The sequence below is a fragment of the Rhinopithecus roxellana genome, chromosome 14, assembly GCF_007565055.1.
Source record: "Rhinopithecus roxellana isolate Shanxi Qingling chromosome 14, ASM756505v1, whole genome shotgun sequence".
NCBI lineage: Eukaryota > Metazoa > Chordata > Mammalia > Primates > Cercopithecidae > Rhinopithecus > Rhinopithecus roxellana.
The window spans coordinates 56,849,295-56,989,789 of NC_044562.1; the positions used below are offsets into that span (position 1 = coordinate 56,849,295).

General features: G+C 52.8%; 4 protein-coding genes across 16 annotated transcripts; all 4 read right to left on the reverse strand.

Moving 5' to 3' along the window:
• Positions 1-15,122: 15,122 nt before the first annotated feature.
• On the reverse strand, positions 15,123-22,576 carry NEU4 (neuraminidase 4). Of its 4 annotated transcripts, none has more exons than XM_010376975.2 (4): positions 22,492-22,576; positions 17,692-17,895; positions 17,259-17,514; positions 15,123-16,472 (listed from the first exon to the last, which is right to left on the reverse strand). In XM_010376975.2, the coding sequence occupies exons 2-4, from the start codon at positions 17,890-17,892 to the stop codon at positions 15,475-15,477; spliced, it is 1,455 nt and encodes a 484-aa protein (XP_010375277.1). In that variant the 5' UTR covers positions 17,893-17,895; positions 22,492-22,576; the 3' UTR covers positions 15,123-15,474. The 4 variants fall into 4 exon arrangements, with proteins under 4 accessions (XP_010375277.1, XP_010375275.1, XP_010375276.1 ...); XM_010376973.2 differs by lacking the exon at positions 22,492-22,576 and adding an exon at positions 20,524-20,583 and having other exon boundaries at positions 17,692-17,898; XM_010376974.2 differs by lacking the exon at positions 22,492-22,576 and adding an exon at positions 20,524-20,980 and having other exon boundaries at positions 15,128-16,472.
• Positions 22,577-23,274: 698 nt separating this feature from the next.
• GAL3ST2 (galactose-3-O-sulfotransferase 2) lies at positions 23,275-55,809 on the reverse strand. Of its 2 annotated transcripts, XM_010376981.2 has the most exons (4): positions 55,659-55,809; positions 30,332-30,421; positions 26,919-27,174; positions 23,275-25,616 (listed from the first exon to the last, which is right to left on the reverse strand). In XM_010376981.2, the coding sequence occupies exons 1-4, from the start codon at positions 55,685-55,687 to the stop codon at positions 24,795-24,797; spliced, it is 1,197 nt and encodes a 398-aa protein (XP_010375283.1). In that variant the 5' UTR covers positions 55,688-55,809; the 3' UTR covers positions 23,275-24,794. The 2 variants fall into 2 exon arrangements, with proteins under 2 accessions (XP_010375283.1, XP_030771794.1); XM_030915934.1 differs by lacking the exon at positions 30,332-30,421 and having other exon boundaries at positions 55,659-55,797.
• A 7,787-nt stretch (positions 55,810-63,596) lies between these two features.
• D2HGDH (D-2-hydroxyglutarate dehydrogenase) lies at positions 63,597-96,287 on the reverse strand. Of its 5 annotated transcripts, XM_010376983.2 has the most exons (10): positions 96,197-96,287; positions 95,382-95,781; positions 89,462-89,519; positions 88,392-88,531; positions 87,326-87,519; positions 86,260-86,428; positions 80,983-81,126; positions 80,001-80,143; positions 74,302-74,467; positions 63,597-64,680 (listed from the first exon to the last, which is right to left on the reverse strand). In XM_010376983.2, the coding sequence occupies exons 2-10, from the start codon at positions 95,686-95,688 to the stop codon at positions 64,421-64,423; spliced, it is 1,581 nt and encodes a 526-aa protein (XP_010375285.2). In that variant the 5' UTR covers positions 95,689-95,781; positions 96,197-96,287; the 3' UTR covers positions 63,597-64,420. The 5 variants fall into 5 exon arrangements, with proteins under 5 accessions (XP_010375285.2, XP_010375284.2, XP_030772032.1 ...); XM_010376982.2 differs by lacking the exon at positions 96,197-96,287 and having other exon boundaries at positions 95,382-95,847; XM_030916172.1 differs by lacking the exons at positions 89,462-89,519; positions 96,197-96,287 and having other exon boundaries at positions 95,382-95,496.
• A 7,300-nt stretch (positions 96,288-103,587) lies between these two features.
• ING5 (inhibitor of growth family member 5) lies at positions 103,588-129,228 on the reverse strand. Of its 5 annotated transcripts, none has more exons than XR_004053124.1 (9): positions 129,150-129,228; positions 126,573-126,644; positions 121,190-121,356; positions 119,118-119,229; positions 118,539-118,632; positions 106,828-106,963; positions 106,631-106,692; positions 105,041-105,251; positions 103,588-104,926 (listed from the first exon to the last, which is right to left on the reverse strand). XR_004053124.1 is itself a non-coding variant. In XM_030916173.1 (9 exons), exons 1-8 carry the CDS (start codon positions 129,184-129,186, stop codon positions 105,092-105,094), a joined length of 840 nt encoding a protein of 279 aa, XP_030772033.1. In that variant the 5' UTR covers positions 129,187-129,228; the 3' UTR covers positions 103,588-104,926; positions 105,057-105,091. The 5 variants fall into 5 exon arrangements, 3 of the variants coding, with proteins under 3 accessions (XP_030772033.1, XP_030772034.1, XP_030772035.1); XM_030916173.1 differs by having other exon boundaries at positions 105,057-105,251; XM_030916174.1 differs by lacking the exon at positions 105,041-105,251.
• Positions 129,229-140,495: the final 11,267 nt, after the last annotated feature.

Consider the following 140,495-nt stretch of genomic DNA (forward strand, 5'->3'; position numbering starts at 1 on the left):
GCATTAAAATGATCATAACATCTTTTTTGTTTGTTTGTTTTTAATTTTTATTTTACTTTAAGTTCCGGATACATACACAGGTTTGTTCCATGGGTATACATGTGCCATGGTGGTTTGCTGCACCTATCAACCCGTCACCTAGGTTCTAAGTACCTCATGCATTAGCTATTTGTCCTGATGCTCTCCCTCCCCTTGCCGCCCGCCCTCCCCCACAGGCCCTGGTGTGTGATGTTCCCCTCCCTGTGTCCATGTGTTCTCATTGGATAATAACATGGTTTTGAAATCTCTGACTGTCCACAGGATCTCCAGAGCATCCTTCGTCATTCCTGGTATCGGTTATTCCTGTTTTCTTTCTTTTTCTCATAAGCAGCCTCATCAAGGGCTTATCAACTTTATTAGTCTTTTCAAAAACTAACTCTTGACTTTTTAAATTCCCTCTACGGTATCATTTTTCCAACATTTTGTCCTCATCCCCGCTATTCTCTTCCTTCTCTCTTTGGATTTAATTCATTGTTCTTTATCCAGCTCCTTGAGATCAATGATGGCCAGTCATACTTCTTTTCTGATATATGCATTCAGAGGCTACATATTTCCCTCTAAGCCTGGCTTTGGCTTTATCCCACAAGCTTTATGTAGTATCTACATAACTAATTGCAAAACATTGTCTAATTTCCAGTGTGGTTTCTTCTTTGAACCATGAATTATCTGGAATTGTGTTTCTTAATTTCTGAGGACATAGAGATGTTTAATTCTCCTTTGTATTTCTAGCTCAATTGTACTTTAATTTTCAATCCTTTGAAATTTGTGGAGAATTGAATCTGTGGCCCAACATAATGTCAGTATTCATGTCTGAGTGTGTTTGAGACGAGTGGATGTGCTGTAACCATTTTGTGCAGAATTCTACACTTGTGAGTTAAGTCAGGGTCATTCGCCACATCGGCGACACCTTCTGTCCTCATTGATGTTTTGTGTTTACTTGCTCTACCGATTACCGAGAGACTTGTGCAGAAAACTTTCTGCTACAATTGATAACGTGCATATTTTCCTTATAAGTTTGCCTACTTTGAGGCATAATATTAGGTGCATACAAATGTAAAATTGTTATAACTTTCTGGCGAATCAAAATTTTTATCATTTTGAAATGTCACCTGTATCACTAGTAGAACTTTAGCCGTAAGGTCTCTGCCCGATGTAAAGAGAGCTTATGTGGATATTCTCATGGTCTAGTTTCCCCTCTTTACTGTCACTCTTTCTGAATCTTGATATCTTCTCTATATCTACTGTCAGCGGAGTTTAGTTGTGTTTTGGAAGGCTTTTTTTTTTGTTTGTTTGGTTTTTGGTTTTTGCCTGCATGGCCATTTTGTTCTTTTAATTGGAATATGAATCAATTTATGTTTAATGTAATTCAGATATATTTGGGTTTGAATTGGATGTCATATTTCTTTCTATCTTGGCCTTGCCTATTCTATGGTTTTTGCGACAGAGTCTATATTTTATTACTACAAGCACTCACCACCACGCCTGGCTAATTTTTGTATTTTTAGTAGAGATGAGGTTTCCAATGTTGGCCAGGCTGGTCTCGAACTCTTGACCTCATGATCTGCCTGCCTCGGCCTCCCAAAGTGCTGGGATTACAGGCGTGAGCCACCACTCTGGCAGCCTTGCCTATTCTATGTATATTTTCTCTCATTTCTTGTCTTTTTTTTTTAATGATTTATTGTTTTGTTATACTTAGAACATCTGTAAACCAACATTTATCTTTATATAAACTATTTCAAATTCTCTTCCACTAGACAGTATGGAGATTTCTCAAAGAGCTTAAAGCAGATTACCATTTGATCCAGCAATCCAGATCTACCCAAAGGAAAAGAGGCGATTATATCAAAAGACACCTGCATGTGCATGGTTATCACAGCAGAATTCACATTGCAAAGATAGGGAACCAACCTGTGCACCTATCAGCTGACAAGCAGATAAAGAAAATGTGGTAGATATACACATGAAACGCTACTCATCCATAAAAAAGAATGAAATAATATCTTTCACAACAACTTGGATGGAGTTGGAAGCCATCATTCTAAGTGAAGTAGCTTCTCACTTATTAGCAGGAGCTAAGCTGTGGGTATGCAAAGGCCTATAGAATGTTATAATGGTCATTGGAAACTCAAAAGTGTGGAGACTGGGAGGGCAGTGAGGGATGAAAAACTACCTATTGGGTGCAGTGTACACTACTTGAGTGCAGGGTGCACTAAAATCTCAGACCTCACCACTATACAATTCATCTTGATAACCAATATCTACTTGTACCCTAAAGCTAATGAAATAAAAAATAAAAAAGTAAAATAAAAATATCCAAATTCCTTTCCATTGATTTTTGGGAGCCTAATTATTGTTTCATAGTAGGAAGAAATGATTCACTAACTGCAAATCTCACAATTAGCAGTGCTAAGTTAAAAAATTTTGTTTAAGGGGCCGGGCGCGGTGGCTCAAGCCTGTAATCCCAGCACTTTGGGAGGCCGAGACGGGCGGATCACGAGGTCAGGAGATCAAGACCATCCTGGCTAACATGGTGAAACCCCGTCTCTACTAAAAATACAAAAAACTAGCCGGGCGACCTGGCGGGTGCCTGTAGTCCCAGCTACTTGGGAGGCTGAGGCAGGAGAATGGTGTGAACCCGGGAGGCGGAGCTTGCAGTGAGCTGAGATCCGGCCACTGCACTCCAGCCTGGGCGACAGAGCAAGACTCCGTCTCAAAAAAAAAAAAAAAAAAAAAATTTGTTTAAGGAAAGTAAATCTGATATGAGGTTGTACTTCTGATTCCTCACAAAATTATTTTAATAATTCTGATGCATATAGTAGCTTATATTTTGGCGATATTTACATTGTGTCAGGTAATTTTTTTGTTTATTATACTTTAAGTTCTAGGGTACATGTGAACAAGGTACAGGTTTGTTACATATGTATACATGTGCCATGTTGGTTTGCTGAACCCATTAACTCGTCATTTACATTAGGTATATCTCCTAATGCTATCCCTCCCCTCTCCCACCCCATGACAGGCCCCGGTGTGTGATGTTCCCCACCCTGTGTCCAAGTGTTCTCATTGTTCAATTCCTGCCTATGAGTGAGAACATGCGGTGTTTGGTTTTCTGTCCTTGTGATAGTTGGCTCAGAATTATGGTTTCCAGCTTCATCCATGTCCCTGCAAAGAACATGAACTCATCCTTTTTTATGGCTGCATAGTATTCCACAGTGTATATTTGCCACATTTTCTTAATCCAATCTATCATTGAGGGACATTTGGGTTGGTTCCAAGTCTTTGCTATTGTGAATAGTGCCGCAATAAACATACGTGTGCATGTGTCTTTATAGCAGCATGATTTACAATCCTTTGGGTATACACTCAGTAATGGGATGGCTGGGTCAAATGGTATTTCTAGTTCTAAATCCTTGAGGAATCTCCACACTGTCTTCCACAATGGTTGAACTAGTTTACAGTCCCACCAACAGTGTAAAAGCATTCTTATTTCTCCACATCCTCTCCAGCACCTGTTGTTTCCTGACTTTTTAATGCTCACCATTCTAACTGGTGTGAGATGGTATCTCATTGTGGTTTTGATTTGCATTTCTCTCATGGCCAGTGATGAGCATTTTTTCATGTGTCTGTTGGCTGCATAAATGTCTTCTTTTGAGAAGTGTCTGTTTATATCCTTTGCTCACTTTTTGATGGTGTTGTTTGATTTTTTCTTGTAAATTTGTTTAAGTTCTTTGTAGGTTCTAGATATTAGCCCTTTGTCAGATGGGTAGATTGCAAAAATTTTCTCCCATTCTGTAGGTTGCCTGTTCACTCTGATGGTAGTTTCTTTTGCTGTGCAGAAGCTCTTTAGTTTAATTAGATCCCATTTGTCTATTTTGGCTTTTGCTGCCATTGCTTTTGTGTTTTAGTCAGGAAGTCCTTGCCCATGCCTATGTCCTGAATGGAATTGCCTAGGTTTTCTTCTAGGGTATTTATGGTTTAGGTCTAACATTTAAGTCTTTAATCCCTTGTCTTTTAAAAAATGACCATTTTCTATTTTTTCATTTGTCACCTCTATCAGTCTGGTGATCATATAATTCTGTTCTTTCAGTGTTGACACTAGGGATTTCATCATGCATCCTTGGCTAATATAAATTGGTACTTTCACCTTTTCTTGAACAATGCAAGGATCTCAGAACACTTTCATTCCATTTACCTCCCTCTCCACTTTAGTACTATTTTCATTATGTATTTTAAGTCTATATATAGTCGAAACCCCACAAGATATTGCTGCTGTTGTAATTTTCTGCAGTTCATATTCATTTGGATTCACCCACTTTTTTTTTTTTTTTTTTTTAGATGGAGTCTTTCTCCATCGCCCAGGCTGGAGTGCAGTGGCGCAATCTCGGCTCACTGCAACCTCTGCCTCCCGGGTTCAAGTGATTCCCCTGCCTCAGCCTCCCAAGTAGCTGGGACTACAGGCATGCACCACTATGCCTGGCTAATTTTCTGAATTTTAGTAGAGATGGGGTTTCACCATGTTGGCCAGGATGGTTTCGATCTCCTGACCTCATGGATTCACCCACTTTTTATGTTTACATTGCTCTTCCTTTGGCCTTCCATCTGGAATCATTTTTCTTCTACTTGGGGAACCCCCTTCCATATCTCTGTTAGTGTGAATCTGTTGATGACAAAATCACTTTTTTGTGTATTTGAAAGTGTCTTTATTTTACCTTTATTCATGAAGGATATTTTTGCTAGGTATAGAATTCTAGGTTGGCAGTTATTTCCGTTCTGCACTTTTTGACAACTGGTATCCACTGTCTTTCAGTCTCCATTGTTTCTTTTGAGAAGTCAACTTTCCGTCGAAATGTGGCCCCTTTCAAAGTAGGGCTTGCCTTTCAAGGTAATCCATTTCTCTGGCCAACTTTGAAATTTCTCATCTTTGGTTTCAGTGGTTTTTACTATGATGTGCTCAGGTGTGGTTTTATTTTGCTTTATTCTGCTTGGAGTTCAGAGGCAACCACAGGCAATCCCAGTGCTAAAACTCTACAGACCCAGACTACAGCCACCACCCTCAGCTCTACCCAGAAAAGGCTGTGCAGTCCCCGTACGACCACACAAACTGTCTCTCTGTGAAAGTAGCTTAGGGAGAACTAAGGTACTGTCAAAGCTGCCTGGGCTTTATTCACTCCTTAATTTGACAATTAATTCCACACACATTAATGGAGTTTTTCGCACATTCCAGACACTAAGCGAGGTGCTGGGTATGGAGGAGAAACAGAAAGATGACAAAAACTTGGTTCCCACACTCAAAGAGCTCACAGCCTGGTAAGCAGAAAGGTGGTCCTGCATTTTGCTCTGGACCACCAACCTAGATGAGGGAAAAGGCTCTGAGGAGTTCCATGGTAATGCTGCTTGGAAGTGGAGTCTGAACCCAGGACTCCTGCCTCCAAGATTCACGTCCACCCTGTTTCATTAATGCCAATTGAAGGGCACTGTTTATCTTGGGCACCCTGGAAGAAGCCCCCAGCTAGTTTCCTATTCCCTTCCCCAGGGATCTGCCTGTGTAGACAGTCCTCCCTCCTTCCCCATCATCCAAACCATTCTTGATTTTGGAATCTGAAACAGTTCAGATTTTGAAGATAAATGACGATAACAGCCCTACCTCATTCCACATTACTTACAATTTTGTTCTTGATGCCTTCCAGAGCCCACTCCCAACCCAGCGCTCAGTTTTGTTTGTTTGTTTGTTTGTTGTTGTTGTTGTTGCTGCTGCTGCTGCTGTTGTTTTGAGATGGAGTTTCACTCTGTCACCCAGGCTGGAGTGCAATGGCGCAATCTCGGCTCACTGCAACCGCCACCTCCCAAGTTCAAGCGATTATCCTGCCTCAGCCTCCCAAGTAGCTGGGATTACAGGCACCCACCACCATGCCCAGCTAATCTTTGTATTTTTAGTGGAGTCGGGGTTTCACCATGTTGGCCAGGCTGGTCTCAAACTCCCGACTGCAAGTGATCCACCTTCCTCGGCCTCCCAAAGTGCTGGGGTTCCAGGCATGAGCCGCTGCACTCTGTCTCTGTTTTGTTTTGCTTTGCAGATGCCATCTATTAAGGACACCCACCTCAAATATGGTAGTGGAGAGTTTCTATTGCATGGAGCCTAATAGAATCATGTTTTCTGGCAAGGAAAAGGGAAATTAGCAAGCATGGAATGGGAGGTTTGGATGCTGTCTTTTGGCCAAGAAGCTCACTCTCACCTACTCTACAATCAAGACTGTGAAATGCCCTGGTGTACCCATCACACTGGAAAAAAAGCAAAAAGGCAGATAATGTGAAGTACCAGCAAGTGTGCAAGGAAACAAGCCTTCCCATGCACGACTGATGGGACAGGGATGGCTATTCCCTCTGAGAAAGAATTCTCTATTAAAATAAAAATGATAGAGATGTTTTGTTCAGTCATCCCACATCTGGGAATCTATCGTACAGAAATCAAAATTCCAGTGTGTAAGAACTTATGTTCAAGAATATTTGCTGAAACTATTTTTGTAGTGGTAGGGGGAAAAAAACCAGAAACAATCTGAATGTCCCTCGATAAGGAAATGTGGAATACATTTCAGCACATCTATACTCTAGAATTCACCATGCAAGTTTGTTGCTAATGTTTTATTGTGATAAAACACACCATCTTAATCATTTTTAAGTGGGCGGTTCAATGGCGTTCAACTAATTCCCAGTGTTGTGCAGCGATCACCACCATCCATCTCCAGAACTTTCCATTTTGAAAAACTAAAGTTCTGCCCTCATTAAACACTAGCTCCCACTCCGCCTTCCCCAGCTCCTGGCAGTCACCATTCTACTTTCTGTCTCAAGAATTTGACTCCTCCAGGGACCTCATATGAGTGGAATCACATGATGACTGGCCTGTTTCACTCAGCATAACATCCTCGGGGTCCATCCATGTCATAGTAACTGTCGGAATCCCCTGCCTTCCTAGGACGGAATAATATTCCCTTGTATGGATGGACCACGTTTTGTTCACTTATCCATCAATGGACACTTCAGCTGCTTCCCCATTTTAGCTATCATGAATAACGCTGCTGTGAACCTGGGTGCACAAGTATCTCTGAGACTCTGCCTTCAGTTCTGCAGGGTAACTGCTGGCTCATACAATAATTCCATCTCTAAGTTTCTGAGAAGTGATATGGCTACTGTTTTCCACAGTGGCTGCACCATTTCACACTCCCACCAGCGTCTCTCATGCAATTATTAAGAAGAATGAGGGCCGGGCGCGGTAGCTCACGCCTGTAATCCCAGCACTTTGGGAGGCCGAGGCGGGTGGATCACAAGATCAGGAGTTCAAGACCAGGCTGACCAACATGGTGAAACCCCGTCTCTACTAAAAATACAAAAAATTAGCCGGGCATAGTGGTGTGTGCCTGTAATCCCAGCTACTCAGGAGGCTGAGTCAGGAGAATCGCTTGAACCGGAGAGGCGTAGATTGCAGTGAGCAGAGGTCGCGCCACTATACTCCAGCCTAGGCGACAGAGTGAGACTTCGTCTCAAAAAAAAAAAAAAAAAAAAAAGGAAAATGAGGCCGGGCCCAGTGGCTCACACCTGTAATCCCAGCACTTTGGGAGGCCGAGGCGGGTGGATCACCTGAGGTCAGGAGTTCGAGACCAGCCTGGCCAACACGGTGAAATCCCGTCTCTACTAAAAATACAAAAATTAGGCCAGGTGCGGTGGCTCAAGCCTGTAATCCCAGCACTTTGGGAGGCTGAGACGGGCGGATCACGAGGTCAGGAGATCGAGACCATCCTGGCTAACACGGTGAAACCCCGTCTCTACTAAAAAAAAAATACAAAAATCTAGCCGGGCGAGGTGGCGGGCGCCTGTAGTCCCAGCTACACGGGAGGCTGAGGCAGGAGAATGGCGGGAACCCGGGAGGTAGAGCTCGCAGTGAGCTGAGATCTGGCCACTGCACTCCAGCCTGGGTGACAGAGCGAGACTCGGTCTCAAAAAAAAAAAAAATACAAAAATACAAAAATTAGCCAGGCATAGTGGCAGATGCCTATAATCCCAGATACTCAGGAGGCTGTGGCAGGAGAATCACCTGAGCCTGAGAAGCAGAGGTTGCGGTGAGCAGATATCACACCACTGCACTCCAGCCTGGGCGACAGAGGGAGACGAAGAAGAAGGAGGAGAAGGAGAAGGAGAAGGAGAAGAAGAAGGAGGAGCAGGAGGAGGAGGAGGAGGAGAAGAAGAGGAAGAAGGAGAAGAGGAAGAGGAAGAAGAAGAAGAGGAGGAGGAGGAGGAAGGAGGAGGAGGAGGGAGAAGGAAGGAGAAGGAAGGAGAAGGAAGAAGGAAGAAGAAGGAAGAAGAAGAGGAAGAAGAGGAAGAGGAAGGAGAAGAAGAAGAAGGAGGAGGAGGAGGAGGAGGAGGAGGAGAGGGAGAGGGAGGGGGAGGGGGAGAAGAAGAAGAAGAGGAGGAGGAGGCGGAGGAGGAGGAGGAGAGGGAGAGGGAGAGGGAGGGGGAGGGGGAGAAGAAGAAGAAGAAGAAGAAGGAGGAGGAGGAGGAGGAGGGGGAGAGGGAGAGGGAGGGGGAGGGGGAGAAGAAGAAGAAGAGGAGGAGGAGGAGAAAGGATTCAAGTACTGAAAGATGTCGATGTCATTGGTCAAGCTCCCAGGGTAGGGGTTTGCAGGTGGGAAGTTGGCTGGGACGCCTTGGGAACCCGAAGAAGCAGGAAAAGCTGAGCATCAAGGGTCAGGCATGAGCCTCTGGAGACAACGCTGGGGGCCGAAGCCTGGGGCTGAAGGGCAGGGCCTGGTCCCTGCATGGCTGTGCAGTGACAGCAGCTGACGATCTCACTTCGGGAGAAACGGGAGATAGGTACACACACATTCACATTTACATTTCACTTGTGTGCATTTGGGGAAAGCTGTGGAATGAACGGGATGGAATGACACTCTGGTTTGAGCAGGTAAAGCAAGTGCCTGGGGCCGTCATAACTCTTTTAATCACGCGAAGTGGAAAACGCTTAAGGGAATGGCTGTGGAAGCCACGCAGGCGGGCTGCGAGATTGTTTCTACCTCCTGAGAACCTTGAACAACAGAGCACTTGCTGGGCCGTGATCTCCACACCTGGAAAACACAAACGTTCTCCACCCCGCGGGGCTTTATTTCATCCTCGATGGAACAAGTGGCGCATAGGGGCCTTCTGCGCATGCGCAAAAGCTTCCTCTTCGCCCCTCTGCGCACAGGGCAGGAGCAGAAAGTCAAACAAAGAGAAAGTCGTGGAGAAGAATAGAAAGGGAGACACAGGGAGACAGAGACACAGAGAGAGGCTCAGAGACACAGAAAGAGGCAGAGACACAGAGAGACAAAGACACAGAGACAGAGACACAGAGAGACAGACACAGAGAGACAGACAGCGTCAGAGACACAGAGACAGAGAGACTCAGAGACACAGAGAGAGACAGAAACAGAGACAGAGACACAGAGACAGAGTCAGAGACACAGAGAGACAGAGACACAGAGTCAGAGACACAGAGAGAGACAGAAACACAGAGACAGAGACACAGAGACAGAATCAGAGACACAGAGAGACAGAGACACAGAGTCAGAGACACAGAGAGAGACACAGAGAGAGACAGAGTCATGGAAAGAAACAGGCACAAACACAAAGAGAGACAGTCAGAGACACAGAGACAGAGAGACAGAGAGAGGCACAAACACAAAGAGAAACAGAGACAGACACAGAGACAGAGAGATAAGGACAGAGAAAGGGTGGGGGAGGGAGATAGGGAGCAAGAGAGTAACTCCCAGCTAATTACACACAGCAAAGAGAGAATTAGTGAATTGGAAAAACAAAAAGAAGCCAAGAAAAACCAACCAGAATGCAGCACAGACACCAACGAGGAGGAGAGTGCACAGCAGAGGGTCACGCGTACGGTGAGAGGTCCAATGCCCGCGTCCTGGAGCCCAGAAGGTGGGAGCAGGGCAGGACCCTGGTGGCCCCACAACTGTTCCCTGAGGCTGCAAATCACACAGACCTGGAGCTTAAAATGACACAAATGCATCCCCAGCAGTTCTAGAGGCTGGAGCTCTGACGTGGCCTCCCTGGGCTAACATCAAGGCATCCGCAGGGCTGTTTCCTCTGCAGGCCGTGGGGGCTTCACTTCCCACCTTTCCCAGCTTCCAGAGGCTACCAGCTCCTCAGCTGTGGCCCCTCCTCCATCTTCAAACCCAGCTGCAAGGCGTCTTCCCTCCTCTCCCACCCTCTGTCCCCTCCCATAAGGACGCTGGTGAGACCCTGGACCCACCCAGACGACCAGGATGATTTCTCACCTCAAGACCCTCAGCCGGCCCCTTCTGCGCAGCCCTTCGCAGTGACATCATGGTGCAGGCCCCCGGAGTGAGGACGCAGACAGCTTCCAAGCGCTTGTTTGGCCTATCAGACATCAAGGCTGTTTAACATCTTCCTGGAAGTCCTTGCCAGCCCCGTAAGCCAGGACAAGAGGTAAAAGGATGAGGGTGAGGAAGGAACCACAAAGACATTCTACCTCCACGACAGAGCCCTGACCCCGGCCCTAGCACCGTGTTCCCAGCCACGTTCCTGAGCCACTGCCCGGCCTGGCCTGGGGACAGCAGCAGGCGTTGCCCCTAAGGCTCAGGGTGTCCCCCTCACCCTGCTGTGAAGGAACACCAGAGGCTGGGCGTTTCTTAAAGAAAAGAAGTTTAATCGGCTCCTGGTTCTGCAGACTCTACAGGAAGTGTGGTGCTGGCATCTGCTCGGCTTCCGGGGAGGCCCCAGGAAACCCACAATCCTGGTGGAAGAGAAGGGGGAGCAGGCGCGTCACATGGTGAAAGCAGGAGCAGGAGCAAGGCGGGGAGGTGCCGCACACCTTTTAACAGCCAGGTCGTGGGGGAACTCACTGTCGTGAGGACAGCACCGAGGTGAAGGCAGTAAACACTTCGTGAGAATCCGCCCCATAATCCAGTCACCTCCCACCAGGCCCCCTCCAACACTGGGAATTACAGTTCCACATAAGATTTGGGAGGGGACACAGATCCAAACCACATAGGAGTGGAAGGAAGGAAAAGAGGCTGGGAGAGCAGCCGTCAGGAGTGCGGAGGTGGGGCAGGAGCTCAGGAGCTGGTCGGGTGCCAGGGCAGCCACCCGTGGTGGGAGGAGTCTAGGGGGCTGGTCTCTCTGGAGACACAGGCCTCCCAGGATGCCAGAGGAACTCCCAGTGCAGTAGGAGGAAAGTGCACAGCAACCCCCCACCAGCAGACCCCAGATGTCCTGAGCCCCTGGCAGGTCCCGCTGCAGTTGGAGCAGGGGCAGGAGGGCAGGAGGAAGGGCTCAACCTGCCCTGAGCCAGGCAGCCTCCCCACACACCCTCTCCCAGCCTGGGGATCACACCTGGCAGAGCCTTCCCCGGTCCTGAGCAGTTGCCCAGACCTGGAGGAGCCAGTGCCTCCTCAGGTGGGGCCAGGGCTCCGAGGCCCTGGCTCCTTCAGGACCCAACCCCAGCTCGGAGGGTGCCCCAGCCGCAGAAAGCCCAGGATGTCAAGAAGCTCTGTCACAGCGACTGGAGCTCCTGGGGACCTCCAGCCCAAGTCTGTCTGACGCAAGGTCGAGGCTGCACACAGCCAGGCAGTGATGGCCAGGAACCCCCAGGGTCTGAGGCCCACGTGGACGGATGGATGGACAGAGGGCAAAGGCGGGAAGGTGTGCTGCTTCCTAGGCTGCTGCAACAAATCTCACTGACCGACGGCTGAAGTGATGGAAATGCGTCCTCTCGTGGCTCTGAAGGCCGAGTCTGAAGCCAAGGGTGACAGGCCCGCACTGTCTCTGAAGCCTCCAGCGCAGCGTCCTTCAGCCTCTTCCAGCTCTGAACAGCCCCTGTGGCTGGTGGCGGTGTCACTGCAGCCTCTGCTTTCACCTTCACACGGCTTCTCCCTGTGTCTATGGCTCACAAGGACAGTCATCACTGGGCTAAACCCACTGCAATCCAGTGTGACCTCCTCTTACTCCATCATGTCTGCAAAGGCCCTACTTCCAATAAGGCAACAGGCTGAGCTTCCAGGGGGACATGAATTTGGGGATGCCGCTCACCCCAGTATAGAAGCAAATGAAGAAGAATGGGCCGTGCAGAGCCCCACTGGGTTCCACGGCTTCCAGAACCTCAGAGAGGCCTGCGGCTTCTTTGGCTCAGATCTGAAGGCAGAAGAGTGGACTGTGATGACCCTGCTAGCCGCAAGCCAGGACACACGCATGACAGGATGCACTCAGCACACGACCTACACACGCCATGAGCCAGAACACATGCATAGCAGGATGCACCTAGCATGTGACCTACATGCACGTCATGAGTCAGGACACACGCATGGCAGGATGCACCCAGCACATGACCTACACATGCCACAAGCCAGGACACACGCATGACAGGATGCACCCAGCATGTGACCTACACACGTGTCACAAGCCAGGACACACACATGACAGGATGCACCCAGCACATGACCTACACATGCCACGAGCCAGGACACACACATGACAGGATGCACCCAGCACATGACCTACACATGCCACAAGCCAGGACACACGCATGACAGGATGCACCCAGCATGTGACCTACATACGCATTGCAAGCCAGGACACATATGTGACACAATGCACCCAGTACACAACCTACACACACGTCACAAGCCAGGACACATGCATGACACAATGCACCCAGCATGTGGTCCACACACGTGCCACAAGCCAGGACACACGCATGACAGGATGCACCCAGCACACGACCTACATGTGCCACAAACCAGGACACATGCATGACAGGATGCACCCAGCACATGACCTACACACACGTCACAAGCCAGTACACACGCATGACACAATGCACCCAGTACATGACCTACACACGTGCCACAAGCCAGGACACACATGTGACACAACGCACCCAGAATGTGACCTACGAGCACCATGAGGCAGGACACACACATGACAGGATGCACCCAGCACACAACCTACACGTGCCGTGAGCCAGAACACATGCATGACAGGATGCAACCAGCACATGACCTACAAGCACCACGAGCCAGGACACATGCATGGCAGGATGCACCCAGCCACACCACCTACACACACACCACAAGGCAGGACACACGCATGATAGGATGCACCCAGCACGTGACCTACACACTCCACAAGCCAGGACACATGCATGACAGGATGCACCCAGCACATAATCTACACACTCCACAAGCCAGGACACACGCATGACGGGATGCACCCAGCATGTGAACTACACACGTGTCATAAGCCAGGACACACGCATGACAGGATGCACCCAGCACACAACCTACACACGTGCCACGAGGCAGTACACATGCATGACAGGATGCACCCAGCACGTGATCTACACGTGCGCCCTAGATTCCCAGTTGAAATATTAACCCCAAGGTGATAAAGTCAGGAGGCGGGGCCTCCTGGGAGGGTGGAGCCCTCACGAATGGGATAGCGTCCCATACAGGAGACCCAGGAGAGACCTGCCTCCCGTCGTGTGACACAGCCAGAGGCCGCCATCCATGAGCCAGAAACAGGGCCCTTATCAGACACGGAGCCTGCTCCCATGATCACAGACTTTGACCTTGGACTTTGAGCCTCCAGAACCATAAGAAATACATTTCTGTTGTTCCCAAGCCCCCTGGTCTATATATTTCATTTTAGCAGCCGCAAGACACTAAGACACAGACCCCCTAAAACCAGCACTGCCAGGGCCGGGGCAAGGGGCCCCTCCTATGAGGTGCTGAGGCTGCCTGAGGTGGGGAGGGGCCCAGGGTGATTGTGGGAACTCAGGGCTCTCAGGGGCCCCGGATCCAGGCCCCCATCCTGCCCCTGCCTGGAACCCAGTGGTGGCCCCTCTCAGGCAGCAGCCCTCCTGGCAGCACAGTTGCTGGGGAAAAGGGGGCCGCAAGGGGAGGTCATCTCTGCTCCCCTGGGGACCTTCGGCGACTCAGAGACCACCTGGATGCCCCTCACTGCTGGGGGCTGGCCATGGGTCCCCGCCCTTGGGACTGGTCACCAAAGCCAGCCCAAGGGGTGACCAGACCCAGAGACACGCAAAGGAGCCCATCACACACAATTCAGGGCCGGGAAGAAGGTGGCACACGTGTGCACCCCCCAGCTGGTGCCGTCCACGGGCGTGGCAGCAGGCTGGGCAGGAGCACTTGAAGCCAGAAGGAAGGGCCCGTGGAGAGAGGGGCCCAGGGCTCACTTCTATTTTTTCTTTATAGCTTTCTACATTTTCCAGATTTTCTTTTTTTCTTTCTTTCTTTTTTTTTCTTTTTTCTTTTTTTTTTTTTTTTTTTTGGAGTCTCACTCTGTCACCCAGGCTGGAGTGCAGTGGCATAATCTCAGCTCACTGCAACCTCCGCCTCCTAGGCTAAAGTGATTCTCCTGCCTCAGCCTCCCAAGTAGCTGAGATTACAGGTGCCCACCACGATGCCCAGCTAATTTTTGTGTTTTTAGTAGAGACGGGATTTCACCATGTTGGCCAGGCTGGTCTCGAATTCCTGACCTCAGGTGATCCACCTGCCTCGACCTCCCAAAGTGCTGGGATTACAGGCGTGAGCCATTGTGCCCGGCTCATTTTCCAGATTTTCTACAGTAAGCATATGTTCCTTTTATCATCAGAAATGAAGACTTTAAAAGGAGAATAAATAAAAAGGAACTTGCCTGGGGAAACAGCCCCAGTGGAGCCCAAGCCCTCTCCATGGTGGGGTCAGGGGAGCGGGACACAGGGCTGATCCTGGAAGGTGACCCCCTCCTGGTGTCCAGCTCTGCGGGGAGAGGCCCTACCTCCTACTCCTCTGGTAGGAAGTTCAGAGAGTGCGGCAGACCACTTGCAAATCACCATCAAGGTGATTTGAGGTCAAGGGCGGAAGCCGCTTCCTCCCTCCTACCCTCTCTCTGCTGGCCCCGGGATGTTTAGGAGCAGAGCTTTGCTAAGGCAGTGAGATTTTGGGATGGGGTCAGAGAAGTGGGTTAGAGCAGAGCTCCCCTCCCCAGGGCTGGAACCTGAAAAGGAAAGAAACGTCTACCCCAACACAAGCACGATTCCTTTATTTCGAGCCAGAAAGCAGCCAGCAAGCAAGTGCTGCCACCCACAACACCCTGGGCTACCTGCAGTCCGGTGCCTGGCCCTGCAGCCTCAGAAGGGAGCTGTGGGGGGTCGCCCAGGGCCCACTTCCTGCCCCTACCTGCCCTGCTCACTCCCAGCCGCTGTTCCCCTTCCTGAAGAGCAACCCCTGCTTGAGAGCTCTGAGGAGCAACTTGTTTCTAATCCACAGGATTCTGCACTAAGAGCCCCCCACATCCATCCTGGGGCACCCCAGCGTATTCCACCCCTCTGCCCCGGGCACCCAAGGGGCATGGGCACGGCCAGAAGGCCTGTCAGGAGGGCCAGCAGCACCCCTGAGGCTTGTCCCCAAGGTTGGGCAGCTCGGGGCTGGCGGGCACGTTCTCCAGGACCTCACGTAGGGAGAATGTGCAAAAGGAAATCTCATCGTAGGAGGTCCTGGCCCCACTCTCGTACAGGCAGGCGAAAACCAGGCCCCCCTCAGGGGCCGGCCCAATGGACGCCAGGTCGGAGTAGCCACTGGGGCCCTTGTAGATCACCCAGGGCTCTGTCCAGCTGCGCGGGTCCAGCGGGGCCTGGCTCAGCCGGATACCCATGTGCAGCCGAGCCCTGCGCCCCACTGGGTGGGAGTACAGCAGCCACGTGGGGCTCTGGGGCGGGGCAGCAAAGGGCATGGGGAGCGCTAGGGTCCAGGACCCCACATCCCCACTGACCCCAGGCCTGGGGCCAGGCTGCCTGGGGCCGTCCCCCTGAGGCTGCAGATGGCTGCAGGGCCCACCAGGCACCTGGCCTCCATGGGGGTCTCCAGCAGCCTCCTCTGGGGGTTCATGGACCCCAGGACCAAGGCGTGGAGTGTGGAGGGGACTCCCAGGGCCCACTGACCAACCGTCATCCCATGGCCTCCTGGGGGTGGGGGCTGGGAAGCCCACGATGCTGCCCTGGCAGCCCCAGGCCGTCTCAGGCAGGGAAGCCACGCGCTCTGCGGGCAGGAAGGAGGTGCCCTCGTCAGTGCTGAGCGCCTGCACGCGGCTGCCCAGGGGGCTCCGGGCATTGCAGTAGAGGAAGCTGCCGGCCTGTCCACCATCCACTGCCGCCAGCTGGCACTCGCCTGAGCGCAGGTTGGGCACGAGGCCTCCACAGCGCCAGGTGCGGCCGTGGTCATCGCTGTAGAAGGCGAAGGAGTGGGGACTGGTCCGGCAGATCTTGCCAAAACACTCTCGGCGGTCCACGCGGTAGGTGTAGGCGGGCACCAGCAGGCGGCCTGAGGGCAGCTGCACGCCATGGCCGGGACCCACGGCGAACGTGGCCCAGTCTGTGGGGAGGAGGGCGGAGGTGGGAGGGGCTGCTGAGTCCCTGAGGTGGGGGGGATGGAGGAGGGCACAGGGGGATGGGGAAGGAGGGGCTGGTGCCTCGGGTTAGGACCGTCGCACTCTGACCACCCTTCCACACGACTCATCGCAGCTGCCCTGAGTCCTCCCAGGCTGAACAAGCCTCTCCCAGCCCTTAGCAGCTGAGCCCAGGTGGATGGCACCCATGGAGGCTGGCGAGCACTGTCCATACAGATACAGCGGAGGGCGGGCAGGGGGAGTGAGGCCCTGCGGTGGGGTCCCGGGGCCCGCCATGTATCTGCTCTACTCCCTGCTGTGGCTCCCACAGGCCAGGGTCAGGTGGCCACAGAGGACGGGGTGGAGGGAAAGCTATGGGCAAGGCCTGGCCAGGCCCTGGGCAGGGTGAGAAGGGAGTAACGAATAAGAGGAAGGGGCGGGGCGGGGTGGCTGTTGGTTTGGGAGCTGAGAGACACCTCAGCATCCAGCCTTCTCCTCTGCAGATAAAGGGATGACCCGGGGGGATGAGAGAGAGTCTGATCAGCCATAGAGGGCCTGCCTGCTCCTGCCCACCGGGTGGACTGGGTGGCGACCAGTACCCATTTGCGTGGGACGGAAGGCTCAGGACAGTCCTGGGGAGAGGGATGGTTGGTTCCCTTGTGGCTGGAGGCAGGGGCGGGGCTGGGGCAGAATGGACATTTCCAGCTGGAATCTCCCTTCCATGTGGACCGTGGCCAATCCGAGGGACCCAGACCGGCACCCTGCCCACCTACCCTGCACGGCACCACCGATGGCCTCCTCGGTGAGGTCCCGGGCACTGCCCCACGAGAGACCGGCGTCACGGCTGGCCACACAGCAGAGGCGTGCAGCGTTTCTTCCCGTGGCAATCTGCACAGCCTCGGGCGTGTGGCCCAGCACCGCGATGAAGAAGAGGAAGATGGTGCCTGTGCCAGTGTCGTGCACGGGGCAGGGGTTCATGGACCGGTGCTCTGCCAGGGCCGCTGTCCCCAGCACCTGCAGGGCGCCCCACTGCCCAGAGGAGGAAGTGCCGCTGACTAGGATGTCCAGGGACCTGGGCACAGCCCCCCGCGGGGCACCTGAGACAGCTGAGCCTGGTTTGCTCATCTCTACCTCGGGCACCCGCCTGCCACCGCCACCCCCGCCCCTGTCCCCCGGTGTGCAGCCCCAGTGGGCCCGGCCACTCACCCGCACGGAGCCCCCCGCCCGTGTGCCCCTCCTCAGCACCAGGCGGTGGGCGTGGGAGTCGTCGGGGCTGAGCCGCTGCTCCACAAAGGCCAGCAGGGTGGGCCCGGGGGGCACGGGGAGCAGCGAGGGCACGCGGTAGGTCAGGCCGGTCCTCTCTCGCTGGAAGAGCACTGTCCGTGAAGGGGTATGAGGGGCCCCCATGCTCTGCTGGTCAGTGCAGGGCCACAGGTCAGCAAGGCAGACCCAGGGAGCCCCACACTCACTCCTCGTCTGGACTGGGGAAGGGGCTCAGGAGTTGTAGACAGCTCCTGCCCACACCTAGGCCTCTTCCTGTACCCACCTTGGGGTCAGCCCTGTTTCTGACTCCCTCACCCCTGATCTGGAGCAGCCCCTCCCCAGCCCACCCTCACACCCCCTGCACCCCAAATGTCTGTGGAATCAGCCCTTCCCCTCTCAACACGGCTCTGGGAGTTGACCCTCAGCCAGGCTGGTTGGTGCGGAGGTGCAGGGGAGGCTGGCCGGAGAGCCCCGGGACCCTGCCAGCCATGTGCCCAGGACACAGGGTCATCCCAGAATTCACCCAGCAGGAGGTCATGTGGACAATCAGGACCCAAAATCTCAAGCAAGGAGAGGCTCAGTGTCCCCAGAATAGAGGCTACAGCAAACAGAGACACAAAGAGGTGAGCTCACAGGGACTGCTGGGAGCCATGGGGACAGGGGACCCGCTCCCACTTCCTGAACGTCATCGGATTGCCCACAGCCAGGGATCCTGCAGGGGACAGGTGCTCGGTGATCAGACCCCTGCCTGCAGGCAGCTGGCCCCATAGTGCCCCCACCCCACTGCCTGGTGCTTTGCACCTGCAGGCCCTGACCTGAGGAGCACCTGAGAAGCACCCATAGGAATCAGAAGCCCCAAAGCTGAGTAGGGCTCCCAGACAACACCCACCAGGGCAGGGCCCGGGTAAGCAGGCATTTGGGGCACATATGTGGTCTGCTTGCTGCAAGCGGGACCTGTCTGGGGGTCTCTCGGTCTGACCGCACAAAGGCAGGCCAGGCCAAGCGTGAGCACACACAGCCCGGCAAGGGAGGTGGCGCAGCTGCAGAAAGGTGGGAACGCTGGTACCCATCGTGCAGGACTCGGAGCGGTCGGAGCCACGGCCAGTCACCCAGGCTGGGCACACGGGGCACCTGGATGGGAGGCTAAGGGAAGGAGGGCGGAGGGAGATGGCCGGATGCCGAACACCGCGCCTGGCCAGGGCACAACGCCTGCCTACAACAGGGACCCACGCACACTCACGAGTCAGGTGGGACCGATGGAGACCCAGGTAAAGGTGCAACACTCGTGCAAAACCCAGGCAGGCCTTGCCCCTACACCTGAGGCCTGAACAAACAGCTCCACCTCCAGCCACCTCTGCCCTGGGCGGCCGGTTCCTGAAAGGCTCTTGGCTAGGGCAGCTGGCCGGCCCCTTCCTGCTGCTCCCCCACCACCAGTGTGTGGCTTCTGAGAGCAGCTTCCTGTCCCCAAAAAGGCCCTGGCTCTGCTCTCAAAGGGCAATTGTGTCCAAGCGGGAAGCAGGTGCAGACGCCACGTGTCCCTCTGGGCTGAGCAGGCACAAGCAAGACATTCTCTCTGCACTTGGCTCCCTCCCCAAGGCCCGGACCACAGGAGCAGGCGTCAGCACCCCCTGCAGACATGAGGCCCAGGCCCACTCCTGGGGACAGAGAGGGAGGGGAGGGAAGGAGGCTCCAGAAACCAGCTGGTCACTCTCCTCGTTGCACAGAGGGGAAACTGAGGCCCACAGAGAGGACAAGGCTGCCACACACTTGGCTTGGGATATCCTTGCCACGGCCAGGCCCTGGGTCCACAGAGCCTCTGTGTCCTCAGCAGGCCCCTCCATCTCAGAGACCAGCCCTGCTTAGCGTGGCCAGTTCAGCATGTTCCAGAGGTTTGGCTTGACTGGGACAGCTGTGTCCTGGACATTAACCAGTGCCCCCGCCCTCCCTGACAGGGCCCTTCTCAGGGGTGTGGAGTCACAGAAGGGGAAACCGAGGCCGGGGGGAGATAGGACCTCCAGGAGAACCTGGCCTTCTGGCCCCTGGACCCCTGGACCGGTTGTAGGGTTCACTCTGGCTTGGCAGGAGGCCATCACAGACCCCCCACACCCCTTGCAGCCCATCCTCTGTGGGTCCCCCTAGAGTCCTGAGGTCAGCCCAGGCCCTCCGCACACACCCTTTGGGGTCAGCACTTCTTGTCCGGGGACCCGTCAGGTGTAGGAACACCTTGGCGAGGGGCATTCCCATGCGCCCACGTAAAGTGCAGAGGCCAAAGCTTTGCGCAGGATCCCGGCGGGGGCCCTTGGCGGCTCTGACCCTCAGCCTGCACTGTGAACGTCCTGTGCCCTGGCCAGGGCGAAGACTCCAACCACAGACCCTTCACCTGGTACAGCGTCCCCGACCAGCCCATCTGCAGCACAACCCTGTGGGCGGGGGCCGGCCCCCTGCATTGGGCCCCTCACAACCCGTCTGCCTCCATCCCATGCCCTGAATCTGCCCCCAGGAACCCTCAGTGTCACACCCACCCTGTGGGCCAGGAAACTGTCCCATTGGGAGAAGCATGTGGGACCTCTTGCTGGAGGGGCCCTCAGAATCCATGCAGCCTGCCCCTTGTTTGAGAGCTGAGGCGCCACCCTGGGGTTGGCAAGCGGTGGGACTCGTCCAGCACCCCCAGACAGAGGGGCCGGTAGCGGGACAGATCCCTCAGGAACGGGTCCTGGCCCCGAGCGCCAGGGTAGAGGGGTGAGGGCGCTGGGGGTGCAAAGGGCAGGGACTCACCAGCCACCTCGGGAAGGCTGCGGAGCTCATCATGGGTGGCTGCCTTGCCTGACCCAGAGCAGAGACAAGGGCCCACTGTGCGGGCAGCAGGCCAGGGAGCTGGCCACGTCCCAGGGCTACGTCAGGACCCTGGACACTCCCACAGTGGCACAGCTCCACTGAAGCCCAGAGCGGGGCCAGGGGTGCAGATGGGCACCCAAGAGCCACACAGATGCCTGGGGCCAGCACAGGCTCCCCTCTGCAGGTCGACGCACTCAACACTGGGGTGCTGAGGGCACAGGGATGCGCCCTCCAACAAGGGCTGTGGTGAGGCCACAGTGGCCCTCCCAGGGGGACACAGGGGTCTGCTGCTCAAGAGATGCGGCCCTGGCAGGAGGGCTCCGTGAGTGCACACTCTCTTCCGGGCTTCCTGGGTGCGGGGCCTCCCCTGGCACAGCACAGCCCCTCACAGCACAGGACAGCGGCCCCTGGGGCCTTGCTGGGCTCCGGCTCCGTATCTGTGCTTCTGGCAGGCCAGCACCCCATCACAGTGTCCTGTGCCTCTCAGGGCCCAGGGTGACCCCTCCCCAGCACAGCTGCCCCTGCAGGACTCCTGCCAGGCCCATTCATGCTGGCCTGACCCCGGCCTGCCATTTCGGAGGCAGCCTCGGTAACTGATGCTCAAATGACCACTGCCCAGGCCAGAATCCCAGAGGAGGCCACAGGTCCCCAGTGCACTCTGATGGGGAAGCCTCTGTGGGGGCTCCCTGGGCCCTGAACACCCTCCCTTCTCACTGTCCCTCCCTCCCCCGCGAAGGGCGTCCTCAGATGCTTCTGAAACCCGGGGGCTGTGGTGGGAAACAGGGAGGTCATGTGGTTTCCAGGCTGAGATTATAAACCTGCTGCATCCCTCCAGGTCTTGGGGCCTGAGGGGATTTGCTGGGGGGAGCTGGGAGGGGGCCGGGGAGGATGTGGGAGAGAAGGAAGTGGGAGGGGTGGGCCCCAGCTCCTTCCGACTCATCTGCGTGCCCCCCGTGGGCCACGTGCCCCCCGTGGGCCGCTCACCAGTGCCCTGTGCACTCACAGTCCCCCGGAGGGGTGTACCAAGTCCAGGCAACTTGGCCATTGTACACATCCTCCCGCTCAGCCAAGAATCCTGGGGCAGGTGGGTGGGAAGGCACAACCTCCCCACCTCTCAGAAACCCCAGCCCAGCCCCACCAGAACCGGGTGGCCCATCTCCCTTCTCCTGTCCCCCAAGTCTGGGCCTGGTGGAGTCTGACCAGGGCCATCCCCTAAGCACCCAGGCTCATAGGGAAACGGGGCCTCCCAGCCCCCACGTCACCTTGCAAAGCCCCCTCCTGGGCCACCCTGAGACAGAGGCTGGGTCTGGAGCAGGGCTGTCTGACCAGGGTGTGCCCACAGAGCTGGGATGGGACAGGCCTCACTCCCTCTGCTCGAGGCTTTTCAAGCCCACTTTTTTCAATCTAGAGATTTCACAGAAAAACCGTGTTTTCAGCTTCTCCTGAAAAGTCAGATTCACCCTCAGGTGCCACCTCCTTCCCCTGGGCATCTCTGCCTGGACAAGCCACCGTCTACCTGGGGTATATGCCAGCCATGGGTCCCACCAACCCCCAACTGTCACCCCGTGGCCCATGGCTGCTCAGAGGTCCCTGGGCACATCTGAGGCTCTGTCCCTGTGGGATGAAAGCCACCGGGAGGAAGCTTTCCTTAACTGCCTTCATGAGCTCTGGCAGCCGAGGGGCCACGCTGACCCCAGCATCACACAGAAGGCTGGGACATGCCCCCTCCCCCAAAAGCAGTTTTGGCCACACTGTGTTCCCCCTTTCACGGCTGCACGATGTGGCGGCATTTTAACCACCCCTTCTCAATGCACAACCCGGACAGGCTGTTCTCAACACTCTACTGCAAACCACACACCATTTTATGTCGCCAGAAAGACCCCAAATTTCTGTTCAAAAAGATGGTACCAGTTTCAGTTCCCACCAACCTCGAAGGCAGAGACAAAAGGACAGTGTGCCTCTCCTGTAACCTCATTTCTTCGGTGACTGAAGCTGAGGGCAGAGTCCACGCCTGGGCACAGGGCTGCCACCACAGCAGCCACCGCCCCCAACCCTCACTCCTCCTCCCAGAGACGACCTGCGCTCTGCTCAGAAGCAGACCTCCTCATGCTGAACTCACTCGGGCCCAGTGTGCCAAGGGGGCCTGGTTTTGGGGCCAGCAGGTTCTGCCTGATGCTCAGAGGGTAACTGGATGCTGAAAACCGTGAGTCTTTCTTCAACTCAGGGGAATGTTTCCACAGCAGGCCAGGCCTCACTGACGCAGGCCTCCATGACAACTGTCCGGCACTGACTGAGGGTGAAGTGAAATATCAGAAGCTGAGAGCCAGCGCCTCATACAAAGCTGGGAAGTAACAAAAGCCCACCAAGAGTTTTGCCCACGGCTTTCCCGGGCCTTGAAGCATGACGAGATTATGAAGGAATTCTTAACAGGACCCGGTTAGTATTAAACAGGTTGTATTGGGGGGTCTGAAAAAACTCCCCAGGCCTCCACAAACAAGTTTACTGGGCTCTGAAGGAACTCCCCAAACCTCCATGATTTAGCAGAAGACAAGATAAGAGTAAACACCTGGACCCATTTAGATCAAGTAAATTTACTGAGGCTCCAGAGGAAGATCAGGACTCGAACTTAGTTATAGATTAGAAGAATTTAATCACATATGTCTTTAGATGAATCACACTTACACGTAGACATAGAGCCTAGAAGGTTTATAAGCTCTGGAAAAACTCTGTAATCTGGAGTTAAGTCTGGTAATCATTTCCGGGCCATCTCCCTGTAACCAGTTACAGAAATAAAATCTCTCTTCTTCCCCAGTTCATCTGCATCTCGCTATTGGGCCTGGGGAATGAGCAGCCCGACCCTGGGTGTGGTCCGGGAATGTTTTGTTCTCGGCGTGACCTGCTTTCTCATCTGTGGTCTTCTCTGTCTTCTGGGACTCCTGTTGTTGGCACGTGGGCTCCTCCAGGGCCACTCTCCCTTTACCTGGCGGAATCCCCTCCTGTGGCTTCCCTGGGCTGAGAGCAGAGGGAGGGAGGGTGGCCTGCAGAGGTCCCTGGCTGACTCTGACTCAGTGGAGCTCGTGCCATTCTTCACAGCCGACTCTCACTGAAAATTCACTCTTCCTGAAGCTCCCCCATTACACTGGGGTCCGAGGGAGCTGCCTATGCTGCTGGTTTGAGTTCTCTCTTTTCTTTGAAATACTGGTTCCCTGCCCCCCGAAAAAAAGCAAGGACACACCTAGACCTGCAGGCCTAGCTCCACTGCTGGGGTCTCAACCTCCAGGCTGAGGGTGCAGCAGAGTAGCTGCGTTTCCTGCGTGCCCCAGGCATCGGCTGGTCCCAGCATGTGCACCCCTTTACCCGCTGAGCCTCTGGCAGCCAGGGATCACGTCCTGCCAGGCAGGGAGGCTCTGTCCCTCGTGTGAATGACAAAGAGGGGTGCTCACAGCTGCCCTCTGGCACCACACCCAACATGGTCTCCAAGGCAACCAAGGGTATGTGGACCCCCAACCACTCCAGTCTCCTTTGGCAAATGAGATGTCCTCTCCTTCACGGGGCATTAGGGGCTGACCAGCAGGGGTCGTGGAGCCGAGCTAGAGCTCTGGTCTTGTGAGCAGCTGTGCCATCTCTGTAGAAAACGTCCTTCCATCAGAACCAAATCTCCTGCAGCCAAAGATGGGGAGCTATTCAGGAGCGGCTGAGCTCTGGCCCCTGCCCCGTTTCCGGGCTGGTCTTTGTGGCACTGCCTGTGCCTGCAGCTGTCTCTGGGACCAGCACCTTGTCGCCAGCGCCGGGAAATTCAGGGGGGCCACTCTGAGTTCCTCCGAGGACCCACAGCCCCAGTGCCCAGGACCCTCGGGAGTCCCGGGGCTCAGGGGCATGCGTGTCCTGCCGGGCAGGTGCTGACCTGCGATCCAGCTTCCCCTACTCCCCCGCCCTCCTGTTCAGTTCAATTCAGTGAACAGAGGACCTGGGGGCGGGGGGAGGGGCTGCCGCCTAGGCTCAGGGCGCTCTCTGGGAGGGATCTGGGCGGATCGTCGGGGTGGGCGGCTCCTTACTGGGGTCTCCACCCTCTTCATTTTAGAGCCGTGGCCGGCGGGCCTGGGTTTCCCAACGCCCCAGAAGCCCGGCGAGGATCCCCGGCCTCCCTGGTGACGGCGGAGAGGGGCTGCTGTCCGCAGGAGGCCCCGACCCCGGCCCCGGCCCCGGCCCCTCTACGCCCCCAGGAACGGGATGTCCTTGCGGGGCTTCTCCGGGAACTGCAGGGCGTACAGGCGGGCCATGTACTGGAGCTCAGGCATCACCAGCCTCTCGCACACGCGCCGTGTCTGGTTGTCCAGGCCCGGCCGGAGGTTGTAGCCCAGGATGTCCGCCCTGCCGGACTGGTAGGGGCGCAGGCGCGGGTCTCTAATCTGCGTGTGGTTCTTGGGCGCGCCGCCGTCCTGCAGGCACAGGGTCGCGAGTTCGCGCCTCCGGGCGCGCAGCCGCTCCACCTCCCCGCGCAGCCGCCGCGGCCCCAGCTCGGCGTGCAGCTGCCCCCAGAGGGTGCGGTTGAAATGCTCGTACAGGCGCCAGTCCAGCGCGCACCAGCTCCGCGCGCGCTCCCGGGTCTTGGGCGCCAGGCGGGTCACGGAGCGCGCGCTGCGGGAGTTGATCCTGAAGGCCACCACGTCGTCCAGCGCCCAGCGCAGCCGGCGCCGCAGCAGCACCAGGGACTCGTCCAGGTGCTCGGCGATAAGCACCAGCTGGAAGCGCCGCTCCACCTCCGCGATGCGCGCGCGCACGTAGCTCTCCTTGCGCGGCGCGTTGGGGTCGAAGCCGAAGTCGAACCACATGTTGTTCTTAGCGTAGACGTTCTTGAGGAGGCGGCTGTCGTTGTAGAACGTCCGCGGCGAGGCCAGGAACGCGTCCAGGCTCGGGGCGCGCAGGAAGGCGGGGGCGTAGGTTTTGTAGTAGATGAAGGAGGACTCCAGCTGGAACACGGGGTTCCTCAGGATGGAGAAGTAGAAGGTGTTGTTGGGCATGACTTTCTGCACCTGTGTGGCGACAGAGAGGCGGGCTGCGGACCGCGGGCCCGGGCCAGGGTGGCCCACCCGCGGGGAGGGGGCGCGTCCTGGCCATACCCGCTCCGGGAGCCCCCCATCCACACATCTGCGGAGGGACCCGGGCCTGGCACCTCCTCGTGCAGTAGCTGCGGGAGCAGAGCCAGGGCCACACGCGGGCCCTGCAGCACGGTCACTGGTTCCCGGGGGCCCAAAACAGAGGCCAAGGACGCCAGGAAGGGGCCTCAGCAGGAGGAGGCCGTGGGCAGAGCAGGAGGAGGGAGGAGGAGCTCCCACTGACACCTCGAGGAGACGCAGAGGCCTCTAGGGGTGGGATGCTGTGGGGCACAGACCCAGCACGAAGGGCCCTCCGCAGGCCCCTGGCACAGGGGGCCTTCAGCACTCCACCAGCTGCCCACAGGCCAGGGTGACACCCACCTAACAAAGAAACTGAGGCCCAGAGAAGGCCCATGACCCAGGTTCCTGGCAGGGTGGGTCTGGACTCACCCTCACTTGTGCCCCCTCAGAGGTCCTGGAGGATATACCCCACCCACAGAAAGTAAAGTCATCCCAGAGAGTCATGCCCAACTACACCACTGGTTTCTCCATCCTCAGAAACCCAGGGAGAGAACAGTGGGAGGCCTCCTCCCTGCTCCCACCCTCTTCCTATCCCCTCGTCCCGAACCCTGCTCCTCCCTCTGCAGCCCCCACCCCACAGCACACCCAAGCTGCCCCGCTCTCTGCCCACCACCTCTCCCCACCGGGCCTCCCTCTGGCCTCACCTCATCACCTAGCCTCTGCTGGCCGTTCTCCACAGAGCGCTGGGGGTGACCCTAAAGCACCTGTGCCTGCCCACAGCCCTCCTGCCCATGGTCCCTGCCCTGCTTCTTTTGTAAGGAAGGTCAGGGAAGCCCTGGGGGGAAGAGGGCTCTATGCTGAGACCTGAGGGACCCAAAGGAGGGCCTGCAGCCACAGGAGCGAAGGTCATGGGGTGGGGTGAGCCGGGCCTGTGCAGTACCAGAGGAGGCCAGAGAAGCGGGAGAGCACTGGGGATGCCCTTGGGCAGGGGCTATGGGACTCCCAGGTCTCATTCCAAGAGCAACTGTAGGCGACTGGCTGCCTGGAGGGGCAGGGGTTGGCTCAGCAGGACGTGCGGCCCAGGCCCTCCCCACCCCCTCTCTGCATGCCCGGCCCCTAAGCCTTCCACCTCCTCTCCAGCCTCCAGGCTACACCTCTCAGACCCTGCAGCTACAGTCACGGCCGCAGCCCACCCTTCTGCCCAGCAGGCCACCGCACCTCAGGCAGGTTGAACCTCAGGTGGTTGCACATGATGTTGAAGTGCTGCTGCGGCTCCATGCCTTCCACGTAGCGTGCCAGGAAGAGCCTGGGATAGCCCAGGTGGAGGTGCAAGCCGGCGGGCAGCGCCACGGACAGGTTGTGGGTCTCGGCAAAGCGGTAGAGGATGTTGAGCACCGTGCTGCTGGCCGTCTTGTGCGTCTTCAGGAACATGATGTTGGTCACTGGCGGCCCCTTGGCCTGGCCCCCAGACAGGCTGGGAGGGAAGGCACAGGCCACCATCAGCAAGGGTGCAGATGCCCCGACCCCCGCTTAACAGTGAACCCCAGCCCGGCAACCGCAACGAGAGACCTCCCAACCTGAGCCCCCCAACTCTAGGCCAGGGGGCCCACTGGGTAAACACAGAACCATGGCCCCAAGCCTTGCCCCACTCCACAACCTCCCATCTGGTGGCCCAAACACAAACTCCCCCAACTGTCTTCCGTAACCATGCTCCCCAACTCTGTGCCCCGAGAACTAAAAATAAAACCCTAAATGAAACCAAACTTCGCCAAAGGGACCCCAGACACACCTTAAAACTGAGTTCCCAGCAGTGATGGGATGGGAGGTCAGACCCATCCCATCATCACACCCCCTCCCCTTTGCGGTTTAGACACAGCAACTGCCCAGGGTGAATGTTAAATAGAGACCATGAAGAAAATGTGGCACATATATACCGTGGAATACTATGCAGCCATAAAAAAGAATGAGTTCATGTCCTTTGCAGGGACGTGGATGAAGCTGGAAACCATCATCCTCAGCAAACTCACACAGGAACAGAAAACCAAACACCGCATGTTCTCACTCATAAGTGGGACTTGAACAATGAGAACACGTGGACGCAGGGAGGGGAACAGCACATACCAGGGCCTGTCGGGGGGTGGGGGGCAAGGGGAGGGAAAGCATTAGGACAAATACCTAATGCATGTGGGGCTTGAAACCCAGATGACGGGTTGATGGGTGCAGCAAACTGTCAGGCCTCTGAGCCCAAGCTAAGCCATCATATCCCCAGTGACCTGCACGTAAACATGCAGATGGCCTGAAGCAACTGAAGATCCACAGAAGTGAAAATAGCCTTACCTGATGACATTCCACCATTGTGATTTGTTTCTGTCCCACCCTAACTGATCAATGTCCTTTGTAATCTCCCCCACCCTTTAGAAGGTTCTTTATAATCTCCCCCACCCTTCAGAAGTTTCTTTGTAATTCTCCCCACCCTTCAGAATGTACTTGGTGAGCTTCACCCCCTGCCCCCAAAACCTTGCTCTTAACTTCACCGCCTGTCCCCAAACCTATAAGAACCAATGATAATCCCACCACCCTTTGCTGACTCCTTTTTTGGACTCAGCCCGCCTGCACCCAGGTGAAATAAACAGCCATGTTACTCACACAAAGCCTGTTTGGTGGTCTCCTCACACGGATGCGTGAGACACAAACCACCATGGCCCGTGTATACCTGTGTAACAAACCTGCACGTTCTGCACCCGTGTCCGTTTAAAGTAAAATTTTTCTTTTAGTAAAATTTTTCTTTTAATTAAAAAATAAAACGAGACCATAGCCCAGCAGAACCGACTGTGGCCATAAGACACCAAATTATCAACAAGACCTGAGGCCACGCCAGGCAGGGGCGAAGCCACGCACACTGCACTTAAAGCAGAAACCGGGTTCTCCCTGCCACAGGAGGTTTCTTTTTCTCTGGCAACCAAACACCGGCCTTGAGATGAACAACGTTAAAGCAGGTGCAGCTCACCCCCTGCCAGACGCTGCCTCGCTGACCCCTGCTCCACCAGCCAGAACCACAGCTGCAATCGGACAAAAGCCTCATCTCAGTAACTGTCTCCTGAGCAGGGACCCCCAGCCCCGAACTGGTTCTGGTGGTTTACAGAGGCTGCGCACCGAGTGCTTCCCGTCCCAGCTTCACCTTCTGACGTGCGGGGCCTCATTGTAACGCAGTTAGATGAGCAGTCTCCACCCCAAGGTGAACGTGGGTCACGTGTAACACACGTGTTTGTTCAGGACACGTGTGTCAGGACCCCCTTTACGAATATCCACAGCCCCTGCCGTCACCTGCTGAACGTGTACTTGGCCAAGCCATTCAGAGTAAGCCCCGTCCCACCCCCTCCCTCGAAGCGTCCCCTCACAGCCTTTCCACGGCTGTGCACCCAGCCTGTGGGATGTCCACACTTTATCAGAAACAAAGTCTCCTCTCCAAATTTATGTATGTCATGATTCTTCAGTTGACACCCTCAACCCTGGAACCCCCACCAGATTCATCACTGCGCCCCAACCTACAGACCCTCAGCCCCAGCCTCAGGGCCACACAGAGAGTGTCCTCAGACCCACCTCTGTTTCCCTCAGGGGCTACACCCTCTGGCCCACACGTCACCCCGGCCTGCTCCCTGGCGTCCAGGCGTGCCCGTGCAGCTGGCTCTGTGACCTCATGCGACATCATGCGACATCATGTGACCTCAGCCACACATGCGGTGCTTCTTGGCGGTCCCTTCACACCAGGAAAAGGAAGGACCCCAAAGCCCAGACTGGTGGCCAGATGTAGGGCTGGAGTAGACGCTGGGCCCACTCCTGGAACCCCATCACGACACCTACCCAATGGGCCTGGAGTAGCAGGCGCCCTCCCTGCCCCAGAGCAGAGCCAACAGGAGTGACCAGGATGGTGGGGTCAGGGTCTCCAGGCCTAACCAGCCCGGGCGACCCGGGTGAGCAAAGACAGGGTCCGTGGGGCCTGTCTCCCGCAGCTCAGCTCGGCCCAGAGGACACTGGTACTTCCTCTCTCTTCCAACCAGAGGGGCTGGGGAGTGGCAGGGCCTGGAAGACCCTCCCAGCAGGCTGGCTGAAGCCCTGTCTGGAGGCACAGCTGGGCTGCGAGGTAGGCACAGGTGGGCACCTCCATGCACAGGGGCTCCACAGAGGATGTACCACAGGCGGGCAGAGGAGAAGGTCTCCAGGCGGGCCCAGGGCTGCGAGGTCTGTCCTGAGCACAGTTCTGACCTTTTCCTTCCCAGATCCCAGCCCAGGCCCAGCCCAGGCCCACAGGCCACCTCTGTTGTGGGGAGCAAGAAGGAGGCCTCCAGCCCTGCCCGCCACACGTAGGGACCCTCTGCACACACTGGCTGGCTCTGCCCCCAAACCCAGACCCGGCCCCTGCTCCCCAGAGCCCTCCCCAGAGGCCCAGGCAGGTTTATGGTTAACAGGAGACTCTCCAGGTGCCCCCAAGGAAGGGCCCATCTGCCCCTCCTCTTCCAGAGGGATTCAGGCCCAGTGGGGAGGCGTGACCATGCTGGGGTCCCGGGCTCTGCCCTTGGGGCTGTTAGGAGGCGCCTGCCTGGGGCAGGATTTACGGTGGGGGCAGGACTTACGGTGTGACCAGCTCTAAGTCCATGAGATGGAATCTGGCCAGCACCAGCAGAGTCAGGGCCAGGAGGAGGAGGAGGATGACCCGGAAGTACCTGTGGAAATGGCAGCCGTGAGTGCCCAGGCCGGGCTGCGCCAGCCCCACCCCACCTCCCATCCTTCGGCCAAGCCCAGGTCCTTGGGCCACACAGGTCTGGGCCTCCCCTCATCTCTGTAACATCTTGTCCTCAAATCCACTGGGTGCCGGCCCAGTGGTTAGGGGGTCTCAACCCAGGACAGGCCTGAATCTGATCCCACCCCAACCACCCCTGAATGGCTCAGGGCTGGAAAGAGCCTAGTGGATGAGCCATCCCCTTCCCTGGGGTTCGGGAGCTGACAGGGCTGCGCTCCTGGGACCAGAGGTGGGAGCAGGTCAGGGGACCTCTACCCAGGCAGGGCCCCCGGGAGACTGTGATGGGACGGAGACCCTGAGCTCCGCACCCAGGGGATCTGGAGAGGCTGAGAGTTTGGTGCAATGGACTGTGCGCCCCCAAAATCCACAGGCCAAACCGCTAACATACAGCGTGGCAGTGCCTGGAGGTGGGGCCTCTGGGACATGTCAGGGTTGGACGAGGTTGTGAGGGCGGGTGGAGTCCCTGTAATGGGATTCGTGTCCTTCTGAGACAAGGAAGAGACCAGAGTGCAGCTTCCACTCCCCACCCTCACTCCCCATATGGGGACACAGAGAGAAAGTGGCATCTGCAGGCCAGGAGGAGGGCCCTCCTAGGAACCCGCCACGCTGGCTTGAGATCACGTGCCTTCCGGCCTCCAGAACCGTGAGAAGCACATGTCTGCTGCTGGGGCCATCCTGTCTGTGGTGTCTGCTGTGGCAGCCCGGGCTGACTGGGCCTGAAGGAAGCATGATGTCTCCAGACAGGGAGGCGGGGCCCACACGAGGAGGCCTGAGGAGGCCTGGCCTGGGTCCCAGGAACCTGGCAGGTGCAGCCAAATCAGGGAAGAGCAGATCTGGATAAGGCCTGACTGCAGAGTCGGGCAGGGAGCCAGGGTCCCCCATCCACTGGGCAAAGCTCCCCATCAGGTGACAGCAGCAAAGAGGCCCCTCAATGATGGGGTGGGGCTACCACGTGGGCCGGGTTCCCTCAATGATGGCGTGGGGGTGCCACGTGGGCCATAGTGTCTCGGTGCAGGTCAGGCACAGGCTATAAGGGAAGCAGACACCACACCTGCATTCGACAAGCTCAGCATCTGGAGAGGACACAAGGGGTGAGCTTCCTGCTTGGACTGGGGCCTTTGCATGGGGCTTTACAGAGTACACAGGAGCACAACAAGCCAGTGGGGAAGGAGGAATTGTAACCAAGGCAAAGCAGGGCAAGAAGCCCAGCAGCTGGGAGGAGAGGGCAGGCGGCAGGTGGGCCAGGGGGCTGGGGGTGCTAGAACAGCAGGGAGACAGGACCCAGGCCCAGTGCGACGTCACTCTTCACCCTCCCGGGACGTGGAATTGGGTTAGGATCTGCCCCGCTGTTCAGTGATCACAGGACCATTCATGCTCTGCTGGGAGAAGAGGGGAGGGCTGGGCTGGCTCTGCCCCGCCCCACTGGCCCCTGCCCAAGAACAGTTCCTGACAGGCAGGTCCTCACTCCCACATGCTGGCCCACCACTCCTCTCCTTTTGGGGAAAGGAGATGATTTTTGCATAAAATAATCTTGAATTTTAGCATAATCCCCAAGAAGAGAATTTTTAACTAAGAAGTCACTTCTAAAGTTCAAACGGACAAAAAACATATAGTGATGGCCAGAAAAATTCTAAACAGTCATGATAACGAACATCAGCTCTCCCAGATCTACTCCATAGATCACAATCAGTTCCATATGGGGTCAAAGATTTAATGTAAAAAAATAAAACCACCGAAGTCAGAGGATAAAGGAGAATGAGGCTGGCGCAGCGGCTTACACCTGTAATCCTAACATTTTGGGAGGCAGAAGTGGGAGAATTGCTTGAGCCTAGGCGCTTGAGGCCAGCCTGGGCAATATAGTGAGACCCCATCTCTACGTTCTTGAAACATTGCTGTCGGAATGTTTCAAGGATGGCTGCGCCAGGGTGGCCAGGTGCATTCTGACGGCAAACAGGGGCAGCCCTCAAGACCTCAAGCCCCCCACAGTCCCCTCACCCTGCATGGGACCTCAAGTCACCCCTGGGGCTGTGGCCACAGCAGTGAGCTGGCAGGCAAGGCTCTGGTCAAAGTGCCTGCCCCACTCAGCCACTAGCTGGCCCACGTGGGGCCAGCTCAAGGCTGCCAACAGCCCAGCCCCTCACGGGAACCACCCAGTAGTCCACAGCGGAACCTCCAGCTCCAAGACTGCAGCTTTCAGCAGAACCTCTTCATATGACATCTTGTCTCTTTTCTTCCACACCAAGGGTGTGGGTCTCGAAGACACTGGGGATGGTAGAACCAGGAACTCCCATCATATCTCACACTTCATCCTCAGGGCACACACAGCACCTCAGACACCAAGGCCAGCGCCACCACCGTGGCTCTACCACAGCTACGCTTCTAGGAGATGGGACAGGAGCTTCCCGGCCCTCCCTTCACCTCCACTCTACAATTTTTCAATGCACCTTCAAGTCCTTAGTCAAAATGGAACCACCTTGAAGAGGTTCCCAGCGGCCAAGGCCCAGTAAACTCTAGAATCCCCAGGCACAGGGAGGAGAGCGTGAGGGCCGCAGAGCAGAGAGGGCCATGCACCCCAGGCAGAATCAGGGTCCCGCTGGAGACACCCACAGCTTCAGGAGAGAGGACATGTTTTCCCAAACCCAGACGAGGCCCTACACGGACCGCGGAGCTCCTGCTCTGCGGCTGGATCCGTTCTGCGGACTTGCCAAGACCCTCCCGGGAGAGGGCTGCACGGGGTGCGACTCCGCGCAGTTAGCGATTAACCCACTGATAAGGCCCAGGGTGCGAAAGGCAGTTTTATGGCTCCGCACAGTTAAAGATTAACCCACTGATAAGGCCCGTGCGGGACACCAGCAGGGTCTCTCAGCCGCCACCCTTGGCCATCACTTCCTTCCGCTATAGTCAACTCCTTCCTCAAACACCCTGCACGTTTATGGTCCCTCACTCTGCACCTTTATGGCCCCTCTGCACTTCTTTGGGAGACACTGGCCACGTGTTTGAGAGCTGCTTTCACACTTACAACACTCACCTTGGCCTTGGGGCAACATGAATCGGTCTCTGTTCTTTGCAACTGCCCAATTAAAACAATGAGGTTTCCAGAGAAATGCTACAGCTTTCTCAAGGCGGGCTCTTGCCTTGCCAAAAGACCTGCTAGTCCCACACCTGCAGGGATCAGGCAGGGTGGTCGATGTTGGAGCAACCGGGAAGGGGGCCCAGGAGGTGAGTCCAGCCACAGGTGCACTTGACCGACCCAGAGGACCGTGGGGCAGTGAATGGGCGATGTGTTGCACCAAGCAGAGAGATGGTGTTTCTGTCCTTACACCAGGAGTTACACATTGTTACACATTCTTTAAGGAGAGCCCATGGCTGCACTACTGTGAATTTACTAAAAACCACTGAATTGTGCACTTTAATTGGGTAAATTCTTTAGTATGTGAATTGCATCCTAATAAGCCTGTTAAAAAAGTAAAACATCGGCCGGGCACGGTGGCTCAAGCCTGTAATCCCAGCACTTTGGGAGGCCGAGACGGGCAGATCACGAGGTCAGGAGATCGAGGCCATCCTGGCTAACACGGTGAAACCCCGTCTCTACTAAAAAATACAAAAAACTAGCCGGGCGAGGTGGCGGGCGCCTGTAGTCCCAGCTACACGGGAGGCTGAGGCAGGGGAATGGCGTGAACCCGGGAGGCGGAGCTTGCAGTGAGCTGAGATCCGGCCACTGCACTCCAGCCTGGGCAACAGAGCGAGACTCCGTCTCAAAAAAAAAAAAAAAAAGTAAAAAATCAATTCAAAATGTTAAAGAGTTTAGCTGCTAAAAAACTTGAAAGCTAATGATTGTGGGGGGAAAATGAAATATTGCCAAAAATTATAAACCATTTGACATTGCTTTCAAGTACCTTTAGCTCTTAGGGGCTTCGTAAAGTCCCCAAGGACCCTCCCCTCAAGCTGAAGCTGCCTTATGGGACTCACAACTGGGGGAACTGCAGCCAGGCCCTGCCGCCTTTGCTCTGAGGGTTGCCAGAGTAGCTCAGTGGTTCCCAAAGGGCCTCAAACTTCCTGCTGTTGGGGCCTCGGGGCTTGGAGGCCACCGACCTGCTGCCTCCTTGGGAGCGCCCAGAAGGTCTGGCTTTCCAGCTCTGGGCAAGTTGCTGGGACTGATGGTTCTTGATCACGCAGGGCCATCAGGGGCCACAGTGCACCTGCCCCGGACAAATGGCCCTGGCAAGTCCCTGAGGCTCCCCAAAAGAAAGAGCAGAGAGGCCAGGGAGGCACTGGCCCAGTTCCAGTGGGGACAGAGGGGACGGCTTGAGGCACCAGGCCCAGGCCCCGGCCCTGGGAGTACAACTTGGTGACACATGAGTGCCTGCAGCACAGCAGTTCCCAGGGCATTCAGAGAGAATTCTGCAACTTTTGAGTAAGAACCAACAAAATATCTAAAATTAGGGGTAATAAAAGTCTTGGGCAGGTGTGGTGGCTTTTACACCTGTGATCCCAGCACTGTGGGAGGCTGAGGTGGGAGGATCAATTGAGTCAAGGAGTTCAAGACCAGCCTAGGCGATATAGTGAGGCCCCATCTCTGTGAAAAACACAAAGATTAGCCAGGTGTGGTGGCTTGAGACTGTGGTCCCAGCTACTCACGAGGCTGATGCAGGAGAATCACCTGAGTCAGGGAGGTGGAGGCTACAGTGAGCCTTGATCTCACCACTGCACTCCAGCCCGGGTGACAAAGCCAGTCTCTGTCTCAAAAAAATAAACAAACAACAACAACAACAAAACACACACCTTAAGACATCCTGTCTCCAGCTCAGGGAACTTCTGGTTTTGGAAACCTTGATGACTATGAGGAAGACTCATTCAAATTCTTATGGCGATGGTTTTTCACACTCCAGGATTAAACACACACACACAATACAAACACACACAACACACAAACATACACATACACAATACACAATACACACACATAATACAAACACACACAATACACACACATACACACAAATACACAATATGCATACACAATACACACACTCATGCACACACAATATGTACATACACACATACACAATACACACACACACAATACAAACACAATACACACACATACACACAATACACAATACACATACACAATACACACATACATACACATACACACATACACGCATACACAATACATACACACATACACAATACACACACACAATACACAATACACACATACATATACACAATACACACATACATACATATACACAGGTACTCACATACACAATATGTACATACACACATACACACTACGTACATACACACATAATACACATACACACACAATACATAATACACATACACACAATACAAACACACACAATACACATACACACAATACACAATACACACATACATACATAATACGTACATACACACATACACAATATGTACACACACAATACGTACACACACAATACACACACATACACATATATGCACACATATACACATACATACATACACACATACACAATACACATACATAGGCCGGGCACGGTGGCTCACGCCTGTAATCCCAGCACTTTGGGAGGCCAAGGTGGGCGGATCACAAGGTCAGGAGATCAAGACCATCCTGACTAACACAGTGAAACCCCGACAGCCGGGCGCGATGGCGGGCGCCTGTGGTCCCAGCTACTCGTGAGGCTGAGGCAGGAGAATGGCGTGGGCCCGGGAGGTGGAACTTGCAGTGAGCCGAGATCACACCACTGCACTCCAGCCTGGGTGACAGAGCGAGACTCCATTAAAAAAAGAAAAAATACACACACATACATATACACACATACACAATACATACACACAATACAGACACATACACATACACACACAATACACACACATACATATACAGATATACATATACACACACATACACATGCATATACAGTATGTATATACACACAAACACACACATACATACAGATACATACACATACACACACATGGACACACACATCCCCCTGCGGTTCCTTCTGACCACCTCACTGAACATGAATGAACTTTATGGCAAAATAAACTTTCTAAATTAACTGAAACCTGTCTCAAATTTGTGAGGTTCATAGGTTTCAGTTAGTTGAGAAAGCTTATTTTGCCAAGGTTGAGGATGTGCACCCGTGACCCAGGCTCAGGAGGCCCTGATGACGTGTGCCCAAGGTGGTCAGAGCACGGTTTGGCTTTATACATTGTAGGGAGACATGAGACATCAGTCAGCATATGCAGGGTGAACATTGGTTCAGTCTGGAAAGGCGGGGCAACTCAAAGCAAAGGCAGGAAGACTCCAAGTGGGGAGGGCGCTTCCAGGTCATAGGTAGGTAAGAGACAAATGGTTGCATTCGTTGGCGTTTCTGATGAGCCTCTCCAAAGGAGGCAGTCAGATATGCATTGATCTCAGCAAGCAGAGGGGAGACTTGGAATACAATGGGGGCCAGGTTGGCCCTAAGCGGTTCCCAGCTTGACTCCTCCCTTTATCTTATGGTGATTTGGAGGTCTCCAGATACTTTCCTTTCACATTTCCCCCATTTTCTCTTTAAAATCTTTTGGAGAAAGCATTTTAGAAGAAAATGAGTCTGTTCCCAGGTTTCGTCTGATCTGTCACGACTAGAATGGTTTATTCCTAGATAGGAAGGTCCTGAGTTATTAAGAAAGCTTATTTTTAGCAAGTTGGGAAGTCTCATGTCCTAGGAAGAGAAAATAGGGGGAGGAAGAAAGAAAAACAACAACAAACCAAAGAATAACCCTGCAAAAATTGATATAGGCCCCATAACTTTAAAGTTCGTACATCGTAGGTGGGTATGAAAGTAGCTTATGTATATAAATAGGTTGCTGCTATTTTCTTCTGAAGTTTAAGTTGTCTGGCTTCAGTTCGCAGGGCTTTAAGAAAGCACAGCTTAGGTTTTAGTGACTCCAAATTAGGAAAAATGAGGGGGGTGGGTGGGTGTGGTGGCTCATGTCTGTAATCCCAGCACTTTGGGAGGCTGAAGCAGTTGGATCACCTGAGTTCAGGAGTTTGAGACCAGCCTGGCCAACATAGTGAAACCTCATTTTACTAAATAATTATAATAATAATACAAAAGTTAGGCAAGCACGGTAGCAGGTACCTGTAATCCCAGATACTAGGGAGGCTGAGGGAGGAGAATTGCTTGAACCCAGGAGGCGGAGGTTGCGGTGAGCCAAGATCACACCACTGCACTCCAGCCTGGGTGACAAGAGCAAAACTCCATCTCAGAAAAAAAAAAAAGAAAGAAAAGAAAACAAAACAGAAAAATGGGGAGGGAGCAAGCAAAGGAAAAAAAAAATTGCAAACATTATTTTGAAGACTTGTAGCCAAGGAAAATTAGGATTAGGTCCAAACTGTAGAAAATAATAAAAATTGAAAACATTAGGCAAGACTAGAATCTAAAAACAGGTGCACCACCATTTTGAAACATAATTTTTCTCTCTCCAGTTTCCCATTTTCACTAAAGACAAATCATGGTAAGACTGGTTTGCTTTGTTATACTTGGCCTGATTATTTGTATATAGTACAGCAAGAATAATTACTTTTTACATAGGCTTTTATTTATTTATTTTGAGATGGAGTCTCGCTCTGTCGCCCAGGCTGGAGTACAGTGGTGTGATCTCCACTCACTGCAAGCTCCACCTCCTGGGTTCACGCCATTCTCCTGCCTCAGCCTCCCAAGTAGCTGGGACTAGAGGCGCCCACCACCACACCTGGCTAATTTTCTGTATTTTGAGTAGAGACAGGGTTTCACCGTGTTAGCCAGGATGGTCTCGACCACCTGACCTCATGATCCACCCACTTCGGCCTCCCAAAGTGCTGGGATTACAGGAGTGAGCCACTGCGCTCAGCCTACATAGGCTTTTAAATTGGCTTTGATGGAACATTGTTCCATAGGAGGAATCTCAGATAAGACTTTTTTTTTTTTTTATACTTTAAGTTCTAGGGTACATGTGCATAACGTGCAGGTTTGTTACATATGTATACTTGTGCCATGCTGGTGTGCTGCACCCATCAACTCGTCAGCACCCATCAATTCATCATTTATATCATGTATAACTCCCAATGCAATCCCTCCCCCCTCCCCCCTCCCCATGATAGGCCCCAGTGTGTGATGTTCCCCTTCCCAAGTCCAAGTGATCTCATTGTTCAGTTCCCACCTATGAGTGAGAACATGCGGTGTTTGGTTTTCTGTTCTTGTGATAGTTTGCTAAGAATGATGGTTTCCAGCTGCATCCATGTCCCTGCAAAGGATGCAAACTCATCCTTTTTTATGGCTGCATAGTATTCCATGGTGTATATGTGCCACATTTTCTTAATCCAGTCTGTCACAGATGGACATTTGGGTTGATTCCAAGTCTTTGCTATTGTGAATAGTGCCACAATAAACATACGTGTGCATGTGTATTTATAGCAGCATGACTTATAATCCTTTGGGTATATCCCCAGTAATGGGATGGCTGGCTCAAATGGTATTTCTAGTTCTAGATCCTTGAGAAATTGCCACACTGTTTTCCACAATGGTTGAACTAGTTTACAGTCCCACCAACAGTGTAGAAGCGTTCCTATTTCTCCACATCCTCTCCAGCACCTGTTGTTTTCTGACTTTTTAATGATTGCCATTCTAACTGGTGTGAGATGGTATCTCATTGTGGTTTTGATTTGCATTTCTCTGATGGCGAGTGATGATGAGCATTTTTTCATGTGTCTGTTGGCTGTATGAATGTCTTCTTTTGAGAAATGTCTGTTCATATCCTTTGCCCACTTTTTGATGGGGTTGTTTGATTTTTTCTTGTATATTTGTTTGAGTTCTTTGTAGATTCTGGATATTAGCCCTTTGTCAGATGAGTAGATTGCAAAAATTTTCTCCCATTCTGTAGGTTGCCTGTTCACTCTGGTGGTAGTTTCTTTTGCTGTGCAGAAGCTCTTTAGTTTAATTAGATCCCATTTGTCAATTTTGGCTTTTGCTGCCGTTGCTTTTGGTGTTTTAGACATGAAGTCCTTGCCCATGCCTGTGTCCTGAATGGTACTACCTAGATTTTCTTCTAGGGTTTTTATGGTATTAGGTCTAACATTTAAGTCTCTAATCCACCTTGAATTAATATTCGTATAAGGAGTAAGGAAAGGATCCAGTTTCAGCTTTCTACTTACGGCTAGCCAATTTTCCCAGCACCATTTATTAAATAGGGAATCCTTTCCCCATTTCTTGTTTCTCTCAGGTTTGTCAAAGATCAGATGGCTGTAGATGTGTGGTATTATTTCTGAGGACTCTGTTCTGTTCCATTGGTCTATATCTCTGTTTTGGTACCAGTACCATGCTGTTTTGGTTACTGTAGCCTTGTAGTATAGTTTGAAGTCAGGTAGCGTGACGCCTCCAGCTTTGTCCTTTTGACTTAGGATTGTCTTGGCAATGCGGGCTCTTTTTTGGTTCCATATGAACTTTAAAGCAGTTTTTTCCAATTCTGTGAAGAAACTCATTGGTAGCTTGATGGGGATGGCATTGAATCTATAAATTACCTTGGGCAGTATGGCCATTTTCACGATATTGATTCTTCCTATCCATGAGCATGGTATGTTCTTCCATTTGTTTGTGTCCTCTTTGATTTCACTGAGCAGTGGTTTGTAGTTCTCCTTGAAGAGGTCCTTTACATCCCTTGTAAGTTGGATTCCTAGGTATTTTATTCCCTTTGAAGCAATTGTGAATGGAAGTTCATTCATGATTTGGCTCTCTGTTTGTCTGTTACTGGCGTATAAGAATGCTTGTGATTTTTTCACATTAATTTTGTATCCTGAGACTTTGCTGAAGTTGCTTATCAGCTTAGGGAGATTTTGGGCTGAGACGATGGGGTTTTCTAAATATACAATCATGTCATCTGCAAACAGGGACAATTTGACTTCTTCTTTTCCTAACTGAATACCCTTGATTTCTTTCTCTTGCCTGATTGCCCTAGCCAGAACTTCCAACACTATGTTGAATAGGAGTGGTGAGAGAGGGCATCCCTGTCTTGTGCCAGTTTTCAAAGGGAATTTTTCCAGTTTTTGCCCATTCAGTATGATATTAGCTGTGGGTTTGTCATAAATAGCTCTTATTATTTTGAGGTACATTCCATCAATACCGAATTTATTGAGCGTTTTTAGCATGAAGGGCTGTTGAATTTTGTCAAAAGCCTTTTCTGCATCTATTGAGATAATCATGTGGTTCTTGTCTTTGGTTCTGTTCATATGCTGGATTATGTTTATTGATTTGCGAATGTTGAACCAGCCTTGCATCCCAGGGATGAAGCCCACTTGATTATGGTGGATAAGCTTTTTGATGTGCTGCTGAATCTGGTTTGCCAGTATTTTATTGAGGATTTTTGCATCGATGTTCATCAGGGATATTGGCCTAAAATTCTCTTTTTTTGTTGTGTCTCTGCCAGGCATTGGTATCAGGATGATGTTGGCCTCATAAAATGAGTTAGGGAGGATTCCCTCTTTTTCTATTATTGGAATAGTTTCAGAAGGAATGGTACCAGCTCCTCCTTGTACCTCTGGTAGAATTCAGCTGTGAATCCATCTGGTCCTGGACTTTTTTTGGTGGGTAGGCTATTAATTATTGCCTCAATTTCAGAGCCTGCTATTGGTCTATTCAGGGATTCAACTTCTTCCTGGTTTAGTCTTGAGAGAGTGTAAGTGTCCAGGAAATTATCCATTTCTTCTAGATTTTCTAGTTGATTTGCATAGAGGTGTTTATAGTATTCTCTGATGGTAGTTTGTATTTCTGTGGGGTCGGTGGTGATATCCCCTTTATCATTTTTTATTGCGTCTATTTGATTCCTCTCTCTTTTCTTCTTTATTAGTCTTGCTAGCGGTCTGTCAATTTTGTTGATCTTTTCAAAAAACCAACTCCTGGATTCATTGATTTTTTGGAGGGTTTTTTGTGTCTCTGTCTCCTTCATTTCTGCTCTGATCTTAGTTACTTCTTGCCTTCTGCTAGCTTTTGAATGTGTTTGCTCTTGCCTCTCTAGTTCTTTTAATTGTGATGTTAGAGTGTCAATTTTAGATCTTTCCTGCTTTCTCTTGCGGGCATTTAGTGCTATAAATTTCCCTCTACACACTGCTTTAAATGTGTCCCAGAGATTCTGGTATGTTGTATCTTTGTTCTCATTGGTTTCAAAGAACATCTTTATTTCTGCTTTCATTTCGTTATGTACCCAGTAGTCATTCAGGAGCAGGTTGTTCAGTTTCCATGTAGTTGAGCGGTTTTGATTGAGTTTCTTAGTCCTGAGTTCTAGTTTGATTGCTCTGTGGTCTGATAGACAGTTTGTTATAATTTCTGTTCTTTTACATTTGCTGAGGAGTGCTTTACTTCCAATTATGTGGTCAATTTTGGAAAAAGTGCAATGTGGTGCTGAGAAGAATGTATATTCTGTTGATTTGGGGTGGAGAGTTCTATAGATGTCTATTAGGTCCGCTTGGTGCAGAGATGAGTTCAATTCCTGGATATCCTTGTTAAGTTTCTGTCTCGTTGATCTGTCTAATGTTGACAGTGGAGTGTTGAAGTCTCCCATTATTATTGTATGGGAGTCTAAGTCTGTTTGTAAGTCTCTAAGCACTTGCTTTATGAATCTGGGTGCTCCTGTATTGGGTGCATATATATTTAGGATAGTTAGCTCTTCCTGTTGAATTGATCCCTTTACCATTATGTAATGGCCTTCTTTGTCTCTTTTGATCTTTGATGGTTTAAAGTCTGTTTTATCAGAGACTAGGATTGCAACCCCTGCTTTTTTTTGTTCTCCATTTGCTTGGTAGATCTTCCTCCATCCCTTTATTTTGAGCCTATGTATGTCTCTGCATGTGAGATGGGTCTCCTGAATACAGCAGACTGATGGGTCTTGACTCTTTATCCAGTTTGCCAGTCTGTGTCTTTTACTTGGAGCATTTAGTCCATTAACATTTAAGGTTAATATTGTTATGTGTGAACTTGATCCTGCCATTATGATATTAACTGGTTATTTTGCTCGTTAGTTGATGCAGTTTCTTCCTAGCCTCGATGGTCTTTACATTTTGGCATGTTTTTGCAATGGCTGGTACCGGTTGTTCCTTTCCATGTTTAGGGCTTCCTTCAGGGTCTCTTGTAAGGCAGGCCTGGTGGTGACAAAATCTCTAAGCATTTGCTTATCTGTAAAGGATTTTATTTCTCCTTCACTTATGAAACTTAGTTTGGCTGGATATGAAATTCTGGGTTGAAAATTCTTTTCTTTAAGAACGTTGAATATTGGCCCCCACTCTCTTCTGGCTTGTAGAGTTTCTGCCGAGAGGTCTGCTGTTAGTCTGATGGGCTTCCCTTTGTGGGTAACCCGACCTTTCTCTCTGGGTGCCCTTAAGATTCTTTCCTTCATTTCAACTTTGGTGAATCTGACAATTATGTGTCTTGGAGTTGCTCTTCTGGAGGAGTATCTTTGTGGCGTTCTCTGTATTTCCTGAATTTGAATGTTGGCCTGCCCTACTAGGTTGGGGAAGTTCTCCTGGATGATATCCTGAAGAGTGTTTTCCAACTTGGTTCCATTTTCCCCCTCACTTTCAGGCACCCCAATCAGACGTAGATTTGGTCTTTTTACATAATCCCATACTTCTTGCAGGCTTTGTTCATTTCTTTTTCTTCTTTTTTCTTTTGGTTTCTCTTCTCGCTTCATTTCATTCATTTGATCCTCAATCGCTGATACTCTTTCTTCCAGTTGATCGAGTCGGTTACTGAAGCTTGTGCATTTGTCACGTATTTCTCGTGTCATGGTTTTCATCTCTGTCATTTCGTTTATGATCTTCTCTGCATTAATTAGTCTAGCTGTCAATTCTTCCACTCTTTTTTCAAGATTTTTAGTTTCTTTGCACTGGGTACGTAATTCCTCCTTTAGCTCTGAGAAGTTTGATGGACTGAAGCCTTCTTCTCTCATCTCATCAAAGTCATTCTCTGACCAGCTTTGATCCGTTGCTGGCGATGGGCTGCGCTCCTTTGCAGGGGGAGATGCGCTCTTATTTTTTGAATTTCCAGCTTTTCCACCCTGCTTTTTCCCCATCTTTGTGGTTTTATCTACCTCTGGTCTTCGATGATGGTGACGTACTGATGGGGTTTTGGTATAGGTGTTCTTCCTGTTTGATAGTTTTCCTTCTGACAGTCAGGACCCTCAGCTATAGGTCTGTTGGAGATTGCTTGAGGTCCACTCCAGACCCTGTTTGCCTGGGTATCAGCAGCAGAGGTTGCAGAAGATAGAATACTGCTGAACAGCGAGTGTACCTGTTTGATTCTTACTTTGGAAGCTTCCTCTCAGGGGTGTACTCCACCCTGTGAGGTGTGGGGTGTCAGACTGCCCCTAGTGGGGATGTCTCCCAGTTAGGCTACTCAGGGGTCAGGGACCCACCTGAGCAGGCAGTCTGTCCGTTCTCAGATCTCAACCTCCGCGTTGGGAGATCCACTGCTCTCTTCAAAGCTGTCAGACAGAGTCGTTTGCGTCTGCAGAGGTTCTGCTGCCTTTTTGTTTTTTTTTTTTTTTAGCTGTGCCCTGTCCCCAGAGGTGGAGTCTACAGAGACAGGCAGGCTTCCTTGAGCTGCTGTGAGCTCCACCCAGTTTGAGCTTCCCAGTGGCTTTGTTTACCTACTTAAGCCTCAGCAATGGCGGGCGCCCCTCCCTCAGCCTCGCTGCTGCCTTGCGGTTAGATCGCAGACTGCTGTGTTAGCAATGAGGGAGGCTCCGTGGGCGTGGGACCCTCCCGGCCAGGTGTGGGATATATTCTCCTGGTGTGCCCGTTTGCTTAAAGCGCAATATTGGGGTGGGAGTTACCCGATTTTCCAGGTGTTGTGTGTCTCAGTTCCCCTGGCTAGGAAAAGGGATTCTCTTCCCCCTTGCGCTTCCCAGGTGAGGCGATGCCTCGCCCTGCTTCAGCTCTCGCTGGTCGGGCTGCAGCAGCTGACCAGCACCGATTGTCCGACACTCCCTAGTGAGATGACCCCAGTACCTCAGTTGAAAATGCAGAAATCACCGGTCTTCTGTGTCGCTCGTGCTGGGAGTTGGAGACTGGAGCTGTTCCTATTCGGCCATCTTGCTCCACCCCCTCAGATTAGACTTTTTTAAAGCCGAGCCCAGCCACGAATTTGTGCCATCAAATACCTATGAGTTGAGTGATCTTCATCTCTTGAGGTTCCAGGATAAACTTGGGGCTCCTGGACCTGTCAGAAAGTGATATTCTTTTCTTGCCACAGGTCAGGAACCCTGTACAGGGACTCTGTAGACAAAGGTATGAGGCCAGTTTTTCCAACGGGTTTTTATTGGCTCCATAAGTCAAGTTTGATTCCTTAAATGAAAGCTCACCATTCCAGTCAAAGCCTTAGTACAATAACCAGTTTCTCCAATTGCGTCCTGTTGCAAAATGAAAACAAATTCTTATTGCACTTATATAAATGACTGCACTCCTATAAATTAAAAATATTTGCAAATAGTCTCCAAATTCTGGGGAAAACAGGTAGAACGTGTCAAAGAAGAGTCAAACTGTAAAATAATTGAAGAGATTTATTCTGAGCCAAAATGAGTGACCATGGCCCAGGACACAGCCCTCAGGAGGTCCTGAGAACATGTGCCCAAGGTGGTCGGGGTACAGCTTGGTTTAAAACATATTTAGGGAGGTATGAGACATCAATCAAATACATTTAAGAAATACATTCATTTGATCGAGAAAGGTGGGACAAATCAAAGCAGGGGCTTCCAGGCTATAGGGAAATTTAAACATTTTCTGGATGACGATTGAGTTTATCTGAAGGCCTGAGATCAACAGTAAGGAATGTTCAGGTTAAGGTAAAGGATTGTGGAGACAGGCCGGGCGCGGTGGCTCAACCTATAATCTCAGCACGTTGGGAGGCCGAGACAGGCAGATCACGAGGTCAGTAGATTGCGACCATCCTGGCTAACACGGTGAAACCCCGTCTCTACTAAAACAATACAAAAAACTAGCCGGGCGAGGTGGTGGGTGCCTGTAGTCCCAGCTACTCGGGAGGCTGAGGCAGGAGAAAGGTGTAAATCTGGGAGGCGGAGCTTACAGTAAGCTGAGATCCGGCCACTGCACTCCAGCCTGGGCGACAGAGCGAGACTCCGTCTCAAAAAAAAAAAAAAAAAAAAAAAAAAAAAGGGTTGTGGAGACCAAGTTTTATTGTGCAGAGATAGCAGACTTCAGAGAGATAGCTGGTTGTAAAATGTTTCTTATCAGACCTAAAAGTGTGCCTGGCTCTTAGTTGATTATCTCCTGGATCTGGGAAGAAAGGAAAACAAAGGAGAAAGGTGATTCTCTATAGAATGTGGATTTTTCCCACAAGAGACATTGCAGGGCAATTTCAAGGTATGGCAAGGAAATATATTTTGGGGTAAAACATTTTTACTTTCTTCCTTGTTATGCCAGAGTCAGATTGGAAAGTAAGTCATGATAAACAGGGTCAAATAAAACCTATCTGATGAAAATTTATGGTTTGTAGGACATGACTTCCCTGACCTCTTAGATAGGAATTTGGGCAAGATACAAAATCAGAGCTTAGTCCTCAAGAGAAACAAATATACCCCAAATTTTGTTCATAGGAGTATACTGAATTGTAAAAACCTGTCAATAGCTGAAAAGAAAAGTTTTCTCAGCTCTGAAAAATACAAAAGAAAGAATCAGCAATGTTTAAAGCAAAGGTCAAAAAGATTTTTTAGTCTTCTATCAGTTCAGTTTACACAGTTAACTCCTGTTCTGCTTGATATTCATGAACATTTCCACTCTCCAAGAGAGTCTGGAAAGTTTCTTTCTCTATTCTAATACCACAGTCTCCAAAGTTATCAGAATCCTATATTTAAGAACACTTGTTAGAGTTCTATAGCTGATTACAAAACCACCTTCTAAGGAGGACCAAAACAAGACAACAAATGTCTGTGGATGACAAAAAGTTTTAGGGCAACCATAGTCAAAGATGCAATTGACAAAGAAATTTGTTTCCTCTGTGGCACACAGTAATTTAACGTAACAATTATAATTGTTATTGATAAAGCATACTAAGTTATATCAGAATTATAGGAGTTTCCCATAATTTTGGAACACATACCAATAACATATTTATACAAACACAGCCTAAAGAAAACCAAATACCATTTCATATTTGACAATGCTTCCTGTATAATTTTTATACCAAATAAACTAAACTATGTCATTGTTGGACTTTGCGAACCTAATGTCTTAAAGGATTAATTAAGTCAGAAAAAGACATAATTTATAATTGGATTTTGCAAGTTTGTCAAATATCAAAGGTTTAAAACACTTGATATCACAAATTGGATCATTCATTTAACCAAAGTGGTAACTCAAGGACTTCAAAAAAGGCAAAAGCCTTCTTTGAGAGAGGAGATTTAACATTCCAAACAATAAGCCCTAATAAAAACAGCATGAAGTCAATTAAGTTTGTTTTTCATTCATTTATTTATTTGTTTACTTATTTATTTATTTTTGAGATGGAGTTTCACTCTTGTTGCCCAGGCTGCAGTTCTATGGTATGATCTCTGCTCACTATAACCTCCAGCTCCCAGGTTCAAGCAATTCTCCTACCTCAGCCTCCCAAGTAGCTGGGATTACAGGTGCCTGCCACCTTACCCAGCTATTTTTTGTATTTTTAGTAGAGATGGGTTTTTGCCATGTTGGCCAGGCTGGTCTTGAACTCCTGACCTCAGGTGATCCACCTGCCTCAGCCTCCCAAAGTGCCCGGATTACAGGCGTGAGCTACCACACTTGGCCCCAAGGAGTTGAATAGCTTTAATTTCTGACTCTGTGTTTCAAGAATGCAGTTTATTTTGATTGACATCTTCTATCAGGTCAGAATATGGGGCTTTAATTACTGTCAGTGTTGAAAATGTAGCAGGACTTGGTGTCCTTTTCACATGTGGGAGTCAAAGTCCTGTAACTCATGTCAGAAGTACTTTAAAAGCACATATAGAGAGATACACGGATGTAATAACCTTAGTTTTAAAAAAGTTTAATCCCAGTTTTTGTTTTCTTTTTTTCTTTTTCTTTTTTTTTTTTTTTTTTTGAGACGGAGTCTCGCTCTGTCACCCAGGCTGGAGTGCAGTGGCCGGATCTCAGCTCACTGCAAGCTCCACCTCCTGGGTTTACACCATTCTCCTGCCTCAGCCTCCCGAGTAGTTGGGACTACAGGCGCCTGCCACCTCGCCCGGCTAGTTTTTTGTATTTTTTAGTAGAGACGGGGTTTCACCGTGTTAGCCAGGATGGTCTAGATCTCCTGACCTCGTGATCTGCCCGTCTCGGCCTCCCAAAGTGCTGGGATTACAGGCTTGAGCCACCGTGCCCGGCCAATCCCAGTTTTTTTTCTAAGCAAACCAAAATTTAATAATAATGTGACAACTTGATCATATAAAAGTTTTTGGTTTCTTTTTATATAAATCCTCTTATTGTAACTTCCATAGACCATTCATGACATGCTTGGATTTTCTGGTTTGTCCTGAACTTCCCTCCTTCTTAAACAACCAGTCATTTTACTTTAGGACTAAATTTATCATACAAGATTCTAATATGAAATTATTTCTCTTTAAGCTTTCTTACCAAAAAAGTTCGCTATTTGTATAACTTTGTATCTTGTTTCATATATAACCTTTAAATAAGCTTTGAATTAGACCAAAATTATTCACCCCTTTAAAAGGACACCTTTTCTTTCAGCAAGAATGTTTTCCTACAATATATTTTTGTTGGAAAATACTCAAATAATGAAATATCTATTTTTTAATTTAATATAACTTTAGATTCTAAATTATGACAAGTTTGACTACAAGTATTTATCCTATTACATTTCCCTAATTATCTTATTTTACTCATTTACTTAGATTAGTGAAACATTGTGCACATGACACATAAATACATAGACATATTAGGAATGCTGATAGAAGTACATCTTTTTTCTTTCTTTCTTTTTTTTTTTTTTTTTTGAGATGGAGTCTTACTGTTATCGGCCTGGGCTGGAGTGCAATGGCACGTGATCTCAGCTCATTTCAACCTCTGCCTCCCGGGTTCCAACAAATCTCCTGCTTCAGCCTCCCGAGTAACTGAGATAACGGGCACCCACCACCATGCCCCACTAATTTTTGTATTTTTAGTAGGGACAGAGTTTCACCACGTTGGCCAGGCTGGTCTCGAACTCCTGACTTCATGTAATCCATCTTCCTTGGCCTCCCAATGTGCTAGGATTACAGGCGTGAGCCACCACACCCAGTCAGAAGTACATTTTATAGATTCATAAAGACCACTTTTTCCCTTAGACTTTCAGATTGTTTTGTTTTGTTTTGTTTTGTTTTGTTTTGAGACGGAGTCTCACTCTGGCACCCAGGCTGGAGTGCAGTGGCCGGATCTCAGCTCACTGCAAGCTCCGCCTCCCGGGTTTACGCCATTCTCCTGCCTCAGCCTCCTGAGTAGCTGGGACTATAGGCGCCTGCCACCTCGCCCGGCTAGTTTTTTGTATTTTTTAGTAGAGACGGGGTTTCACTGTGTTAGCCAGGATGGTCTAGATCTCCTGACCTCGTGATCCGCCCGTCTCGGCCTCCCAAAGTGCTGGGATTACAGGCTTGAGCCACCGTGCAGATTCTTGATAGCCTGTTTCACAACCCTAAGGTTGTGAAATAGCCTTAAATTTGCATATTAAAGGAAACAACTCAGATGAAAGTCAAATAGCTAAGTTTACATAGTAAGGTATGAAGAGAAAGTCTGGTGAGCTAGAGGGAAACTAAAGCAGACTTAATTGCCAATTGAACATAAAATTATATGTCTATTATAAAGGTCTTCAACTATATACACACATAGACATATACATCACTCATACACACACACAAAGATTCTATAGCTTTTACTTCAGTACTTTAGCCATGAGATAAATATAAGTTCACTGGCTTGCAAAAAAGACTTGTTAGATCAAAACAGTGGTTTTTATCTCAGTAGAAAGGTAACAGCAGATTTAAAGCAGGTAGAAAAGAAAACAGGGGAAAAGGGGAGGTAGGAACTCTATTGGTTTGGGGTCAACTTTAGGGCTCTTTTTTCCTTAATGTAAATGTGCACAAAGACTGTATTACTTCCATTTTACTCTGGCAAGTAGATGTGCCTTAAAACCTACAGAGTGCTCAAAAGGGGATCATTCTCTGTGTTTTCTCCTCATTCTGGGATTATTTGTTTCCTGCTTTTTTGTCTCAAAAGGAGGAACTAAGCTGTGGCCTAGGTTTTTGTGTGGTGGATTGATGTGTGCTGCTTGTGGGCAGGACTCCACAGTGTGTCACCCGCTGAGTCATTTCTGCCCTCTTACAAGTCTCAGTTTCTCTCTCCAGAGGTCTATGACCTCAGAGAGGGCTCAAAACGCTGGGTGATCAGCCTTTATATGCGTTTCCTGGATGAACTATTTTTAAATTAACTTTTGGGGGGATTTCCCTGAAGGGCTGCTGCACGTCACAGGGGGGTCAACTCCCTAGATACTCCCATGAGGCCCCCTGGTCACCCAGGGGCCCTTTGGCTGGGAGAAGCAAATACCCTTTCTCTTTGGAGCTGAAAAACTCAGTCTCTCATTTACCTATGAAAAGAACAGTTCAGTTCCTCACACAAATGCACACAGACAAACCAAACCGAGATTAATGTTGAGAGAAAAGCAATAGAGAAGACCCTTTAGAATGCATCTCCAAGCTAGAATTAGGATCCTTAAATAACAACCTCCTAGGAGAGAAAAGAAAAAAAAAGACCACTTCCTGTAGACTGTACTCAGCCACCCACAACTTTGTAGCTCTCATCTGCCATTATACACACCGAGGTCAAATCCTCTCACAGTGCAAGGTCATCTATGGTACCCCCAAAGCCAAAGAGGTCAGGTCATGCAATACAGGAAAACAGAGCTTTAGCCCTAAGAAGAACCTGCCCATGACTCTTGAAACCACAATGAAGACAGAACACCCGAAAAGGGGTGAGTGGGGCCTTTGTTCTGAATTCTTTAAAGGGTTCAAGTCATTAGAAGTCTTCTCTAGAGTCTTTGGTACTGCAGATGGCAAAGGGGGAAGGAGGTATAGGGTGGAAGAAAAGTAACTGAAGGAACAATTTTTTTTTTAAGACAGAAAGCAAACACAGAAACCAAACACATGCTTTTATGTTTGATCTTTTTTCCACCTCTGCAGCTACAAGGAATTTTAGCCAAATTAGAGAGGCCTTGTTACCCACAATTTGGAATTCTCACTCGGATTTGACCAAGTCAGGCTGAGTTGGTCCAATCCAATAAGAGAAAGACAAGAACAAACAAAAACAAAAAAAAACCCAACAATATATCACCGAGCACTCTGACGGTGGGAGAAATTAAGACCAGCTGGTTGTCTCGTGAGCCAAGACAGAACCCCAGTTCACTTACTTACCTAGGGAAGGGTCTCAGGCTGAAAACAGCTTTCTTTTTTTTTTTTTTTTTTTTGTTATTTAGTTTTTATTTCATAATCATAAACTTAACTCTGCAATCCAGCTAGGCATGGGAGAGAACAAGGAAAACATGGAACCCAAAGGGAACTGCAGCGAGAGCACAAAGATTCTAGGATACTGCGAGCAAATGGGGTGGAGGGGTGCTCTCCTGAGCTACAGAAGGAATGGTCTGGTGGTTAAGATAAAACACAAGTCAAACTTATTCGAGTTGTCCACAGTCAGCAATGGTGATCTTCTTGCTGCTCTTGCCATTCCTGGACCCAAAGCACGCCATGGCCTCCACAATATTCTTGCCTTCTTTCACTTTGCCAAAGACCACATGCTTGCCATCCAACCACTCAGTCTTGGCAGTGCAGATGAAAAACTGGGAACCATTTGTGTTGGGTCCAGCATTTGCCATGGACAAGATGCCAGGACCTGGATGCTTTAGGATGAAGTTCTCATCTTCAAATTTCTCCCCATAGATGGACTTGCCACCAGTGCCATTATGGTGTGTGAAGTCATCACCCTGACACATAAACCCTGGAATAATTCTGTGAAAGCAGGAACCCATATAACCAAATCCTTTCTCTCCAGTGCTCAGAGCATGAAAATTTTCTGCTGTCTTTGGAACCTTGTCTGCAAACAGCTCGAAGGAGACGCGGCCCAAGGGCTCGCCGTCGACAGCAATGTCGAAGAACACGGTAGGGTTGACCATGGCTAGTAGTACAAGAATTTCCTCGGCGGCAGTGTCTGCAAAGCCGAAAACAGCTTTCTATCATCCTAGAACAGGAAAAGAAACTCATCTTCTCTGTTGGAAGTGAGCTCAAACTCCATATAGGAGTTACCTTCCTTCCATCGTCACGGAAACAGGAGAACTTGCCTTCCTTGTTAGAAACAAGTAAAACTCCAAAAAAAAAAAAAAAAACAAAACAAAACAGAGGAAGAGTTGTACAGCAAAATAAGCTTTATATCTTGACCAATTTGGGGAGATTAGGGATTCTCTGGAGGGGGTGCTCTCAGACATCAGCAAATTATCCTGTTGATTTGAGCCATAAAGTTAGCTCATGCCAGTACCAAGCACCAATAGGAGGTTTGTCAAAGGTCAGAATCCCTCTGTGGTTACCAAAATGTGAACCTAAAAATTTGAGACACATCTCAGTTAATTTGGAAAGTTTATTGTGCCAAGGTTGACGATGCGCGTTTGTTACCCAGCCTCAGGAAGTCCTGACCACATGTGCCCAAGGTAGTCAGAGCACAGCTTGGTTTTTTTTTATACATTGTAGGGAGACATGAGACATCAATCAACATATGCAAGATGAACATTGGTTTGGTCTGGAAAGGTAGAACAACTGAAAGCAAAAGCAGGACAACTGGAAGTGGGGAAGGGCTTCCAGGTCGTAGGTAGGTAAGAGACAAACAGTTGCATTCTTTTGAGTTTCTGATTAGCCTCTCCGAAGGAAGCAGTCAGATATGCATTTGTCTCAGTGAGCAGAGGGGAGACTGTGAAGAGAATGAGAGGCAGGTTGGCCCTAAGCAGTTTCCAGTTTGACATTTTGCTTTAGCTTAGTCATTTCGGGAGCCCAAGATACTTTCCTTTTGTAGACCTATCTCAAATTTTCAGGGTTTGTATTTCGGTAACGACGGAGGGATTCTCAGGGGAGATGCCCCTGACCTTTGGCAAATCTCCTATCGGCACTTGGTACTGACATGAGCTAACTTTATGGCTCAAACCAATAGGACAATTTGCTGAGGTCGGGGAGCACCCCCTCCAAAAAATCCCTGATCTCCCAAAATTTGGTCAAAATCTAAAGTTTCTTTTGCTGTACAACTCCCTGCTTTTTTGGAGTTTTACTTGCTTCCAACCAGGAAGGCAAGTTCTCCTGCTTCCGTGACGATGGGAGGCAGGTAACTCCTGTATGGAGTTTGAGCTCACTTCCCACAGGGAAGATGAGGTTTTTCTTTTTTTTCCTGCTTCTAAGATGGTAGAGAGTATCTTCAGCCTGAGACCCTAGGTAAGTAGCTGAATTGGGGTTCTGTCTTGGCTACAGTTATCAACCAGCTGGTCTTAATTTCTCCTTACCATTAGAGTGCTCAGTAATCATATAAGTTGTGTGATTATTTGTTTTACTGAACTGTTTGTTAGTGTTGTTGTTTGTCTCTGTTTTTGTTGTTTTTTCAGTCTTTTTCCCACTGGGTTTGACCAACTCTATCTGACTTTATCAAATCTGAAGAAAAGTTCCAAATTACTGGGAACAAGGCCTCTCAAATGGTTAAGGTCCTCCCCGCCCAGCCCCAAACACACACACACAAAAGATGGTGTGGTGAGGGAGAAAGATACCAGCCAAAAAAAAAAAAAAAAAGAGGAAATATTTTTTATTTTGACCACTAAAGGGACTTTATTTACATAACAAGACTACCTTTTTGCTAGCCAGACCAAATTGAAAGGGCAATGTCTGTATTTATGAAACAGCAGCAATTTGTCCCAGGTGAAATATGGTAATGAGATTTAAAAATATTTTTTTAAAGGAGCTCAATAGTTAAAGTCAGCTTAATTAAAAGCTAATCCAAGGGGTGTGTGTGTGTGTGTATTTAGAAGGCCTTCTTCATGTTCTTCATGTTTTTGGGACTTTGTCCTTTTTTTGAGCAAAAGTTGTTTTTTTTTTCCTCAGTTGACTGAGTTCTGTTTTTCTTTATCTACTTCTGCTGTCTCTCCTTCCTCTTGCACCCTCTGCTGCACGAGAGACCTAAAATAGTTTATAAGAGCCTGGGGTTCCTTAAAGAAAACTAAGAAGGCACCAGACTCCCTTTGGGTTCCCATGGAATCCCTAAATGTGTAAACAGACAAGTTCATCTCAGCTTTTTTTTTTTTTTTTTTTTTTTTTTTTTTTGAGACGGAGTTTCATTCTTGTTGCCCAGGCTGGAGTGCAGTGGCACAATCTTGGTTCACTAAAACCTCTGCTTCCTGGGTTCAAGCGATTCTCCTGCTTCTGCCTCCTGAGCAGCTGGGATTACAGGTGCCGCCACCACACCTGGCTAATTTTTTGTATTTTTAGTAGAGACAAGGTTTCATCATGTTGGCCAAGCTGGTCTTGAACTCCTGACCTCAGGTGATCCACCCACCTCGGCCTCCCAAAATGTAGGCGTTACAAGCGTGACCCACCACGCCCAGCCTGTCTTAGCTTTTAAACTGCTTGCTTTTGTATCGTGTTACCTGATTTATTGAGTAAAATAGTTATTTGAAACAGAGGCTACTCTTAGGTTTTTACAGAAGAGTGTAGTTTAGACACTTAGAAATGTCTTTCTTTGGCCGGGCGCGGGGCTCAAGCCTGTAATCCCAGCACTTTGGGAGGCCGAGACGGGCGGATCACGAGGTCAGGAGATCGAGACCATCCTGGCGAACACGGTGAAACCCCGTCTCTACTAAAAATACAAAAAATTAGCCAGGCATGGTGGCGGGTGCCTGTGGTCCCGGCTACTCAGGAGGCTGAGGTAGGAGAATGGCGTGAACTCAGGAGATGGAGTTTGCCAAGATCGTGCCACTGCACTCCAGTCTGGGCAACAGAGTGAGACTCCGTCTCAAAGAAAAAAAAAAAGAAAGAAAGAAAGAAAAGGAAAAAAATTGAGATTAAAGTTTTTGTGGGTGTGGGTTTTTTTTTTTTTTTTTTTTTTTTTTTTTGGAGACGTAGTTTCACTCTTGTTGCCCAGGTCTCACTCACAGAGTCTCAGCTGGGGTCAGGCACACCCGCCCTGGTAGACCTCAGGGGGCCCCAGGGCAGCCAGTGGGGCCTCAGCTTGGCCCCAGCTAATCAAGTGAGCCTGATTCCCCAGGCTCTGGGCCTCTTCACAATATGGCCACAACCTCCACAGGAGGGGGCACCTAGGACAGTCCAGGCCAGGCAGCTGGCCCCACACCTCTCAGCCCTGTGACAGGGTGTCCTTGGCCAGTGTCCCAACAGCTGATTTTAAGTCACTCCTTAAAGGAAGGTGAGTGAATTCATAGCAGCACAGACCCCGGGAAGGTAGGGACCTGCGAGCGCAGGAACGGCTTCGAACTGCCCTGGAATCACCCCAAACAGGATGGCGAGCAGGAGAAGGAAAATGCAAGGCATTCCTAGCTACACCCACCTCCCCTTCAAACCTAACTGGGAAGAAATCCACCTCCCCTCTGTTTATAGAAGGCAGACAGCACAGCAGAGCCCAGCTTCCCCTCACCACCCAGAGCCCCGGGAGCACCCTAATGCGCACACACCACCAGCGTTCCAGCAAGCACCTGGCACTCCCACCACCACAGCCCAGCCACGGGCCTGAGCCACAGGCTGAGACTGGGAGGTCCCAAGCCCAGCAGGTCTCGCCCTCCCCGGCCGTCAGCTGGACACTTGAGCATCTCCATGCCAGTGTTGGGGGACAGCTTCCTCACTGGACCCCACATCCCAGAACCCCCAAATACCCAGGAGCAGCCCCAGACCTGGGCAGGAGGGGCCCCCTACGTCCGAAATGAAGCCAAGGCAGGTGAATTCAGGGAAGCCTGACTAGGATCCAAGTCACTTCCTTTGAAAGACAAACACAAAACCCACTCCTGTCAGTCTCAGAATAGCCACAGATGACGCGCTTTGTCCACCTGGGAGGGCCCAGTTGCCCCCCTTACCTCTGCAAGCCGCCCAGCGTGGACACCATTTTGGCCTCCAGCCTCCAGCGAGGGGACAGTTGAGGCTTGAGCTCCCCCGAGGTCCCACTGCCTTGGCCCCTGCCGGCTCTGGGTTCCCCAGGGCACAGGCACAGGCAGGGTGCAGCTGTGGGGCAGGAGCTGGAATCCCCAGAAGTTCACCTGCCTCCTGGGACGGGAGCCACGCCCTCTCCCTGCACCTCCTTCGGAGGGCTTGGTCTTAACTGTTCTGTTCTCAGGAAGAACTGGCTGAGGGAGTCTGGGGAGCCCTCGAAGGGCCGCTGTGTTCACCAGGCCCTGGGAGGACCTGCCTGGGACCTACCCTTGCTCCCCTGCCCCACCCTCAGTGTCCATCCCCCAGGGGGGCTTGGAGGGAGCTGTCCCCACAAGGGACGGGCTTGGTGGGCTCCAACAGCACAGCGAGGGCTTCTGGACTCAGAACTCAGGACCTGACGCAGATGAGAGGGCAGCGGGCCCTGTGGCCATTGTGAGGATGAGCAAGGAAAGCCCAGCCTGAGTCCCCAGCTTCCTCCCCCTCCTCCTCCTCCTCTTCTTTCTCCCGCTCCTCCTCCTGAGCCTGCTTCACACTAAATGAAAATCTGACTTTTTAAAATCTTGGGCTGGACAATAAGTTCTGAAACAGGACAATAGGAGTGGAAAATAAATAGAAATATTTGTTTAGATTTTACGCCATGAAAATTCATTTCTCTCTTCAGGAAACAGATATTAATTCAGAGACAAGCAGCCAGGGAAATGCTGCAACATTGTGACCAGGTGCTACAGCGAATCCACAGGAAAGCCAGATGCTCCTCAGAGCTACGGGCCACGAGTCACCACCACCCTCGCCCCATCCCACCAGCCCTGGTGGCCGCCATGCCCTCTGACGCCAAGTTCTCCACCTTCCCATAACACCTCCCTGTTGGTGCCAACTGAGCCTGGATTCCGGGATTGGCCCCAGCCCAAGGCAGCTTCCCTGCCCCAGCCAGTGCCTGGTTCGGGTGGGTGCAGACCACACAGCCACAGAGGCAGAAATGAGGGTGGGCTGACAGGCTTGGAGGAGGGACCGAGCAGACATGGACTCCCTGGTATCAGAGACCCTGGGCTGGGCAGCTGCTGGTGAGAGGCCCAGAGACCCCCGGCCTCCCTTCCCCCATTTACCTCCATCTGCAACCCAGGGGCCTGGTGCCTCCACCCCTGCCTGGGCATCACCCTCCCGGCTGCTCTGTAGACCTCCAGAGCCCGAGTCTGCGGGAGGCGCCAGCAGAGCAGCTCCTGGTGCTAACGGCAGGTGGGAGGGACGCCGGGGCCTTGCTGGCATGGCTGGGCAGCTCTCCACCCGGCAAGCCCTGCGCCCTCTGCATTCCGTCGTCAAGGCCTCCCCGCTGCTTCTTCCACCCGCCCTGCCCAGGGCACCACAGGCTCAGCCTAGGAACAAAGATGTCGTCTCATGGGTCTTTACTCCGGAATCACCTTGACCGAGCCACGCGTTACAGACGGTGGGGCCGGTGGACAGCAACCTGCCAGGGACACACGCCTGAGGGTCACAGCCTGAGAGTCACAGCCAGGCACCTCTCTACACATGCCTGAGGGTCATGGCCAGGTGCCTCCCTCCCAGGTCGAAGTCCCAGCTCTCCAGATCCCAAGTGACTTATGGGGCCTGAGCAAGAAGTGTGGGCCTGGGCAGGGGGTCCTCAGCCACCAGCCACCTTCACCCTCTGCTGGGGCAGACAAGGACAGTGCAGTGTGGTGTGGAGCGGTGGCCCCAGCCCCAGGCTGGGAAAGGGACAGAGGCCCGGCAGCCAGAGGGAGGAGGCTGCCTGTTGCCAGTGGGGCCCTGCTGGGAGCCCCAGGGAGTCAGGGTGTCTGCCCGGCCCCAGCTCCCCGCTAAGAATCAGCCGCTCTGGCAGGCTGCCTGGTCCACGGTGACTCAGGAATGCCAATCAAATGCACATGTTGTTTGCCAGAGGAGATGCCCACGCCCCCATGGCACAGCCCTAACCCCTGGGGTTGGGGGGGCTGGCCGGAGGCCCCTCAGCTGCTTCATGTAAGGGACAGCTCCACATGCCCAGGAACCCGCCTCCATCAGCATCACGAGCCCCACGTGCTCCAGCGTGTGACCTGGTGCCATCAGGAGGGCTACGCCCACCAGACCCAAGGCCAGCGGGGCACAGTCGGGGCACGGCAGGAAGCCGGCAGGAAGCAGCCGGGAGCAGCCAGCAGGGTGCATGCATGTTACCCTCTTCAGCCGACACTGCAGGCGGGTGGGCGGGCAAGCCCAGGGCCACCTCGAGGTAGGGGCAGGGGTGGCCTCAGAACAGAACAGACAAAGGATGGAGTCAGCTTCTGGGTCTCAGATCCAGGGCTGCAGGAAGGAAATCTCCTGCTCCAGGGCAGGCAGTGGTCAACTGTGGGCTGGAGGCTGGCAGGAGGGGGGCCCCTACAGAACTCCTCATGGCCAGTCCTTCACCAGTCCAGGGCCACCCGCCTTTCCCTTGTCCACAGAGGGCCAAGGTCGCAGCCCCCAGCCCTGTGCTTTGAAGTGGGCCCTGCTCCACAGTCTGCTTTCCGGAGTAAAGGGCAAACCCTCACCACTAGGAAGAATGGGTTTCACCCCTTCCACCGGTGACGCTGAACATCCCTGGCCACTGTGCACCCCGTTCCCTCCCTCCCCAGGGCCCCAGGGCCGTGAACCCGGAAGGTGGCTCCAGGTGCCACACGCTTTGCCAGAAACAAAGGGAGCATCACCTCGCTTCCTGGCCTCTGTTTGCACAGCCGCTGGCACAGGGGCTGTGGTGAGGGGGTGAGGCAGGAGCCGGGAGGCCGTCTGAGGACCTGCCCACAGCCCAACAGGACTCCAGCCCTGTCAGGCCACAGCCAGGGCACACCCAGGAGGTGCCTCCATGCCCGTCCGCCAGGCCAGGCACTGTTCTAGAAATTTCACAGCAACTCTTGATCTCCCAGAAGGGCAGGCAGGGAGACAGGGCCCATGCTCCCTCAAGAGTTTCCCCCTCCGGGGGTAGGTACAGGAGGGCAGAATCCTTGAATGTGGGGCTGCCAGGACCGTGACTCCCACCCACCCTCGTGGCCTCCTGGGTCCTGCCCTGGTCTGTCCTCCCCACACCCCTGAGGTCCAAGGGGCAGTGTCGGGGAGCATTGCCAAGGGCTTGCGCCCACCCTGTGTCTGACCGCTACCAAAGTGAGGAGGGGCCTGTCCTGGGGCCTCAGCCTGGGGGCAGATGGCTGACCCAGCTCCTTGCATGTAGGTCCAAGGAAAAGTGAGTGAGAGGGCTCAGGTCTGGGATGTTCCACCAGGAGGAAGACGGCCCAGGGCCTAGGTGTCAGGAGGGCTCTCCTAAGACAGCCCCGGGCCTTCCGGCCCCTCCACCTGCCCCCAACCCTCAACTCAGGCTCCTAGTCCACCTCAAGGGCCCCCAGCCCTCCCCGCCCTGGGCAGTGCCACATTCTAGCAGCTATTTGCTCTAGGCCTCCCTGACCAGCTCCTTTTTATTTTTCCCAAGAGATGGTGTCGCTCTGTCACCCAGGCTGGAGTGCAGTGGTGCAATCACTTGGGGTTCCCTGGAGCCTCGACCTCTTGAGCTCAGGCTTATCCCTCCTCCCCTGTAAGAGCTTTCTGTAGCTGGAACTCTAGGTGCGTGCCACCACACCTGGCTATTTTTAATTTTTTGTGGAGACAGTCTCACCATGTGTGCCCAAGCTGTTCTCAAACTCGTGGGCTCAAGCAGCCCTCCCACCTCGGCCTCTCAAAGTGCTGGGATTCCAGGCATAAGCCACTGCTCCCGGCCCTGGACCAGCTCCTTGAGGCATGATTTTTCATTCCTCTGCGTCGCCTGGGTGGGTGTGGGGGTGGACACACCTACCACAGGGGCAGCCTCAGGGTCCCAGACAGTCAGCGGCACCCCAAGGGACCCAGGCTGAGGGTAGGGGCCTTGGCAGGTCACAGGCGCTCAGAGGCAGCAGAACAGGGACTAAACCCTGATGACTCAGGAAAGCAGCCAGCGCGAAGCCGCACAGTGAGGGAGCCAACGCACCGGGCCAGGTGGGCAGAGCCCCAGTCACTGGTCAGTGACGTGCCTGCCATCTGGGTCCAGGCTGCCCTGCACGCCTGTCACCTCTGCTTCCATGTGGGTGAAAGATTACCTAGGTACTGAAGCAAGAGACTGAAGCACAAACTGTTTCAGTATAATAAAGAAAATAGCTAGAATAAGAATAGTCATGATACAAATTAGATATAGAGATGATCATGGACAATCATCAATCATCATTATAAACATTATTAATCATTAGCTTTTAATATTACTCTTTGTTGCATATCATGCTCCTCCCATACTCCTGCTTCCTCTTTGAAGTTTGTAGTAGATAGCGGTAAAAGAAATAGTGAAAGTCTTAAAGTCTTTAATCTTTCTTATAAGTGCAGATAAGAAAATCTGACGTATGCTGCCTTCTCTCTCTGCTTCAGCTACCTAAAAGGGAAGGGTCCCCATCCTGTAATCACATGACTGACTTCACCTTGTCAATCACTTAGAAGATTCACCCTCCTTACCCTGCCCCCTTGTCTTGGATGCAATAAATATCAGCGAGCCCAGCCGTTCGGGGCCACTACCGGTTTCCGCGTCTTGATGGCAGTGGTCCCCAGGGCCCAGCTGCTTTCTCTTTCTCTCTTTATCTTGTGTCTTTATTTATTACAATCTCTCATCTCCACACACAGGGAAAACACCTGCTAAGCCCTGTAGGGCTGGACCCTGCACCTCCGCACAGCCAAGGTCCTGATGGACGTCTTCAGGGACCTGTGGGGTCACAGGAGCCCCAAATCCCAAACCCTTCCTCTGGGCCCTGAGTCCACAACTGTCAGACACCCCTGGATCCCAACCACTTGCCCTTCTGCTTACAGGAAACTGGCTCCCCCAGGGGCTCTCCCAGGGGCCAGCCGTCCTGGGGGAGTGAAGGGACGGGCAGCGTCCTCCCCCACACTCCATTTTGCCTGGGGCTGAGACCACCAGGCCCGCAACTTCTCCCCTCTCTCCTGCTGTGCACAGGCAGCTCTGGCCCTGCCTGGGGCCCTTCCCGCCACTCGCCCGGCCCCCTGCTCGGCCTCAGCCCAGGGGCCCTGGTTGTGTAACATCTTCTCACGTTGCAGCAGCTTAGAGGTCTTAATGCGACAATCGCCAGCTTCTAATCCAAACACAAAGGCCCCCCCTCAGCACCTCCCCTGTCCCAACAACCCCGGCTGGAGCCGCTGCAGAAGAACAGGGTCAGAACCCGCCTTCCTCCCCACACACTTGGGCTCTCCACTGCTCCTTCCGTGTGGATGCAGGCCTTGTCAGAGCCTCCGGCTGGGAGGTCAGGCCATGCGGCACTCTCTGCACACACCTGACCACAGACACGCATCAACGTCACGTGGCCGCTGGGGGAGCTGTCTCCGGGGCACCAAGGCCAGCGGCCTCATGCAGATTCACCGAGCTCTCCCGCATCAGTCACTGGGAGCCTGTGTTAACACACGGGTTGCGAGGCACACAGCCCGCCTGGATGTGACCGGGTCTTACCAGATTTTCCTGTTAGGTAGAGAAACACGGCAGGTTTCCAGCATGCGAAAACTCACGGCCTCCCAGCCACCCTGCGGCGTGCGTTTTCCTCACGGCAGACAGGCCGTTCCTCGGGCCAGCCAGTGTCTCTGGCACCTGCTTTGCCTGGCTGTGCTGTATTTCACGTCATCTAAAGGCACAAAAGGAAAGCCTGAGGGGGTTCTAAGAAGCCCGTCCCCATTGCTGGATCAACTGGAGGTGAATATGGCAAGGCAGGGCAGCAGTGGAGATGGCGGGACCCAGCCACGGAGCTCCAGGAACAAGTGCCCATGGCTGGCGGCGGGGCTGGCACTGGCAGGACGTGCCCAGCACTGGTCTGCTCCAGCCCAATGGTCACCAGAGCCTCCTGGAGCCAGAACCCCGGGAAAGAGCAGCCACAGCCTCTTCCTCCCGCAACAGTCCTGGGACCGTGTCTGCTTCCCCAGTCCCCAGAGGCCCGGCGGCAGGCAGTGTGGACACAGAGGTCCTGCTCTCCCAGGGTCCAGAGGGCACTAGAGGGAGGAATTCCTCCTCCGCCCTCCGCAGGCACTGCCAGCTGGTGTCCCTTAGCAGGCGAGGCCAGGCCTCTGTACCATAGCCCGTGCTGAGCCCAGATCCTCACAGGAAGCGCGGGGCTCTGGGCTTTTCCGTCACCCGGCTGGCCTCTCCAACAACAGGAGTGAGCATTTAGACCATGGCCAGGGCGAAGGGGGCCCTTAGGAGGGCGATGGACCCCAGCTCTGAGAATCACAGGTCCCTACCCAGGGGAGGGACGTGGGGTCGTGCAGCCAGCATGGGCAGAAACTTGAAAGCCCCCAAGCCACCCCTGGGCCAGTAGCAGCCACCCAGGACAGGATGGCAGGTGCACAGCCAGGGTCAGAAGGTCAGCAACTCACCCTGGCCTGCAGCCTACCCAGCAGGGACCATGTGCCTGGTAGCGGAGCTAGAGGAACAAGCGGAAAAATGGCCAGCCCCCAACCAGAGGTCAGAGGGAAGAGGAGGAGCTACTGGCGGACCTCGGGGCACACGGGCACATGCTGTGGGGCTTCCTGTCAGGCACCCATGCAGCCTGAGTTCTGCTCTGTGCAACAGATACTGTAGGGCTGCCCATGGGTACCCAGCCTGGGATGACAGAAGAGTGGCCACAGCCCAGGGACAGAGCCAGGCCTTGGCCAGAGAGGCAGGACAGCCCCAGGTGCCCCCAGGCACAGCAGGGAGTAGCTCAGGCATTGGAACCCACTGGTTCTGCTGGGCCAGTGTGAGGGGCATGAAAGTGCCCGATTTGTGCCTTAAAAGCATGCTGGATCGGCTGGACACAGAGGCTCAGGCCTGTAATTCCAACACTTTGGAAGGCTGAGGTGGGAGGCTGCTGGAGTTCAAGACCAGCCTGGGCAACACAGGGAGACCTCATCTCTACAAAAAAATTTTAAAAATTATCTGGGCATGGCCAGGCGTGGTAGCTCATGCCTGGAATCCCAGCACTTTGGGAGGCCAAGGCAGGCGGATCATGAGGTCAGGAGATCGAGACCATCTGGCTAACACGGTGAAACCCCATCTTTACTAAAAATACAAAAAATTTGCCGGGCGTGGTGGCAGGTGCCGGTAGTCCCAGCTACTTGTGAGGCTGAGGCAGAAGCATGGCGTGAACCCGGGAGGTGGAGCTTGCAGTGAGCCGAGATCACACTCCAGCCTGGGTGACAGAGTGAGACTCTGTCTCAAAATAAATAAATAAATAAATAATCTGGGCATGACGGCTCACACCTGTACTCCCAGCTACTCAGGAGGCTGAGGTGGGAGGATCACTTGAGCCCAGGAGGTTGAGGCTGCACTGAGCTGACTGTACCCCTGCACTCCAGCCTGGGTGACAGAGTAAGATCCTGTCTCAAAAAAAAAGATCATGCTGGACAAAGGCCCCCACCCCATCCCCCGAGAACCTCCACCAGGAGGATGTGGCCGGTCCACAGAGGCCCCGGCTACGCAGGCGGGCTCTGCAGGGTGGTGGGCCAGAGGTACGTTTCCCCCTCTGAGCAGGATCCGAGATTCTGGATGCCCACAGAGACAGGAGGGGCCCACGGATCCACCTTGGTCAGGTACAGCCACCGAGGGCCTCCAGGACCACCAAGGGTTACAAGGTGCCCGTTCCATGCCCAGGCCTGCCCTGTGCAGCCGGTGGGAGCTCAGCTGCCACCAGGACAGTGCATGGGGACAGGGGGCACAGTGACAGTCACAGTAGCGTCAGGCCCGGCTACACCATGGCCCAGTGGTCTGGGGGCTGTAAACGGGATGCACAGGCCCTTCGTGACGGGCTTCCCAAGATGATTTCCAGTAACAGAAGCAAAGAGAAGGTTGTAACCAATTCAGATTTTTACTGGACATTCATGACAGAAAGAGATGTGCGTCCAGCTGCATCGCCCAGCCCATCCGCTACCCAGCGCAGCTGACGAGCAGAAACGCACTCTGCAGTGGCCCCTGTCCGCGCCGGAGCCCTCGCCCGCAGCACCACGTTCTTCATAGAAGTAGAACCTGAGACTCAGAGCACAGCTCGCCCTGATAACTGTCTTCCCAGCTGGCAGCCCTCTAGAAGATGGGGGAAATGACACATGCCTGTCACTCAGGCCCAGACACAAGCCACAGTCACCCCTCCCGAGGGCGTCCACGGCCTGAGGGACCTGGCTCCATTCAGCAGAGCCATAGCGTTCTGGTCATCTCGACAACCCATGATCATGGCCCGCGTGGTCCTGCCCACAGCCCCCCGCTGCCCACGCACTGCCTGGGGAACCAGCAGCAAATAGGCGGAAGAACCACCCAGTGTCAGCTCCCCAGACTGCAGCAGGCAAGGTGGAGCCAGGGACCACCACCAGGCAAGTGAGACCCAGCCCCGCCTCCACGTGGGCAAAGCTGCCGCCACCCCGGCCCGTCCAGGATGGCCGCAGAGGCCCCACCTCGCCCTGCAAAGGAGGGAGCCTGCCGCGTTCCCCGCTCTGCCAGACGCTCCTGCCTGAGGGCCTGCGTCCAGCAGTTCCCCAGTGTGGGCTCCCAGTCCCTCCAACTAGGTGCCTGGTGCCCTGCCCACTGCCGGCTCATCACTCAGAGCCACTGCCAACGCTCCCGCCCGAGAGCCATCCGCTGACCCCCAGCGGGCCTTGGCAGTAGTGGGAGCGGCCGTCAGGCCTGGCTGGGCAGCATCTTGTAGGGGTTGAGGATGCCCTTGGGGTCCAGCAGGGCCTTGAGCTGCTGCATGAGCTGCAGGGCCTCAGGTGGCTTGCTGTAGCCCAGCACGTCCCTCTTCCTGAAGCCCACGCCATGCTCTGCACTGACGCTGCCCTGCTGCCTGGCCGTCCACTCATACACGTGGGGCTCCAGGGCGCCCAGGAGCGACGCGCTGAAGGCCTCCGCCGTCACATTGAGGTGCAGGTTACCATCTCCTGGAGGGACAAAGGTACACAGGTCAGGCTGGGCGGGGCAGCCCCCAGAACCCCCCTCCTCCCCCAACAGCCCCTCCCAAGATCCCCTCCCTAGCAACCCTCAGACCCCGGGCTGAGCCTCACCCTCATGCCACCCGCCCCGGACGTGCCGACCCCTCCTCTGGGGCCGCTGCTACCTTGGCTTCTCCCTGCTTCTTTCCCCAAGTTCTCCCCGATCTTCCTACTCCCTCTGCCCAGGGCTCCCATCTCCCCAAGTTCTCCCCACTCTTCCTACTCCCTCTGCCCAGGACTCGCATCTCCCCAGGCGGAGAGTGAGCACATGAGCAACTGCATGGCCTGCCTGTCACTGCCTTCCTCCTGACCTGGAAGAGCCCAGACAGTCTCCCAGTCTGTACCCCCAGCACCTGGTCAGATGGAAGGGTCCGCAGTGGCGCCCATGGTAGCTCTATCTGGATGCCCCCACCCCACGGACATCTCCCCTGGAGCTGCCCAGCCAGTGCTCACTGCAGACAAAGCCCTGGCTCCCAGCCGCCTCCTCTCTGGTCCACTCACCCTACACTGAGCCCCCAGGGTGGTGGCTCTCCAAGCACACCTTGGCCCTGGCCCACCCCACGCACAATCTTCTCTTCTGACCTCAGAGGTGAAGAAGGCGACGGCTCACAGAAGAGGCTGGGGACAGCCAAGGTCAGAGCCAAGTGAGGATCCCGCCCCACCTCCGGGCCAGCAGGAGACGAAGCCAGAAACCAGCTCAAGGGCTGCCCAGACGAGACCAGTGGCTTTTAACGCAGAGCTGCACACTGAGGAGGAGCCCCAGAGGTAAACCGGGACGCACCACCCCCAACTGTGCCATGCTGGGGTGAGGGCTGTTTTCCCACAAAGGCAACAGAGAAGCGGCAGATCCAAAAAAGCTCCCCCGACTCAGGTCCTGCCTAAGAGCAGCACAGAATGACAAGGGCAAAGACCCTCCCTCCACCAGAACCCACAAAGGTAAAGGCGGCTCCAGGCCCTGCCATCCTCTGCCAGCTCCCTGCCTCCTCCAAGATGCCTCCTGGAGACTCACAGTCCATGTCCTGTCATGTGACGTCCCTAAAACTTGACTGTTTGCTGAGGACGCCACATGGGCCTGAATTCACAGCCAGCTCTTGAGAATCCCTCATTCCCTGGCCACTCCCAAGCAGACATGAAACACGTGTCGATGAGCCTCTGTATTTCTATTAATCTGCGGGTAGCTGCAGGGTCCAGCCCAGCTGGGAACTAGAAAGGGTAGACAGAAAAAGATTTCTCCACCCCTGAGAGAACAGACCCGAGGCAGGGAGTTCAGCAGGGACCCCGCCCACAGTCCCCACCCCGCCCAGTCCCCACAGACTCAGGCCAGAGAGGGAGGGACTTGCCCAGGGAGGACTGGTTGTGAAAGAGAAAAACCACATCCACAGAAAATGTTCGTTTTGCTTTGCTTTTTGAGACAGGGTCTCCCTCTGTCACCCAGGCCGGAGTGCAGTAGAGCAATCCTAGCTCACTGCTTCATCCTCCTGTGCTCAAGCAGTCCTCCTACCTCTGCCTCCTGAGTAGCTGGGACTGCAGGCAGGTACCGCCACACCTGGCTAATTATTTTTTTTTACAGAGATGGTGGGATGTTTCACCATGTTGACCAGGCTGGTCTTGAACTCCTGACCTCGAGCAGTCCTCCCACCTCGGCTTCCCAAAGCGCTGAGATTACAGGTGTGAGCCACATGCCTGGCTTCCACAGAGTATGTGAATACAGTCATGCTTCATAACAATGTTTCACCCAACACCGGACCACAGAGATGATGTTGGTTCCATAACATTAAAATGGAGCTGAAAAATTGCCATCACCTTAATTATGATGCCACCATGTTGTAGCACAATTACTTTTTTTTTTTTCAGACGGAGTTTCGCTCTTGTTGCCCAGGCTGGAGTACAATGGTGTAATCTCGGTTCACCGCAACCTCTGTCTCCCAGGTCCAAGCAATTCTCCTGCCTCAGCCTCCTGGGAGCAGCTGGGATTACAGGCACCGGCCACCACGCCCAGCTCATTTTGTATTTTTAGTAGAGATGGGGTTTCTCCATGTTGAGGCTGGTCTCAAACTCCTGACATCAGGTGATCCGCCTGCCTCGGCCTCCCAAAGTGCTGGGATTACAGGCATGAGCCACCGCGCCTGGCCAATTACTTGTTAATATCAGTTTAGGGTAGCCTCAGTACGCAGTGTTTATAAAGTCTAGAGTAGGGTCTGGTCATTTCCTAGGCCTTTGCAATCCCTCACCCTTCACCCACAGCTTCGCCAGAGCAACCTCCAGTCCCGCGAGACCCACTCGTGATGGGCACCCTACACAGGTGTGGCATTCTTACCTTTTATACCGTATTTTTATGGTCCCTTTTCTAGGATTAGCTTTTGTGTTCAGGCACATAGCACCGTTTCACAACTGCTTCCGGCATTACGTGGATGACGGCTGTGGTTTGTCACCTGGGGTAATGGCAACACCACACAGCCTTGGTGTGGAAGAGGCTGTCCCATCTGGGTGTGAGTGCCCTCCGGGATGCTAGCACAAAAGGAAACCACCTAATGACACATTTCTCAGGACGCATGCCCGTCATTAAGCAACACCCAACTATATTCCCGACCAACGGCCAGCCTGTACCCGGGTCTGCAGCCGAAACTCACGCTGCCTCGGGTCCCAAACCCAGGTGAGAATGTGCCGATTACAGAGGTTCTGGGAGGGGCCCCGGGCCCTCACCCTCTCCACCCACTGCAGAAGCAAACCACCTCCCCTGCAGGCCTCAAATAATACCTACAGATAAAGACCTAACGAATATGAGCTCATGCCAAAAACACACACACAAGAAGACAAACCACCACGGGCGAGGTCAGAATCAGACCCACAAATACCTCAGACGCTGTCATTTCCAGACACAGAACACAAAGGTGTCATATGTAAAGAAATAAGAGACAAAAAACAAAACCACAAAACCTGACCAAGCAGTTTTTAAATATCCACGCCAATCTTCTGGAGGGGAAACGCATCATGGCTGGCCTGTAGACCTTAACAGACAGGTCTGACGGCCGATCACACACAGCAGAGAACGCCACGCCGGAGACACTGCAAATAGCATCCAAACAGCGAGTGGAGGGAGGCGGGACCCGGGACCCTGGTAGCGGCCGACAAGAAACAAGGGGGCTTGGACTGAGTTCCAGGAAGAGAAGAGAGGGAGAAGAAACAGTGTTTGAAGAGACTCTGGTGGCTGAGGAATTTCTAAAGCCAGCAAGACCCCAAAGCCCAACAAGTGCCAGGCAGGTAAAAAACACTCACCCAGCCGAACCAGAGTGAAACTGCAGAACCCCAAAGACGACGGGCGGAAGGAGCTGAAAGCAGCAAGAAGGAAAAAGCCAGCCGGGCGTGGCGGCTCACGCCTGCAATCCCAGCACTTTGGGAGACCGAAGTGGGTGGATCACGAGGTCAGGAGTTGGAGACCAGCCTGGCCAGTATGGCAAAACCCCATCTCTACTAAAAATACAAAAATTAGCCGGGCGTGGTGGTGCACACCTGTAGTCCCAGCTGCTCAGGAGGCTGAGGCAGGAGAATCGCCTGAACCCGGGAGGTGGAGGTTTCAGTGAGGTGAAGTCGCACCACTGCACTCCAGCCTGGGTGACAGCGGGACTCCATCTCAAAAAAAAAAGAAAGAAGAAAGAAAAAGCAGATCCCCTCCATTCCCCCCGAAGGGAACTGCCCTGCACTGAGGCTGTCTTGGCAACAGCAGACATTGAAGAGAGGACAGAAGCTCCCCTCTGCCACCGGGAAGCGACTGTCAACCCAGAACCATTGAAATCCACTGAGGAAAAGACATTTTTATTAACTAAATCACTTCCAGATAAGTAAAACCTGTGCTGTTCTGTCACCTATTTTCCATGCCAGGGAAAATTCTGGAGGCTGAGATTCAAGCAGAGGCTGTGTGCAGTTTGGCTACGCAGAATCAGGACAGTAACATGGTGACAGGGTTATGCGTGGCTAAACAAGGCAGAACCAGAATACACCCCCAAACAGCATGCAGGTGCCCCTCAGTGTCCCTGGGGGCCTGGATACAGGACGCCTTGGATATCAAAATCCTCAGATGCTCAAGTCTCTGACAGGAAATGGCGTGGGATTTGCATATGAACTACACACATCCTCCTGTATACTTTTTTTCTTGAGACAGAGTTTTGCTCTTTTGCCCAAGCTGGAGTGCAGTGGCACAACCTCGGCTCACTGCAACCTCTGCCTCCCAGGTTCAAGCAATTCTCCTGCCTCAGCCTCCCAAGCAGCTGGGATTACAGGCACGTGCCACCAAACCTGGCTAATTTTTGTATTTTTAGTAGAGATGTGGTTTCACCATGTTGGCCAGGCTGGTCTCAAACTCCTGACCTCCGGTGATCCACCCACTTCAGCCTCCCATACTGCTGGGATTACAAACGTAAGCCACCGTGCCTGGCCCCTCCTGTACACTTTAAATCACCTCTAGCTTACTTACGTTGCCTGGTACGATGGAAATGCTGTGTCTGTCACTGTTACACTGCATCATCTTTGTTTATTTTTTATTGTTGCATTTTTTTATTGTTGTATTGTTATTTCTGTGGTTGAATCTGATGTGAAGCCCGCAAATACAGGGTCTAACCATAAACCGGGGGGAAAACGACAGCCAAAGTGACGGGGCCCTGAGGTCCTCACACTGCGCAGCCATCAGGGCTCCTAGAGAGGCAGAACCAGCAGGATGTGTGTGTACAGAGAGAGCGAGCAAGAGAGTGAGATTATACATATTTAGAGGAAGATACAGAGAAAGAGTGACACACTGAGACACAGGTAGATGACAGACACTGATTGTAATGAACTGACTCATGGGACTGAGGGAGCTAAGTCTAAAATCTGAAGTCCAGGTCAGCAGGCTGGAGATCCCAGCAGGAGCTGGTGCTGCAGCTCAAGTCTCCATCTGGGCCAGAATCCCCTCTTCCTTTGCGCTTGTGGCCTTCGATTGACTGGGTAAGGCCCACCCACACTGCGGTGGGAGATCCCCTGTACCCAACATCTACTGATTTAAATGTTAATCACGCATAAAAAATACCTTCACAGAAACATCCAGACTGGAGTTGGACCAAACGAGGGTACCAGGGCCCAGCCAAGCGGACACAGAGAATTCACCATCACACATTGTTTGGGAGGAGGATAGTGACTCTGATTAACCTCAAACCCAGAGGGCTAGAAACGCCTGCTATGCTGCTAGGGCGACCACCAACAGTTAGTAAATGGCAAAAAGCTAAATGACAAGGAACATAAACCACAAGAAGAGCAAAAACCAGAGGAAAAAAACAGACAAGAAGTGAGAGACAAAGAGCAGGGTGAAGTAAACAAACCCAAATAATGGGCCGTAGGACCTGCTCGGCAGCCAAACGCTCTCATTCGAGACGGCAAACAAGTACGCGAAAAACCTGTCCAGGGGTGTCCACAAGAAACACGTCTAAATCATTACGGATAGAAAAGCTGAAAGTAACAGGAGGAAAAACAACACGTCAGGCAAACACTAAAGAAAAGAAAGTTAGCATCACTGTGTAATAAACAAAGCAGACACCAAGGCAACAGGCAATGCTGGAGATAAAGTGTGAGTTCATCGCGATAAGCGATTCAGTTTCCCAGAACGAAGAGACGAACCTCATGTCCTCTTGCCCCTAAGACCACGTCTCCAGAACTGGCAAAGCTACAGGAGAAACAGATGAGTCCGCTGTCAGCGGATTTCTAACACCTCCCTCAGGGAGTGGCAGGTCAGCAGGATGCAGAATGAGCACAGGATGTATACGTTTTATCTGACGGATCTGTACAAACACTGATTCCACCAACTGCAGAGAGCACAGTGTTTTCAAGCACTCCACGGTTACGAAAGCTGATCACAAGCTGGCCACTGATCAAGTTTCAAAAATCTGATCTGATAAGGGCCAAGTTTCCTGGGTATAATGTAATAAAAAAGAAATCAATAATTTTTAAAATAACTAGAAAACTACCACGTTTGGAAATTAAGAAATACACTTCTGGCCGGGCACGGTGGCTCAAGCCTGTAATCCCAGCACTTTGGGAGGCCGAGACGGGCGGATCACGAGGTCAGGAGATCGAGACCATCCTGGCTAACACGGTGAAACCCCATCTCTACTAAAAAATACAAAAAAAAAAAAACTAGCCGGGCGAGGTGGCGGGCGCCTGTAGTCCCAGCTACTCCGGAGGCTGAGGCAGGAGAATAGCGTGAACCCGGGAGGCAGAGCTTGCAGTGAGCTGAGGTCCGGCCACTGCACTCCAGCCTGGGCGACAGAGCAACACTCGTCTCAAAAAAAAAAAAAAAAAAAAAGAAATACACTTCTTCATAACTCATGGGTCAAAGAAGAAATGATAATGCAAGCAGCAAATAATGCCAGGCACAGTACCTCACACCTATAATCTTTGGCTTTGAGAGGCCAAGGAGGGAGCATTGCTTGAGGCCCGGAGTTCAAGACCAGCCTGGCCACACAACTGGCTCTACATGACTCTGGATCTACACATGTGTGTAGTGTAGATCAGATCTCACTGTGTTGCCCAGGCTGATCCAGAACTACTGGACTCCAGTGATCTTCCCACCATGGCTTCCCGAAGTACTGAGATTACAGGTGTGAGCCACCAAACTGGGCCTACAAAAAATTTTTTTTTTAGTTAGCCAGGACTGCTGGCGTGTGTGAGGTGGCGGGTCTGCTGGATCCCAGAAGGTTGAGCCACTGCACTCCAGCCTGGGTGACAGCGAGACCCTGTCCCCTCAAAAAAAAAAAAAAAAAAGGGTGTGGGGGGCATCCCACAAATGCTAGATACAAAGAAAACAAAAGAATATTTGAATAACTTTATGCCAATATGGAAAAAAATAGAAAAACCAATCTAGAAGAAAGGAAAGCTCGAAAGTCCTACAGCTACTGAAGAAATTGAGCTATAATTTTAAAATACTCCCCCCAAAAAAACCTCCAGGCCCAAACAGCTCCACTGGCAAGTTCTGCATAATATTCATGTTATGATTTTGATACCAAAATCCAGCATGGACAGAAGAAAGGAACAGTGTGGAACAGAATCACCCACCAAGACCCCTGTCAAAATCCCACACGAAACATAAACTCATCTAGCTAGATACAAAAAGGATGACGGCCCCCTCGGGCCCACCCCAGAAACACAGACTCATCTGCCTCCAGCAGGATCAATCACTGTAACTTACCACACTGACTGCAGGTAGACAAGCACCTGGTCACCATGGGAGATGCAGGAAAAGCATTTAAACAATTCAACATTCATTCTTGCTTTTTTTTTTTTTTGAGATGGAGTTTCACTCTTGTTGCCCAGGCTGGAGTGCAACGGTGCAATCTCTGCTCACTGCAACCTCCGCCTCCTGGGTTCAAGCGATTCTCCTGCCTCAGCCTTCCGAGTAGCTGGGATTACAGGTGCCCACCACCATGCCCAGCTATTTTTAGTAGAGATGGAGTTTCACCATGTTGGCCAGGCCGGCCTCAAACTCCTGACCTTAGGTGATCCACCAGCCTCAGCCTCCTAAAGTGCTGGGATTACAGGCATAAGCTGCCATGCCTGGGCTAAACTACATTTAATATGTTGAATAAATAAAAGAAAAGATGGTGGAAGTAATCAAAAAGATAAACAGTACCAGAAGAGAATCAGGCGTCGGCCACTGTACCCGGACTTTTTTTTTTTTTTTTTTGAGATGGAGTCTCGCTCTGTTACCCAGGCTGGAGGGCAGTGGCACGATCTTGGCTCACTGCAACCTCCGCCTCCTGGGTTCAAGCGATTCTCTTGCCTCAGCCTCCCAAGTAGCTGGGATTACAGGTGCCTGCCACCATGCCCAGTTAATTTTTTGTATTTTTTATAGAGGCGGGGTTTCATCATGTTGGCCAGGCTGGTCTCGAACTCCTGACCTCAGGTGATCCACCCTCCTCAGCCTCCCAAAGTGCTGCGATTACAGGCGTGAGCCACTGTGCCCGGCCCATTCTTGCTTTCACAAAGTAACAGCGGGCTCATTCAATTTCTGACCAAGATGGTCTGCTTTATCTGTGGCCAAGAGACTGAAGTTACCTGCAGAGGAGGAAATCTCCTGGCTCGAAGTCATATTTTGAATTACTGGGGCTCCCGTACCTCTCTTCTCTGGATGACACACCCATCATGCCCTTACCCTCTTACCATTCAGGAGTCCTGCCTTCCTATCATAGAAGATTACCATCCAGTCTATGTCAAATCCTCCAGACGTACCCGTCCCACAGGCTGGGCAACTTTGGGCAAGTTACTTAAATTCTCTGAACCTGTTCACATGTGTGTAAAAGGGAAGCGACAGCACCAGTCCTAAAAGCTGCTGTGCACAGAAGTTTCTGCACATCAAGTGCTCAGAATGGTGCCTGGGATGGCACAGGCCCTTCGTAAATAATACATATTATTATCGTCACGCACAAAACCCTCCTATAACCACAGAGGTGGCACCTGAATCCCATTTACTGGCAGGTGGATGGAGGCTTCAGGTCAGGGGCCCCAGTGCCACCAGGCCAGGGAAGAAGCCAGACTGAGCACCTGTCAGGCCCCAAAGCCACACTCCACACCCCCACCCTGCCCCCAACACCCTCACCCTGCCCCCACACACTCCCCACCCCCAGCCCTGCCCCCACACGCTCTACATCCCCAGCCTGCCCCCACCCCTGCCCTATAAGCTGGCCTTTTAGATGCCTCGCTCCAAGGCTCCCAAGAACTGATGGGAAAACGGCCGGGCATGCTTGCTAACTCCTGTAATCCCAGCACTTTGGGAGGCTGAGGAGAGTGAATCACCGGAGGTCAGGAGTTTGAGATCAGCCTGGCCAATATGTTAAAACCCTGTCTCTACTAAAAATACAAAAATTAGCCAGGCCTGGTGGTGGACGCCTGTAGTCCCAGCTACTTGGGAGGCTGGGGCAGGAGAACTGCTTGAACCCGGGAGGTGGAGGTTGCAGTGAGCCAAGATTGCACCACTGCACTCCAGCCAGGGTGACAAGAGCGAAACTCCATCTCAAAAAAAAAAAGAACTGATAGGATTGAAACATTTTCTTCCTATGAATTAACAGCTTGCATGTTAAAGCATGATTTTTCTGCAACAAAAAAAGATGATCTGAACGTGGTTTTGAAATCCTCCCATCTGAAAGGGTGGCAGCAGCTGGGGGCTGCAAATCAAGCACAGAAAAGGCCTCGGGGCCAGGCCCTGTGAGAGGAGCCCCCTGAGACCCGTGTCCTGGCCTCTGGGGTTAAGGCTGATGGCCTCCAACCGTGCATCCCAGTGAAGATCCCGGAATGTTCTGGCAAGCTCAGCCATGCGCTCTGCCATCAAAAGTGCACAATGGCAGTCTTTTCCAAAATACTCAAAATGAGTGTGACAATGATTAGGATTTTCCCTTCCCTGTTAGACACCGTGGTCCTGCCAGTGTCTACCAGAGATATGCTAAGCCAGAGACCATGGTCAATCTGCCCTGCCTCGAAGCCTGGCGGGGCGACGGTGACCATGGCATCCACCACCCAGCACACGCAGGACGGTGGCCCCGGGGTGCCGCTCACCCAGGTGGCCGTAGCCCACCACGTGCTTGGCGTGTGGGCCAAGGCGGGCGCGCACGTCAGTCACGATGTCGTAGAGTCGCTCCAAGGGGAGGGAGAGGTCGTACTTGTACACGTAGCCGTCTCGGCTCAGCGCCTCTGTGATCCTTTCCCTCAGGGCCCACAGCATCTAGAGGATGAGACGAGATGAGACAAGGGCTGGCTATGGGAACAGCACCCGGGGACAGGGGGCACACCACACGGGGTTAGGGCAGTGGCAAGTTCTGTATCTTCACCAGGTGTGGCTCCGACCCTGGAATCGACCCAGGACAGTGAATGCCCCAGACCAGGTGTGGCGCTGACCCTGGACGGCAAATGCCCCAGACCAGGTGTGGCTCTGATCCCAGACAGCAAATGCCCCAGACCAGGTGTGGCTCCGACCTCGGAACTGATCCCGGACAGTGAATGTTCCAGGCTCCACGACAGCACCGAGTACCCTGGGACTCCGGCAATCAGGCGGCTGGGACACCTCATAGGAGGGGGGCAGTGACGATGGAAGGGGGAGGCGCACACCCTGCACCCTCAGGTCATGTCACGGCACAGAGTGGCAAGGGCCAGGGAAGGCCTTGAGGACGAGGATGGGCCCTGGACGCTCCCTGAACCAGAGAAGGGCAGGGTAGGGAAGGGGGCACAAAGAGCCACCCAGGCAGACGGGAAGACAGCAGGGCCCAGGCAGCTCAAGGGGCATGTCGGGGCAGGAGGGAGGGACACGGCAGGCGGACCATGGGGAGGGAAGGACATGGTGGGCGGGTCGTGGGGGAGGGAAGGACATGGTGGGCGGGTCGTGGGGGAGGAGGGACACGGCAGTCAGGCCAAGAGGGAGGAAGGATTCTGAAGAGGAACAGATGGTGCTGGCGGCTAAAGTGGAACCTGGGGCCAAATCCTGGGGCTCAGATCAACTGGCCTGTGGTTTGCTGGGCTTTTCCTTGCTTCCAGCTTTCATTGTGGAGATCTGCACCACAAGAAGACAGAGCCATCCTCTCTGGGCTGCAGGACCACCTCTCCCCTGCAGGGTCCCACCCAGGGCTCAAGCCCAGCACCTGCCCCTCCAGAGACCCCATCATTTCAGGAAATTCTAAGAGAAAGACTTGGCTGGGCGCAGTGGCTCACACCTGTAATCCCAGAGCTTTGGGAGGCTGAGGCAGGAGGATGACTTGAGCGCAGAAGTTTGAGACCAGCCTGAGTCACATAGGGAGACCCCGTCTCTTAAAAACAATAAAAATCGGCCGGGCCTGGTGGCTCACGCCTGTAATCCCCGCACTTTGGGAGGCCGAGGCGGGCAGATCACGAGGTCAGGTTATCGAGACCATCCTGGTTAACACGGTGAAACCCCATGTCTACTAAAAATACAAAAAATTAGCCGGGCGTGGTGGCAGGCGTCTGTAGTCCCAGCTACTCCAGAGGCTGAGGCGGGAGAATGTCATGAACCTGGGAGGCGGAGCTTGCAGTGAGCCGAGATTGCACCACTGCACTCTAGCCTGGGCGACAGAGAGAGACTCCATCTTAAAAAAATAAATAAAAATAAAAAACAAATAAATAAAAATCAGCTGGTTTGGTGGTGGGCACCTGTAGAATCAGCTACTCAGGAGGCTGAGGCGGGAGGATCGCTTGAGCCCAGGAGGTCGAGGCTGCAGTGAGCTGCAACTGTGTCACTGCACTCCAGCCTGGGTGAGAGTGAGACTCTGTCTCAAAAAAAAGAAAAAAGACTCTGTTTTTTTGACATAACCACAATGCCACACTCACACTTAAAAAAATAACAACTCCTCACCATCACTGGGAATCTAGCCAGTGTCCAAAATTCCCCCAATTCCCCACCACCAATTTTTTATTTTTTTGAAGTCTCACCATGTTGCTCAGGCTGGTCTCAAACTCCTGGGCTCAAGTGATCCTCCTGCCTCTGTTGGGAGGAAGTCCCCCAAAAACTGGCCATAAACAAAATCTCTGTAGCAATGTAACACGTCCAGAAAGGCCATACGGCCTAAGCTGGAAGGTTGTGAGTTTACGGGAACCTGGCCCAGGGCGGAAAACCGCTTAAAGGCATTCTTTTTTTTTTTTTTTTTTTTGAGACGGAGTCTCGCTCTGTCACCCAGGCTGGAGTGCAGTGGCCAGATCTCAGCTCACTGCAAGCTCCGCCTCCCAGGTTCACGCCATTCTCCTGCCTCAGCCTCCCAAATAGCTGGGACTACAGGCGCCGCCACCTCGCCCGGCTAGTTTTTTGTATTTTTAGTAGAGACGGGGTTTCACCGTGTTAGCCAGGATGGTCTCGATCTCCTGACCTTGTGATCTGCCCGTCTCGGCCTCCCAAAGTGCTGGGATTACAGGCTTGAGCCACCACGCCCGGCCTTAAGCCACAAACAAAAGCCTGAGCGATCTGTGTCTTAAGGGCATGTTCCTGCTGCAATTAATTCGGCCCATCCCTTCGTTTCCCTTAAGGGATACTTTTAATGAATTTAATATCTATAGAAACAATGCTAAGGACTGGTTTGCTGTTAATAAACATGTGGGTAAATCTCTGTCAGCTCTGAAGGCTGTGAGACCGGATTCCCCACTTCACACCTCTACATTTCTGCGTGTGTGTCTGTAACTCCTCTAACGCCACTGGGTTAGGGTCTCCCGACCGAGCTGGCCTCGGCCTCCCAAAGCTCTGGGATTACAGGCCTGAGCCACCGGGCCGGCCCCTCTCAAACTTTTAGAGCTAGTTTGGTGAGATCAGCCCCTTGGGTCATGCCATGCCCTGAGCAACCGCACCTTCTGTAGACCCTTCATCACAGCGGCACGGGCACGGCTGCAAGGCCGGCTTGGTGGGCACCTTGCTGCCTGTGGGGCCTTCCCACCTCCTCATCAGACCAGCCGCCCCGTGTGTCCCCGTGGCCACAAGATGGGCTCTCCCCTTGCCTGCTCATGCCTCAGTCACTTGGCTCCATGCCCACCATCTCTGGAAGGTTCTAGAACATGGCAGGCACACACCCCCTCAGGGCCTTCGTGCTCCTGCACCAGACTTTCTGCTCCCCACACCAAGTCTTTGCTGAAATGACCCCTCAGGGTCATCTTTCCAGCCCTCCCAGCACTCCCCAGCACACCCCATGACCCTGCCTGACCCTGCCCTTCTCCCCGGTGCCTCCTTCTGAGGGGCTCTGAGGGGCTGTGGGCTGAGCTTGTTCCTTCTGCTGTGTGAGTTTCAGGGGTCAAGGCTTCTCCCGCCCTGGTCACTGCTGTCAGCCGGCAGGAACACGGCACAGGAGGCATCTCCCTAACAGGTTTGCTGAGTGACACGTGACGGGTGGATGGGCATTGCCAATCAGACCCACCGTGGTCACTACTCAGAAGAGCCCGGGGCGTCTGACATGACCAGTGTGGCTTCCACTCAGGTGGGCTGAGGCTACAGCGGGGCCTGGGCAGGGCTGAGAGACCCCGTTAAACACAGGACCCCTGCAGCAGCGGCTGGACCTGCGTAAGCCCCATTTTCTCAACATGTCCAAAAACCCAGGGCTCCCAGAAGGGAAAGACCACAAAGTGGAAAGCAGAGAAGAACGGCTCAGGACCTGCCCACAGCCTCGCCAACGCCGGACAATAGCAGAGAAAAGCCTCAGAGCAACTGCACACAAGCGCATATCCGGGTCAACCTGTCAAGCCGCACACCTAAGAAAGGGTGGTTTTGCTATCTGCCAAAAACAAAGGCCAGATTAGCCACCCGTGGAGCATGAGCCGGAATGAGGTACTGACAGACATGCAAGGTCTCTCCCAAACCTGTCCCAGGAAGCTTCTGGAGGTGACTTTGTGAACACAGGACCAGCCCCGCCCGGCCCTGTCCTGGTCATGAACCCGGCTCTGGGCATTAATGTTCAAGGCACAAGTCTAGGACTGGACCAGGCTATGGAGGGGCTGGGGACTGATGGGCAGAGGCTGGGGGCGTTGGGGACAGCCCGCCTGGGGGTGGTGTGGGGCATGATGTGCAGAGGCTGGGGGTATGGGGAGCAGCCCGACCTGGGGGTGGCGTGGGAGCTGGTAGGGAAGTTGGAGGTGTCGAGGGCAGCCCTTCTTTGTGGGGGTCGTGGGGGCTGATGTGTGGAGGCCAGGGTGTCAGGGTAGCCCTCCTGGGGATGGTGGGGGGGGCTGCATGACTGCCACCCCAGCAAAGCAGCCAGTGTGGGATGAGGGTCCCCGCCCGCAACACCAAGGGCGGTTGGGCTCACGTTCCTGCCCCATCCCGAGCAGAAGCTGAGAGAAGCCCTGGGGGCCGTCCTGCTCTTTCTGCTGGGAAAACAGACTGGCCAGGCAGCTGCTTCAGCCCGGGCCCCTGAATTGGAAGGCACAGGAGTAGATGCAGCCACAGCGATCACGCACACAGATCACGAGGGAGGGTGAGCCCATCTTCATGTGGTCACTGGGGCCTGGGGACCGCTTGTTACTGCAGAAGAATGTAGGGGAGCTGACTGTCACAGTCCACTTAGATAAACGCAGGAAAGGCAGGCAGAGACCTAGGAAGGACGCACACTTGATCATGCCTCTCGGTCGACAGAGACGGCATCACACACCTGCCATTCGCCCAGAGGATGCCCCTGGGCCGGGCACCGGGACACAAGAGTGAGCCCAGCCAACCGCACCCCAGCCCTTGGGAGCAGACACGGTTTTGCCCAGAAGCAGTGGAATCAGGACAGTCAGGCGGCAAAGGTGAGGGGGGATATGGTAAGGGCAACACCCAGGCTAACCCGAGCCTGGAACCAACTAAGCAGGAGTAAAGGCCTGCGCCCACTGCCCAGACCCCGGTGACGGTGACCGAGGGCGCCTCCCACTGCCCAGGCCCCAGTGAAGGTAACTAAGGGCTCCTCCTACCCAGGGCCTGGTAACGGTGACCGAGGGCTACCATTAACCAAGCCCTGGTGACGGTGACCAAGGGCTCCCACTGCCCAGGCCCCAGTGGTGGTGACCGAGGGCTCCTCCCCTGCCCAGGCCCTGCTGACGGTGACCCAGGGCTCCCACTACCCCAGGCCCCAGTGACAATGACCGACGGCTCCCACAGCCCAGGCCCCGGTGATGGTGACCAAGGGCTGCTCCCACTGCCCAGGCCACAGTGACGGTGACCCAGGGCTCTCACTGCCCCAGGCCCCAGTGACAATGACTGACGGCTCCCACAGCCCAGGCCCCGGTGATGGTGACCAAGGGCTCTCACTGCCCCAGGCCTTGACCCTCCTTCCTTTGGCATCCAAAAAGGACAAATAATCCGGTAACACAGTCAAGGCCCCTTCCTCCAGAAAACTGCCCACCCTGGGACTCCTGGGTCCGGGCTAAGCCTCCACAGCCCCAGGGGTTCCTCCTGCCTCCACTCATCCCACACAACTCTAGGCAGAGCTGCTGCTGACTGGCCGCTGAACCACAGGCTGCAGGGCACCAGCAATGGCACAGTCCCCGTGCTCATCCCACAGCATGAGGTTGGGGAAGGACACGGTGGGGAAGAAGTAGTTTTTAAATATTAATGAAAATGGCCTAGACACCAGGAATACATTTTCCATCCAAAGAGATTACTCTCTTAAAGCCGTGAAACCCAGTCACATTTCAGCCATACCCCGCACTGCTTAGGCTGCACCAATGACCCTTCCAGGCATCCCGAGACAAGGCTGGACTTGACGGACAGAGAGGGGACCTGCAAGCAGAACATGGGGCACCTTGACTTTCGTCTGGTCGGTAGCCATGGTCCCGTCAGTCACCAGGCCGGAGCCCAGTGCGTGCTCCAGGAAGCTGCCCAGCTTCTCAGCATCATGGCCTGCATTGGAGCCTGAAGTCTCGATGAGGACGTAAAACGCACTCTCTAGAAGTAAGCAAGGAAGGCAGAGTGAGCAGAGGCTCCAGCTTCCAGGGCAAGAATCAGGGCTGCTCGGGCGGAATGGCTGTGATAGCAACCACTGATCTTTCGAGGCCAAGAAGGACCCAGGCAGCCTGCGGAGCACACAGCTCTCTGGTTGAGCTTTGAGGAGGTTTAAAAAGTTGTCTTTGGCCAGGCACGGTGGTTCACACCTGTAATCCCAGCACTTTGGAAGGCTGAGGTGGGTGGATCACCTGAGATCACGAGTTCGAGACCAGCCTGGTCAACATGGCAAAACCCCGTCTCTACTAAAAATACAAAAATTAGCCAAGTGTGGTGGCAGGTGCCTGTAATCTCAGCTACTCAGGAGGCTGAGGCAGGAGAAACGTCTGAACCCGGGAGGTGGAGGCTGCAGTGAGCCAAGATCATGACATTGCACTCCAGCCTGGGCCACAGTGAGAAACTCCATCCCTCCACAGAAAAAATTATTGGCTTTTTTCCCAGCATAAAAGTAAAACATGCTTACAGAAAGCAACATGGGAAAACAAAGAAAAGTAGAAATGGAAAGAAAGTCTCCCCACTCACCAAAAATAGCCACTTAGTTCCTTCCCGTCCTTCTTGCAGATAATCAGGAAATCTGTGTAACTACAAACCTTACACAGGACCAGGGCACCCTATTCTTTGTCCTAAATATGTGAAGAGCAGCTTTCTTACACATGAGCCCAACAGCCACTCCACGCTCCGCCCGGGCACCCTCCACCCCCCAGGGCCTCTGAGCCGTCCCATGTGTCCAGAGGTGCAGAAGGAGCTGCAGGACCAGCTGGCCCCTGCATGGGGGTCAGTACCTTGTACCGGGCTGGCCAGGTGGAGATGACGCCCGACCAGTTGCATGCACACAGCATCCATGAACTCGAATGCAGACAGGATCTCGCCCAGCATCCCCTTGCAGGTGCTGAAGGTCTGCAGAACCTCAGCAAAGCCTGGACAGCCTGAAACGGGTCACAGCACGTCAAGCACTGCACAGAGCCAAGCCCAGCCCACCCAAGTCCCCCTTCAAAGCAGCAACATCAGCCCGACTCATGTGGGGTAAGCTGGGCAGCCACGAGGAGTGCAAGGGCTGGCACTGCAAGAAACAGCCCAGGGTTCGCCCGGCAGGTACACGCCTGGTATCACCACCAGCATCTGATCAGGAGGGGAAGGCACCGAAGAACCACACAGCACCTGAGACAGCAGTGGGACTCAGAAGGGGCATATCTTGGGAATTCTGCAAACACAGGGCCAGCAACAGGCAGCCTTTGGGAATGGCTGCATTTCTCTTAACACAATCAGCACTCAGGTCTTCCCTGCACGCAGGACCTCATCCAACAGGCGTTTACCAGACACCCTGAGCTCCCTGCGGTGCTCCACAGTTGGGGGGCTACCAGCAAGGCCCCTGCCCTGGGGAAGCCGACCCTCAAGGACAAAGACGGAAAGGAACTGAGTGGAGGTGTCCACAGGTGTCCAGCCCCAGAGATGCTGCAGCAGGAGGGGGGCCCTGCCCATCTTTCAGGGCGAGATGGGGAAGCAATGTGAAGGCACGTGGGTATCAGAGAAGAATTTTCCAGAGAGAAGGTCTCACAAGTGCAGAGGCTGGAGGCAGACACCTGCACTGGGTGACACAGGAACACCTCGAGGCCTGTGACCCAAGCGCCATGATGGGGTGTGGCTGCAGACGCACAGAGGCCAGGGTGTCGGTGGTGTTGGAGGGTCTGGCGGTGGCTGCAGACGCGCAGAGGCCAGGCTGTGGGAGGTGTCGGTGGTGTTGGAGGGTCTAGCAGTGGGGACTTGGCATCTTGCGGGAAGCCCCAGGAAGTGGGACAAGAGTGCCACATGGGAAGTCACCCCAGCTGCAGGAGGGCAGGAGCCAGGGCTGACCAGGGCCCTGGAGAGCTGGACTGAGCCCACGAGTACACGGGACACCAGGGCCATCCTCATAGGCCTGTTCTACATGGTTTAGATGTGGGTGTGGCACAAAGAGGCGAGTGACTCCTATCTGAGACCTGGAGGCAGGAAGAGCAGGATGCGGCAGCCGGGCTGGCCTCGGGCTCCCAGGACCACAGGCAGGTGGCACACAGGTGACTGCAGTTGGAGTGGGATCAGAGCAGAGAGCAGAAAACAGAAAACGTGGATGAAGAGGACCCACTGATCCAGACAGCACTGCCACCCAGAGTGAGTCTGGCAGAAGCAGTCAGGGCTGCCCCAGCCATTCCGGGGTCAGGGGTGAGGAGCCCCACCAGGGGCTGAAGGTGGAGGGTAGGCAAGAAGGGGGTGTGGGAGCAGCATCACAGGCCAGGCTTGTGCCAGAGGCAATAGGCGAGAGGGGCAATGAGAACTGATGGCTGGGTTGGTGGTGGGAGGACAGTGAGTGGCAGCCTTGGTGGGAGGAGCACCAGTGAAGCTGGCAAGTCTTGATTAGGGCAGATCCAGGAGAAGGGGCCTCCACCCAGCAGCGATGGGCTAGGCCACGTGACCCAGCGCCCAGTGAAAACACCACAAACGCTGGGCCAAAAAACACCGAAGAAAAATGCTGAAGAGGCCGGGCGCGGTGGCTCACACCTGTAATCCCACACTACGGGAGGCTGAGGCGGGCAGATCACTTGAAGTCAGGAGCTGGAGACCAGCCTGGCCAAATGGTGAAACCCTGTCTCTACTAAAAATACAAAAATTAGCTGGACGTGGTGGCAGGCGCCTGTAATCCCAGCTACTTGGGAGGCTGAGGCAGGAGAATTGCTTGAGGCAGGAGAATTGCTTGAACCAGGAGGCGGAGGTTTCAGTGAGCCAAGATCGCGCCACTGCACTCCAGCCTGGGAGACAAGAGTGAGACTCTGTCCCAGAAAAACAACAACGCTGAAGAGCGTCAAGAGCAAGGGAAGAGCCTGCCCTGGGGGCTGAGCAGCACCAAGCCCAGCGCCGCTCTTGGCCGACAGCCCTCGCCCTACCAGCAGGTTTGGCCTCAAGCTTCCCAGCCCACCCAGAGTGAGGAATCCAGGAGACCCCCACACGGCCACATCTTAGGAGTCAGGGCCAGAAGCAAGCCTGTCCCAACCAACTTGCCCCGAAGACTGCAGGGGAAGTGGTTGAACAGAATGAGAAAAAAGCAAAATGGAGCCCGGCGCAGGCGTTCATGCCTGTAGCCCCAGCATTTTGGGAGGCCAAGGCAGGAGAATTGTTTGCGCTCAGGAGTTCAAGACCAGCCTGGGCATCACAGTGAGACCCTGTCTCTACAAAACAATTTTTAAAATTTAGCCAGGCATGGTGGTACACACCTGGTCCCAGCTACTTGGGAGGCTGAGGCAGGAGGATCCCTTTAGCACAGGAGGTCAGGGCTGCAAGCGAGCCACGATTGCACCACTGCACTGCAGCCTGGGTGACAGGGCGAGACCTTGTCTCTCAAAAATATACAGAAGAATAATATTAAAAAAAAAAAAAAACACTTTCCTGATAAATCATGACCCTCGATCAGGCCTACACAGCCCTGTACTGACTTGCTGCCTGGGAGGTTCACAGAATTTCATCCTATGAACTTGGTCACTCCCAGGCTGCACAGACCCAAAACCTGCCAAGCAAAAGCAGAAACAAACCCTCTCTGAAGGAAGGTGCTTTGTCTTTGGCATCTAGGAACCCCTACAAATAATTCTTCAAAAGTAATGAGCTGAACACTGCCACAGCCAGCCAAGCACACGAGAAACTAAGGAGCCAGGAGGGTGAAGCAGCAGGAACAACAGACACTAAAAACAGACCACACAGGCTGGTGCAGTGGCTCAGGCTCACACCTATAACCCCCACACTTTAGGAGGCCACGGTGGGAAGATCGTTTGAGCCCAGGAGTTCAAGAGCAGCCTACGCAACATAATGAGACCCTGTTTCTACACACAATTTTTTAAAAATTACCTAGGCATGGTGGTATGCACCTGTAATCCCAGCTACTCAAGAGGATGGCTTGAGCCCAGGGACTATGATCACACCACTGCACTTCAGCTTGGGCAACAGAGTGAGACCTTGTCTCTAAAAAAACTTTTACAGACTGACTACAGACTTGAAAAAATGGAATTGCCTGATTATAAAACATCATAAAAAATTATTCAAAGTTTTTTTTTTTTTTTTTGAGACAGAGTCTCACTCTGTCACCCAGGCTGGAGTACAATGGTGTAACCTCAGCCCACTGCAACCTCTGCCTTCCGGTTTCAAGCGATTCTCCTGCCTCAGCCTCCCAAATAGTTGGGATTACAGGCGTCCACCACCATGCCCGGCTAATTTTTGTATTTTTAATAGAGACGGCGTTTCACCCTGTTGATCAGGCTGGTCTCGAACTTCTGACCTTGTGATCTGGCTGCCTCAGCCTCCCAAAGTGCTGGGATTATAGGTGTGAGCCACTGCGCCCAGCCTAATTTTTGTACTTTTAGTAGAAATGGGGTTTCATCATGTTGGCCAGGCTGGTCTCAAACTCCCGACCTCAAGTGACCCACCCACCTCGGCCTCCCAAAGTGCTGGGATTATAGACGACAAACTATGTTTAAAGACACAAATGGTGAACTTGAGAATACCTAGAATAAAAAACTATAAAAAGTGACATTGCGGATTTGAAAAAAATAATAAAACTTCTAGAAATAAAAAACTTTCATAATCAAAATGTAAAACTCAATGGACAGAGCGAACCATCCATGGAGGGGTTCAGCAGCATATAAAACACAGCAGAAGGGGGCATTCGTGAACTGGAAGACAGATGAGAAGAAATCACGCAGAATGCAGCACAGAAAGACACGATGATGACAATACGGAGGGGAGATTAAGAGACATAGAAGACGGACAAGACGTTCTATCCTGAATCACATTCCCAAAAGGAGAGGAAAACACAGGCAATATCTGAGGCAATAACAGCTAAGAATTTCTAGAACTGGTAAAAGATGCCAAGTCACAGGTTTAAGAAATTCAGTAATTCCAAAGAGATGAAAAAGAACTAACACCACACACTGAAAACTTTAGAAGATCGAAACGAACGATGTTTCAAGCGGCCCACAGGGGCCGGGACAGAGGCAGAACCCTTCACAGCAGCGCCTACAGACAGCGAAGTACCCAACAGCAAGGAGGCCAGAGGACAGGGGGCGGCATTTCCACCGAGATGAAAGAAAACAAACAACAGCCTGCAGCCGTGTGCCTGCGAAGAAGAGCCTTCGAGAATGAGGGTGAAATAAAGGTATTTTCAGACACGCCAGAAGGGAGGAAGTGGTCACCAGGAGACGTTTACCTCAGGAAATGAACGAGGATATGTTTGCAACATACTCCCAAACGGAAGATGGGACGCAAGACAGTGGAAGGCAGAGACAGTGGCCATAAAATAACAATCCTGGTGAGATTGCTTAAATACGGAACACACATCACGAGATGTAAGTGCTGAGGGAACAAGTGGAGTCTCAGCAGCCTCCAGGGCTGCCCAATCTTCTGGCAGCTCAAGACACTGAACTGGGAGTTGGTGAGCTAGACCCGCCACCACTCACGTGAAGACTGCTGGGCTGTGCGACTTCTGAACTCCTGAGGAGGAGATGCTGGATAAACCCGCCCAACTCAAACGAAGCAAGAAAGGAGACAAAGGCACGTCCTGGGAGAACCGCAGAAGCGGCCGTGAGGAAAGCAGGCCTGTGGAGACACGGCAGCAGGCAGGTCTGCTGAGACCCCCAATCTGGGCTGACTAGGGAAGACCCTCATTACAGGAGGGCATTCTTCATCCTCACGGTAACTAAGAATGGTGTCCTGAACTGATGCCAAAGGACAGCACGTCCCTCAACCTTATACCACAAGCTACTTAACCAACACAACGGGGCGAAGGAGGCAACACAAGCCTCAGTTTGGTTATGAAATGAAGTGTCCTCTGACCAGAGACAGAGACAGGCCTCACTCCAGACCTTTACCCGCGACCACCAGGAAGGCCAGGCCCTGGATTTGATTCCCTTGGAAGCAGAGATGTCAGGAGACACGGCAACTGACAGTCCTGGGGGGTCCCTCCATCCCCTTCCTCACACCAGCCCCGTCAGAGCAGACGCTCGAGCCCACCTCCCCGTCTCAGGGCGCAAATCGAGGAAGCCCACCGAGGAAAGCCACGTTGACACCCCTGGGCTTGGGTGGACACAGGATGGACACCGCAGTGATGACCCCCAAAGTGCCCTCCGACCCGATGAACAGCTGCTTCAGGTCATAGCCCGTGTTGTCCTTCCTCAGGGAGGTCAGGCAGTCCAGAATGGTGCCGTTGGCCAACACCTGGGGGCGAAGAGAAGCGTGTTCACCCACCTGCCAGCCTCCTGACACCGCGTCGGTCGCCTCCGGGGCCAGGTGTCACTGCTGCAACAGCCTGCGGTCATGCCAAGAGGCTGAAGGATGGACTTTCCTCCCATATGAGTGACACCCCCCCACACACAGCAGCTCACTGCCCAGGGGGCACGCCCAGGGTTGGGGGCAGTGGGGAGGCTCCCTGGGAGTAGGGCATTGAGAACGCAGAAAAGAGCCAAGCCCAGGACCCAGCCACCTCCGGACCCACCAGCCGTAAGGCATCAAAGCTCCCGAGCTGCCGGCCTCTTGTGTCCTGTGTGCTGGTACTGTGAGTTGGAGGCTTATACAGCTCGTGAGTGCAAGAAAATAATTTATAACGAAGATAATCAGTGGCTGGCCAGAATAAAAGCTACTGGAGCGTCATAATTTACTGGATGGCAGCAAAGCATGGTTTTGTGTTTGCTTTGTCCACTTGGGTAAACAGGACAGAGAGCTCTGCCCGTGACACTCGGCTGGTGAGGGTGTGGGGAAACGGAGGGGCCCTGGAGGAACAGCGGTCGACAGAAGGTCACGAAGCTGACCCTGGATGAGCCTTCCTTCACACCCGGCTCCCGGAAGCCCACCACTGCCAGGGCGGTGGCCCCTATAACTGCATCCTCTCTGTGTGGCCCCGAGGCAGTGGACACAAACTCACCCTCTCATGGGAGGGCAGGGCAGGGCCAGGCCTCCCCCAGTATGTAGCCTGCACGTCCCTGAGGGGCCCAGGGCCAGGAATCAAGACCTCCCACCCCGAGGGGCCCCATGCACCTGCACCACCACGTGGGCCCACGAGAGCCACGAGAGGACACCCCATGGCCACCTCTGCGCCAAGCGGCTGCCCCAGCTCACCACTTCCAGGCCCAAGACGGTCCCACGCAGTGAGCCGTATCGAAGAAACCGCAGGCCCCCGGCGTTGGTTGCCACGTTTCCCCCGATGTGGCAGCTGCCCTTGGCTCCTAAGTCCAGCGGCATGATAAAGTCCCGTTCCTCCACGTAGCGGCTCAGCTCCTCCAGGACGCAGCCCGCCTGGCAAACCAGAATTCCTGCAAAGAGCGACCAGGCTGCCACAGCACTCGGCTTCCAGTGGGCCCGGGGCTGGTGGGGCCCACCCCCATCCTGCACAGGCAGGCCACCCAGAAGGAACATCAGCCTCAGCGCCAGGGCTGAGGAGAAGAGGCGCCCCACATCGCTGGCCCAAGGCTGAACACATCCGGGCCTAACAGGACCTTTATGATTATAGTGACACAAAAGAAAAACGGGTAACATGAAAAGAGAGGGAAAAACTTCCCGCCCACACATGCTCCTGGAAAGAAGCAGAAGGGGGAAGATTCTCGGCTGGGGCTGAACCTGGCCCTGGGCACGTGGGATAGTGTCTGGAGACATTCTGGGCTGGGGGTGCCATGGGCACCTCGTAGGCAGAGGCCAGGGATGCTGCTCAACACCCTACAGTGCAGGTGCCTGACCAGAGAGTGGCTGGGGCCTGGAGCCCGGCCTTGTGGGGAGAGGCCCAGCTCCAGAGCAGGACCCTGGCACCCTGGGTCTGCCGCGCCACGTGACCACAGGATCCCCTCTTGCCTGCCATGCCCTGGCGCCCTGGGTCTGCCGTGCCATGTGAGCACAGGATCCCCTCTGCCTGCCACTCTGCACCGCACACACCTCCAGAGCGGGCTGGAGCCAGAAGGGACTGGAGTGACAGCCCTCACCATACGTCATCAAAGTGACCCCACAGCAGGCATGTCTGGAGGGGCCAGGCGAGGTGGGGCTGGGCAGCCAGGCTACAGACACTAGTTCTTTCCCCAGCCCCGCCCCTGACTCATTCGCCCACCCAAGCACTGCAAGTCGCAGACGCTGGCAAGGAAGAACTCCACCAGCACCAGGAGCGACACCTGGGCCCCAAGGGGCGGCACAGGCTCACCAGACACACTGTGGAAGCTGAGGATCTGGTTCATGCGGGCAGTGGAGAGGATGATCTCGTCAAAGACGGGGACGCTGCCACCCACCATGCCTGTGTTGCCCCCCTGCGGGTTCACGGCCAGGTTCCTCTCGTGGCAGTGCCTGGGATGAGGACAGGAAGGACATCGGGGCTCTGTCCCCACCCCCACGCCACCATCCCCAAGGACACGCCACAGGACCAGTGCCTGACCCCAAATCCTGATTACTCTGCTCTGCCTGCAGCCCCGGCGGGGGTTCCTCCCCAACCCACGCATGTGAGTGATTCTGAGGAAGGACAGATGCCAATCCAGGAGCCGTGCACAGGGTGACGGAAGTGGAGGCCCCGATTCTAATGTCGTAAAAGACTTCCCTCACAGGACAGAACGTCCTACACGCCCCGCTCCCATCCTTCCCGTTCACACTGTGCTCACAGAGGGCCCAGCCCAGGGCTCCTCGACCACACTGCCCCTTCCACCCTCTGCCTGCATCTGCCCACCCTTGGCCCATCCTCCCCCAGATGTGTGCCCAAGGATACCTCCCTCCCAACCAGTCTGCACCTTTGCAAAGCCCCAAAGCCTTGAGCACACCCAATGGGTAAGGGTTTGGAGAAACCAAAGCTCCCTGACTTGGAGAGAGGAATCTGCCCACGTACATTAAATAAACCCTGGAAGCAGCAAGCCCCAGGGACGGAGTTTAACAGAGTAAGTGCAAATTGCCACAAAGTACCTGCTGAGGATGATCTAAAGCACTGTCTACAATCATGGAAACCTGGAGACCAGTGCCACCCTGTAGCGTGTCCATGGGGGAGGATCTTTGCTGTTACAGACGGTGCCAAGAAATGTGCAGGGGCATTGCCAAATGGGGGGAAATGATTACACACCACAGATGCACTGAGATAGCACTTAAAAACCACAGAACAAACACTGAGACACACAAACCCAGATGTCATCAGCTGGCTGCGCACCGCGTCACCCCAGCTGCCCACAGGCTCCACGAGGAAATGACCAGCAGGCAACACAGAAGGTCTTGGGGAGCCGGGCGCCACCACCTCACCTGAGGATGTGGGACACCTCCTCCGAGGTCCGTGGCCTCAGCAGCACCTTGCTAGAGCCTGTGACAGGAAGGAGACCCCGTGAGACAGCGTGGGGGGAGCTGCAGATGAGGCAAGTGGGCGCTCTCCCCAGAGTGAGCTTTTTCTTTTGGAGACAGAGTCTCACTCTGTCGCCCAGGCTGGAGCGCAGTGGCACGATCTTGGCTCATTGCAACCTCTCTCTCCCAGGTTCAAGCAATTCTCCTGCCTCAGCCTCCCGAATAGCTGGGATTACAGGCACCCGCCACCACATCTGGCTAAATTTTGTATTTTTAGTAGAGATGGGGTTTCACCACGTTGGCCAGGCTGGTCTTGAACTCCTGACCTTGTGATCTGCCCACCGTGGCCTCCCAAAGTGCTGGGATTACAGGCGTGAGCCACCATGCCCAGCCCCCAGACAGTGATCTTATTTGGGAAGCTGAGGAGAGAGAATCACCTGAGCCCAGGAGGTCGAGGCTGCAGTGAGCTATGATTGCAACACTGCACTCCAGCCTGGGTGACAGAGCAAGACCCCATCTCAAAAAAACCAAAACTAGGTCCCACGTGGGAGGTGGCAGGCCGGGCACTGGGCAGTGTGCAGAGGTGGGTGAGGCTGGGCCCATGGACGAGAGTCCCACAGGCCAGGCATTGGTGGTCTGAGGTTGTGGTAAGGTCAGCTCGGTCCCATGGTAACAGGCTGTCTGCAGGCTTCCCTCCTGCCACGCCACCACACTTCGTTTCGTGATGTGTGTGCACCTCACACGCAGACACTCGAGACCTTGTGGACATCCTGTCGCTCCTCAAGCTTCACCCATTAACATCTTTGATTATCTTAGACTGAATCAGTTACTAGGATGGTTGCCAACGAGTGATTTTCCTAAATCCAACCGTCCACCTACATTTCCTTTTATTTCTTTTGAGACAGGGTCTCACTTCACCTCACCCAGGCTGAAGTGCAGTGGTACAATCACAGCTCACTGCAGCCTCAACCTCCTGGGCTCAAGTGATCCTCCCACCTCAGCCTCCCAGGTAGCTGGGACTACAGGTGCCTGCCACCACGCTCGGCTAATTTGGTATTTTTAGTAGAAACAGGGTTTCACCATGTTCCCCAGGCTGGTCTTGAACTCATGGCCTCAAGCAATCCACTCACCTCAGCCTCCCTATGGGCTGGGGTTACAGACATGAGTTGCCGCGCCTGGCCTCTTAGCTGACCCTGCCACGAGGGAGGGCCTTCCCCTCGCTCCCACTGACATGTTTATGTAGCTGCTTATTCACAGTGATGAGGGCTCTCGGCTTCTCATTTTATTCACTGGGCTGTAAGTCTTGGCTGCCTTATTTGCTGAGTGCCTGGATGTGACCAATGGGAGCCCTCTAAGCTAGTTGGCCGGTGTTGCTAACCACTGCTGCCCCAAGTGAGCTGGCGTCTTTCTGCCTTTGGGTTTCCTTGAGACGACTTTCCCAGGTGATGGGGGCTGCAGACAGACAGCAGGTGCAGTACAGGTGCCTGTCACCTCTTCACAGAGCTCTGAGAACCAGGCTGTGGTGTCCACCTTACTTTTCTGATCGGAAAGCCACTTAATCTCTCTTTCATCAAACCAGCAATGTCTGCAGAGGGGCCTGCTGGGCGCATAGGCCTTGGCAAACACTTCAACGCAGCACCTGAGGGAACTGTGGCACCTGCGCTCGCTGCATCCCTGTCCCCGACTCAGCTCGGGAGCCCCAGGACTCATGGCAAAGCTTTCGACTTGGGCACACTTGGGACGCACTGTGACAGGGTTCTCAACACATACATGAGTGCGCCCCAGAATGCAGGCCAGGCTGCATTCCAGACACAGAATGCGGACAGAAAGACAGAATTTCCCACTCCTGTGATGTTTACCTTCTAACAGGAAGGATAAAAAGGACGGCTCCCTCCCAGTGGTCCAGCGTTAACGATGGGAGCCCCACAAAGAGAGAGGGGGCCGTGGGGGCAGAGCCGCCAGAGGTGACGCAAGGGTCCAGCCTGTTTTCACACCGCGAAAACCCCACCTTCCCGCCAGTGCAGGCACGCTCACTAAACGTCTGCAGCATCCATCCTGAGCAAATGGTCTAGATTTTTGAATATGATGCTTAATGAGTTTTCAGAAGTCTAGACACGCTTTCTCTCCAAAAGCAAGCCACACTAAGGGGCAATTCATCTAAAATTCAACAACTAAGCCTCACCTCAGTAAATACCTACTGAGCAGACATTCAGGACCAAACCTATGGACTCAAAGATGAGTGAAATTCAGCCTTGCCCTCACCAAACTCCGGGCAGCTGGATGCAGAGGAAGGTGCCCTCCCACAGGTGCACACAGACACTGAGGGGCGGCCCTGCAGCAAGACAGGGCGTCCATTGCCACGGACTTCCAAAAAGGGTGCTGACTGGAGAGAGGGGTCCCAGGGGGAGAGCCAATTCTTGCCCAGTCAGGCTCAGGCAAGGCAGGGGAGAGGAATAGTGTGGCCACCCCTCAATCTCAGTTACAGCTTCCACCCCACTCCTGCAAGCCCTGGGAGAGCCCCCTTGCCCACTAGGGCAGCAGCAGCATAGCCCAGGGTGCTGGCCTCTGTGCAGGCTGGGAGCAGGAGAATCCAAGCCTTGTGCTCAAGGCTCACGCTAGGTTCCTGCCCCACTCACCCACGTGGCGTTCCCAAGGCAGTGGCTCCAAGCCCCATTTTGTAGGGCAGGCACTGAGGGTCAACTGCCTAGGGCCACCTAGGCAGCAGTGCTGACCCAGGACTGGGGCCTGACTTAGCCAAGCCCAGAGTGGGCGTCCATCCTCACCTGGCTCCAGGGACAACAATCATGAGCCCGCAGGCCCTGGGCCATGGTGGACGCTCAGGGCTGTAGCTTGAGATCACCCCAGAGGGGTCCTTATTTAGGGAGCAGGGTGAGGGTAGGGGCCGTTCCACTCAAGAGAGCTCCTACGTAGTGACCATTGGTCCAGCAATTTCCAGTGACTCCCAGCCTTTCTGCAGGAAAAGAGCTGCTTCCAATATCTAAGCCTAGATCCCAGTTCAACTTGCTAACTTTCTGAACTGTTTTAACATACACGGCACTCCCAGATTACATGGTCTGGAAACTTTGAGTGTTCTTCACACTTTCAATCTTCTACAAGGGCCAAAACAACAACAACAAAAAGATAAAAACAATTCCAGATCTTCCCAATGACAGCACACCGGGGGCTACGTTCAGCCTCAGGACCTGGTGCCAGTGCTACAGGTTTAACTATATCATTTTGTTGTAAATTAGAGTCAACCAATTCTCTTCTACCTCGCTTTACTATTTTAGCAAGAACACCATGTTGATTTTTTTAAATTGTGTAAGCACGTAGGTTATGTTATCTCAGAAATCATTTTTTTCTGTCACCCAGGTTAGAGAGCAGTGGTACCGTCACAGTTACTGCAGCCTCAACCTCCCAGGCTGAAGCTGTCCTCCCACCTCAGCCTCCCAAGTAGCTGGGACCACAGACACACGCCACCACACCCAGCTAATTTTTAATTTTTTGTAGAGATAGAGTTTCACCATGTTGCCCAGGCTGGTCTTGAACTCCTGGGCTCAAGTGATCTCCCACAGAACTGGGTTACAGGTGTGAGCCGCCACACCAGCCTGCAATCATTTCATAAGAGAAAACTAGGTTAGGTGCGGTGGCTCATCCCTGTAATCCCAGCATTTTGGGAGGCCGAGGTGGGTGATCACCTGAGGTCAGGAGTTCGAGACCAGCCTGGCCAACATGGTGAAACCCCATCTCTACTAAAAAAATACAAAAATTAGCTGGCTGTGGTGGCGGAGGCCTGTAGTCCCAGCTACTCAGGAGACTGAGACGAAAATCACTTGACCCCAGGAGGTGGAGGTTGCAGTAAGCGGAGATTGTGCCACTGCACTCCACCCTGACAGGGCAAGACTCAGTCTCAAAAAAATAAATAAAATAAAAATAAGAGAAAACTAGGCACTGTAACCAAAAGGAAGTGCCAGACCCGGAGGCTGAGAAGTTCCTCATTCATGCACAGACTTGTAAGCCAGTGAGCAGGAGTGCAGTGGGAGGAGAGGAGCAGGCGTGGCCAGCCAGGGGCCCTTCATCTTACCTAGTGGGTTCCAAAAAGGTATGTCCGCTTCCCAATGCCCCAGGACCTGTGAATCGGACCTTATTTGAAAAAACGGGGCTGGGCGCGGTGGCTCACGCCTGTAATCCCAGCATTTTGGGAGGCCGAGGCAGGCAGATCACGAAGTCAGGAGATCAAGACCATCCTGGCTAACACTGTGAAACACTGTCTCTACTAAAAATACAAAAACAATTAGCTGGGCATGGTGGCGGGCACCTGTAGCTCCAGCTACTCAGGAGACTGAGGCAGGAGAATGGAGTGAACCCAGGAGGCAGAGCTTGTAGTAAGCCGAGCTCGTGCCACTGCACTCCAGCCTGGGCGATAGAGCGAGACTGCGTCTCAAAAATAAAAAAAGAAAAAGAAAAAACAGTCCAGCTGAGCGCCAGGGCTCATGCCTGTCATCCCAGCACTTTGGGAGGCCAAGGTGAGTGGATCACCTGAAGTCAGGAGTTCAAGACCAGCCTGGTCAACATTGTGAAACCCCGTCTCTACTAAAAATACAAAAATTAGCCAGGCGTGGAGGCAGGTGCCTGTAATCCCAGTTACTTGGGAGGCTGAAGCAGGAGAATTGCTTGAACCCAGGAGGGGGAGGTTGCAGTGAGCCGAGATCGCACCACTGCACTCCAGCTGGGGCAAAAAGAGCGAGACTTCATCTCAATAAAAAAAAAAAAGGAAAAACGGTCTTTGCAGGTGTAATTAAGTTGACAGTACTGAGATGAGATCATCCCGATTACGGTGGGTCCTCAATCCAATGAGAAGTGTCTTTATAAGACAAATGGAGAAGTGTCACAGAGAAGAGAAACTTGTATGAAAAACAAAGGCAGAGACTGGAGTAATTTGGTACCTGGGGCCACCAGGAGCTAGAAGAGGCAGGAAGGCGCCTTCTCTGGAGTCTTTGGAGGGAGTAGAGGGAGCACAGCCCTGTGATACCCTGATTTCACACTTTTGGCCTCTAGAGCTTAAAGAATAAACTTGTGGGGTTTGGTGGGGAGGGAATTCTGTTTTGTTTTGGAGATATAGTCTTGCTCTGTTGCCCAGGCTAGAATGCAGTGGTGAGATCACAGTCCACTGCAAACTTGAACTCCTGGACTGGAGTAACTTTTTTACTGTTTGTTTTTTTAATCCTGGGCTGGCTAATTTTATTTATTTATTTATATTTTTAGAGACGATGGGGGAGAGGCGCGAGTGGGGGTGGGGGGGTCTCGCTACGATGCCCAGGCTGGTCTTGAACTTCTGGCTTCAGCCTCCAGGGCAGCTGAGAATACAGGCAGAGCCACTGCGCCCAACAAACCTGAGCTGCTGGCCGGGCGGAGTGGCTCACGCCTGTAATCCCAGCAATTTGGGAGGCAGAGGTGGACGGATCACGACGTCAAGAGATGGAGACCATCTTGGCCAACATGGTGAAACCCTGTCTCTACTAAAAATACAAAAATTAGCGGGACGTGGTGGCGGGCGCCTGTAGTTCCAGCTACTAGGGAGGCTGAGGCAGGCAAATCACTTGAACCTGGGAGGCGGAGGTTGCAGTGAGCCGACATCGTGCCACTGCACTCCAGCCTGGCGACAGAGTAAGACTCCGTCTCAAAAAAAAAAACTTGGGTTGTTCTAAGCGACTCGTTCGTGGTCATTTATTCCAGCAGCCTGTGGCGGTGGACACGCCCCTCTCGGCGCAGCCAGGGGCTGGCACCCCCACCCAGCTTGTTCTCAGCCCCATTTGAAGCCTCCACCGGAAGGCGCAGGGGAGCAGGGACGCGGCCCCGCCGCAGCTTCGAAAGCCTCACCCACCTCGCAGCGTCCGCATCCAGTCCACGTTGGGAGCCTGCAGCGCCTCCGGGTCCGTGACGACCCCGCCGGGCACAATGCGCTCAAAGGCGGCCAGGTCCTGCTCAGACACCGTGGAAAACGGCAAGCGCCGCACGGGGTAGCGCTCCCGGGTCAGCGGCACCTCGGGGGTCCCGAGGGCGGAGCAGCAGCCCCTGCGGGCCAGGGGGCCAACCGGCCGGCCCTCGGCTCCCAGGGCACAGGCCCCGCGCGGCCCCGGGGGACCGCGGAACAACCACGCGGGCCACGCCAGCAGCTGACGGCGCAGCATCGCCGCCGGGACGGAGGCCTCGGGCTCCTCCTTCGGGGCGAGGCCGGTACTCAGGGCCCGGGGGGGAAGGGCCGGGAGCTGCTGGCTGCGCGCCTGGAAATGGCCAAGGGGAATTTCACGTTTTATGCACATTGTACAAGTTGAAAAACGCTCGCAGAAGCAGGGAGAGGGGCAGGAGGGCAGCAAAGGGGAAGGCTCCGAGCACCTGGGCCCTCCCCCGGCCCGGCCCGCAACCTCGCGAGCGCGCGAAGCCCCCGCAGCCGGCCCGGACTTAGCGACACGCAGGCTCGCCCCGGACCCCAAGCCGCCACGCTCGCCCCCAAGGGGACCCCGCGGACGCGCGCGCGTTCCACGCGGTCACGGGACAAGCTGCAGTGCCGCCCCCACCCCCGCTCACAGGCACAGATTGGCTGACGGCGCCCGAGATCGCGCCCTGCGACCCCCACCCGCCGTGGAACCGCAGCCCGGGACCCTCAGCCGAGCGCTCCGGGCGGCCGCGCGCACGCACCCGGGACCACGTCTCGGGCTCCCACCCTCAGCGCCCGCCGCAGGCCCAGAGCCGCTAGGCCGGAGTGTGCGGGACGACGCCGCGCCTGCGCATTGACGGCTCAGCCCGGCCATCGAAGCCCCGCCCCGCGCTCCTAACAGGTCCCACCCCTCTCGTCATTCCCGCCCTCCAGGCCCCGCCCCGCCGTGCAAGCCCCGCCTCGACTGGCATCGGAGGGTCAATCGCCACTCCCTCGTCCTGCGTTCCCCGAGGGCCTCCGGCGCCCAGGCTGTCGGGCGCCTCCCTTCAGGTAGGGAAGGGACTAAGCTGAGCGCAGCCCAAGACGTCGAAGCAGCAGCCGGACCGTTCTCCAGAACGAGGCCCGGTACGTGGGCTCGGCTGAGGGACCTGGGGGCCGGCCCGCTCCTCCGAGGCCGTGCCCAGGGGGCGCCCCTTTCGCCAGCGGCCTCCCCCAGCTTCTGCACGAACCACCCCTCCTGGGCCCCCAGCCTTAGCTTAGGGGGCAGCTGCCTCCTGCAGGTGTTTTCTTGCCTGCGTGTCCGCTTCTGCCAGTTCAGCCCTCCGTGCCCTCAAACCCTTCGCACACCTGGGAGCTCCTGCCCTCCTGACGCAGTACCTGCTGTCCCGAGGAGCCTCCCGGCCTGGGCTCCCCTTCCTGAGGCATCGCCAGCACTTGTTCTGTGGGTTTTTGAGACAGGGTCTAGCTCTGTTGCCCAGGCTGGAGTTCCGGGGGTGATCTCAGCTCACTGCAACCTCTGCCTCCCCAGCTCAAACGATCCTCCCACCTCGGCCACCCAAGTAGCTGGGACTACGGGCGTGTGCCACCACGCCCGGCTAATTTTTTGTTGTTGTATTTTGTAGAGATGGGGGGGTCTCATGTGCTGCCCAGGCTGGTCTCGAACTCCTGGACTCAAGCCATCCACCCGCCTCGGCCTCCCAAAGCACTTGTTACTTCAGCTCACCCAATTCCATAGAACCAGAGGGTGCAGACGATGCAGATCTCTGAGCAGATGAGGGCAGAAAGCAGGAGCCCACACTCGGTCCAGAGGCCAGACTGTGGAGCTGTGCAGGAGGCGGAGGCTGCGCCCATGACAGCAGATGGGTCCTGGTAGTCACACGGAAAACCAGCTGGGTTTGTCCTGGTGATGAGGCTCTGGAGCTGAATGGAGTCATTCCTGTCCTCCTTGACCACATCCCCAAGGGCCACTCACCTTCTTCCCAGGTGAGTCACCCATGCAGGACTCTTCCAAGTCAGCAATGCATTTTGCCTTTGGACTACAACCCTGGAAAGGTGACGTCCACCTGGCCCTTCCTACCTGGCTGGCCCTTCCTCTGCAGGTCAGTGTGGAAGTCTGCCCCTTGTCAAGTGTGACTGTTTCAATTACACATTCAGGAACTGGAAGGACAACCACAGATGAGGTCTGTGGACCCCCTTACCACCTGACCTCCACATGCCTTCCCTCTGACTAGCAGGCCAGTGGCATCTTGGACCCCTGGGATTAGGAATGATTCAGAACCCATAAAGCTTAGCACCCATACCATCCCCTAAAATAACTGATTTTTTCCAGCCAGGCACGGTGGCTCACACCTGTAATCCCAGCACTTTGGGAGGCTGAGGCAGGTGGATCACCTGAGGTCGAGAGTTTGAGACCAACCTAGCCAAAATGGTGAAACCCTGTCTCTACCAACAATACAAAAAGTAGCCGGGTGTGGTGGTGGGCGCCTGTAATCCCAGCTACTCGGGAGACTGAGGCAAGAGAATGGCTTGAACCTGGGAGGCAGAGGTTGCAGTGAGCTGAGATCACACCATTGCACTCCAGCCTGGCTACAGAGTGAGACTGTCTCAAAACAAAACAAAACAAAAAAAACTCTGTCTAAAAAAATAATAACAACTGATTTTTCTTTTTCCCAGGGCACAGACCCCTGGCAAAGCCCACATGTACTCTCGGAGAATGCTTGGAGGAAAACATGGCATGTGCTGGTTTCAGTGTTGTGGGGCCCTTCCCCCAGCATCGGCCTTCTCTTCCAGCGAGGACTCTGGTCTGCGGATTGGTTTCACCTAGATGGTGGGTGAGGGGCTGACTGTACCTCGAGACGACCAAGCTCTTCCCAGGTTCTGTTGATGCACTGCTCGAGGCAACGTTTTGAGACCCATCAGCTCCTATTAGGTTTGTGTCCCCCAGAATTCGTATGTGGAAGCTGTAACCCCCAATATGGCCACATTTGGAGATGGGACTTCTGAAGAAGTAATTAAGGCTAAAGTCAGTCATAATGGTGATCCGACAGGACATGCGTCTGTAAAATAAGAGACAGCAGAGAGCTCCCTCTCCCAGTCAGTCATGTCGGCACACGTGAGAAGGCAGTGTTGGCAACCCAAGGGAAGAGTCCTGGACAGGCACCAGACAACACCAGCACCTTCATCTCGGACTACCAGTCTCCAGAAATTAGAGATTTTTGTTAAGCCCCCCAGTCTGTGATATTGTGATAACAACCTGATATGGTTTGGATTTGTGTCCCCGCCCAAATCTTATGCTGAATTGTAATCCCCAATGTTGGGGGAGGGGCCTGGTGGGAGGTGACTGGTTCATGGGGGCACATTTTCCCCTTGCTGTTCTTGTGAAAAGGAGTGAGCTCTCAGGAGACCTGCTTGCTTAAAAGTGTGGCACCTTTCCCCTTCGCTCCCTTTCTCTCCTGGTCCGCTGTGGTAAAATGTGCTTGCTTCCCCTCCGCCTTCTGCCATGATGTAAGTTTCCTGAGGCCTCCCCGCCATGCTTCCTGTACAGCCTGCAGAACTGTGAGTCAGTTAAACCTCATTTCTTTATAAATTACACAGTCTCAGGTCGTTCTTTCTAGCAATGCAAGAATGGACTAATAGAGAGCCCAAGCTGACTCCAGCAGCTTCCAAAGGGCAAGTACAACACAGCAAGTCTTGCCCTTCCAGAGCAAGCACAGTACTGCCTGAGAGAGCAACTGCAGCATTCTCACACGTCTTCCTTGGAAGTGAACTTGAGCCCCAGCACTGGCCACTGAGCTTCCTGAGCAACCACCCAAGGTAAGGCACAGGGTCCTCTGCAGACCCCCAGCCAGCAAGCTCCGCAAACCACTCTCCAATCACTGCATACCCCTTCAAAATTCAACTTCACACACTTGTCTCTGGGCACAACACTGACATTTTATACCCGTTTCCCAGAATGATGCTGAATCATGGGGGTGGTTCCCCCATACCTTTCTCGTGGTAGTGAATAAGTCCCACGAGATCTGATGGTTTTATAAGGGGAAACCCCTTTCACTCGGCTCTCATTCTTTCTTGTCTACCGCCATGTAAGATGTGCCTTTTGCCTCCTGCCCTGATTGTGAGGCCTCCCCAGCCATGTGGAACTGAGGGTCCATTAGACCTCTTTTTCTGTCAGGCACAGTGGCTCACGCCTGTAATCCCAACACTTTGGAAGGCTGAGGCAAGTGGATCACCTGAGGTCAGGAGTTCAAGACCAGCCTGGCCAACATGGCCAAACCCCATCTCTACTAAAAATACAAAAATTAGCAGGGCGTGGTGGCATGCGCCTGTAATCCTAGCTCCTCAGGAGGCTGAGACGGGAATCGCTTGAACCTGGGAGGCGGAGGTTACAGTGAGCCAAGATCACGCAGTACCATTGCACTTCAGCCTGGATGACAGAGCAAGAAGACTCTGTCTCAAAAAAAGAAAAAGAACACTTTGGGAGGCCGAGACGGGCGGATCACGAGGTCGGGAGATCGAGACCATCCTGGCTAACATGGTGAAACCCCGTCTCTACTAAAAAATACAAAAAACTAGCTGGGCGCCGTGGCAGGCGCCTGTAGTCCCAGCTACTTGGGAGGCTGAGGCAGGAGAATGGCGTGAACCTGGGAGGCGGAGCTTGCAGTGAGCTGAGATCCGGCCACTGCACTCCAGCCTGGGCGACAGAGCAAGACTCTGTCTCAAAAAAAAAGTAAAAAGAAAAAGAAAAGAAAAATTTTTTTCAAAGAACCCTCTTTTTTATAAATTACCCAGTCTTGGGTATGTCTTTATCAGCAGCGTGAAAACGGGCTAATACAGATGCACTTTCAACTGTTTGTTCCAAAAAATACTTTATTTATTAAACAATATATCCATAATCTATAACATGATCCAAAAATACTGATATACATCTTTACATTATCTAATAAAAATATTTACAATATTTCCTTTACAAAGGGAACATAGATAATAATTCCTTGAAAATAAAAATGTAACATTCATGTTAAAGCTGCATCATCTTTTTGGATGAAATGTGGTTAAAGGTGAACACCACAAAATACAGAGGAAGAAAGAAACTCCAGTACAATCTCTCCTGAATGGGAACATTTTCTTACACTTCCCCTGGCTTAAAATTCCTCTCGGCACATGTATTGAAGGCCAATCACTGGTCACTGAAAATTTAGGAAAACCTAAGTCTTCAATGCCCATAATAAACATCTCTCATAGTTTTATTCCAAACCATGAAGACCTAACCTAGGACAGGGCAGACCCGCAGCTCTGTGGTCATGTGGGAAGCTGCTCTGGGCCAGCATCATTGCTCAAAGTAGCCCCAGCCAGGGCTCCCAATGGCAGGACAGGAGGCCAAGTACGGTGGGGCTGCTGGACAGAAGACAAGCTGGCCGGTGTCCCCATCTGTCCCGGCAAACCCTCCCACAGCTACCGGTCTGCACAGCTGCTTCTCGCTGCTCCAGGCAGACTGGAAAACACCCACGCCACAAAGCCCTGGCCAACAGTGAGACAGGCGGTCAGCTGCTGCTCAGGAGGCTACATAGGCCTCTGCTCGGTGTCCCTGGCCAACAGTGGTCTCATGTCCACCCGCCCAGGGGTGCCACCCAGCATGAGACGGGTGGTCAGGTGCTGCTCAGGAGGCCACGTAGGCCTCCGCTCGGTGTCCCTGGCCAACAGTGGTCTCATGTCCATCCGCCCAGGGGTCCCGCCCAACATGAGACAGGTGGTCAGCTGCTGCTCAGGAGGCCATGCAGGCCTCCGCTCAGCATCCATGTCCCCAGCAGCAGCACCTGGGGCACATTCACAGATGCAGAGGGCTCAGTTTCACCAGCTCCTGTTTTCAAAGCAGCCTGCCTTCCCCTACAGGATTTCCTCAGATCACTGTCTGATACCGCAGCACTGAAAACAAGGAAAATGGGCAGAACGCTCCTTCCCATAGAGGTCAAATCGGACAGCCACAGAGGACCCACACGTTCGGCTCAGATGAAGCTGCCAGAATGACCCACTGGGTCCAGCCCAGACACCCTCAATCCAGGAGATGGGTCTGGAGCTGGGCAGCTGTGGAGGGGGTCTGGTCCAAGACTAAATCCCTGAATCACCCCCAGGAGAAGGCGGCCAGGCCTTCTGGAACAAGGTGTGGATGCTGCAAATGGTGTGGCTCCTGTGTCCCTGCAGGGCTGGGGCCAGGCCAGGGGCCAGGACCTTCTTTTCTAGCCAAACAGCCACTCCTGAGTGTGTCTCTCTCGCAGGTAGGACAGCATCAGCCACAGAGTACTCAGGATTCAGTTGGGTCCAAACTACAGCCCAAGGAATTGTCTCATTCTGCTCATGTTTTCTGTGTTTCTTCCAAACACTCTGCATATTATTTTGGTGATATTATTGTAAGTGGCAAAAGTAAACATTAAAAACACGTAAGCACAGAAACTTGAAAAGAAAAGGTCAAAATTCAATACCTGGGACGGTGCATAGTGGCAGGCAGGACCACATCATCACGTGTTAGACAGAAGCTTCCCATGTGGAAGCCAGTCATCTTTCCCCAGAAAGCAGCGAGACCTCAGGAAGCCAGGTAGCCAAAAGCATCAACAACCCCAGCTCCTTCCAGACAGCTCAAAGGTGGAGCGAGATATCAAACTCATTTCTGAAAAATTGCCAGGCACTGTTTCAGCACAAACTCCCTGCACTTACCTATCCCTCTTCACAAAAATGGTAAAAGGGCCAGGCGCGGTGGCTCACGCCTGTAATCCCAGCACTTTGGGAGGCTGAGCCGGGTGGATCATGAGATCAGGAGATCGAGACCATCCTGGCTAACATGGTGAAACCCCGTCTCTACTAAAAAAATACAAAAAAATTAGCCGGGCGTGGTGGTGGGCACCTGTAGTCCCAGCTACTCAGGAGGCTGAGGCAGGAGAATGACGTGAACCCGGGAAGCGGAGCTTGCAGTGAGCCAAGATCGCGCCACTGCACTCCAGCCTGGGTGACAGAGGGAGATTCCATCGCATAATAAGGTAAAAGAGAGAAGAAAATTTTCAACAATGTATTCTCTATGATCATTAAGCATCTGTGTTGGCCAGGTGCGGTGCCTCATGCCTGTCATCCCAGCACTTTGGGAAGCCAAGGTGGGTGGATCACTTCAGGTCAGGAGTTCGAGTCCTGCCTGGCCACACATGGTGAAACCCCGTTTCTACTGAAAATACAAAAATTAGCCAGGCGTGGTGGTGGGCACCTGTAGTCCCAGCTACTCGGAAGGCTAAGGCGAGAGAATCACTTGAACCCAGGAGGCAGAGGTTGCAGTGAGCCAAGATGGTGCCATTGCATTCCAGCCTGGGTGACAAGAGCAAAACTCCGTCTCAAAAAAAAAAAAAAAAAAAAAAAACACACACACACACACACAAAACCTGTTAACAAAAAGTTAAGTCATTACATGAAAACCCATCTCCTAGCTGAGTGCAGCAGCTCACACCTGTAATCCCAGCACTTTGGGAGGCCGACGCAGGCAGATCATTTGACCCTAGGAGTTTGAGACCAGCCTGGCCAACATGGTGAAACCCCGTTCAACAAAAATACAAAACTTAGCTGGGTCTGATGGTGCGTGCCTGTAATCCCGGCTACTCAGGAGACTGAGGTGGATCACTTGAGCCCAGAAGGTGGAGCTTGCAGTGAGCCGAGATTGCACCACTGCACTCCAGCCTGGGCGACAGAGCAAGACTCTGTTTCAAAAAGGAAAAAACCCAACAAAACCCACCCATTTTCACAGCCATGGCTAAGGGTGTGAAACAGTGTAGCCTGCCCTCTCTGACGCTTTCCCTTCTGAGCCGCAGGAAGGCATCGCTTGGAGGGAGCCCCTTCAGGTCCAGACACTGGCAAGGGACTAGCAGCAGCAGTGGCCCACTGCCCGCCTGCACCTGCCGGGCACCTGCGCCCAGAGGATCCACTCCCACCCACTGCCCCACACCCTCGGCCGGCTCCCGGAAAGGACAGGCGGCCCAGAGACATCCATGTGGTTCAAGAACTGCAGAACAAGAGTGTGGACACCATCCCAACCAGGACTGTTCAGGATGTTCTTGTTCTCTTGTTCTCACTCACTGACTACCAGCTTCTTGTGGGGAGGGCCCCGTCTGAGACACAGAGCTTCACACGTTCCTTTCTGCTTTATTTCCTCTCCCTAGTGAAACATTAAAAACAGGAGGAAAAGATATAGATGTAGCCATCAGGAGGAAGTGAGGCTGTCAGTCCAAATGCCCCCCACCATGAAGAAAACCAGGCTTAAATTTGAACCTCATATCTCAGTTTTCCCTCAGGTTTCTTTCTGTGGTGTGAGGACAGAAACAGGCTCCCCTGCATTCCTCAGGAATCCTCTCCTTCCTCTAAAGGCACAGGAGAGGATTTCCGAGGGCCTGCGATGCTGATGCTGTCGGGAACCGCAGGCTAGGCACTGTCACCAACGCATCACAGCAGAGCAAATCTGCACAGCCTTCCCCAACTACCACCGAAAAGACGGCTCCAGCTCAGCTTGGTGAATGCTGATTAAACAAAAAGCACACTACAGTTTCCTAGCTTCATTCCAGAACTGCTATTGTGGCACAATAAATTCACAACAAATTCACATCAGAGTCCCCTTGGACGGGAGCTGCGGGCCTGGGAATGCACAAGCAGAGGCATTCGTGGTTCATCAGCTCCTGGCGGACGGGACTCACTTCACAGACACACGTAGACCCATGATCTTCATGCTATTAGGATAATTTCATCTTCACAGTAAAAACATCACCAATTCCCAGAGAAAGAGAACATGACTCCCCGGAGGGAGGACTGAAGTCCAAGCTAAAAAGGCAGCGCACAGTGAAGCGGAGGCCACTTCCTCCGGGGAAGGGCCCCCAGCCCTCCCGGGCCGTCAGAGGCGCCCAAGTAGGAGTGCACGGCGGCCGGACGCGGCGCGGCGCTCAGTGGGAGGAGGCACCGGCCCCACTCGCGCGGCTCAGTGGCAGGCGTGCTCCAGCGGTGTTGGGGCGCAGGGAGCCTGGGCTGTACCTAACAGTCCTAGAAAACCACAGGAAAGCTACGCGAGGGTGGCGCCGCGCGCTGCAAAGCGGCGGCCGTGGACCAGGTTACCATGTCCCCGCAGCCCGCACGTCTGGCCGGGCAGCCCGGGCGCACGAGCACCCACCACGTCCGCTGGGGCTCCCTGCTGATGCGCGGGGCAGTCCTGTAAAAGCCACGCTAACGTCAACGCGGCGAGTCCCTGCAAGGTCGCCCTTCTGTGCGAACAGGGTTTGATGGATTCTTGTTCTAGGAAACATCCAGAATTTCAACCGGCCACGGAGTTACTAAGTATCAACCGAACAAGGTAGTTTTAAAACGAAGGGAAATATTGCAACACGAATGAAGGAAGAGATTAACTTGCTCCTCGGATCCGGGCACACAGCTCCTCCTACTTCTTCTTCCTCTTTTCCTGGACACACCGTGGACAGAACCTGTGACAAGAAAGGCACAGTGAGGCCCTGGTCGCCATTTCCACCAGGGCGCAGTGTCCCCAGGCCCCACCTCCCCATGTCTCCCAGGGCTGCTGGAGGCTGGGGGGACAGCACCAAGAGAGGCACACACAGTGGGGCTGCTGCCTTCCCGCAGGGAAAACGGGCCTATGTGCGCGGCTCTATGCAGGACGTCCGTTCTGAAGTTGACAGATACACGTCAATGAGCAAAAGCGATTTGACACCCAGGCGTTCCTCCTTAACAGGCGGGTCCTCCTTCCCCGGCCGATGGCAGGGTCGCTGGTGCCCTCTGTCTGGAGTCTGGGGGCTGCAGGTACCAAGCATGCATGAGCATGGCAGCCCCTCAGGCCCACAGAAACCCAGCCAGGCACCCTGCACTGGCCCTGGAAACTGCCATCTCAAAAGTGCTCCCTGGTGACTCTGAGCAAGTTCTGGAGCTGCACACACCGGGGGCTCCTGAACAGAGGCAGCTGCTGGCCACAGAAGACATTCCATAGGTTCCCCACGCAGGAGGCAGCCAACTTGCATGTGAAGGCAACCGTCAACCCCCGCCTGGCCCAGGCCAAGCTTGCCCAGGGCCCTCCGCCCTAACAGCCTCCATGCCCCTTCTCCAAACCCTTGGTGCACTGTCCCCCAGCCGCACAGCGTGGGGCACTGCAGTGCCATGTGTCCCCGTGACAGGACAGCCTGTGTCGTTGCCACATGACGCCGTGAGCTTGGCCAGCCTCCGAGACACAGCATCCTTTCCCTCTGTGTCCTCACACCAAACACCAAGGATAACTGGCTCTCACCAACTCGGGCGAGTCTGCCGGAGTTTCAAACACGCTGCCACGATGACCTCTGAGTGCCACACAGAAGAGCACATTCTGATTTCATTTTCAGAACATATATCCATTTTTAGATTTTCAGCACAGGCAAAGCCAGGTTTTTATCTTTTTATTTATTTATTTGAGACAGGGTCTTGCTCTCGCCCAGGCTGGAGTGCAGTGGCACAATCTCAGCTCACTGAAGCCTTGGACTTCCAGACTCAAGCCACCTTCGTGCCTCCGCCTCCCAGGTAGTTGGGACACAGGCACGCACCACCATGCCCAGCTAATTTTTGTATTTTTTGTAGAGATGGGGTCTCCCGATGTTGCCCAGACTATAAGTTTTTATTTAAATGAAATCTGAGGAACAACAATGCAGAAAGTTGCCATTGCCAAGGGGATGCAAGGGTCAGGAAGATAAACTGCTCCTGGCACCTGCACTCTTCTCCACCAGACAGAGCCACGGGTCCCAGATCCACGCCCCGGCTTCAGGACTCACCTCTCGTGCTATCTTTCCCAGATTTCCCTAGGGGACAAGAACCTCTCATTCTGATTTAAGACGATCCCTACCTCCCGCAGAGTCCAGAAGGTTGTCCTTCAGGAAGGGCCGTGAACGTGAATATTATGTAACTTGGTAACCGCTGTCCCGGGGTGACGACATCCCTCTGCCGGCTTGGACAGGCACAGCAGCAAAGGAGGGAAAAGCCACACCCACAGCAGCCAGCCACACGCCTTGAGGCCACCGTGGGGCATGCCTACGTGGCTACCGCGCCCCGCTAAGCCTGGCAAGGTCCTGCCATCGAACACCTTCTCCCAGGGAGGCCAGCAGCCCGACACCCAGCAGGCTGGGAGAACACGGAGCAAGCATCCCCACACTCACCATTTTCCTTTGGGTTTCGTGGTAAGGTCCACACAGGCAAAGTGAAACCACTCAATTGGACACTGCAAAGTAAAGGAAGAAACCGCAGTCAACACGCCTCATGTTCTGTACGCAAAACACAGGAAATGCCAACACCCGCCAGCCCTGCCCCACACAAGACCGTGCCCCATGGTGCGAATCGCGCAGGCAACACTCACGTCTGGATTGTCACAGCCGATCATCTCCCCGTAGGAGACCTGGTGGCACAGGCAGTACGTGGGTTCGTTTGGGTCTACTGGCATGTCCAGCACGTCGGAGGGGTGCACGGACAGGATGGTGTCAGTGAACTCAGACCTGCAGGGGACAAGGCACAGGAACCGCTGAAGGCCATGGCGGGAAGTGAGGCGGCGCAGACACCACGGGCCCTTCTGCCTCTGACTTAAGGCCCCCCACCCCAAAACTGTGATGACGATCATTCCAAGGGGGTAATCTGTACCGTGCTCTGAGTGACACATAATGAATAAGCTTGCTTCCATTTTTCCTATTGTCCTTCAGAAACGAATGCGACTCCAGGGCTGGCCACTGCAGTCATGCACTAACTGAATACACACCTTGTGGACGTTTTCTTCCTGGAGCACATTTTCAAAACCTCAATAACCCCTCTGAACATGCAATGTTCTCAGAAGGCGCAGCAAGAAAATCATTAAGGATACGAAAAGATTGTCAGCTGATGCTAGAAAGAACACTGCTACCCACAAAAATCCAGAAACAGTAGCAGCTGGCAGCAGAGGGGTGGAGACATCACACCCACCTTCGGACCCAGGCGGGGACACAGGGGCATGGACGGCACCCAAGAGGTCGTGAAGCGCAGCACTCACCCACAGCACCAGGGCTCTGGTCCCACTCTGGGGACGAGTCCACTCTCGTCTCGGTCCCTCCTCCCAGATGGCACTCCCCCGGGGATCTCTGGACTCACCCCACTTCTCGGCCATCCCCCCAAAGACCCCGGCCCCTTTGGAGACAAGCACATGTCACCTCCACCAGCAGATGGCTGACACTTGAGAGAAGCTTGCCAGCCTCCCACCCCAGACTGACAGGTGTCAGAACGGCCTGCACTGTCAACAGCTCTCCCATAACCATGACCTCCTCCCACGAGAACAGCCGTGCATCCTGCACCCGGGCCCTCCACGCACCTACTCAGGCACCTCTGGCCCAATCTCACTAAACCAGCAGCTCCCCACACACTCCCTGGACCGCCCACCACCCATCCAGCTGTCCACCTGGCACAGGGCCCCTTCTGACCACACGCCATCCTTGTCACTCCTCCATCCCCACCAGCTCCCACGTGGGTTTCTACACAGCAGCCTGGCGGGTATTCCACCCTGCCCATGCCTCCCTCCAAGCCTGCCACCTGCAGCACCATGGCTGCCCCACCAGGACCACAGACCTCAGGTGGAGACTTTCCCCTGTTTGAAAGGGATGCACTTAGGGGGAAATTTACGCTTTTATATTTCAGTATTTTTCAAATAAACTTACAAGCTGCAGGTAGTATAGACAGTGTATTCCCATTAGTACAGAAAGAAAAAGTATCTTCCCTATCCCACTCTCCAACCCAAGAATATCTAGTTGCTACATAAACACGGTAGGTTAGCAGGAGGAACGTGGCCGTGAGGAAAACAGTTGCGATCAGGGAGAGCCAAGGAGGAGAAGTCTGGGTCCCAGAGGGAATCAACACTCAGCTGTTCCTTAGACACCTGTCTAAAGCTCTTCTACGCCTTTGCGATTGCCTGTACACACACACACACACACTTGGGCTCAGCATGCACCCAGCCTCCCCGCTGCCCTCTGGCACAGGGGTGCCCATCTAAGTCTGTCCTTTGCGGGTAATCTGCTCTCCTGCTCTTTCTGTCTGGGACTAGACAAGAGTTTCTCTTTAGAGCTGAAATCCATCAGTGTCACAAGTCCAGGTCCAGGTGCTGCCGACACTGCTTTCAAGCAAGTCTCAAGTAGTCTTCAGGCCTCTCCTCTGACAGCGGCACACAAGGGTCTACGTCTCAGCCACCTGCCGATTCCAGGCTGACACCTGTGGCTTCACCTCCAAGGGGCTCCTGCAGTCTCCTCGCGTCACCTCTCACCCGTGGAGAGCAGGGCAGCACCCTCTGCTGCCAGCAGTCCCCGAAATGCTCTCTGTGACGCCCTCCTCTTCTGCGCCAAGTTCAATTCTGTCCACAAAGCCAGAACCGACATCTTGACCTGTGTCTCGGCATCACCGGGTTCGAGGGCGCTGGCCAGATTTGACGGTAGTGGGAGAAGGCCGGGGGCATGAGGGGACCACCCAGCAAGGGCACCCCAGAAGCTGAGGCCGGCGTGGAGGCCTCACGGGCCTCTCCAGTCTCCCTGAGGGAGCGCCATGGCGCGTGGCCAGGGAGTGCTACCACCAGCCCTGAGGGAGGCAACCAGGAGGCCATGGGGAGCCCTGTCCCTTGCACAGGCTGAGTTGACCCCAGCTGTCAGCGGCTGCCCTCTGACTCCCTTCAGCACCACTGCCACAAGAGGCACCCTCTGTGCTAATTCCCCAGGGTGTGGCGGGCACCCCTCGCCAGATGGTGGCAGTGAGCCCCTCCATGCCCGGCCCCAATGGCTTCCCAGCACTCCACGTAGCTCCTAGCAGGGGACTGGCTGCCTGTCCAAGCTCCGGGATTCCAGGTGTTACAGGTGACACTGCCCTTCGTCCACACGCCAGAGCAAGGCCACAGGGCAGCAACAGCGCAGGGGGCAGCCTCAGGTCACACGATCTCAGACGAGACACGGAACATCTGTGCGGTCTAGGAACACTGCATTCCAGGAAGGGCCCTGGGCACGAAGAGGGCAGGCCACAGGGACAGGATGGCACATGCTCCTGGGTCCCCAGCAGGGAACAGGACCTGCCTTGAAGCTGAGCAGCCTGGCACCACAGTGTGACCAAGAGGGGTGTGAAAACCCACTGTGCTGATGGGTCAGGGACGCGCGCCACAGAGCACCACAGAGCGCCACAGAGCTCCAGAGCCCAGGGGGAGGCGGGCTCCTGCGCACACCCAGGATGATGCCCTTGGAGGCACATGAGTGCACACTCCTGCCCCGGCGGGCCCAGGCTTTGGGTTCAACCGCTTGGTCCTCAGGACACCCTGTCTGCCCACCTGTACCATCTTCCTGTCCCTCTGGAAGGGGCCTGCTTGGCGCCTTGGGCGTTAGAGCCCAGCTTCAGAGCTCGCCTTGCCAGCCCGTCTCGACGTCTTGCAATGGGACAGGAGCAGCACTGCCACTCGGGGGCATGGAGAAGAAAGAGATTCGCACACAAGCTAGATCCAGCCCAGAGCCGCAGGAGCCCTGCAACTGTCGCCATCAGTGATCCCCCCTCTCATCTGTCACTGCTGCAACCTGCCCGGCAGGCAGCGCTGAGCTCCCAGGCTCCGATTGCTACTAAACAGGGCTGGCCAGCGCACTGTCAGGACAGGAAAAGCCATGAGGCCACGGTGGATCTTCCTGTGTTTGCAGAGGTGCTGGCTGTTCCTGAGGTCTCTGAAGCAGGGCAGAGCCCTCAGGGAGGAAGCCCCAACCCCAACAGGGAGCTGGGGTCTCCTTCACCACCACGAGGACCCCGGTACCTGCATTCCTCATGCCTAGCATGCCCTTGAGAAAGGGAGCTGGGGTCTCCTTCACCACCATGAGGACCCCTGGTGCCTGCATTCCTCATGCCTAGCATGCCCTTGAGAAACAGTGCTGGGTGAGGAAGAGACCAGGAGGAGTTCCGCTTTCACACAGAAAAGGCACGGTCGGGACAGGGCCTTCAGGTTCCAAGCAGGAAGGAGCAGGAAGACTCAGAACGCTGTTCTCACTGAGTTAGAAAACACAAAACCCAGCAAGTCACAAAAACCACATTCTCAAAGATGTGTGGGAGCTGTGGAGAACAAGCGCTAGATGACCTACAGCCGGGGCGGGGGGGTGTTGGGGTGGGTGTCCACCTGCCTCATGCGCTGAGTGAGGGCTGGGCTGGCCACTGGGCCACGCTGAGCCCACACAGCCACACATGGCGGCCGCGTCCCCACCATTTACAGAGTCCAAAGGCTGCACAGAGCCACTAAAAGCAGAGGGAAAATCCCCGCAGCCTTGGAGTTCTCGAGGAAGGGGTGTGCTTGGGCACCGCCAGTCTCCTACCCTGTACTTCTATCAACTGCAGAAGCCGCTGGGGCAGGAGGCGAGAGAGGAAATCTAAACCCACTAAAGTGCAGATGAACCTACAGGGCAGAGTCTTCCGCAGAGGGTGATCCGCAGGCTCCCTGGGGCACTCAGTCAAGAGCTCAGGGTCCTCGAGGGGCCTGGGTGGACCTGAAGCTGAGACCCTGCCCCACCCCAGGCCCCCAGGCCTATCAGCCTGGACTAAAACAAACACATCCTGGGGATTCCGAACAGAAATTTCCCTCTCCACGCTTCCTTTATACCTAAGTTCGGACAACTAATAACAAATTATAAGACACGTACACCCAGCCGGGAAATAGGACTGATTGCTTTTTTAAAAGCTGGTTACCAAGGAATGGTGGCACATGCCTGTAGTCCCGGCTACGCAAGTGACCCTCCCACCTCAGCCTCCCAAAGTGCTGAGATTACAGGCGTGAGCCAAAGCGCCCAGCCCTACAATCTCTTAAATGAAAACTGTATTAAAGGAGATTAAAACTAACTTAGGGCCGGGCGCAGTGGCTCACACCTGTAATCCTAGCACATTGGGAGGCCAAGACGGGCAGATCACCTGAGGCCAGGAGTTCAAGACCAGCCTGCATAACATGGTGAAACCCTATCTATACTAAAAATACAAAATTAGCCAGTCATGGTGGCACGTGCCCGTAATCCCAGCTACTTGGGAGGCTGAGGCAGAGAATTGCTTGAACTCGGGAGGCAGAGCTTGCAGTGAGTGAGCCAAGATTGTACCAGTGCACTCCAGCCTGGGCGACCAAGCAAGACCTTCAAAAAACAAAAAAAAAGAAAGAAAAGAAAGAAAAGAAAGAAGGAAAGAAGGAAAGAAAGAAAGAGAGAAAGAGAGAAAGAAAGGAAGAAAGAAGGAAAGGGAAGGTGAGAGGCCAAGCTGGGCGGATCACTTGAGGCCAGGAGTTTGAAACCAGCCTGGCCAACATGCTGAAACCCCATCTACACTAAAAATACAAAAATTAGCCGGGTGTGGTGACGCTCACCTGTTATCCCAGCTACTTGGAAGGCTGAGGCGGGAGAATGGCTTGAACCCGGGAGGCGGAGGCTGCGGTGAGCCGAGATTGTGCCATTGCACTCCAGCCTGGGCGACAGAGCCAGAACCTGTCTCATAAATAAATAAATAGATAAAGTAATAGAAACAAATCAAACTGAAGTACAGAAAGAAAAAAGCTTACAGAAAGTAAGCAGAGCCTCACTGAACTATGAGAAAATCTAAACTAAGGAACACACAGGGAACTGGATCGCAGGAAGAGGAGAAAGGAGAGCACAAAAATATTTGCAGAACTGGCTGAACATTTTCCAAATTTGATGCAAAGTATAAACCAACAGTTCAAAGACGCACAAGTTCCATGCAAAATATACACAAAAAATCACACCAAGACACATCATAACCAAACTGTTAAGAGCCAGTGACGATGAGAAATCTTAGAAGCAAAAAAAAATAAAGAAATCACCAAAAATAATTATTATCACTAATTTATCATCAGAATCAATGAAAGACAGAAGAAAATGAGAGAACACCTTTAATGATAAAAGAAAAAAAGGTCAACCTAAAATTCTATATGCAGCAAAATAAAAGCATTTTCAGAGAAACAAAAACTTAGAGAATTCATCACCATCAGCATACATGTACCGTAAAAAATGTTAAAGTTCTTCAGTAGAGGAGAAATGACAACAGACAGAAATTTGCATCCACATAAAGAAATATACATAAGCAGAATATGCATGGAAAAGAAATTTTTAAAGAAAGAAAATAAATACTAAGAAATAAAAGTTGGGCCAAGCTCAGTGGCTCATGCCTGTAATCCCACTACTTTGGGAGGCTGAGGCGAGAGGGTCACTGGAGGCCAGGAGTTTGACATCAGCCTGGCCAACATGGCGAAACCCCGTCTCTACTAAAAATACAAAAATTAACCAGGTGTAGTGGCGCATGCCTGTAATCCCAGCTACTCAGGAGGCTGAGGCACGAGAATCACTTGAACCTGGGAGGCAGAGGTTGCAATGAGCTGAGATCGTACCACCGCACTCCAGCCTGGGCCACAGAGCAAGACTCTGTCTCAAAAAAAAAAAAAAAAGAAAGAAAGAAATGAAGGTTACCAGAAATGGCAACTATATGGGGTAACTATATATGGGGTGACTTTCGTGGTGAGAACATTTAAAATCTACACATTTTTTTGAGACTATATTGTTACTAACTATAGTCACCATGTTGTACAACAGATATTTTGAACTTATTCCTCCTATCTCAATGAAATTCTGTATCTAACATCCCCCCGACCACCCTAGCACCTGACCACCATTCTACTCTTTACTTTGGTAAGTTCAAAATGTTTACATTCCACATATCTTTTTAAATGTGTTTAACATAATCAGTGGTTTGCATCTAAGGCAATAACATGTATTGTGAAGCTTAGATCATATGCAGAAGTAAAATGAAGGACAACAGCACAAAGGACAGGAGGCAGGAAACTGAAGAAGACTTGTGTGGAGGCTCACATTAAACATCAAATAGCATCATATGGAAGTTCACCGTGGTAACTTAAGGAAACTGAGTGCACATACTAGAACAATCCTTAAAATACAGGGGCCAGGCACGGTGGCTCACACCCGTAAACCTAGCACTTTGGGAGGCCAAGGTAGGTGATCACTTGAGGTCAGGAGTTCAAGACCAGCCTGGCCAAAATGGTGAAAACCCGTCTCTACTAAAAATACAAAAAAATTAGCTGGGCGTGCTGGCACACACCTATAATCCCAGCTACTGGGGAGGCTGAGGCATGAGAATCACTTGAACCTGAGAAGTGGAGGTTGTAGTGAGCCGAGATCACGCCATTGCGAATTGCACTCCAGCCTGGGCAACAGTGCGAAACTCTGTCTCAAAAAAAAAAAAAAAAAAAAAACAAAGAAGTATGGCTAATAAGACAAGAGTGGGAAGAAACACGGAATGCTAAAAAAATACTTGATTAGTCTAAAAGAAGACAGGAAAGGAACAGAAGGAACAAACAGAAAACTAATAGCAAGATGGTGAATCTAAATTTTACCATATCATTAATTATGTTAAATATGAACAGACCAAATATTGCAATGAAGGCTGGGTGCAGTGGCTCACGCCTGTAATCCCAGCACTTTACAGGCAGGGGAGGCCAAGGTAGGCAGATCATTTGAGGTCAGGAGTTCGAGACCAGCCTGTCCGGCATGGTGAAATCCTGTCTCTACTAAAAATACAAAAATTAGCTGGCCTTCAAAGGATTTCAATTATATAATGTTCTTTGACTACAACAGAACTCAACTAAAAATTAAAATTAGAAAGGTATCTGAAAAATCCCAAATTATTTGGAAATTGAGACACATACTTCTACATAAGTTATAAGGCAAAGAAATAGCATGAAAAAAAATGCGGCTGGGCGTGGTGGCTCACACCTGTAAGCCCAGCACTTTGGGAGGCCGAGGCGGGTGGATCACGAGGTCAGGAGATTGAGACCCTCCTGGCTAACACAGTGAAACCCCGTCTCTACTAAAAATACAAAAAATTAGCCAGGCGTGGTGGTGGCGCCTGTAGTCCCAGCTACTCGGTAGGCTGAGGCAGGAGAATGGCGTGAACCCGGGAGGCGGAGCTTGCGGTGAGCCGAGATGGCACCACTGCATTGCAGTCTGGGAGACACAGCGAGACTCCGTTTCAAAAAAAAAAAAAAAAAATTCTAGGCCAGGTGTGGTGGCTCACGCCTGTAATCCCAGTATGTTGGGAGGCCAAGGCAGGTGGATCACCTGAGGTCAGGAGTTCAAGACCAGCCTGGCAAACATGGCAAAACTCTGTCTCTACTAAAAAAACAAAAACAAAATTAGCCAGGCATGGTGGTACGTGCCTCTAATCCCAGCTACTCAGGAGGCTGAGGCAAGAGAATCGCTTGAACCCAGGAGGCAGAGGTGGCAGTAAGCCAAGACTGCACCACTGCACTCCAGCCTGGGCAACAGAGCAAGGCTCTGTCTCACAAAAAAAAAAAAAAATTATATTCCAGGACTTTGGGAGGCCAACGTGGGTGGATCACTTGGGCTCAGGAGTTTGAAACCATCCTGGGCAACATGGTGAAACTCCATCTCTACCAAAAATATAAAAAATTAGCCAGGCATGGTGGCATGCACTTGTGGTCCCAGCTACGTGGGAGGCCAAAGTGGGAGGATATCTTGAGCCCAGGAGGTGGAGGCTGCAGTGAGCCAAGATCATGCCACTGTACTCCAGCCTGGGTGACAGAGTGAGACCTCATCTCAAAAAACAAGAAAAAATTTTAAAATTTTAGATAGGTAAACAAAATAAAAATTAAAAACAATATCAAAATTATGTCAAAATCATAATATGTCAAAATTTGTGGAGTGCAACAAAAATAGTAATTAGAACAAGGAAGATGTAAAAATCAATTATCCAAGCAACTTCCACCTTAAAAAGCTAGAATAGTACAGGCAAAGTAAACCTGAGTAGAAAAACGGAAATAGAGAGTAGAAACAAATGCAATAGTAAACAGAAAAATAGAGAAAACAATAAAAATAAAGTAACTAAAAGCTAGTTCTCTAAAAAGATCAAGATGGCCAGACACAGTGGCTCACACCTGTCATCTCAGCACACTGAGAGGTTGAGGCAGGCGGACTGCTTGAGCCCAGATGTTTGAGACCAGCCTGGGCAACATGACGAAAACTTTTCTCTAGAAAACATTAGCCAGGCATAGCGGCAGGTGCCTATGGTCCCAGCTACTCGGGAGGTTGAGGTGGGAGAATCACTTGAGCCCAGGGACGGGGAGGTGGAGGCTGCAGTGAGCCATGTGCATGCCACTGCACTCCAGCCTGGGTAACAGAGCGAGACCCTGTCTCAAAAAAAAAAAGGATCAAGACAAAATGAGAGAAACATAAATTACCAATATCAGGACTGAAAGAGGGGCCATCAACACAGACACTACATCAGAACCATAATAATGCAAAATTATTAACAACCTGATGTCAACAAAATCTGACAACTTACATGAAACAAATTTCTTGAAAGACACAGATTTTGTCCAAAACTGACCCAAGAAGAAATAGAAAGCCTGAATACTTCCATAACTTTAAAGGAACTGAATGCAGCATCAAACTGTACATTTAGAATAACATTTCATTGTATGTAAATTATTCCTTAATAAAGTTAATTTAAAAAGTTAGAAAAACAGTACTAAACTATAATGTATAGTGTCTAGGAATGCACTATAAAACTATTACAGAAACAAGGAAATAAACACTAGAAATCTGCATCATGTTTATTTGGGGGCAGAAGGAGTTTATGATTTTAACAGGGCATATGGAAGGCCTTCCAGCTGCAGCTAATCACTGACTAGGTGCTAGTTACAAAGACCTTCACTTTACGGAAATTAATTAAACCATGTTTGTTCTGTGCAGTTTTCTGTATCTGTGCACTACTTTACAATATAGGGATTTTTTTTTTTTTTGAGATGGAGTTTCGCTCTGTCGCCCAGGCTGGGGTACAGTGGCGCTATCTTGACTCACTGCAACCTCCACCTCCCAGGTTCAAGCAATCTCCCTGCGTCACCCTCCCGAGTAGCTGGGATTACAGGCAGATGCCACCACACCCAGCTAAGTATTTTGCATTTTTGGTAGAGACGGGGTTTCACGGTGTTGCTCAGGCTGGTCCTGAACTCCTGACCTCAGGTGATTAACCCGCCTTGGCCGCCCAAAGTGCTGTAATTACAGGCGTGAGCCACTGCGCCTGGCCAAAAAGCTAAGCACTAGATTTCAAAACTGAAAATTGGGGCAGGGCACAGTGGCTCACACCTGTAATCCCAACACTTTGGGAGGACAAGGCAGGTGGATCACGAGGTCAGGAGATCAAGACCATCCTGGCTAACAAGGTGAACCCTCATCTCTACTAAAAATACAAAAAATTAGCTGGATGTGGTGGCATGCACCTGTAGTCCCAGCTACTCAGGAGGCTCAGGCAGGAGAACTGCTTGAACCTGGGAGGCAGACGTTGCAGTGAACCAAGATTGTGCCACTGCACTCCAGCCTCAGTGACAGTGAGACTCCATCTCAAAAAAAAAAACAAAAAAAAAACCAAAAAAAAACCCTGAAAATTGGGCCGGGTGCAATGGCTCACACCTGTAATCCCAGCACTTTGGGAGGCTGAGGCAGGTGGGTCACCTGAGGTCAGGAGTTCGAAACCAGCCTGGCTAACATGGTGAAACCCCATTTCTACTAAAAATACAAAAAATTAGCTGGGCATGGTAGTGCACGCTTGTAGTCCCAGCTATCCAGGAGGGTGAGGCAGGAGAATTGTACCATTGCACTCCAGCCTGGGCATCAAGAGTGAAACACTGTCTCAAAAAAAAAAAAAAAAAAACTGGCCGGGCGCGGTGGCTCAAGCCTGTAATCCCAGCACTTTGGGAGGCTGAGACGGGCGGATCACGAGGTCAGGAGATCGAGATCATCCTGGCTAACACGGTGAAACCCCGTCTCTACTAAAAAAAATACAAAAACTAGCCGGGCGAGGTGGCGGGCGCCTGTAGTCCCAGCTCCTCGGGAGGCTGAGGCAGGAGAATGGCGTAAACCCGGAAGGCGGAGCTTGCAGTGAGCTGAGATCCGGCCACTGCACTCCAGTCCGGGCGACAGAGCGAGACTCCGCCTCAAAAAAAAAAACAAAAACAAAACAAAACAAAAAAAAACTGAAAACGATCCCTTTTTTGTCAAGAACTCTTTTTTTTTTTTTTTTTTTTTTTGAGACAGAGTCTCATGCTGTGGACCAGGCTGGAGTGCAGTGGTGCAATCATGGCTCACGATCCTCCCAGCTCAGTTTCCCCTACTAGCTGGGACTACAGCCCACGCCACCACACTCACCTAATTTTTTCTATTTTTTGTAGAGATGTTGCCCAGACATCCCTTTGTTGCCCAGACTGGTCTCAGATTCCTGGGGTCAAGTGATCCTCCCGCCTTGGCCTTCAAAAGTGCTGGAATTACAGGCATGAGCCACCATGCCCAAAACTTACACTCTTTGACCACTCCCCATCAGAATCATCTCCATAGAGGCTTTGTGGCATTTCAGCATTTTCTCTTTAGTCTAAATGTCACTCCTCTGAGGTAATGCTATGATCTCTTTGGAGGGTACACAATACCTTTGGCAGGGAGGGTGTCAGTAGGAGAATGCTTTCAATAAAGTATCTCAAAGAACTTCAAGTTAAATGACATGTCTATTTAATAAATGTGGCCACATAATTTAACAATGAATATACGCAAACTATATACTGACACATAAAATAACTGACAGATATACAGAAATCTAGCTACTTAAAGAGTGGTTTACATTGGCCTCTGTTAACAACACACTCACCAACCTACTGTCCCTAGCGGGGCAGCACACACCGTGGCTAAGAAGACAGGCACTGGAGTCAGACTCCAGGTGCAGGCCCAGCCACACCACAGCAGCTCTAACGCCTGGGCAGGTCCCTGCGACACGGAAAATGCCTGACAACGGCACCCCCTCCAAGGCTGCGGTGAGGACGGGCTGATGACAGGCGCACAGCATAAGAACCAGAAGAACCAGAATGTCACCCAGCACACGGAGTGCACTTCACTCAAGGGTCAGCTTCCATCAGCGTTTCTACATCCGGGACACTGGCTATGGGTATCTGTTCTTCTGGGAAAAAGAGGGGAAGCCTCTTACCCTCCTTTATGCTTCTTTTTCTTTGGCGTATCTTCCTCTGATGTCCTCCTGCCTCGGCCCCGGGACGCTCTTTTTTCTTTCTGGCCCCGGCCTTCTGAAAAACAACCAAGATGAAAATTATTTCTATAGAATTCTCTAAAGCAAGGCAAGTTTTGTGTTTTGTTTTTAAGAAGGAGTCTCGCTCTGTCTCCCAGGCTGGCTGGAGCGCAACGGAACAATCATAGCTCACCGCAGCCTTGACCTCCCAGGCTCAAGCAATCCACCCACCTCTGCCTCCCAAGTCGCTGGGACCACAGGTGTGCACCACTACACCCGGCTAATTGTTAACTTTTTTGTTGAGATGGGGTCTCATTATGTTGCCCAGGTTGGTCTCAAACTCCCAGCCTCAAGCAATCCTCTTACCTTGGCCTCCCAAAGTGCTGGGGTTACAAGCATGAGCCACTGTGCCCAGCTTGCAAGACAAGGTTTACCCAAATATGATACTTACCCTAGTGATCATACTTTAATGATTTACTGTGACAAAACTCTTCAAAACTCCATAGTTAACAGTAATAAAGAAAAAAAAATTAACAGACTTGCTTTTTAACCCTCGCCCTCCGGAGCTTTCAAAATCACTGCCCTCCATCTTGTCCTTCAGATCTGCCTCAAAGCGCGCCAGGTCTGCATCAAGCCTTCGAATGTGTTTATCCACCTACAAAAGGATACCCAAAGTCTTATTTTAAAGTAAAACCAAAACACCTCAGAAATCACAAACGTACAAAGGTATCCACTAGGAAATGCCTTCTTGCCCTTTAATTGAGTCTTCAATGAACAAACCTCTGCTAAATCAAGGCACACTATTTCAAAGTCCATGCAAGGGTCTTGTGCTTTTTCTGCATATTTTGAGACTGCAATGGAATGAATCCCATTTAGGGAAAAGACAGGAGTGTGGGCAATAATGAGAAGCAGAGTTGTGAAATGCGGTGAACAAGGCCTGGGATATCTGAAGCTGAACCCTCCTTTAAAATTTGGCTACCTGGAGGCCAGGGGCAGCAGCTCACACCTGTAATCCAAGCACTTTGGGAGGTCGAGGCGGTCTGATCACCTGAGGTCAGGAGTTCGAAACCAGCCTGACCAACATGGTAAAATCCCGTCTCTAATAAAAATACAAAAATTAGGGCAGGCGCAGTGGCTCATGCCATAGCCCCAGCACTCTGTGAGGCCGAGGCGGGTGGATCATTTGAGGTCAGGAGTTCGAGCCCAGCCTGGCCAATATGGCAAAACCCCATCTTATTAAAAATACACGCCAGGCATGGTGGCTCACACCTGTAATCCCAGCACTTTGGGAGGCTGAGGCAGGAGGATCACCTGAGGTCGGGAGTTCGAGATCAGCTTGACCAACATAGAGCAACCCCATCTCTACCAAAAATTCTCTACCAAAAATACAAAATTAGCCGGGCTTGGTGGTGCGTGCCTGTAATCCCAGCTACTCAGGAGGCCGAGGCAGGAGAATCGCTTGAACAAGGGAGGCAGAGGTTGTGGTGAGCCGAGATAGTGGCATTGCACTCCAGCCTGGGCAACAAGAGCGAAGCTCTGTCTCAAAAATAAAAACAAAAAACAAAAATTACCCTGTTGGTAATGCCTGTAATCCCAGCTACTCGGGAGGCTGAGGCAGGAGAATTGCTTGAACAAGGGAGGCGGAGGTTGTGGTGAGCCGAGATAGTGGCATTGCACTCCAGCCTGGGCAACAAGAGCGAAGCTGTGTCTCAAAACAAAAACAAAAACAAAAACAAAAAACAAAAATTAGCCTGTTGGTAATGCCTGTAATCCCAGCTACTCGGGAGGCTGAGGCAGGAGAATTGCTTGAACCTAGGAGGTGGAGGTTGCAGTGAGCTGAGATCATGCCACTGCACTCCAGCCTGGGCGACAGAGCAAGACTGTCTCAAAAATAAAATAAAATAAAATAAAAAACAAATAAAATAAAATAAAATATGGCCACCTGGAAGTTGGGCATGGTGGCTCATGCCTGTAATCCCAGCACTTTGGGAGGCTGAGGCGGGCGGATCACTTGAAGTCAGGAGTTCGAGACCAGCGTAGCCAACAGGGTGAAACCCCGTCTCTTCTAAAAATATAAAAATGAGGTGGGCGTGGTGCTGCATGCCTGTAATCCCAGCTACTCGGGAGGCTAAGGCACGAGAATCACTTGAGCCTGGGAGGCGGAGGTTGCATTGAGCTGAGATTAAACCACTGTACTCCAGCCTGGATGACAAAGTGAGACTGTCTCAAAAAAAAAAAACCTAATGGTTCCTCCGAGCAGATACACAAACAAAAAGGGTCCAGAAAAAAAAAAAAAACAAGGATGGTCCCACATGAAGTGTATCCTGTCTGTACATCCTCCAGCAGCGTCAGGCTACTAAAGCTAGCCTTCCACTTGGCTATGCCCATTTCTGGGCAGTTTTTACGTTTTGTTGCATGAAAGGCAGGAGTAGAGGTCGGAGGAAGACCCATGGCCCCTGACCCACCCTCACCATCTCATAGGTCTGTGTGGCCAGCAGCACTCTGTCATCGCTGAGAAAGCCGTGGCCCCCGCCCCGCCCTCACCATCTCATCGGTCTGCGTGGCCAGCTGCACTGTCATCGCTGAGAAAGCCGTGGCCCCCGCCCCGCCCTCACCATCTCATAGGTCTGCATGGCCAGCTGCACTTTGTCGTCGCTATATTCTTTGCACTTGCTGTAGGCATTCTGGATCTTCTGCAGGCGCTCCACGCGCTGGTCTGGAGATAGCGTCTTCACCGTGGAGATGTACTCTGCAGCCAAGATGTCAATCTCTGCTTTCTTATCTGATGGAGAAATGGGGGAAAAGCTAGCCCTGCACAAGACACCACGATGGGCTCACCAGACCAGCAACAACTAAAGTCAGCCAACACCAAGTTGTGCCAAAGACGTAGGCTGACATGAACTCAGGACTGTGCTGGTGGGAGCGCAAGTGGGCAGAACCATTCTGCACAAACAGTCTGGGATCATGTGGATGTGCAGACTTTACGGCAACATGCCCAGGACAGTCCCAGCTCTGAAGGTTACACAGCAGGTGGTCACAGTGCCCTCTTTGACTCTCAAACATCCTGTGTGAATAATTAATTATGTAGTCACCTTTCCTATGCCCTGGCATACTACTCTTTTTTTTGTTTTCTTTTTTTTCGGTAGAGCAGTCAAGAAAGAACATACTACTCTTAAACACCCTAAAGAAACCCTACGTGACCTAAAGAAATACACGTGGGAAAACGTTCGTAAGAGCAGGAAACAGAAAACAACCCAAACGTCCAATCCTCAGTGAAATGGAGACATCAGATGTGGTCCCTTCAGACAACAGAGCTACTCGGCAACAAACAGAGCAAACCATAGCTACACAGCAACACGGATGACTCCCACAGAAGGCGACACAGAGCAAAAAGAGCAAGAAACAAAAGAAAACATGCCGGATGATTCCATTAATGCGAAGGGCAGAAACAGACACAACTCGTAACTCTTCAGTTTAGAGAGGTAAGAAAACTACTGTTGGAGGCCGGGCGTGGTGGCTCACACCTGTAATCCCAGCACTTTGGGAGGCCAAAGCAGGTGGATCATGAGGTCAAGAGATGGAAACTATCCTGGCCAACGTGGTGAGACCCTGCCTCTTCTAAAAATACAAAAATTAGCTGGGCGTGGAGTTACGCGCCTATAGTCCCAGCTACTCAGGAGGCTGAGGCAGGAGAATCACTTAAACCCAGGGGGCAGAGATTGCAGTGAGTCGAGATTGTGCCACTGCATTCCAGCCGGACGGCAGAGCGAGATTCCGTCTCAGAAAAAAAAAGAAAACAAAACTACTACTAAAGGTGGAAGGTGACTATCAGCAAACTCAAGATGGTCACCCCTTGGATGGATGGGTGTCATGACTAGGAGGGTCACAAAGGTCTTCAGGTGCTAAAGGGCTTGATTTCTCCATCTCGGTAGCAGAAAACAGAGAGGTTCACCTGGTAATATTTGTTAGGCAATCTATAAATGTTGTACCTCATTTCTGAATATAAGTTACTTTTCACAATTAAATAACTCTCTATATTCCCTAGTCAAGATGCTGTACCTAAGTGAAAAAACACAGCTATCTCAGTCTTGCAAAACATGTGCCTAGGCCGGGCGCGGTGCTCACGCCTGTAATTCTAGCACTTTGGGAGGCTGAGGTGGGTAGATCACCTGAGGTCTGGAGTTCGAGACCAATCTGACCAACATGGAGAAACCCCATGTCTACTTAAAATACAAAAAATTAGCAGGGTGTGGTGGTGCATGCCTATAATCCCAGCTACTCAGGAGGCTGAGGCAGGAGAATTGTTTGAATCCAGGAGGTGGAGGTTGTGGTGAGCTGAGATCATGCCATTGCACTCCAGCCCGGACAACAAGAGCGAAACTCCATCTCAAAAAAAAAAAAAAAAATGTGCCCAGCATAATGAATAAAAAATCTCAGGCCAGGCGTGGTGGCTTATGCCTGTAATCCCAGCACTTTGGGAGGCCGAGGCGGGCAGATCACCTGGGGTCAGGAGTTCGAGACCAGCCTGACCAACATGGAGAAACCCCGTCTCTACTGAACATACAAAATTAGTCAGGCATGGTGGCACATGCCTATAATCCCAAATTAGTCAGGCATGGTGGCACATGCCTATAATCCCAGCTACTTGGGAGGCTGAGGCAGAAGAATCGCTTGAACCCAGGAGGCAGAGGTTGTGGTGAGTCGAGGAGGCAGAGGTTGTGGTGAGCCGAGATTGCGCCACTGCACTCCAGCCTGGGCAACAAGAGTGAAACTCCATCTCAAAAAATAAAAAAGACTCCCATACCAAAACACATTACCATGAAATTTAAAACTTCAGAGAGGGCCGGACGCGGTGGCTCAAGCCTGTAATCCCAGCACTTTGGGAGGCCGAGACGGGCGGATCACGAGGTCAGGAGATCGAGACCATCCTGGCTAACACGGTGAAACCCCGTCTCTACTAAGAAATACAAAAAGCTAGCCGGGCGAGGTGGCGGGTGCCTGTAGTCCCAGCTACTCGGGAGGCTGAGGCAGGAGAATGGCGTAAACCCAGGAGGCGGAGCTTGCAGTGAGCTGAGATCCGGCCACTGCACTCCAGCTCGGGCGACAGAGCGAGACTCCGTCTCAAAAAAAAAAAAAAAAAAAAAAAAACTTCAGAGATACATCTCAAAAGCTTCTGAATAGGAATAACAACAAAAAAATAGATCACACATATAAAGGACCAAGAATCCAAATAGCACCAGATTTTCTGCAGCAACATGGAAGCTAGGAGACAAGGCAGCAATGCTGCCAACTTCCTGTGTGAAAACAACTGTCAACCCAGGATTCTATACCCAACCCAACTACCAACTGGGTATGATGCTAGAACAAACACATGTTCAGACATGTTACGTTACAAGAAAATCTACCTTCCTTTTTTTTCTTTTTTTTTTGAGATGTAGTTTTGCTCTTGTTGTCCAGGCTGGAGTGCAATGGTGCGATCTCAGCTCACTGCAACCTCCGCCTCCCAGGTTCAAGTGATTTTCCTGCCTCAGCCTCCCAATTAGCTGGGATTACAAGCTTGCGCCACCACACCCGGCTAATTTTGTATTTTTAGTAGAGACGGGGTTTCACCATGTTGGTCAGGCTGATCTCGAACTCCTGACCTCAGGTGATCTGCCCGCCTCGGCCTCCCAAAGTGCTGGGATTACAGGTGTGAGCCACCGTACCTGGCCAAGAAAATCTACCTTCCTATGGGCCTTTTATCAGGCAACTACCAGAGGAAAGGCCCTAACAAAACAGGAGAGCAAGTGAAAAAAAGAGGACATTTAAGATTCTGGGAAGAGGGTCCCACACTGAAGAGGGGTGAAAGGAGATCCTAGGAAAACCCCAGGGCAACAAGTGTGCAGTAGGCCTAGAAACAATCAGGACTGTGGCCTCCAGGACAGAGGGTTCCATGGAAAGAAAACACACACAGAACCGTCAGACAGCCTGACACTCAGACCAAATGGAAAAGCCCAGCCTGGGAGACGGGGGTAGAATGCAGAAAAAAAAGCCAACAAACAAGGCAATGAGTAACTCTAAGAAATACACAAAGTTGCCGGGCACGGTGGCTCACGCCTGTAATCCCAGCACTTTGGGAGGCCAAGGCGGGTGGATCGTGAGGTCAGGAGATCGAGACCAGCCTGGCTAACACGGTGAAACCCCATCTCCACTAAAAATACAAAAAAAAAAATTAGCCGGGCATGGTGGCGGCACCTGTAGTCCCAGCTACTCAGGAGGCTGAGGCAGGAGAATGGCCTGAACTCGGGGGGCGGAGCTTGCAGTGAGCCGAGTGAGCCACTGCACTCCAGCCTGGGGGACACAGGGAGACTTCGTCCCCAAAAAAACCAAACCAAAACAAAAAAAGACAACAAAAGAAATACGCAGACTTATTCAAAAGGGGTCAAATATATAAGCACAGCAGGTGGCATGGCTCAGTGTTAAAGTACCTACACAGCTGCCCAATGGAAGTCCCATCACTGGTCTCACCACAAATTCCAACTAACTACAGCCAGGAGATGGCGGAGCAAGGTGCAGGCAGGTGAGCTGGTGGGGGCCACTGGAGAAGTACAGCTGCATGTGCCATATATGGCTGAACAAAGTTTAAAACTGACAACAGATAAAATAAGAAACAACAACTAAAACATGTTGTTTAGAAACAGGGAATTGGCCGGGCGCAGTGGCTCAAGCCTGTAATCCCAGCACTTTGGGAGGCCGAGACGGGCGGATCACGAGGTCAGGAGATCGAGACCATCCTGGCTAATACGGTGAAACCCTGTCTCTACTTAAAAATACAAAAAACTAGCCGGGCGATGAGGCAGGCGCCTGTAGTCCCAGCTACTTGGGAGGCTGAGGCAGGAGAATGGCGTAAACCCGGGAGGTGGAGCTTGCAGTGAGCTGAGATCTGGCCACCGCACTCCAGCCTGGGTGGCAGAGCAAGACTCCGTCTCAAAAAAAAAAAAAAAAAAAAGAAGTGTTAGAAACAGGGAATTTAAGGGCTGGGCGTGGTGGCTCCTGCCTGTAATCCCAGTACTTTGGGAGGCCAAGGCAGGTGGATCATGAGGTCAGGATATCAAGACCATCTTGGCTAACATGGTGAACATGGTGAAACCCCGTCTCTACTAAAAATACAAAAAATTAGCCAGGTGTGGTGGCATGTGCGTGTAGTCCCAGCTACTCGGGAGGCTGAGGCAGGAGAATCACTTGAACTTGGGAGGTGGAGTTTGCAGTGAGCCAAGATCGTGCCACTGCACTCCAGCCTGGGCAACAGAGTGAGACTCTCTCAAAAAAAAAAAAAAGAGAGAGAAACGCAGTTAGGGCCGGGCACGGTGGCTCATGCTTGTAATCCCAGTACTTTAAGAGGCCAAGGCAGGTAGATCACGAGGTCAGGAGATCAAGACCATCCTGGCTAATACAGTGAAACCCCATCTCTACTAAAAATACAAAAAAAAAGAAAAATTAGCCGGGCGTGGTGGCAGGCACTTGGAGTCCAGCTACTCAGGAGGCTGACGCAGGAGAATGGCGTGAACCCGGGAGGCGGAGCTTGCAGTGAGCCGAGATCCGGCCACTGCACTCTGGCCGGGGCCACAAAGAGAGACTCCGTCTCAAAAAAAAAAAACAAAACCGGAGTTAAACACCAAAAGGCCAAAAACTGCTACCACACTTTTAAAACAATGCACACACTGCACACTCTGAAAATGGAAACTCTGTAAAAGAAACAAAATGGAAATAGATATTTGACTGTGAAGGGCGGTGGCTGTAAGAGCACGATGGAAGGACGTGTAAGAACCCAAGAAACTAAACGCGGCTTCGAGAGTATCAACACCTGCTGCAAGACACGGGTGACACCCACAGCCCAGGGCTAGGCCAATGCCCCACTAACCTGGGTCCCCTCAAAACCCTCTGCCCCCAGTCTTCAGGAGCTGCTGGCTCCCAGCTGTCAGAACCCAGTTCTGGTTGTACTGAGAGGCCTAAACCCACCTTCTGTCCTCTGGTCCAGCTCTCGCATCAGCTGGAAGTTCCTCTGAAGTTCGCAGGGAAGGTTCTCGATACCTGAAACACAAAAACATGGAAGTCATGTACCTCTCAGTAGCAGGACAAAAATTCACCTTTAAAGGTTGTTTTATCTTTTCATCTTTTTTTTTTTTTTTGAGATAAAATTTTACTCTTGTTGCCCAGGCTGGAGTGCAGTGGTGCGATCTCGGCTCACTGCAACCTACACCTCCCGGGTTCAAGTGATTCTCACGCCTCAGCCTCCCGAGTAGCTGGGATTACAGGTACATGCCACCATGCCCAGCTAATTTTTGTATTTTTAGTAGAGACGGGGTTTCACCAGGTTGGCCAGGCTTGTCTCAAACTCCTGACCTCAAGTGATCTGCCCACCTCAGCCTCTCAAAGTGCTGGGATTATAGGCATGAGCCACCAGGCCTGGCCAAAAGTTTTATACTTAAAGTTTAAAATGACAAGCCCACTCTGTCTTCTGTTTCTGTTAGGGTTTGGGGAGCGCCAGGATTGTGATATCATTTTTAGACTTAGGTACCAAATAGTGCTGCCAAGAGGCTAACACACTTCAGAAGCTGTCAGAAGTCAAAGAAGGGAGAGGGAAACTTGGAAACCAACAGCAGAGGCAGAGGAGGCCACCTGGCCCCACCCTCTAGGCTACCCCACCTCAGGGAGCATCCTCCTCCAAGGCTCAAGCCAAAATACCGTGGGTCCTCCTTGATCTTCCCTGACTTTACCCAGAAATCCAGTGCATCGAGCGGTGTAGCCACACTGTCCACGCGACTTTATGCAAGCATAGAAATGTTTTCTCTCTCAGCCGGGAGCAGTGGCTCACGCCTGTAATCCCAGCACTTTAGGAGGCCGAGGCAGCCAAGTCACTTGAGGTCAGGAGTTCAAGACCAGCCTGGCCAAAATGGTGAAACCCCGTCTCTACTAAAAATACAAAAATTATCTGGGCATGGTGGTGCACACCTACAGTCCCAGCTACTCGGGAGGGTAGGGCATGAGCGAGGCGGAGGTTGCAGTACGCTGAGATCACACCCTGCAGCCTGGGCAACAGGGTGAGACTCGATTTCAAAAACAAAGAAAAAAGAAAAAAGAAAAGAAATGCTCTCTCTCTGAGCTGCCGAAGACAGTGGTGGCCATACGGAGCTACTGAGCACTGGAAATGGAACTAACGCTATTCAATTTTTAATTTTACTTAAATAGTCCCTGTGGCTATTGCAATCATCCCTGACAGTCTGCCAGGAAGACCCCTGTACTGTTTTCCAGTCTGCATTGATACCCCCTACAGCAGGCAGGCCAACCTCTGCCCCCTGCACAGCTGACACAGGCTCCTGAGGGGGGCTGCCTCTTCCAGTCTTGGCCACCCTCCCATCTGCTGTTCACAGTTACCAGGCAATCATTTTAAACCTAACACTATGGTATGCATCTGATGCTTCCAGCCCCAGTGTTTTCCCAGCTCCCCTAGAGGACAGAGGCACAGCCTCCCAGGCACACACACAGTCAACCCTCGTTGGGAGGCCAGCCCACTGGCTGGGCACCAGGATGGAGAAGGCTTCCCCTCCAGCGTGCTCCCCAGTTTGACTCTTCTACCTGGGGAACCCCCCACTACTCAGACCCCCACGAGACAGCGGGGCACATGGGCAGAACAGGGCGTCCCTCTAATCCCCAACTCCAGGCCATGGCTCACTCGCCACTGTCTCAGCCCCTGGGCGAGTGCCAGGCCGAAGACCCTGAGGATCCCCAGTGCAGCGCCAACATAAGGGCCCTCCAGAGCCACCAAGCACAACCCCAAACACCGCGACCCCAAAGCTGTGCCCATCCCGGGCCGACGTCAGGGGTCCCGCGTGGGCTCTGCCCCTCTACGAGCAGGGGACCCTTGCTGGGCAGCGCTGGGCCTTCCCTGGTCTGTAAAGTGAGGGAAAGCACCATCCGCTCAGCCGCTGGGGGCGCCGACCTGCTGCCACCTGGACACAGCACTGCCCGCCCACCAGGGCCGACTCGGCGCCGCCCTCCCCGTCTCCCCGCCGCAGTCCCCAGTGCCGGGGAGAGACGCCCGCAGCCCGCACGCCCTCCCCAGCCGCGGTCACACAAGAGGCCGGCGCACAGCCAGGCGGGGGCCCAAACCCCGCAGTCCCCAAGACCCAGAGCCCCGCAGCAGCTCGACCCGCAGACCGGACGGGACGGGCGGGGCCGGGAACGGGCGGGGCGGGGGCCGGAGCTGGGGGCGGAGACAAGGCGGGGCCTGGGTGGGGGCGGGACCTAAACTATGAGCGGGATCGAGGACGCAAGCCCCGCCCACCCGGCCCCGCCCCGCCGTGACGCACCTGGAATTGGCGCGGCCGAGCCGGCGGGACCCCCGCGCCCGCCCCCCGCACCCTCCCCTCTCTTGCGGCCCTGCCCCGCCCCGTCCGCGCGCCCCAAGTCGCACCCGGCAGCGCCCGCCGCCCTCCCGAGCCCACGGGGTCTGCATGCGGTGCCCGGCGCGCAGGGGGCTGCGGCACTGGGAGCTCCGCGTGGGCGGCGGGCGCGGGGCCCGCGGGGCGCGCTTACTGTCGAGATAGTGCTCCAAGTACATGGCGGTCGCCATCTTCGTCTGCGGCCGCGCTCGGGGTCTGCGCGGGCGGGCGGTGCCGCGGGAGGCGGGGGCGGGGCGGTGCCAGCGCGCTCACTATTCATGAGTCGCGCGCGCTGATTGGCCGCGCTCGGGGGCGGGGACGGACACGCCCCTAGGCTTCCGGCGGGCGGCCGGCTGCGGGGCCCCGGCAGAGGTTGTGGTGGCGGCGTCGTGCAGCGAGCTGGACCCAGGGCCGCAGCAGATCGGAGGCCGAGGAGGAGCAGGGGTGCCCGGCCCCGCCGCCCGCCATACGGCCCAAGGCACCCAGGTGGGCGTCTCCCCTCCGCACCTGCCAGCGACCCCAGGGCCACCAGACGCCAACACGTGGCCCCAGAGACCTCGCGCGTGTCCTGACGGCGCTGCTCCCGGCCGGGATCCGGGACAGGCCGCCACGAGGCCCCACCTTCCCGAAGGCTCCTTGGGGCCTGTCTGGCTCAGCGCCTTCCCTCCGGACTCCGAGTCCCCGGGGCCTCAGCCCGGCCTGAGCCGAGGGCCGGCACTGCGTGGCGGGAGCCAGCTGCCCCCTTCCTCAGGTCCTGGACCCTGGCGCCCACCCCGGGCAAGGCCGCCCCTTCCCTCAGAGGAAAGCGGCCGCCCCGCCCAGCACCAGTGAGGGCACGAGCTCCTTTGCTGCCACCTGTCGAGGCAGGCAGCACCCGCACCATCTGGATGCCTTGGCTGAAAAGGCACGTGCAAGCAGTATGATATAGTTAATAAGATGGCGTGCAAAGGTGTGCAGTAAGATGCATGCAAAAATACTGGAGGAGGCCGTCACGCCTGTAATCCCATCACTTTGGGAGGCCAACGCGGGCGGATCACTTGAGGCCAGGAGTTCGAGACCAGCCTGGCCAACGTGGCAAAACCCCGAGGCTATTAAAAATAAAAATAAAAAATAAAAAAAAATTAGCCAGGCGTGGTGGTGCACGCCTGTAGTCCCAGCTACTCCGGAGGCTGAGCCCGGGAGGCAGAGGTGGTAGTAAGCGGAGATCACGTCTGCACTCCAGTCTAGCAGACAGAGCAAGGCTTTGTCTCCAAAACAATTTTTTTAAAGAAAAAAAAATACTAGAGAAACATAATTAAAATATGTTTAGGACTCGGCGCGGTGGCTCACGCCTGTAATCCTAGCACTTTGGGAGGCCGAGGCGGGCAGATCACTTGAGGGCAGGAATTTGAGACCAGCCTAGCTAACGTGGCGAAACCATGTCTCTACTAAAAATACAAAAATTAGCGGAGCGTGGTGGTGGGCACCTGTAATCCCAGCTGCTCAGAGACTGAGGCAGGAAAATTACTTGAACTTGGGAGGCGGCGGTTGCAGTGAGACGAGATCACGTCACTGCACTGCAGCTTTGGTGACAAGAGCAAGACTCCGTCTCAAAATAATACAAAAATTAGCCGAGCATGGTGGCAGGTGCCTGTAATCCCAGCTACTAGGGAGGCTGAAGCAGGAGAATCGCTTGAGCCTGGGAGGCGGAGGTTGCAGTGAGTCGAGATTGCACCGCTGCACTCCAGCCTGGGTGGCAAAGCAAGACACCATCTCAAAAGTAAAATAAAATTGGGCAGGCGCGGTGGCTTACGCCTGTAATCCCAGCACTTTGGGAGGATGAGGCGGGCAGATCACGAGGTCAGAAGATTGAGACCATCCTGGATAACACGGTGAAACCCCGTGGATCACGAGGTCAAGAATTCGAGACCAGCCTGGCTAACGTGGCAAAACCCCATTTCTACTAAAAATACAAAACTGGCCAAGCACGGTGGCTCACACCTGTAATCCCAGCACTTTGGGAGGCCGAGGTGGGCAGATCACGAGGTCAGGAGATCGAGGCTAACAACCATCTTGGCTAACACAGTGAAACCTCGTCTCTACTAGAAATACAAAAAAAATTAGCCAGGCATGGTGGCGGGCGCCTGTAGTCCCAGCTACTCGGGAGGCTGAGGCAGGAGAATGGTGTGAACCCGGGAGGTGGAGCTTGCAGTGAGCCGAGATTGCGCCACTGCACTCCAGCCTGGGCGACACAGCGAGACTCCGTCTCAGAGAAAAAATACAAAACTTACCTGGACATAATGGCTGGTGCCTGTAATCCCAGCTACTCGGGAGGCTGAGGAAGGAGAATCACTTGAACCCAGTTCGTGGAGGTTGCAGTGAGCTGAGATCGTGCCACTGCACTCCAGCCTGGGTGACAGCGAAACTCCATCTTAAAAAATAAAATAAAATAAAATAATTTAAAATGTTTAAATATTAGTCTTTGGGGGATTCTTCTCTGCCTCCTAATTTTGTGTAGCATCATCATGCAGTGTTCACCAGTACCCATGTTTCTCCTCTTCCCACCTCACAGCTGGACACCCCCAAGCTGGGACTCCAACTCATCTCTGGCAGGTCTTTAATGGGTGAAGTGTGTGTCACTTCCCAGTCCTGTCTCTATTCCCTGTGATCTCAAGAGAACGTCCGAAAGGCTCCCCAAGCCCCAAGAACTGATGACCACTAGATGGAAAGTGTAGAGGCCTCAGAACCCCCCGCCCCACCCCCAGCCACATCCTTCACTTCAGAGATGCAGTGTTGCTGGTCACACAGATTAGCATAACCTGATCAAAGGAGAATTTTTTTTTTTTTTTTTTTTTTTTTTTTGAGACGGAGTCTTGCTCTCTCGCCCAGGCTGGAGTGCAGTGGCCGGATCTCAGCTCACTGCAAGCTCTGCCTCCTGGGTTTACGCCATTCTTCTGCCTCAGCCTCCCGAGTACCTGGGACTACAGGCACCCGCCACCTCGCCCGGCTAGTTTTTTGTATTTTTAGTAGAGACGGGGTTTCACCGTGTTAGCCAGGATGGTCTTGATCTCCTGACCTCGTGATCCACCCGTCTCGGCCTCCCAAAGTGCTGGGATTACAGGCTTGAGCCACCGCGCCCAGCCAGGAGCAGTACTTTCATTATTTAAACTGCATTTTTAAAGACAGTAAGCCAGGTGCTGTGACTCAAATCTGTATGATCACCATGAGAAGCTGAGGTGGGAGGATGGCTTGAGCCCAGGAGGTCTAGGCTGCAATGAGTCATGATCAAACCACTGTACTCTTGCCTGGGTGACAGAGACCACCATCTAAAAAAACAAGTTATGTCCCCCTTGGTGAATTCTTCCCTAAAACCCAGTCAAATACTGAAAACCAGAAACAATGTTGTTGCCACTATTATGTTCATTATAAAAATGCAGGCCGGGTATGGTGGCTTACACCTGTAATCCCAGCATTTCGGGTGGCCGAGGCAGGCGGATCACCTGAGATCAGGAATTGGAGACCAGCCTAACGAACCTGGTGAAACCCCGTCTCTACAAAAATACAAAAAAAAAATTAGCCAGGCTTGGTGGCAGGTGCCTGTAGTCCCAGCTACTTGGGAGGCTGAGGCACAAGAATTGTTTGAACCAGTCCAGAAGGCAGAGGTTGCAGTGAGTCGAGATCGTGCAACTGCACTCCATCCTGGGCGACAGAGCCAGAAGGCAGGGCGTGGTGCCTCATGCCTGTAATCCCAGCACTTTGGGAGGCCAAGGCAGGCAGATCATGAGGTCAGGAGATGGAGAGCATCCTGGCTAACATGGTGAAACCCCGTCTCTACTAAAAATACAAAAAATTTAGCTGGGCATGGTGGCGGGCGCCTGTAGTCCCAGCTACTCAGGACGCTGAGGCAGGAGAATGATATGAACCCGGGAGGCGGAGGTTGACTGCACTCCGGCCTGGGTGACACAGTGAGACTCCATCTCAAAAAAAAAAAAAAAAAAAAATGCTTGGCGTGCAGTGGCTCATGCCTGTAATCCCAGCACTTTGGGAGGACGAGGTGGGCGGATCACCTGAGGTCGGGAGTTTGAGGCCAGCCTGAGCAACGTGGAGAAACCCTGTCTCTAATAAAAATACAAAATTAGCCGGGCGTGGTGGCACATGCCTGCAATCTCAGTTGCTTGGGAGCCTCAGGAAGGAAAATCGTTTGAACTTGGGAGGTGGAGGTTGCAGTGAGCTGAGGTCAGGCCATTACACTCCAGCCTGGGCAACAAGAGCGAAACTCCTCAAAAAAAAGAAAAACAAAAAACAAACAAAAAAAAATTGACCGGGTGTGGTGGCTCACGCCTGTAATGCCAGCACTTTGGGAGGCCGAGGTGGGTGGATCACCTGAGGTCAGGAGTTCGAGACCAGCCTGACTAATATGGAGAAACCCCATCTCTAATAAAAATACAAAATTAGCTGGTGTGGCGGCAGCTGCCTGTAATAGCTATTTGGGAGGGTGAGGCAGGAGAATCGCTTGAACCCAGGAGGTGGAGGTTGTGGTGAGCCGAGATTGTGCCACTGCATTCCAGCCTGGGCAACAAGAGCAAGACTCTGTCTCAAAAACAAAAAAATCAAACCATACAGGAACTTGTAGCTTCCCACCTCTCCAGGGGGCAGGACTGTGATTGCCTTTTTCACCTTTCAGTCCTAATGTTAGCAGTTCAAGTGCATCCTTACTGGCTTCATTTAATTATAGACTATTTTTCCATCAGTTTTAGGTTTATGGAAAAATTGGACAGAAAGTAGAGTTCTCATATACTCCCCTGCCCCCCCCCACACACAGATTCCTCTATTATAAACATTTTGCATTAATGTGGTACATTTGTTACAACTGATGAAACAATATTGATAATTATTAGCCAAAGTCCATCATTATTTCCATAAGAGTTCATTCTGCCTTGTGCATTATTTATTTATGTATTTATTTATTTATGTATTTAGAGATGGAGTTTGGCTTCTTCGCCCAGGCTGGAGTGCAGTGGTGCAATCTTGGCTTCCTACAACCTCCGCCTTCTGGGTTCAAGCGATTCTCCTGCCTCAGCCTCCCAAGTAGCTGGGACTACAGGCAGGCGCCACCACACCTGGCTAACTTTTGTGTTTTAAGTAGAGGTGAGGTTTCACCCTGTTGGCCAGGCTGGTTTCAAACTCCTAACCTTAGGTGATCCACCAGCCTCGGCCTTCCAAAATGCTGGGATTACGGGCGTGAGCCACTGCGCCCGGTGCCTGGTGTATTCTTACAGGTTTTGACAAACGTATGATGTCAGCTGCCCCCATTACATGTCATACAACATAGTCTTGTGGCCCTAAAAATCCCCTGCGCTTCCCTATTCATCCCTCTCCCCCTCCCCTGAAGCCCCTGGCAACCACTGATCATTTTACTGTTTCCATAGTTTGCTTTTCCCAGAATGTCGTGAATTGGAATCATACAGTGTGAGCCCTTCCAGGATGGCTCCTTTCACTCAGCAATATGCATTGAAGGCCCCAGCATGCCTTTCCATGGCTTAATAGCTAGTTCATGTTTAATTTGAAAAATATTCCAATGTCTGGATGTTCCACAGTTTACCCATGTACTTATCAAAGAGCATCTTGGTTGTTTCCAATTTTTGGTTATTATATTATTATTACTATTATTTTGAAACACAGTCTCTAGCTCTGTTGCCCAAGCTAGAGTGCAGTGGCACAATCTCAGCTCACTGCAACCTCTGCCTCCCGGGTTAAAGCAATTCTCCTGCCTCTCCCTCCCAAGCAGCTGGGATTACAGGTACCTGCCACCATGCCCAGCTAATTTTTGTATTTTTAGTAGAGACGGTTTCGCCACATTTGCCAGGATGGTCTCTATTCCTTGACCCGTAATCTGCCAGCCTCAGCCTCCCAAAGTGCTGGGATTACAGGCGTGAGCCACTGCGCCTGTCCTGAGCCACCACACCCAGCCTTCGTTATTATTATTTTTAGAGTCAGGGTCTCGCTGTCACCCAGGCTGAAGTGCAGTGGCACAATCATGGCTCATGCAGCCTCCACCTCCTGGGTTCAAAGGACCTGTTGCCTCAGCCCTGAATATCTGGGACTATAAGCACGCACTATGACACCTGGCTGATTTTTAAATTGTTCTGTAGAGTTGGGGTATCTATGTTGCCCAGGTTGGTCTCCAACTCCTGAGTTCAAGCACTCCTCCAGCCTCAGCCTCCCCAAGTGCTGGGATTACAGACATGAACCACCGTGCCCAGCACTTTTGCCCATATTTTCATTAGGTTGTTCTTTTATGGAGTCACAGTACCATTTCTCTACTACTTACTTTTCGTTTTGTTGTTTTGGGGTTGTTTTTGAGATGGAATATTGCACTGTCACCCTGGCTGGAGTGCAGCAGCAAGATCGCAGCTTGCTGCAACCTCCACCTCCCAGGTTCAAGCGATTCCCCGGCCTTGGCCTCCCAAGTAGCTAGGATTACAGGCACCCACCACCACACCCGGCTAATGTTTTGTATTTTTAGTAGAGACGGGGTTTCACTACGTGGGCCAGGCTGGTCTCAAACTCCTCACCTCATGATCTGCCCATCTCGGCCTTCCAAAGTAGTGGGATTACAGGCGTGAGCCACCAAGCCCAGCCTGTTTTGTTTTTTGAGACAGGGTCTCACATTGTCACCCAGGCTGGAGTGCAGTGGTGTGATCATAGTTCACTCAGCTTGACCTGCTGGGCTCAAGCAATCCTCTTGCCTTGGCCTTCGCAAATGCTGGGACTATAGGTGTGAGCTGCTGCACACGGCCTGACTTAGATTTTTAGCTGAATACTCCTTGTGAACATCTGGCCCTGCTTTACTCACCCTGCTTTGTCCCACTGACTAGATTTATTTCATTGTGGTGGTGTATCAGTCTTCAACAAACTCCTTACAGATGTCCCCAATCTTTCAGTATCATCAATCATGCTCTAATGAACATGGCTATACATATAACTGCATGTATCTGCCCCCATTATGTATCACCACCTTACAGACTCCTGAAAACTTAGTGGTTTAAAAGAACCTTTTTTTTTTTTTTTTTTTTAGACAGAAACTTGCTCTGTCACACAGGCTGGACTGCAGTGGCGCGATCTCGGCTCACTGCAACCTCCACCTCCCGGGTTCAAGCAATTCTGCTGCCTCAGCCTCCTGAGTAGGTGGGACTACAGGCGTGTGCTACCACGCCTAGCTACTTTTTGTATTTTTAGTAGAGATGGGCTTTCGCCGAATTGGCCAGGCTGGTCTTGAACTCCTGACCTTGTGATCCACCCACCTCGGCCTCCCAAAATGCTGGGATTACAGGCGTGAGCCACCACGCCCAGCCCAGAACCATTTTGTTACGTGTGACAGTGTGCCAGGAATTTCAGCAGCTCCACTGGGTAATCCTGTCCAGTGTGACAGAACAGAGATCACTGGGGTGGCTAGAAGGCTGATGTCAGCTGGCACCGTGGGCCAGAACAACCACATGTGGCCTCTTCAGCACAGCAGTCTCAGTAGCAGCAGGTCTTAGTCCCAGGAGGCTGGGGTGGAAGTCGCCTGGCTAGTGACCTCACTTTGGCAGCCCCAAGACATCACCTCACTACATTCTATTGGTCAAGCAAGTCACTGGGGCCACCCAGATTGAATGGGAGAAACATTATACCCCCACCAAACAATGGGAGGAGGAGCAAGGATATCACATTGCCTCACCAGTCCTTTTTTTTTTTTTTTTGCGATGGGAGTCTCATTCTGTTGCCAGGCTGGAGTGCGGTGGCGTGATCTCAGCTCACTGCAATCTCCACCTCCCGGGTTCAAGCGATTCTCCTACCTCAGCCTCAGATAATTTACTGTATTTTTAGTAGAGATGGGGTTTTACCATGTTAGCCAGGATGGTCTTGATCTCTTGACCTCGTGATCCACCTGCCTTGGCCTCCCAAAGTGCTGGGATTACAGGCGTGAGCCATCTCCCCTGGCTTGCAGTACATTTCTAATAATTTATTCTAAAGAACTGGTAGGGCCGGCGCCTCTCAAAAAAAAAAAAAAGAAAGAAAGAAAGAAAAGAAAGAAACAGTACTGCAGGCTGAGAGTATTGCACTTTTTTTTTTTTTTTTTTTTTTTGAGACAGAATCTCACTGTTTTGCTCAAGCTGGAGTGCAGTGGCGCAATCTCAGCTCACTGCAAAACTCTGCCTCCCAGATTCAAGTGATTCTCCTGCCTCAGCCTCCCGAGTAGCTGGGATTACAGGCACCCGCCACCAAGCCTAACCAATTTTTTTTGTATTTTTAGTAGATGGGTTTCACTATGTTGGCCAGGCTGGTCTCGAGCTCCTGACCTCGTGATCCACCCACTTCGACCTCCCAAAGTGCTGGGATTACAGGCATGAGCCACCGTGCCGGGCCTAGTATTGCACATTTTAAGTGCTGACACTTTTAAATGAATTGCCCAAAGGGAAGGTTACACCAAGCGGCATGGCCACGGGTTGTGTTTTCCATACTTCGGGCAACCCTAGATTTCATCAGGCTTTTAAAATGTTTAACCTTCATTAACTCACTGGGGGGGCGGAAAAAGCCAACCTTAAATGTCTTAATCATATTTATTTCATTTTAAGTGAAGCTAAACATTTTTTAAACATATTTGTTGCCTATTTGTAGTTCTTCCATCCTTTTATGCTTTATATCTTTTACTGACTCTATTTTTTTTTTTTTTTTGGGACAGAGTCTCGCTCTGTCGCCCAGGCTGGAGTGCAGTGGTGCAATCTCGGCTCACTGCAAGCTCCGCCTCCCGGGTTCACCCCATTCTCCTGCCTCAGCCTCTCCAGTAGCTGGGACTACAGGCGCCGCCACCGCGCCTGGCTAATTTTTGTATTTTTAGTAGAGACGGGGTTTCACCATGTTAGCCAGGATGGTCTCGATCTGCTGACCTCGTGATCCGCCCACCTCGGCCTCCCAAAGTGCTGGGATTACAGGTGTGAGCCACCGCACCCGGGCATCTTTTACTGATTCTCTATGTAGAAACTGGTCTTCATGTATTTTGTCTAAAAAAAATATTTATTATTAAGGGTTATTGGCCCTGACGTATCATATATTAAATATAACTCTCCCAGAGACCAATTTGTCTTTTTTTTTTGAGACGGAGTCTCGCTCTGTCGCCCAGGCTGGAGTGCAGTTGCAGGATCTCGGCTCACTGCAAGCTCCGCCTCCCGGGTTTACGCCATTCTCCTGCCTCAGCCTCCCGAGTAGCTGGGACTACAGGCGCCCGCCACCTCGCCCGGCTAGTTTTTTTGCATTTTTTAGTAGGGACAGGGTTTCACCGTGTTAGCCAGGATGGTCTCGATCTCCTGACCTCATGATCCGCCCGTCTCGGCCTCCCAAAGTGCTGGGATTACAGGAGTGAGCCACCACGCCCGGCCCTAATTTGTCTTCTTTCATTCACACACAGAAAACTGGCAAACCCTTTTGAAGGGACCCTATTTTAGAAACTGCCAGAGAGGGCCAGGCGCGGTGGCTCATGCCTGTAATCCCAATACTAAATTTAGGAGGCCGAGGCAGGTGGATCACCTGAGGTCATGAGTTCCAGACCAGCCTGGCCAACATGGTGAAACCCCATCTCTACCGAAAATACAAAATTAGCTGGGCGTGGTGGTGGGCACCTGTAATCTCAGCAACTTGGGAGGCTGAGGCAGGAGAATCCCTTGAACCTGGGAGGCAGAGTTTGCATTGAGCCGAGATTGTGCCATTGCACTCCAGTCTGGGCAACAAGAGCGAAACTCCGTCTCGAAAAAAAAGAAAAAGTAACTGCCAGAGAGATGGCTCCCTTACTGTCCCTCTCGTGCCTGCTGCGGTCTGCTTAGAGCAGGTTTCTCAACCTTGGCACAAGGGACACTTTGGGTCTGATGACATTTCACTGTGTGGGGCCACATCATGCTTCATAGGACGTTTACCCAGCATCCCTGGCCTATACCCACTAGATGCTGTTAGCACCCCCACCCCAATCCAAATGTCCCCAGACATCACATGTCCCCTTGGGGACAAAACTACGCCCGACCGAGAACCAGTGCTTCAGAAGAAGGCGAAGTTATTCTAACAAAAAAACTCAATGAAATACAGTGGCTTAGAAAAGATATTGTGGCTGGGCCCGGTGGCTCACACCTGTAATCCCAGCACTTTGGGAGGCTGAGGCAGACGGATCACGAGGTCAGGAGTTCAAGACCAGCCTGGCCAACATAGTGAAACCCCCGTCTCCATTAAAACACAAAAATTAGCCAGGCGTGGTGGCAGGTGCCTGTAATCCCAGCTACTCGGGAGGCTAAGGCATGAGAATTGCTTGAACCTGGGAGGCAGAGGTTGCAGTGAGCCAAGATCACGCCACCACACTCCAGCCTGGGCAACAGGGCGAGACTCAGTCTCAAAAAAAAAAAAAAAAGATAGGATTGTATTTCTCAGTGCAACAGCTCCAATGTGAACAGGCGGGCCAGCAGACTCCGTGGGGTCACTCAGGGACCCAGATTCCTTCTTGTACGGTATCCATCCACAAAGGGCCTTGTCATCGTCTGCCTGGTCAAGGCTGGGTTGCAACAAGGGGTGTGTCGGAGAGAGCAGGGGATGCAAGCCTGCTGTCTGAAGGTCCACATGCCACATCTGCTAACGTTCCACTCACGACATCTTAGTCACCTGGCCACATCTACCTGCAAGGAGGGCTGGGAGTTTAGCAGAGCAGCGAGTACCAGCACAACGCGACGCTCCTGGGAGCACATGGACTGAACTGTGTCCCTCCAAATTCCTGTGTTGAAGCCCTGACCCCCAGTGTGACTGTAGACAGGGCTCTTAAGGAGCTTTTTTTTTTGAGATGGTCTTGCCCTGTCACCCAGGCTGGAGTGCAATGGGGCGATCTCAGCTGCAGCCTCTGCCTCCTGGGTTCAAGCGATTCTCCTGCCTCAGCCTCCTGAGTGGCTGGGATTACAGGCGCCCGCCACCACACCTGGCAAATTTGTGTATGTTCAGTACAGACAGGGTTTCACCATGTTGGCCAGGCTGGTCTCGAGCTCCTGATCTCATGATCTGCCCGCCTCGGCCTCCCAAAGTGTTGGGATTACAGGCGTGAGCCAAAGCGCCTGGCCAAGGAGCTAATTAAGGTTAAATGAAGTCCTAATGTGATACGACCAACAGGTTGCGTGTGGCTGCTGCACAGTTAACAGACCCATGATGCTGAGACAGCAGGGTTTGCAGCAGAGAAAGGAGTTTAACAAGGCCCAGATGAGGAGGTGAAAGGAGCCCTCTCCTCAAATACATCTCCCTGAGGAGTTCTGAGCTAAGGTTTTTAAGGGGATTGTGGAAGGTGAGGGGCAGGAAAACGGGGGTGGCTGATGGGTCAGGGTAAGGAGAATGATTCATTAGAATGTGGAAACTGAGGCCGGGCGCGGTGGCTCAAGCCTGTAATCCCAGCACTTTGGGAGGCCGAGACGGGTGGATCATGAGGTCAGGAGATCGAGACCATCCTGGTCTACACGGTGAA

Bases quoted from the DNA above. Each gene is read 5' to 3' on its own strand.
- NEU4 (XM_010376973.2), bottom strand. From the start codon at position 20,556: ATGATGAGCTCCGCAGCCTTCCCGAGGTGGCTG. The intron at 17,899-20,523 runs GTGAGTCCCTGC...TGCACTGACCAG, and splicing joins CAGCCTTCCCGAGGTGGCTG to CAGAGCATGGGGGCCCCTCA. The intron at 17,515-17,691 runs GTGAGTGGCCGG...TCCTCTGGGCAG, and splicing joins GGGCGGGGGGCTCCGTGCGG to TGGGGCGCCCTGCAGGTGCT.
- GAL3ST2 (XM_010376981.2), bottom strand. From the start codon at position 55,687: ATGGTGTCCACGCTGGGCGGCTTGCAGAG. The intron at 30,422-55,658 runs GTAAGGGGGGCA...CCATTTCCACAG, and splicing joins ACGCTGGGCGGCTTGCAGAG to GTACTTCCGGGTCATCCTCC. The intron at 25,617-26,918 runs GTGCGGTGGCCT...GTCGCCACACAG, and splicing joins TGAGGTTCAACCTGCCTGAG to GTGCAGAAAGTCATGCCCAA.
- D2HGDH (XM_010376982.2), bottom strand. From the start codon at position 95,820: ATGTGCATAAAACGTGAAATTCCCCTTGGCCATTTCCAGGCGCGCAGC. The intron at 87,520-88,391 runs GTGAGCCTGTGC...CGCTCTTTGCAG, and splicing joins CAGCTTCCACAGTGTGTCTG to GAATTCTGGTTTGCCAGGCG. The intron at 86,429-87,325 runs GTGAGCTGGGGC...CTTCGCCCCCAG, and splicing joins CCGTCTTGGGCCTGGAAGTG to GTGTTGGCCAACGGCACCAT.
- ING5 (XM_030916173.1), bottom strand. From the start codon at position 129,186: ATGGCGACCGCCATGTACTTGGAGCACTATCTCGACA. The intron at 106,964-118,538 runs GTAAGAGGCTTC...TGTCCCCTGCAG, and splicing joins AAAAAGAAGCATAAAGGAGG to GTCTGAGTTCACTGACACCA. The intron at 106,693-106,827 runs GTGAGTGTTGCC...TTTACTTTGCAG, and splicing joins TCGGCTGTGACAATCCAGAC to TGTCCAATTGAGTGGTTTCA.